This window comes from Poecilia reticulata, chromosome 10 (assembly GCF_904066995.2).
Source record: "Poecilia reticulata chromosome 10, P_reticulata-male-v2, whole genome shotgun sequence".
Taxonomy (NCBI): domain Eukaryota; kingdom Metazoa; phylum Chordata; class Actinopteri; order Cyprinodontiformes; family Poeciliidae; genus Poecilia; species Poecilia reticulata.
In genome coordinates, this window is record NC_088839.1 from 3,518,816 (window position 1) to 3,662,994 (window position 144,179).

Genomic DNA, 144,179 nt, shown 5'->3' on the forward strand with positions numbered 1-144,179 from the left:
GGATAGATGAATGTGGATAGGTATAGAATGTGGATGGATGGATGAATGAATTAATTAATGGATGGATGGAGGGAGGGAGGGAAGGAGGGTGGGATGGATGTGAATGGATGGATGGATCTGGATAAATGGATGGATGGATGGATGAAAGTGGATAGGTGGATGTATAGAATGTGGATGGATGAATGAATGAATGGATGGATATGAGGATGGATGGATCTGGATAAATGGATGGATGGATTTGGATAAATGGATGGATGGATCTGGATGGATGGATGGATGATGAATGAATGTGGATAGGTGGATGTATGGATGGATCAATGAATGAATAAATCGATGGGTGGATGAATGTAGGGATGGTGGGAGGGATGGATGGAGGGATGTAAATGGATGGATGAGGATGGATGAATGAATAAATCAATGAGTGAAGGGATGGATGGAGGGATGTGAATGGATGGATATGAAGATGGATGGAAGAATAAATTAATAAATGAATTGATGAGTGGGTGAATGGATGGAGGGATGTGAATGGATGGATATAAAGATGGATGGTTGGAGGGATTGATAGAGGAACGAGGATGAAGAGGGAGAGTAATTGTATGAGTAGTTGCTGGATGAGATGAAGTACCACAGAAGACATGCAGGTGGCAAAATGCAGATGTACGATTCAGATTAAAAGAAACCCGGTATGACCCCTGATAAAATGGTTGAAAAACGGCCTGTTATCTGGGCTGCAAAGAGAATGTAATGTTGATGGAAGCCTGATCTTCTAAATTGGAGAATCTTGTGAACAATGATGGAGAGATGGTTATTGAATTCGGACCTGGATACTTCATATAAAATTCCTTCAAGGTTTGCGGCAAGATGTGGACATCCTCTACGATTCTATTGTCGAGAGAGTCATCTCTTCTGCCGTCATCTGCTGGGGCGGCAGCATCAGAGTAAGGGACCTAAAAGTTCAACGGCCTGATAAAGACTGGTTCGGTTTTGTAGAAGACTAAAATAAATTAGATGCCTCCGGCTGAGCCAGAATGCTGCTGCTAGTGTTTGACTAAAACCTAGAATATAGAGCAAATTGCTACGGTTCTAAGGTCTCTACTCTGGCTTCCTGAAGCTTAGGGAATAAACTAAGAATACTGCTGATAGTTTATGAATGGCTTGGCACCAGAGTATGTAAAGATTTGCTCTTGAGATGATTATGTGAATAAGGTTCCTCATAATTCGAGAACAATTCCAAACGATGATGACCATGTTATTCATGAGACTGGCCTGGGAAAGCCGAGCATCTTGGTTAGAGGTTTCTTAGGATTTGTGTTGAACGGATCGCTGCAGAATATCTTTCCTGCCAAGGGTCAACAACATCATGTAGAATTTGATGGTGAAAATGATGGTGAAACGGGAGAGAGATGTTATGTTGTGTTATTGCATGAATGGGACAGAAGGGGGAGCTTTGATTATGCATGTTAAAAAGATGATGTATGGAGAGAGAAAAAGGGAACGAAGGACAGATGGTAGTAGGCTTGATAATAAAGTGAAACCTAATGTAAATAACTACTGCTCAGACTGGTAACGGTGTTCTTTAAGACAAGTGAAGATGTACTACTGTCCTGCTAAGGCAGGGGTGTCAAACTCCAGTCCTTGAGGGCCGCTGTCCTGCAACTTTTAGAAGTGCCTCTGCTGCACCACACCTGAATAGAATAATTAAGTAATTAGCAAGGCTCTGGAGAACTGAGGAGGTAATTAAGCCATTTGATTCAGGTGTTTTGTACCTGTGGCACATCTAAAAACTGCAGGACAGCGGCCCTTCAGGACTGGAGTTTGACACCCCTGTGCTAAGGTATTATAAAGTAGACAAACGTATTTAAATGTTCAAACTTTGTGAAGCTTGGGAAAATGGTGATGAAATGACGATGCAGAAAGAGTCTTTGAACTGAGAGGATGCAGGCAGAGAGTGTAATACAACCTGGCTCCCACTAGGGGAGCTATCGGTGCGAGTAGAGGTCCGGAATCGGTGTGAGTGAAGGCGGAAGTGACATCATCAAGGATGCTGTTGGAGAAAGCGGAAGCCTGGGATGTTTGAACTTCTGTGGTGGTGGTGTGGTTGACTGTTGAGTTTCTGAGGAGGAACGCTGAAATGAGGATATGTTTGTGTTGCTTGGCTGAGAGACTGGAAGTTTGTGGTGATCCGAGAGGAGTCTGGCACTCCGGTGGAGGTCTACGAGCCGGCATCAGAAATGACGTCACCGGAGATCATAGATGAGGAAACGGACGTTGAAGAACTTGCTGGGTGGCTGAAAGGGATTCGTTTCTCCTGTAGAGAGCGTTGGAGGCGAGGAATTGAGACTTAGATGACTTGATGACATACAGCTACTTTAATCAAAATCAAAAGATCAAAATATAAAGGAATTTTAGAAAACACACTTCCCTCTAGTCCCTATACTGTGTCACTAAACCGTAAGAGAGGCTTTGGGATGCAGTTCCACTCTTTCCCAGATGCTCAGTTGATCTTGGCAGCAGAAAACTTTAAATTCCATAGTCAGGGACCCATCTTGCCATAGCAGAGTCCTCTTTCAGAATAAATCCAAAGTTGAACTGGTGAATGTTCTTCATGAGCTCAGTTCTTTATCCATAGGTGATCTTTGTCTATCCCCCATGTCTACTGCAGCATCGTTGAGATGTTTCTTGGGTTGAGAGTAAGACAGATGTCGAATCAGAACCCCGGGTTGTGGATTATCGGATCTTGTTCCTTTCTAGAGCAGCGCGAAGTCTTCACCTTCCCGTGGTTTCAAAGTATCGTCCCAATCTTGATCCTGCATCATCTTATGGTCTTGCCTCGATCGCTGCTGGAACAAAGAACCCAGTTCTTCTCCTGCCTCTACTTTTTATACTCTCGGTATGTCAGCCGTGTGTGCATCTGTGACTCACACAACCATCCACTTCTGCATCTTGGTTGTGCTTACACAATCTCCCATTGCACATTACGTCAGCCACTTTGGCTAACTTCCTCTTTTAACATCTGGTGTTTTCGCTTATTTCACAATCCCACTCCCTGTTTTTTCCATTCTCTCAGTTTTTGCTCTCACGCAACCTCTCTTATTGCGACACAGTATTAAGACATCTCATCTAACTTGAATAAGATCCTTCATTTATGATTTCTCATATTTACTCTTTAAATCACGTTTACATACCATTAGTGGTACATTATTAAAATGAGGATTACACAAGTTTCCATCACATCAAATCATAATACTACATTACTTGTTTCTTCTGGGTTTCTATTACAATACAGATTATGTAAGTTTCATTACAATAAAGATTATATAAGTTTCAATCAACATTAAATCATGATTCAAGATTACTTGTTGCCTCTGGGCTTCTATGATCTGTTTTCTGTGTCCTGGAAAGATCTCAATCAGTTCCAACCAGGTTTCAGGACAATGTATGCTATTCTGACAGCGTATGGTAATCTGATAGAACAACAGCTCTCAGTGGTACTCCAGTCCTATCTAATAAGTAAAAAGCCTTGCAGAAGAATCGGACTGTTATTGAATGTCACATCACTATATTGATAGCGTTATCCCACATTTGCGACAAGTCAGTCAACACCTCCACACACAATAATTCAGCGCAGTGAGTGGCTTTTTTTCATCACAAATGTTTATGTGTCTCTGTACAGCTAGCTTTGCTAACATCACGTCAATGGAGCTTACCTTTCTTTGAGCTACTTTTCTAAGTGACGAAAAAAGTTAGACGTAGTCCCCACTGTCTGTGAAAGCGAAGCGCTGCTGAGTTAGCTGTGGCCATCGGATTTCTTATGATTTATGTAGCGCTATTCTATTACTGAAGATTAGACAGACATCTTCTGTCGCTGAGAGAAAACCACTGCGCATGTCTTGGAGTGCCGCGTGCGAGTGAAAGGTGGGAGGGGGAGGGGGAGTAACAGAAACACGTAATTTCTTGGTTTTTAATTGGTGCGTTTTGCATCCACTGAAAACAAAGATGTTAACAATAAACTGGACAATATGCTGTACGTTTAGTGATATTTTCACATTTGCGGTCTTGAAATAAAATGTCGAGTCCTCAGCGCCCGGGACCGAGACAAGACAGAGACCATCAAAAAATGTTCTCGAAACCAAGACCGATCTCGAGTACTACAACACTGCCTCCTGGTGAACTGTCTGCCATCTTCTGCATGTGAAACTGTTTTAGGAACATAAATGAGGCTGTGAAGAAGTAAATACTGTTGGACCAAAACAGTGAGCTACCCTGGTTCGGTTCTGGCCCCACACAGTGGGCGAAAGTCTCACCGACGCCTTCTGCTCTTTTATTGGCTTCAGATAACATGGAAACCAAAATGAGATGTTCCAGCTCCTCCTCCAAACTTCAGAACTTGTGTGGTTCTGCAGCTTGGAGGAACCACACAAGCTGAGGTTTGTCATAGGGGTTGACCACCCCTATGACAAACCACTATGAAGTGTCCCGCAAGGGGTGGTGGTGGTGGGGGCGGGGGGTGTCCTGACAGCTCGCTTCAGTGGGTTTTGTGTGTGTGAAAACAAAACCATGTGACCACGTGTCAACTGTTGAACTTCCATCCGGCCATGTTGTGGTGGTTCAGGGTCTCAGCCGCCAAGCTGGGAAAGTGGCTTCAGCAGATTTAAAGAGAAACATTGACAGATACTGCCAATAAAAGTCCACAGCTAGAAACAGAACTCTACTCTGGAGAGCGCTCTGGTTCCTAGCCCATCATCAAAGTTTGAATTGGAACCACCCCAGACAAGGTAAACTTATAAATATTAATAATTAATGAATATTTGCTTTTTGTTTCCTTTATTTTTTTTCCTTACACCTTCCCCCTTGCAGATAAAAAACCTTCAGCATGAGCTGCAGTTATAGAGACGCTGTCTCAAACCGGCTCACATCGCCCCACTTACGCCAACTTTTCAGCTTCCAAATCATAACCATCATGGCAGAAGGTTTGTTTGCTGCTTGTGGTGCTGCACTCACTGCCAGTGGCCACCAAGACAAGATACTAAATGCTTTCAGCTGTCTCTGTCTGTGGTCAGTGTACATAAATACTATTAAGTTCAATGCAATGAAAATGCTGTGATTACAGACTTTGTTGGCTGCAGCGCTGATGTAGCTGCAAGCATGAGTAGAACAGAATGCATGCAATTATAGGATGTGAATGGACCAACTGCTGTTGTGGGTAACACTGCATTAGAACTTAACTTACTAAAGCAATCTGGGACGATCACCAGCACTCGTTCTTGGAGCTAGAAGCCAAACCCCTGAGCAAGGCAGTTATCAGACCTCCTCGTTTCAGCCAGATGTGTTCAGGAAGAGATTCATACTGCTGCCGCAGCGCATCCTTTGTGATGCGACGGCGGTTGTTATTTGTTGTGATGTCATATTGCTCTTCACCATATGCTTCCCCCTGGAGAGACCAGGCTCTCCGTTGATTAGCTGAACAGCTTGGGAGCCCACAGGCCGTGGTGCTGGATGACCTCTGGGGGTGAGCGGGGAGGCATGTAATTTGCTTGATGGTGTAAGGTTATAACACTTGCACGCGTGTGCATGTGTGCGTGCACGTGTGTGTGTATGTGTACACAGGCATCATGATTAAAATGCTTCCCTTGATTACAGTCTGTGATTTATAAGTGAAACAGAAAAAGCTGTTGATAAATGAACATGATGGCGTTATGCATTTTATTGTCTCCTGAATCCTGCTGTTACTTCCTGGTTCTGCCAGCTGATGTCATGTTTAGGGTTCTGTTCTGTTATTTGGTCTCCCTGATGTGAGTGAGATTTAAAAAAAAATTTTTTTAATTTCCTTTATTTAACCAGGTAAACCCTGTTGAGATCCAAATCTCATTTTCAAGAGGGACCATTTTCAAGAGGGACCTGGGCAGAAGTCTGCAATACACAGCAACCTGGTTACAAAATAAAATTAATTAATACATATGCACAAGTGTAAAACACTATAAACATTTTAAAAACAGTGACACTGTTTAGTAGAATCTTGTTGCCTGTTTTTAAGAACCGCTCGAAATAAGTCCAGTGAAATCAATTTTGACATCTTGATTTCTGACTGGAGCCTATTCCAGGTTGTAGGAGCATCACACTGAAAGCTTGCTTCCCTTTTTCAGTTCGGAAACGTGGAACATGCAAAAGAAAAATATTGTTAGAACGTAAAGAATGGGAATTAACAGATCTATGTAAAAGAGAGTTTAAGTATGCTTGAGCCATCAGTACCAAATACTTGATTTGGTACTGAGGAAGACGCTTGTTGGCCCAGGCAGACATTTAGAAGATGTTTAATGATAAATCCACAAGAAACAGAATCCAAAAAACACAGGTAACTACAGGGAGCAAAATGTGCAGCGACAGACGAACAATAGACCAGGACCAGACAACAAACAAAGACAACAGGTGGACTTAAATACACAGGGAGGGTAATCAGGAAACTAGACAAAGCTGGGAACAATCAACAGGGAGGACAGGACATAGACTAGCAGGGAAATATGACTAAATAAACACAGAAAACCTCAAAATAAATACACAGAAAACACAGAACACAACACGGTGATTGTTTCTCCATACGCTTAAAGGAGGCCATTCAGCTTTTGCATACAACTCACAATGATGTGTGAGACGTCTGCTACCGGTTACAAACCTTAAAGCACAATGATAAACAGTATTTAGTGATTAAAGGCATTTGGTCAAAGCATTCATACTTAAAACATCACCATAATCCAGGAGTGGCAGGAATGTTGCAGCTACCAATTTACTGCTAGATTCAAGAGAAAAACAAGATCCATTTCGGAAATAAAACCCAATCTTCATTTTCAGTATTCGTAACAAATTGGTTATGTGATTTTTTAAAAAAAGCTCTGTATCTAAAATAAAGCCAAGGTTATTTATAATTACTGACAAATTCAATTTGTATTCCTGCAGCAGTTGTAAGCAATAGAGGGATTTCTGGTAGTTTTCTAGAGTGTGAAAAAACCATTGCTTTTGTCTTATCCATATTCAGAACCAACTTCAGAGTTTGTAAGCGGAGACTGCAAATACTGAATTACCTGTACAAGTGATGAAGAATAGCAGTAAATTATTAAATCATCTGCATAAAAATGATAAAAAGCACTTGACAGATTTTCACACAAGTTATTTATTTAAATAGAGAATAAAAGTGGGCCAAGAACTGAGCCCTGTGAGACATCATTTAATATCGTACAAATAGAAGAAGTGAAGCCAGCCAATTGAACTCTCTGGGTTCTGTTCAACAGGTAATCCGTTACCCACATGATAGCTTGATGTGAGAGCCCAATCCTGTGCAGAATATCAATAAAAGGCATGTGAGCTACTGTGTCAAATGCTTTTGATAAATCAATAAACAGAGCAACACAATGCTTTTTGTTATCAAGAGTCTTAATAAGATCATAAACAACCTTTAAAGTGGCAGTAACAGTACTATGTTTTTTCCTAAAAACAGACTGTACATTTTGTAAAACACAATTAGAATCTAAAAAAATCTTGGCAACACTTTATTTTAAGGGGTGTGAATAAGACTGACATGACACCATCATAAACATGACACCACCTGTCATGAATATTTATGACTGTTGTCATAAAGTGTCATTCGGTAAATCATGACATATTTAATACAAAGTTGACATTATTCAAAATGTCTTTGTTATGATAACTTGACATTAACCAAGAATCATGTCATAAATAAGTAGAGGTGTGCCGATCGATCGGTCACCGATCATAATCGGGCCGATTTCCGTGAAAAAGTGCATGATCGGTGATCGGCGATCATTGGCTCTTGTTGCCGATACCGATCACCTGCTTCTCATTTCGCAGCCTGCCTGTGCAGCTGGTCTCCTCTTTCCTTCACACTGCGCAAACGCGCAGCAACAAATCCTAAGCGATGTGGAACTATAACGCACTGAGTGAATGGGGACGCTTGAGTGTTGTGGCGGAAAATTGAAGCACGTCAAAATGCATCAACACGACGAAGCTAATACGGCATAAAAACAATGGCATACTCGACGGAGTTTGGCTACATCGAGGCTCACTGCAGTAAAAAAGACATATGGAGGATCAGATAGCAGGTAAAGCAGAGCACAGCTACAAACACTCACCCGTATTAGCATAACGGTCAAAAAGCTAAACAAATAACCCGGAAAATTATTTAAGTCTTCGAGCTGCGATGTAAGACACTGGTTCTGTTCTCGCTGTTGAACCGCTGCTACGCGCTACAGGTAGTAATATTTCACAGACGCAGCGCCGCTTCTGCACCACCTGGTAGTGATTCTCACACCGAACCCTCTGCTTAAAGCTGCAGCATCTAACCTAAAAACATACATTTTACATAGGTATTAAAACTTTCGCTGTCCTAACATGAGACAGATAATCTCTAAAAGAATAACACAGGGTTACAAAAAAAATTTTTTTGAAAATAGTTTATCTTTTGACAACTGATTTATTACAAACATTCACTACTGAATCCAAAAATAACATCCATTTGTATCAATCAGGTCACGTTTTTATGCTAAGTTAATTTTTAAATTCGAGTTTTTTGTCTAAATGGATTATTATGGATAATTAAATTTTTTACATTATCGGTTGATTTTTAGTAATATTTCTCATCCGAATTAGATTTTTAAGATATCAATTGTTTTCTAACACAATTTATTGATGAAATTTTACAAACATCAGTTACTGTAAATGTAGCAGTCCACATTGATTAATTAATTAATGTTATGGACATGTGAAGTGCATGTTACCGTCATCATTGTTCCAAATTTAGGGCTTGAACTTCCGTTTTGTGGAAACCCGAGAATGCTCAGCGACAGAGATGTCTCTCTTCAGAGTCCAACAGTAATCAGCCATCATGACTGCATCCCAGCGTCCCTGATATCTGGTCTCCATTTCTTTTATGTCCTGATGAAATCTCTCGCCCTGCTCGTCGCTCATTGATCCCAGATTCTCCGGAAACCGATCCATATGTGAAAATAAGTAATGCATTTTGATGCTCATGTTGCATCCGAGGTTTCTGAAAGCAGTCAGCATATTGGTGACAAGTTCTGTGTAGTTGCTGGCCTTGGTATTGCCAAGAAAGTTCTTCACGACCAAAACAAAAGCCTTCCATGCTTCCAGTTCCATTCCATTCATTGATTTTTTGAAATCTGAGTCTCTGATAAGCTGACGGATTTGAGGGCCGTCAAAGATGCCAGCTTTCAACTTCTCTATGGTCAATCCTGGAAAAGCCTGGCACAAGTAAGTGAAGCAGCCACCATTCTTGTCCAGAGCTTTGGTGAACTGTTTGATCAAGCCGAGCTTGATGTGCAGCGGTGGGAAGAGTATCCTGTCTCTGTCCACCAGAGGGTTGTTGATGACGTTCTTTACCCTGCAAGGCACCAATTCCTCCCGCACAGGCCAGTTCCTCCTCGTGTAATGCTGATCTCTGTCCCTACTGTCCCACATGCACAGAAAGCATGGGTACTTCGTGAACCCGGACTGCTGTCCTAACAAAAAGTTAACCATTTTCAGGTCAACACAAATGAACCACTCATGCTGATCATAACGAATTTTCTCCAGCACATACTTCACAGCTTCATACTTCTCCTTTAGTGTAGTCAAGTGAGCGAGGGGTACAGAGGCAAACAGGTTGCCGTTGTGCAGCAGAACACATTTCAGCGATCGCTTGGAGCTGAAATGGAGCACCCATTAACTTGTAGTCTGAATAAGTAAGTAATTTCATTTCTAGAACGTGAAATAAATAAAATTGAAATGAAATAAAAAATGCATGTAAACAGAATTGTAAAAAATCAAGATTTGCCTATGGTTCAAAAAGTTGACCTGATGGAGCAAAACGAATGTGATTTTTGGATTCAGCTCATCGAAATACTACTAAGTCAGCTGAAAAAACTTAGACAATTTTTTTTGTGTTGACCAGTGAATCGATCTCCTCCCTCCTCTGCATAATTACTCCGCTCAGTCAGAAACAGCCAATCAGAACTAGCAGTAATCAGCTAGCCGCCATGCTATCAGGAAGTTTTCATTCAGTAACTCTGGATTGTTTATTGTAATGGAACCTGTATTTGCCTTTGAATGTTAATTTTTATACTTGAACGTTTTGGCAATGTTGAGAGGTTTTATTTTGGTTCTTTGCATTATTTAGCCTCTTCAGAGCCTTCATATGTTATCAGTCTGTTAAAGATAGTATCACCGATAGCAGTACAATTTGCACAATGCCTGTTTTGTTTAGTTTTCTTCTTGGAAAAAGTTATTAAAAATAATTTTTTGACTAAATTAAGGTGAATTTATGGTTCCTTTTGCCACATAATGTAACCGGTAGTGTTTATGATAAAAAATAAATAATAATTATGTGATCGGTATCGGTAATCGGCCCTCATGGGTGATCGGTATCGGCAGGAAAAAACCTGATTGGCACATCTCTATTAATAAGTCATAATGATTTAATTGTTATTACATTATCAAAAGCTTTAACAAAACAGCGATTAAAATTCCCAGTGCCTGAAATAAAGCAAAACAAGTAGGACCAACAATAAAGATTTCATTAAGCTTTATTACACTGTCAAATGATTTAATAACAGAGTCAATAATAATTGCTTTTACATCACGTGGCACAAGTAGCACCAGTTATGAATGTCATTAAGTGTTATTACAGCGTCATTAAGTAAAGTGAAACAAGTAACAGTTATGAAGATGTCAATAAGTGTCATTACAGTGTCATTAATATTAACTCTTACTTCAAGTAAAGTGAAATTAGTAGCAACAATTATAAAGATGTCATTTAGTGTTATTACAGTGTCAAATACTATGCTACCAGAGTCACTGATATTAAGTCTTACCTCAAGTGAAGTGAAACCCACTGGACTACTTATAACTACCATCATAGCTGTAGAAGAAACCCTTTGTACATTAGAATAAAACAAAAGATAACTTGTTCTTCAAACAGAGGGTTTAACATCTGGTCAGTATGTTGTTACTGTGAAATACTGATTGAAAAACTTAAGCAGAATTACTTATTCTTTAACTTAAGAAAATAGGTTCTTTCAACAGTAAAATTTTTTGCTTTGATTGTGTCAGCCATCTAATTCGTTATAGCCTTCCTGTAATGCTCTGAAAACAGGAGATCTTTTTCTTGTCTTCATTTTCTGGGAGCAGCTCTTTGAAGATGTCCAGCAATGCTCAGATATTACAGCTGTTCTTGCAATAGTTAATCATGGTGAAAGCCTTTTCATGAATTCACCAAGTTTGAATTCACCAAGTTTGATGAATTCAAACTTGGTGAATCTCTTCTGGATGTTCTCATAGTCGGTGATGACTCAATTCATTGTGGTCACTTAAAAAAAGATCAAAAACAAAAAACAATGTCATCATAATTCAGCATTTATTTAAATACCATTCCAAAAATGCCCCTTTGTGCACACTGTCAGAATGGTAGACTGGCAGACAAATGTCTAGTTAACATTATTGGTTGTTATGAAGTGCAATACAATTATTTCTTAACACAAGTAGCATAATAACTAAAGCTGAACAAAATTATTCTGATCAAATATTTGTTTGGCAGAAGTTCAGACAGACTGCCACTGTTGTTATTCAGACTGCATCATTTAATGTATAGTTTTAGGCACATGAGTGAATCTTTTCACTTAATGAGCATTCTAAATTATTTCCAACCAGATGCGCTAGCTTATTGATGTTAGCAAGACGTTTATTAATAAATAAATAGATTTAACACCAGTTTTTAGTTGTCTAAAACGTAACTTATTAACTCAGCAGGTGAATGTTGATTCCTGCTCTGCCTTCCCCACTTACCTGGCCTGTCCCACCCCACTTCACATGGTGAAAATATCAACACAAAAATGACTTACCTAATTTGTATTTCATCTGCTTATTTCTCTTTGGTCAAACAGGGACTTCTTTCTCTGGTGGCTGGTCCTCATTATCATTCTCCATACTCGTAGCATGTCTTCATTAGCCAACTTTGTCCCCACCACCATGTGTCCTTAGGCTAACCTGGGTCTTCATGTGACTAAAGTTGCCAAAGAACACAAGCACTGTCTCACATCAGCCAAGTTGGTAAATAATGCACATAAAGGATAACTTTCTTACAGCAAGGTAGGATTTGTTTGAATTGCTCATAGCTAACATTACAAAGTAAGAGAAAACAGTCGTTACTGTACTTAAGTACAATTTTCGTGTATCTGTACTTTACTTAAGTAGATTTAATAATGGGTACTTTCTACTTTTACTCCACTACATTTTACAGTAAGTATCTGTACTTTCTACTTCACTACAATCTACAAAACTGTCGCATTACTCGTTACATCCAAGTCGCATTGCGCTTTTTTTTTGTTAAAATGTGAAGTTCAGGGACTTCAGGTGGCGCCGTAAAATCCAAGCAATAACGTGACTTAGTGTCTGTTGTCACCCATCGCCTCCCCCTTTACTCGCACGCGGAGCTCCAGACATGCGCAGTGGTTTTCTCTGAGCGGGAGAAGATGTCTGTCTAATCGTCAGTAATATAATAGCGCTGCATAAACCATAAGATATGGCGACACGTAAAATCAGCAGCGCTTCGCTTTCACATACGGTGGGGACTTCATCCAACTTTTAGCGTCACTTCGAAGGAAAGCTTAAAGAAAGGTAAGATCTGTGGACGTGATGCTAGCTAAGCTAGCTGTACAAACTGAGACACACGTTGCATCTGCGATGAAAAAAAGTTGTCACTCATGCGCTGAATTATTGTGTGGAGGTGTTGACTGAGGTGTTGCATATATGGGACAACGCTGTGACCAAAGTCTGCATTGATATTACATTCAGGAACGATCCGATTCTTCTGGACGGATCTTTACTGATTAAATTTATTTCAGCTCTAAGTATTTAATATCTAGGTGTTTTATGGGAATGTGGATCTTTCAGATCAATTTGAGAAGCAATTTTGATAGATAAACTTAATTTTTTTGTGTCACGTAGCTGGTCATGTGTGCTGGTCTTGACTTGGCCTTGGGTAGGTGGTCTTGACTACAACTCTGCTACGTGGCTCCTTGGTTGCATGTCCTCCCCCACCCACCTTCTTTCCATCCCCTTTCTGTTGGATTTCTTTCAAAATAAATGCCACTAGTGGCAAAAAAACCGTGAAGTTTATGCTATGTTAGGACAGGAGACAATGTTTCCATCCCTGAAATTATGATGCATAGAATCACATATCTAAGTCTAAACTATGTTAGAGAGTAAACATAAAAACATGCTTTATCTGTGGCATTGTTTATTAAAATGGCACATTTCTAATGTATTAAAATTAAATAGATCGGTTCACTTAATGATATTGTATTAGGGATTAGGTAATGCATTCATCAAGTACTTTTACTTTTAATACTCAAGTATTTTTAAAAGCCAGTACTTTTTTACTTTTACTTAAGTACAAATGTTAATGTGGTAGTTTTACTTTTACTTGAGTACATTTTTGTCTGTGTATTTGTACTTTTACTTAAGTACATTTGTTGAGTACTTTCTCCACCACTGCACATAACTCATATATTAGGTGACAAACTTAGGCTTCTTTTTAAACAGGAGATCTGGCCGTTACAACTTGTGTTAGGTTGGCCCCACAAGATGGAAGATTTCTTCTTCACCAACACACTGCAAGCCTGTTTGTGCACTGCTGCCTCTCACTGGTGGAGATGGTGTATTGCACTACTAAGACTAGCAAAATAGCAGAGCAATATTTGTTACCACCTAATGCTAATTTTTAAAGTTTAATTGGTAATACTTTTATAACAAATTTATGTCAGATCATGATTTCTTGGTTAATGTCAAGTTGTCATAACAAAGACATTTTGAATAATGTCAACTTTGTATTAAAAGCATCATGATTTACCGAATGACACTTTATGACAACAGTCATAAACATTCATGAAGACTTACTCGTGGTCATGACAGGTGTTATGTCATGTTTATAACAGTGTCATGTCAGTCTTATTCACACTCCTTCAAATAAAGTGTTACTAAAATCTTCAATTGATCTGCAACAAATTTTTCAAAAAATATTTGCTAGTATACATAGTTTAGAAATTGGTCTGTAATTGTTTACCTGTGACAATTCTCCACCCTTGAATAGAGGCAAAACAAATGCTGATTTCCAGACACTAGGGATCTTAGTAGAGATAAGGCTTAGATTAAAAATATGAGACAATGGCTCTGCTATAAACTCTGCAGCTAATTTTAGAAGAAAAAAAAGATACAGGTTATGTGGCCCTGCCGATTTTTTGGTGTCTGTTTTTCAATTCTCTGAGAACCTCAGCTGTATAAATAGGGGAAAAATTAAAAGTGGTGAAGTTACAATCATTATTCAAAAACAGCTCATCAGTATTTACATTTGGGCCGAATGAATTTAAATCATCAAATAGAGAACCTACAGAAATAAAATGCTCATTAAAATAATTTAAAACTGCTAATTTATCAGACACCATTTTACTTTTATTCCAAACAAAATCTGGAAAGTCCCTCAGTGGCGCCTGCTCAGCAGCTGATTTCACTGTTTTCCAAAATTTCTTTGGCTCATTTAAATTTTTTGTCATCTCGGCAAGGAAATAGTCTGACTTTGCTTTCTTAATTAATAAAGTACATTTATTCCGCAATTTCCTAAAACAAAGCCAGGTCTCTTCAGCTTTATTTTTCCTTGCCCTAGCCCAAGCTGCATCTCTCTGTTCAAGCAGAACCCAAGTAGCTGCCCTTTTACCTTAATTTTACGTACAGGAGCATGTTTATTCAATAGTCTTAAATATATATATATATATATATATATATATATATATATATGTTTTTCAGCCGACAATTTCTAGCTTCAGAGAGATTCAGCAGCTGAGATTGAGTTCAAAATCTGATGTGAGATTCATCCGTGCTGCAGTTAATCCGTCTCTCTTTAAAGATATCTCCCTCTTCTTCCTCACAACGTGTCTATATGAAACCTTCAAAACAAAAACAGAAGATTTGGTACGTATCTTACTAGTGAAAGAATTATATATAAATAATAGTCTTTACCACCTGTGTAAACTTCGCTGGTGAATGTTATAACACATAATATAAGTTTTATCATATATGTTACATTGTTTAATTTCTAATCTAGGCTCTTGTGTCAGATAATCTAAGTCAATGTTGGAGAATAATAATCTTTTTTAGATTTACAGACTCTCAGTTAGCCTTCATAGCGGGGCTGAACCCAGTATTACACCAAGCACTGTAGCTAATATTAGCTGGCATCTCACAGGTGGACATAAATACAGTAAAGTAATATTCCAATCATAAAATATACACAATAATATGTCCATCTTACTTGTGAAATGTTGTCTGTGGAGCCCTCACATAAATAATCCATAGATCCGAACAACAACATCCCTCAGTGCTGAGGCATCTTCTGCTGTTTTGATTGAGCAAAGTAGGAGGGAGTACCGCTCCAAGATGGCCGCCGTATTTCCTGCGCCGGAGCAGCCAATGCGGGGTCTACTCTTATATTATGTCTATGGCTGTCAATCTAGGATGGTGACGTGCAGCTGTCATGTGACTTTAAAACCGCGCGAGAGGTGTTGTTCTCGCTTGGTTTAGTTTGTACTGAATAAATTGAGGAAATGAGGATTTTTATTTTTAATTAAATCTTTAAATAAAACAAATAAAACTAAATCTAACAAAATGGAAAAATTAATGTAAAAATGATCCTGGTTTTACACTAGCATGTATAGACAATGGGGTATATGGCACGAGAGGTGGTGACGTATTTCCGTTTGAATTTATGCCACATAGATTGGTTCCGGGTCCTGCTTGCTCCTGTTGTTTTTGGCCAAAGCTGCAAGATCTGTACCATGAAAAAGACGCAACAAGTAAAATATCTGCGAGCTACTGGTACAACAATTGAGTTTTGTGGTGTGCCGTTGTGTCCAGTAATTAGCCAGTACCATCCAGTGCTTAGTTTTTTCATTTTCCTGCTGATATCAAGGCGACAGTGGACTGTAGTCAAAACTTAGCCACTACAGCTAACACCCGGTTTGTAGCTGCCTGCTATTTCAAAGCTTGAGAATATTGAAGATCCAGCGTCAGAAATGGGAAGACGGAGGTTTAAAGGGAGCTGTATGTGGTTCGTTCACTGGAATAATTTGTTGAAGGAAAATAATGCCGGAGGAAATCCACTGCTACGGGAATAGGCTGAGAACAAAGGCAGCGATTCGGCACAAGGTAAGTCAATACGTGTGTTGATGTATGGGTTTGTGTTATACGGAGTATGAAATTATTTTTAGGCAACTCCTTAGCTTTTTTTTATGTGACAATTATATAAAATACATTTAACATGCAGTCGAAGCAATACCGAGCACGGTAATTTAAGAACAGCCGAGAGCAGCAACACTTCAGCCCGACCCAAACCACACAACTAGTCAGTCAGATTAAGGTCCAAAACCAGGCATGTGCAGAGGGGGGGGTATGGGGGTGCTTGAGCACCTGCCCCTTTTGCTCCTTGCCCCCAAATGCCCTTTTGGTCAATTTTTATTAATTTTTTTGGTATTATTATTTCCTAAGCCCTCTTCTGACACATAATAACATGTACTAAAAATATTTGTTTTTTGTTAGGGTTTTTTTTTTTTGTAATAAGCCCTCCGGTCACCTTGTTACCTTTGACTTTTTGCCCGTGGCGCATGACGCAGTTGCCTCTCGCACAGTGAGATAAAGCGGCTAACTTGGAGCTCAATGTAGCGAATGTTCCAGATTACAGAACAGTTTTTGGTTAATTAAAAAAAACCCCGTTTTTGGTGAATAAAGTGGAGTAGACTTGCTACTTGTCAGATGATGGAAAACGTTGGTATCGTTTCTGCTTCAGCTCGGAGTCGCGGTTTAAGCAGAGAGGTAATGAAATACAACAGACACTGACAGGCCTCTGCGTCTGCCTTTCTCTGAAGAACTACTGAGCGGGAGGAGACAGCCAGGTGAGGAAAAACTGTTCTTATCTATCGATCCAGTATTTTTATCATACAGACATTAGGCTGTTGTTGTTGTGCTATTAGCTAGCTGCTAGCTAACAACTTTGCTAGCAAAGCTAGATAACTAAAAAGCTTCTTTCCTGTATCGTTAATGATGTCAGTCATTCTTTAGTATTGCTTATGCAATAAGGGCACATCACCCGTCCAAAACCGATCATCTCCATAATGGATATATGTCTAATCTTCTAATTTCCTTTGCTGCATAATGTACATTTCATTCATTCCAGCGATAGGTAAATGTATCTTGTTATTCTCCTCCTATTGAAGGAGAATAACACTTAAATAAAAGTCCAACAAGGATATTCATTTAGAATTAAAAATAACTCACCCTGAACTACATGATAGATATAATGTATTTAATAAAAGTGTGTCATTAATGAAGGGGAAAAAACTCAACCCAGACTTCAAGTTTAGGGTCTGGTTCACAGAGTATGAAGTTAAATTTGTTTCCCCCATTTATTCAATGGAAAAAAATTATAGTCTCAGTTAAGTAAAATAAAATTGTAATCAAAACTTTTGGAATTGTAATGATTCCTTCTTCAAAAACAAAATGTTTTGTTTAAATAACTTTTTTTAATTAAATAACTAATTTTTGTCTCGTGAACTTAAAAAGTTATTTGCCAAACATAGACATTTATTTGCACACATCAGAAATATTTTGTTGTGATTTTGGGCCCTGCCCACGATGTCATGTGAGAAAAAAGTTTTTTAAGCAAAACTCAGTAGGCCTTTCTAATGGTGACATGCATTAACAATTACATTTTTGCTTTTGTTTTTTTCTTTTTTCTGCAGTTCCACCTTAAAGTTTGATGCAGCTCTGCTTTCCTGAATGGACCGTCTTCATCTCCACTGCAAGTGTAGCAAACAGGCAGCTCTTTGTTTTATAGATTACAGTCCACTAAAAGGTTGCATTGTGCCCTTGTTTATATTTTTAATAGTGTAATTTTGTAAAGACAAAATATGTCTGGTTTTCTAGCTCTGATTTACATATCTTGCTAAATTGAATATTGCAATACTTTCCTATAACAAAATAGACCTGCAGAAAGAAATTACTAATAAAATATCTTGCATATGCATAGTTGTATGCTCTATATAAAGATTTTCCTTAGCTTTGATTGTATATCTCATAATTTTGTTATTTATCATTGTTTATTAAACTCTGAAAGCTGAGTGGCTTTGTTAATATTCTGTCCTATAATCCGGTTAGATGTGCCCTTATTTTTTTGAGCACCTGCCGTTTTAGTGGTCTCTGCACGGCCCTGTCCAAAACCTTCGCTTTACAGCCATTTAAGTGGCACCGATCCACATAAAAAACCCACAGAACAAATGGTACAAATCACATATTTCCCGAATCCCGAAAATATGACGTCTACCTTTGCCGTTTCATAATTATAATCCACGTTAGAGTGAATTTTTCCACTTGGCTGCTATAATCTGTTCTTGCGTCACACAACGTAATTTCTCTTTTTTTGTTCCTCTTAGATTCTGCTTAGAAAATGAGGTTATGACTGCATTTTGTTTTTAAAATAGTAAATTTAGGTTTGTCTCGACTTTTATAAACTAATGCCTCTTATATACATCATTTTGTTATATTACTGTTGGAACAGATATTAGGTGAACACGGTGCTTTGCCTGCTAGTAGTTGAAATTAATTTCAGCGGCACACTTTCAAGAGTATTCAGATTTTAACATGCATTTTCTAAGTAGTATTTAAATTCACTCTTACTCAGTAACTTCAGTGTTGTTACATCTCTGAAACATCTTTTGCAGTTTCTTTGTGATACCAGAACTATTTCAGTTACACATTTAATTTCCTGAGATATTGTCAATTTATTTTCAAGCAAAACTCTCAAAAAGAGCTGAGGATTTATTAGTTTTAATTGCGTTGTGCAGCTAAATATAGACGCTTATTAGTTTTTTTTTTATTTATATCTTTATCTATCTATACAGCGTAGATATGTAGATTGCACACTGCACAGATAATCAAAACACTTAACATTTACATAGCATCTTTGTAAGCTTGTCCCTGTTAGCTACGTCAGACATATGAGCCATTATGATAAATACAAACGATTTATTAACTTACCTTTGAAGTTATTGTGAAGTTTTGACACATCCAGCTTAAATCCTTTGTTGTTGTTGGAGCGTTTCAGGACGTCTGAATAATTATATAAGCATCATTAATAGTCCTGCAGCAACCGAGGAGCCACTGTTAACATACTGTTGCCTGTGCACCGGAACCATTCTATGTGGCAAAAAAATGCGGAAGTACTAAAACGGAAGTCCGTGGTATATACCCCATGGCTAGCAGGCAGAGGTAGTAACTAGTATGCAGAGATGGTTCGCAGGCAGAGACTAATGGTAGCTTGCGGGGAGAGACAGTAGTGGCTTGCAGGCAAAGATGATAGCTGGCAGGCAGAAGTGGAGGCTCGCAGGCAGAAATGATGGCTCGCAGGCAGAGATGATGGTGGCTAGCAGGCAAAGACGATATTGACTAGCAGTCAGAGATGATGTTGACTAGCAGGCAGAGATGATGGTGGCTCGCAGGTAGAGACAATGTTTCTCCAACTCTTTTACTCTTCCAGAGCAGCCACGGTGTTCCTACAGTGGAACATCCTGAAGTCGCTCCAGAGTGGCGAGCGGTGTCCCGGTACTTGTCGGCGCACCGTGGACGCCGGAGGCTCCGCATGGAGCAGACTGGAGGGGCAAGTAAGCCCCACCGCAATAACTCAGAACAAGAGCACGCGCTCCGAAACAGTCTTTGTGGAGAAGCTGAAGTTTATCCACAAAAACACACTGTTTACTGGATGTATGCGTCCAGGTTGTTAGTTCATTCTCCAGTCACGAAGCCGGAGCAGACGGTGGAGCTACTCCGGCTTGGCAGTAGCAGCTTGCAAGCAGGCATAGATTAATTTATGCCTGTAAAAAGTTTTGCCTGGCAGCCATCTTACTCCTATGTTGGCTGCTTCCTGTCAAGGAACTGCACAGAAAAAACTCTCGCTATTATGTATTTGCATCATGTAGCTGATTTCTATGGTTGGCCAGACATTAAAGTCTCATCCAGCTCATCTTTTTACTCTGTCATGGAGTCCAGCAGGGCTCCTAACTGCCCACACCACAGCCCTGTAGCCATGGCCCTCTGCACCAATCACCATCTGCTCCACTGGTGCTGAAAAACAAACATGAAATTGCAGAAAGAACCAGAAAGTTTAGACAATGCTCAACCAGTCAGGTGAAATAGAACTACAGTTTCGTCCATGTCTTCAGCAAGCAATGGCTTCTCCATAGCCGACGGTCCAGACCCTTTGGACGAAGCAAAGCTATTGCGAAAGGCTGGGTTTTACCAGTACTTATACTGGTAAAAACCAGTATAGCAGAACAGGAGCATCTAGTTCATGTACTTCACTCAACCCAGAAAAGGAATCAGACCTGTTAGTTAAAACAAAAAGATCCAGATAAACTCTTGTTAGTTTATACAGAGAAATGCCTGGTGTACCTATTTTTATATCTTTAGGTCCAGTTTTATCAGAACAAGAATCCTACTAGTTTATAAACTCAACTTATTCTTATTAATGTTAAACGTGGGGAACCAATATGTAGTACTTTTACTTTTCTTTACTATTAGTTTATCCAGAAAATCTCCTATTAGTTAAGGCTAATAGGAAAAGCAACAAGTACTCCATAATTTATAGAAATTATGGAGTACTTGTTGCTTTTCCTTTGTTATTTGTTTGTATTTCCTCTAATTCATGTAAAGCACATTTAATTGCCGATATAAATAAAATTACCTTACCTTACTACTACATCTCCGGTCCACTAGGCGTTCACATCGGCATTTGAATCACACCAGAATTCACTTGAACCAAACCCGGACATAGGTTTGTCAGAAAACCAGAGTTCACTTTTTGGTCTGTATCAGAGTTCAATAACGCATTCACACCTCCCCAAACCATCCAGTTATTGTTAAATGGACTAGAGTTTGATTAGAGCGGTGTAAACAGGGCTGGTGTGAACGCACAACAGGACAGTAATCCCAAACACAGTGTCTGACCTACAGCTGAATGGCTGACCATGACAGGTTCCCTGCCACTGCAGCACCTTGCTTATTATAGAACATTTGCTATGGGCACCAGCCATTGTGGCACCAATAATGTTGTACAAAATATTTTAGTACATTTTAGTAAAGCTTTCCCTTCTTATTTGGTGTTTTTAAACTTTTTCAATGATGTTAAATAATGATTAATTTATTTAAAGAATTTTTACACAATTTTGCCAGTGGTGTCAATAATACTGCAGTGAAACATAACAACTGCTTCAATCACAGTACGTTTAATTTTCAGCAAGACATCGGTTTTAAACTACAGCAGCAGAAATTTGCAAGAAAAAATTCAGAAATTTGGAGATTAATGACAGTAAATTTCTAGTAAAAAATTATTGAAATTTGAGTTTGAAACAAACATTTGCTCAATAAAACTCCTTTGAATCTGAGACATTTCCAGCTTTTTTTCTAGCAAATTTCAGAGTTTCTTGTCAGATATTTACTCATTCTTTTTGTTCCTCTGTCTACAATGGCCCTGATATGCTGCCGTCCTAAACAGCTGGTGTAGTAAAACCTTTATTGGCCAATAAATGACTGTACAAAATGATTTCCTGGGAATGTATCTTCCTATCAACACTGTGCGTTATAAGGTGGAAACGTGGCAATGTCTCAGGAGGTTTAACTTTTTATTGTGAAGAACCAAAAATGAAACAAATACTGAAAGAAGACAAACATCAACTGCAGAATAAGTCATAGAGTTAAATTCAGACTGTTTATCTCAGTTTTATGATGTCTAAAGTCTTTTGCTGGTCAAATGTCAAAAAAGCCATCAGACCCATGCAGTGTTGCAGGAACATTGTGATACTGCAGACAGTTAGAGTCCTTTATGATTCTGTTATTGTCTTATGTACAAATGAAATGAAAGTGATGCTACAGTGGTTTAACAGGTGGAGCCCCCGCAGCCCTCTAAATGACCCCACTTTTTAACTCGCAGGTTTTCAGAGGCAAAATAACTGAAAGTGGTATAAAGTGGCCTATTACAATAATATAGCATAATCCTCTCAAATATGCTTCCTTTTATAGTTTTTGCCCCCTCCTTCCATCCAGGAGAGTTGAAATCACTGCATGTACCTCAGGACTTATTCCCAGTATTCTTTGTATATTTTTGTGATATTCCTTTTTAGAATTATTAGACATCCAAGAACCAACTGAGAGGGACTGTGAAAGTGTTTCTAAAACTCACTGAGCGACTGTAAATCCCCTCAGGTTAGTGTGGTATGGTTAGAGGAGGATTACCTGAAGCAAACTGCATGAATGTTAGCTGGAGAAGACAGAGGATGATACGCTGCTTTATCATCCAGCGAGGTTTAAGTGGCCTAAAGCACCACTAGTGACTCACTTGCTCTAGTTAGCAATGACTCATTAATATATGCTTAGATGAGGTGATATATATTTTCAATATGTTTTTTAACGTCATATTTTGTACCATTAACACCTTTTCAGTAAACCTCCAGGAGTGCAGAAATAACTGGTTACTCTGTTTAAAATGGATCAAATCTTAGCATTACTTAGAAAAGCAGAAAATATTTCATATGTTATTGTCTCAATAAAAGGTTGATGGGAATAAAAGCTATGACTGCAGTGTGTGTTCTGTGGTTAATGTCTGACCATAAAAGTACAGTACACATAAAAAAAATATTGTCTAAATGTGCAACATTTCTCATCAATCAGCTCAGAAAAGTGAAACTCGTATATTATATAGAATCATCACACAGTGACGTATTCAGCCTTTGTTTCTGCTCATTTTGATGATATTGGCGTAATATAAACCCTGTTACTGTTACAAAGGTCATTAGTTAAAACTCAAAACACCAGCAAAGTTTTCCTGGACTTTTAAACACTTTTTCACTCTGGCTCAGACGTCCAGAAGACAGTCAGAGATCCTTCACAAGGATGGGAAAACACTAAGATCAATGCTGAAGAAGCTGGTGGTTCAAAGTTCTATATTCAAGCATATTTGCAGAAAAATGAACAGAAGGAAGAAGTATGGTAGGAAAAAGTGCCCCAGTAACAAGAACTTCAGCCTTAAGAGGATAATCAAGTGAAATCCATTCCAGAAGAGCCTCACACAGACGAATACTAGACATGGAATACAAATGTGGCATTCCCATGTCAAAGCACTGCTGGATCAGAGACAACATCAGAAGTGTTTTACTGGCTGAGGAGGAAAGAAACTTAGACACTTCATACTTCCTCTGCTGACCAGATGGATGGAGATGCTACTTTGATTTTCCAGCCAGACTTTGTACCAACCCACCTTGTCAGAGGTTCCAAAGGAAAAAACTACAATTGCAAAGGAGAATAAAGACTGGACTAGAATAATCTAAGAAGGTCATGTGATCTGATGAGTCCAGATTGACCTTCTTCCAGAGTGATAGGCCAACCAGTGTAAGATGACAGTCAGTTGAAGCATTGCACCCATCATGCCCAGTGTATACATGGGCATGATGTATATATGCCCATGTATACATCATGGCCTAGGCTATGATCTAGGCTGATCATAGCCTAGATCAGCGCTATGATCTAGGGTTGCTGCAGTTGGACAGGTCAAAGTTCAGCTGACTACCTGAAGATGCTGAAAGAGCAAGTTGTTCCACTCAATGGGTTATTTTCTGTCCGGAGATAGTAAAAGATGACAACGCCAAGCTTCATCAGACTGAAATTGTTTAAGAGTTCTTCAGTGAAACATCATGTTGGAACATGGATCAGACTCCACAGAGTCCAAACTTTGACCTCACTGAGTCTTTGGGGTGTGCTTTAGAAAGGTTTTATTTTCACTCAGTGGTCAGACTCTCCCATCATCAGTAGAAGATCTCAGTGAAAAAATGAATGCAGCAGTGGATGGATATAAATCTGATAAACAGAAACAGAAGCTTATCTGAACAATGCTGCAGTGAATGTGAGTTAGAATTAAAATCAGGAATGTGCGCAGACAGACACCAGTGGTGTCTGGACAGCAAAGTGCCTTTCTGAAATCTTTTTCTTTTTCTAACAGTCTACAGTGTGTGGCCCAAGGTAACATCTCTGGATTTAAATGCATGTCAGTTTGACACATTTTGTCTGTCTATGCCACTGATCAAAGTTAGAGACAATAAAATATTTGGTGTGAACTTTTTGTTTAGGTAGCATTTTTTTTTCTTATGAAGCAGTGTAAAAATATGATATGGTTTGTTTTGGTCTAGTTTATAAATTCATATTCTTATTAAACATGGGAAACCAATATGTAGTTCTACACTTTTACGTTTTAGTAAACTTTTTGTACTTTTATTTTTCTCTTGCTCTTCTTTTCTTTTGTTTGTATTTCTTTTTACGAAAGCACTTTGAATTGTCTTGTTGCTGAAAATGTGCAGTATAAATAAACTGACCTTACCTTACAAACACAGAAAATACATTCTGTTTGAACCGACAGGAACATAAATGGACTGAGACAAAGTTTTTGATCAGTAATTTTCAGTTTTTCTTCTGAATAAAAATCTGAACTGTTTGTGTTATTATATCCTGAATATTGGTGCAGTCAGACTGCTCGCTTATAATGACCTCAATGAGGCACTGTTTTCATCCGACTACCCCTAAAGGTGAAGATGATGATGATGATCTGTAGGGAGGAGGAGGAGGAAGGAGGGATGTCACCAGTTAATAACCTCAACCTCCCCCTGCCTGTCAGCATCATGATCGCAGAAAGCATCGGGAGCTCTCCACGGAAGGAGCCGCGTCGTGATGACCGACAGTGAGCGGAGCTGCAGCCCGTGACGCCCGACGTTTCCTTCATCCAGCCGGGTAGATATCTCAGCGCAGAGCGGTGGGATCGCTGGAGCCTTGACACACACACACACACACGCACGCACACGCACACACACACACACACACGCACACACCTACACACACACACACACACACACACACACGCTCAGAAACTGCCTCCGTCTCTCCAGAGTGCACTTCGAGACTATTCCTCCGAGGCTTCTTCTTCTCTCCATCTGGGGAATTGAGAACTTCGGGGGGAGCAGACCGCTGCAGGCGGAGGATAAACGGACCCACGGATAGGTGTCCGCCGGCCGGCTGCGCGTCTTTCTGCGGCGCGCAAAGCGGAGCTGCTGGAAGTCTTCCCGTCCCGCCTCACTAGTCCAGTCCTCCCCCCTTCCCCGAACCCTTTGACCGGGCGTCCCGAACACGACCAAAATGGTTCTCCTGGGGTTCCTGCTCGCTCTTCTCCTCCCAGGTAAGAGTCGCTCTCTGCTGTCATTCTGGAGACCAGAGCCAGAAACAGAAAACCGTCTCCTTACAACTTTACCAGACATGATCACGGAAAGTAAACTTCACTTTTCTTGTTTTCTGATACAAACTTCATTCTGTACTCTTTTTCTGGACTCTCTCCTCAGAGGGAGAATAGATGGAACTTTTCCGCTTTTTAGCAGGAAATTTTAGATCAAAAATATGAATATATTTTAGAATCAGAGGTTAGTTTCTGCTTGTGGTTTAGTCGGAGACAGACTAAATATATTCACATAAAACGCCACTAGGCTACGCCCTTCCAGCTGAAAGCTCCTCACTCATCAACCGGTCAATCAGTCAGATGTCAGGGTTACTGGGAGGAAGGGAGGAAGTGTCCCTCCCAGTTCCTCCCAGCTCATCCAGCTGGATGCACAATAATTGCACCAGTAGCATTTTATATAAGGAAAAAAGAAACATAAAAAAATAATCCTTCACACACACATATATATATATATATATATATATATATATATATATATATATATATATATATATATATATATATATATATATATATATATTTTTATCATGTATTAGTTATCTGTAACTTTGATTATAAAGGAGTGTAAAAATATTTTCTACCTTTTTTCCTGAAAAACGTACAGAATATCTGCAGCTGTAAAAGTAACATAATTCTCTAATCTTGCCTTAGTGATGGAGCAAGATCTCTAACACCTTGAGGAGAATTAATACAATATTTTTATGGATAGTTTCCATAAGAAAATCTTGTCTAAACTGTATATAAAAATAATAAGATGTACTTTTTCCTGTTCTAGGTTTCATCCTCTTTGCTCTGTAAATACTTATTTCTTCCTTTCCACAGAGAACATGGATACAGTAAAACATCTGGGATTTTTTGAAGCTTTTCAAAAGTTAGTTTCCTTTATTATATTTTAATTCAGTTCCAATTTTGTCTGATTAAAGGTCTCGATGAGACTCTTGTTTTCTCTCGGAGAGCGGGGCCTTTTATCTCTTTTGAACAACAAGCCGGATCTCCTGAGGATTTGATTTGCACCACATGTTCAGCTGCACTTCTTGAGAATTTCAGATCCATTTAAAAAATGTATATATATATCTGAAATGCTGCGTCTTGTTACAATAAAATGAGATACATTCTTTGTGGGTGTGAGCATGCTCCTGAGGACCAGCTTGTTGAGCTCAACTCCACGTCTGTGTGTTCCAGGCTTCAAACTCCGGAAGAAAATAATAACAATAAGGAAAAAAAAAAACAATGAGCTGTGAATGGTTATCATACCATATTTAATGTGTGGTTGAAGCTGCAGAAACCATTTTGTAATTTCACGTTGCAGTTTGCTGGGACAGGTTTACAGGTAGATGCTGCTGGTCCAAATTCGCTGCAATTATCTGGCTCTAGATGCATAAAATGAGCTCATTCAGGCTCATAATTCAAGGAGGTTGGATAGTTTTTAATATCTTAAGGAAACACAAAATGTGAAATAGTTTCTTACAAAAGGAAAAATACACAACGCTAGTTTATAGGGCTCAGAATGGGCTCTGCAGTAGTGGTGGGGGGGTTATTGATTATTTCATCAGAAAAATCACACAGAGTCAGAGGGGATCTTTCAGCTGTGTCACTTTTGGACGCGTTACCTGCTACAACCAAATATTTGTTCAACTCAAATGCTTTAAGATGAACTGAAAACTGGACGTACATGATGTTGCTGATTGATTTTTAAAAGAGAAATTTGCTTCCAGAAAAAACAAAGGAGAGCTTTTAAATTTAATTGATTTTCTTTCCACTTTTTGTGTGATTGACATGACATTATTTTGGTCTAGCAAATAAAGAAAAAAAATCCTAATTTCTGTGGGATTTTATCTGTTTAAATAATAATATAAAGAATATCTCTCATACTTGTGTTTGGTCACCAGGCAGTTTGTGTTCAGCTGAATTTCAGAAAGTGACAGGGTCAGTGATATTGAAGCAGTTCACTGTGTAATTTACCATCATTTCTTGTTTATTATTATCTTATTGGATTTTTTTTTTTTACAATATATTTTTTCTCAAAAAGTAAAGAAGAAAATAGAAGAAAACATAAAAGTTCCATCTTGGTGTTTTCAGTTTGTCCTCCTCAGTCTTTCCAGGTGCAGGCAGCCGGCTCTCCGATCAGTGCCTTTATCAGGGCCGTAGCAGAACTAATGAAATTCTCCTACGGTGGATTTAAACGAGAGCTTGTTCTGTACAGCAGCATGGCCCTTCTGTGTTCATTAGTCCTATTAATGATTGTCCAGCATGTTCTGATGCTGTGACGTTGAGTGACAGGCTCATGTATCTCCAGGTCCACCCCCTTCAGACTCCCCTCCCCTCCTCCACGCTCCGTGTCTGACTCGTTCTTTTTTTCAATCTCAATCTAAATTCCCCCTCGGATTCAACTGCGCGTCAGAATAAATTGTTCAAGTCGTTCAATGAGGAAGTGCAGTCGACCGACACCGGTGTGCAAGCACATTTGGAGCAGCGGTGTTTGACGTCTTATCGGCGCTCAGACAGGTGTGCGTGTTTGTGTGTATTTTTAGGGGTTGGAGTGAATTTGTAACATGGTTCACTTTGCGTAGACGCCTCCTGGGAGTTTTCCAGGACATAAAGTGATACTGATACTTTGGGAGTGTAGCAGTTCAGCAAACAGGTCTGCATCACTCTGCGTTGGTTCCCCTTTAAACGTCCTTATGTCTGTGGACCGGCTGTATCACCAGGGGAGCGTCTGGCATAAATGGAACCCTGCATTATGCTTTCCTTCTCCATATGCAGAATAAACACAGATGAAATTTTAACTACATGTCTGATAAATCTAAGAATTGCTCTATTTTTATTTTCACACTTAAAGTAATGGTTACACATCTGATTAGTCAGCTGGGTTTTCATGTATCTGGACAATTTTCCATCCATCCATCCATTTTCTTGACACCCTTGTCCCTTAGTGGGTCGGGAGGGTTGCTGGTGCCTCTCCAGCTAACTTTCCGGGCGAGAGGCGGGATCACCCTAGACAGGTCGCCAGTCTGTCGCAGGGCAACACAGAGACACACAGGACAAACAACCATGCACACACATACTCACACCTAGGGGCAATTTAGACAGACCAATTAACCTGACAGTCATGTTTTTGGACTGTGGGAGGAAACCGGAGTACCCGGAGAAAACCCACGCATGCACAGGGAGAACATGCAAACTCCATGCAGAAAGACCGGGGCCGGGAATCAAACCCAGAACCTTCTTGCTGCAAGGCAACAGCTCTACCAACTGTGCCACTGTGCAGCCCGGACAATTTTCCATCAATCTAATAATTAAATATTAAATGGTTAATAATTAAAATGCATTTTTTTCTTTTTAACAAATAGATATTTCAGAAAGTGGATTTTAAACGATATCTGCTTTACAGTAAACAGATGTCTGTGTTGCTCCTGCTGCCCTTTGATGGAATGGCATCCTGGGCGGAGAGCCACAATGGCCAAATCTAAACCACCACTTTTTAAGTAACTGTAACATCATGTTTTAATGGAGATTTTTGTGCAATTCTTTTCATAGATTTTTCATGTAGCACAGAAACTTTAATTTGGTTCTCTTTTAGATCACTTCCTTTTGCCATCGGTACACATCCAGAAATTAAACTGCATCATTTTCTTACTTAATGAAGTCATTAAATTCAGTAGTTTTTCTCATGATATTCCATCCATCTGTTCCTTTTCTACACGCCTTAGCCTCACCAGGCCATCACAGGACAACAAAACAGATCAGCACCCATTATGTAGTCCGTCACAGTTAGGATCTCTCATTGCCTTCATTGTGTTTTGTTCCTTGCTGTGAGACAAAACCTGAAGAAAACCCACAGCTTCTCCCAGAGAGCATCAACACATAATATCTCTGCATGAATTCAACTTTTAGATCAACACTTTTTTCAACATGTTGAATCCTCATATTACTAAGCTATCCAAAAAGAGCAAAACCATAGATATATATTTATTTGTTTTTATAACTTTGGTTAAAAGAAAAATAAACCATTAAATAGGGAATAAAGATGCTTTAAACTTGATCATATTCATTTCATAACAGACTAACTGGCATAACTGGCATTATGATTCAAAAACTAAATCCTTACAGAAATTGAGATTCTAGTTTATCATTTTAAATCAGCATTCCAGGTATTATGTTGGTTGTTACACAGACCATCTAAACCATGAAGTTTCAGAGTGTGGCTCAGGGACCAGTTATGGCCCTTGAAATTATATCTGTTTGGCCCCAAACCACAAGTAAACAATGAAAAAAATGTTGCCCTCAAAATAGAAAATTGATGAATCCAAAAATGTGAAAATAAAGCAGCAGTCCAAAGCACATGGCCGGATTTAGGAGGGTGTGGGTCACTGGGCTTGAGCCATATACATACATATATATATATATATATATATATATATATATATATATATATATATATATATATATATATATATATATATATATATTATAGGTGTGCCGATCGATCGGTCACCAATCATAATCAGGCCGGTGATCGGCGATCATTGGCTCTTGTTGCCGATACCAATCACCTGCATCTCATTTCGCAGCCTGCCTGTGCAGCTGGTCTCCTCTTTCCTTTACACTGCGCAAACGCGCAGCAACAAATCCTAAGCGATGTGGAACTATAACGCACTGAGTGAATGGGGAGGTTTGCGTGTTGCGGCAGAAAATTGAAGCACGTCAAAATGCATCAACACGACGAAGCTAATACAACATAAAAACAATGGCATACTTGACGGAGTTTGGCTACATCGAGGCTCACTGCAGTAAAAAAGATGTACGGAGGATCAGATAGCAGGTAAAGCAGCGCACAGCTACAAACACCCGGATTAGCATAACGGTCAGAAAGCTAAACAAATAACCCGGAAAATTATTTAAGTCTTTGAGCTGCGATGTAAGACGCTGGTTCTGCTCTCGCTGTTGAACCGCTGCTACGCGCTACAGGTAGTAATATTTCACAGACGCAGCGCCGCTTCTGCTCCACCTGGTAGTGACTCTCACACCGAACCTCTGCTTAAAGCTGCAGCATCTAACCTAAAAACATACATTTTACATACGTATTAAAACTTTCGCTGTCCTAACATGAGACAGATAATCTCTGAAAAAATAATCGATCTCTGCATAATTATTCCGCTCAGTCAGAAACAGCCACTCAGAACTAGCAGTAATCAGCTAGCCGCCATGCTATCAGGAAGTTTTCATTCAGTAACTCTGGATTGTTTATTGTAATGGATCCTGTTTTTGCCTTTGAATGTTAAGTTTTATACTTGAATTTTTTTGGCAATGTTGAGAGGTTTTATTTTGGCTCTTTGCATTATTTAGCCTCTTCATATGTTATCAGTCTGTTAAAGATAGTATTACCGATAGCAGTACAATTTGCACAATGCCTGTTTTGTTTAGTTTTCTTCTTGGAAAAAGTTATTAAAAACAAGTTTTTGTCTAAATTAAGGTGAATTTATGGTTCCTTTTTCCACATAATGTAACCGGTAGTGTTTATGATTTTAAAAAAAAACAAAGAATTATGTGTTTGGTATCGGTGATCAGTATTGCTGATCGGCCCTCATGGGTGATCGGTATCGGCAGGAAAAAACCTGATCGGCACATCTCTAATATATATATATCCCTGATTTCTTTCCCTTTGGGTGGTCGGCTTTGTTCCACGACCTACTTGTGGAACTGAAAATATCCTAACCTTATCTAGCAACAAGGTCACAAAAATCAACCACTTTCACCCTTAAGAGAGAGGGCTGATGGACAGTCCCAACCACCTGGTTATCTCTACATGCAAGGTTTACATCAGTCACTCCATGATTGACAACTTTTTTGCTATATTTTGCACACAAACGCACAAAAAAATTTCAGCAAGTCAGATTTTTAAAGATCGGCGATTGGCCAAAAATTGCTACCGGTGCACCTTTAAAGAATGTAAAGATCATTTCTATAAACAAAATATACTTAGTAGTTATTAAAGAAACACTTGAACATCTTGAATTTGTCTATCCAACAGAGCTTTCCTAAGGAAAAAAAACATTTGACAGTGTTCTCTATCCATCCTCTGTGTACAATATTTATTTATCCTTGTTCATTTCTATCTATCTGTCTCTCCCTCTTTCAATTTGTATCAACTGTATCTTTCTTTGTAATTATCAGGTTAATTTCCTTACCAAGTTCAGACAGTCAGGTTATTTCCCCTCCGAGAGCCAAACCTGGTCAACATTTTTATTCAGTGAAGACTGAAGGCAGGGGAAGACGCACTCGAGCTAATTTGTACTGTCGGCCCTTCGCCATATGATTAGGACAGTTCCTCCCGCTGATGCTAGCTGGAGACTAAAGCAAGTTCCACTTTTTTAACTTTGCATTGAGCTCGAGCGAGCACAGCAGTCTTATTATATTTCTGTGACTTTAACTGTTTTCTTTCTCTTTGAATCATTTTGTTGCTTTTTTCCACTCACGGAAATCGGTTTCAAAGCTTCACTGACTTTCAGCATCGTTTAAAATACAAAACGCAGCCGCGGTGGATGGAGGATAACTCAGCCTGTGTTTTTGGATGTACTCACTGCTTGCGAGCTAGCTTTCAAAACGCGATCTGGAGAAGAATCGTTTCTTATACAGCACTTTGGACAACCATGTTGTTCTCAAATGCTTTGTAAATAAACGTGTCAAAAATAACTATTGTGTCAGAACTCTGAGGACAGAATGGGTCATAGAGAACGTGGAAACATCACACAGGCAAAACCGAATAGATGAGCACGGAGATGACCAGGAAGCTGCCGTGGAAATGTTCCCCACAGATATTCCTCCATGCAGAGCTGTGGAGGATGAAATCCCTCTGGTGGAATGAGCTCTCAGATTCTCAGGAGGATCCAATCCAGAAGAAGTGTAAGCATAGATATAATATAAGAGTAGACCCCTAATTGGCTGCTTCGGTGCAGGAAATACGGCGGCCATCTTGGAGCGGTACTTCCTCCTACTTAGCTCAACCAAAACAGCAGAAGATGCCTCAGCACTGAGAGATATTGTTGTTCGAATCTATGGATTATTGATGTGAGGGCTCCACAGACAACATTTCACAAGTAAGATGGACATATTATTGTGTATATATTGTGATTAGAATATTACTTTACTGTATTTATGTCCACCGGTGAGATACCAGCTAATATTAGCTACAGTGCTTGGTGTAATACGGGGCTTATATTATGTGTTATAACATTCACCAGCAAAGTTTACACAGGTGGTAAAGACTATTGTTTATATGTAATTCTTTCACTAGTAAGATACATCCCAAATCTTCCGTCTTTGTTTTGAAAGTGACATGATCTGAGGAAGAAGAGAGATATCTTTAAAGAGAGACGGATTCACTGCAGCACGGATGGCATCGGATTTTGGACTCATTCTCAGCTGCTGAATCTCTCTGAAGCTAGAACTCGTCGGCTGAAAAACAAATATATATATGCACTCCTGATCAAAATCTTAAGACCAGTTAAAAAACTGCAAGAATTTGCATTTTGCACTACTGGATCTTAAGAAGGTTCTAAGTAGAGCTTCACAATGCTAAAAGAAACAATCAGCGTACGAGACAAAAACTTTTGAGCGGTAAATTAATTGAAAACTGCATTTACACTCAAACATGATTTTTTCAGCTGATCAAAAGTTTAAGACCATAGCTAAAAAAAAAACCAAATCCCCCAAAACAGAAATCAAAATGTCAAAAAAAAGGACTCAGTAATGAGTAGCTCCACCATTCTTGTTGATGGCTTCAAACAATCGTCTAGGCTTGATGCCAGTGTTTCCAGGAGGCTAGTGGGAACGTTGCTCCAAGTGTTGAAGATGGCTTCACGAAGGGCATCCACTGTCTGGAACTGATGTCCATTTTTGTAAACTTCGCTTGCCATCCATCCCCAAATGTTCTCAATTGGGTTTAGATCCAGGGAACATGCAGGATGGTCCAAAAGAGTGATGTTATTCTCTTGGAAGAACTCCTTTATCAGGCGGGCATTGTGAACTGCAGCATTGCCCTGTTGAAAAACCCAATCATTACTACACAGACGAGGGCCCTCAGTCATGAGGGATGCCCGATGCAACATCTCCACATAGCCAGCTGCTGTTTGACGCCCCTGCACAACCTGAAGCTCCATTGTTCCATTGAAGGAAAATGCACCCCAAATCATGATGGCGCCCCCACCACTGTGCCGTGTAGAAAACATCTCGGGTGGGATCTCTTTGTCATGCCAGTAATATTGGAAGGAATCAGGACCATCAAGGTTAAATTTTTTCTCATCAGAGAAGACAACTTTCTTTCACCTTTCAATGTCCCATGTTTGGTGCACCCTTGCAAAGTCCAAACAGGCAATTTTGTGGTGTTGAAGAAGACGTGGCCTTTGAAGACGTTTTTTGTTTCTGAAGCCCTTCTCTCACAGATGCCGTCTGATGGTTATTGGGCTGCAGTCAGCACCAATAATGGCCTTAATTTGGGTAGAGGATCGTCCCGTGTCTTGACGGACAGCCAATCGGATCCTGCGGCTCAGAGCTGGTGAAATTTCTTTGGGTCTACCACTTGATGTTTTTGTTCCATAACCCTCAGGATCATTTAAAAGATGCAAAATAACTGTCTTACTGCGTCCAACCTCAGCAGCGATGGCACGTTGCTTATGCAGCTCAACAATCCTACCACGTTCAAAGTCAGTGAGCTTTTTTGCTTTTGCCATCAGGAGGTCTTGACAGTGTAAAGACTTGACAGAAAATGACATGGAATCCAGATTTTTGCACAGCTTTTGGCTTTTAAAGTCTATGGTCTTAAACTTTTGATCAGCTGAAAAAATCATGTTTGAGTGTAAATGCAGTTTTCAGAAAATTCTCTGCTCAAAAGTTCTTGTCTCTTGCACTGATTTTTTACTTTAACATTGTGAAGCTCTACTTAGAACCTTCTTAAGATCCAATAGTGCAAAATGCAAATTCTTGCAATTTTTTGACTGATCTTAAGATTTTGATCAGGAGTGTGTATGTGTGTGTGTGTGTGTGTATATATATATATATATATATATATATATATATATATATATATATATATATATATATATATATATATATATATATATATATATAATGGATAGATAGTGCTATATGAAATAACACAGGGCAATGCATTTTAATGCTCAATATTACCCATCACTCAGATACCATTCCCCCTGTGGTAAAGTGAGGGAAGTCCAACTGGACTTTCTCTTCTCACAATCTAGAGTTTGATTAAAGCAGATGAAACAGGGCTGGTGTGAATGAACCATTGTGGATGTGCCTATACCTGGCGAACCCCAAGGCAGTGTGATGGAACCCTCTTACTTTCCAATATGCAGTAGGAGCTAGTGGTGTCTGATCCACAAGAGAAGACATGTTGGAAAAAAATAATGGTGACTTCCTGTGGCTGTGTGATTTTTAGCTTGATTCCAGTAGCTGTTTAATTTGAACCCTGTTTGTTTCTACAGACTTTTACTCATTCCCAACAGCTGGTTTCATCTTAGGGACATTTTGAGACATAAATAGTTTGCACTATTTTCACTCTCATCCTGATGACAGAATAAGCTTCCTCAAAGCAAAGCAGTAGGATTCTTCAGTGCTATCAAATATCTTGCGACTCATTTATTTTTAAGAAAGACATCTGTCCTAACACTCCAAACCCATGCATAAATTGGGCATCAGCACCTCTTCCTTTTATGCTCTTAATTTAAAAGTTAAAGAATTGGATCCAACACAGCATGAGTTCTTACTCTGCTGTAGTGTGTGTGTGTGTGTGTGCGTGTGTGTGTGTGTGTGTGTGTGTGCGTGTGTATGCATTGTTCCTTATTGATTATTTGCTTTGGGTAAAACGCAAAAATGATTATGAAAACCTTTCTCCCACACAAGAACGTATATTCATACAGACACACAGATGTCGGGCGGTTTTGGCTTTGCTCTTTTAGCCACCTCACCTTTGAAACACTTATTTCTGACGATTATTCCACTGCACTGCAGGGGAGCATGCTTTGAACAACAGGGGGCATTGCAGTAAGCAGACAGCGAGATTGAGACTGAGAGAGGACGTCTTATCTGTATTGATCTCCAGTGACAGATGATGACGTCTATGAAAAGCAATGAGGCCAGTGAAATGAGTATCATAAAGCTGCTTTGATGATAAGTGTGGAAAGAAGAATAAAAAGTCGGATGGTGAGGCGATCATCCCAGGTCAGACTGGTTAGAGGGAGGAGTGAGGATGAAGAGGATTAGAGGTGAGTGAGGGGAATGAACTTGGTGAAAGAAGTGAGGAAATCCATCTTCTCTCTTCTGTTACATTTAATGAAAAATGAGCAACGGACGAGGCTCCCATCCACCTGCTCCCATCTGATCTGGAAGCAGGAGTGTGTGCACCGTGTGTGCCTGCTGATGAGTGTGTGCATGCCGCATGCTTCTCAAAGGGAATCAGTGTGTCTGGGGGAGTAGTTTGGAGGTCTTCTGTGTGGTTTGTTGATAACTGGGATTTGGAACTCAAACATAGAGAAAGCAGATGGTGTGTTGGCTGCTGCTGCCTTCACTGTGTGTTTGTTGAGTGTGTGAACAAACATTATGCTGCGTGCGTGAGTGCGTCTGCGAGTGTGTCCTTATCTCAACTCGACTCCGGCCCCGAGTCAGTGGTCCCTGAAGGTACCTCTGCTCTGTGCGGTGAAGTTCTGGGCCAAGGATTGACCTCATGTCCATCTGCTATCATAGTGACAGATGTGTCAGAAATTGGCTTCAGATCTGTGGCTGGACCTACAATCCCAAGTCAGTCTCTCTGACAGATTTCGGATGGCAGCAGGAACCACTGACTTCCGTTTCCTCTTGTTCTTTAAATCCTACAAATGTTTGGAAGCACTCAGCTTCAGACGTCTGCTTGTTGTAACATGCGAAGCAGAGCATCTCTGAGGGAAAGTTCATTATCTGTGGAGAAAAATAAACACTTTGCCTTTTTGTTCACATTTTCACTTTTAAAACACTTGACAATTCAACCACATGCCTTTCTAAAGGTAAAAAAAATGCAAGTGTTTGGCTCTGAGTCAGTTTGCTTCTTTGCTAGCAATGAGCCCCAGTTTAATACACACGTTGCCATTTCATCCTTTAATACTTCCATTTTGTACCACCAAGCAAACCCTTTCACAATGATACACTTAAACCTTTGTATTTCAGTTCATTTCCCTGCCTCGCTGGCCCTTTCACATGTCATAATGTCATAGTGGTAAAACTGTTAAATCACATTGTGTAATTAGATTTCATAGTTTATTATTTACTGAAAAATTAGTTTTACATCCCTTTTTCATTTACTCTGATTTAGGCAAGTCGGCTGGAGTGAAATATGAACGATTAAGTCCTCTGATCAACCAGAATAACTCTAAGTGACTTCCTGCTGGTAGTAATAAGTAATAAAACCACTTTTCCTTTCAGTAGACCATGAATAACATATAAGAAATCATCATTCATAGGTTAAATTATAGGTTGCCAAAGGTTACAAAACATCCCCCTGGTGTCTGTGCAGAGCCTCTCGTGATAGACAGCACTGGAAAAAGTCACGTACAAAACTCCACAGATTCAACATGGTGAAGAGGTTTGATGACCAGCTAATTCCAATTTACTGTCAATTGAACTTCGGCTGATTGTATAGTTTGAGGTTATAATTGAAGCACAGCTGATTTCCAGCAGATACATGACCATGTTGTTGAATTATTATTGTTCTGCGTTGTTACCCCTCACGACATGGTGAAGGGTAACATGATTGGGCTTGTGCTATCAGGTTAGCCTGGCCATTACATCCTTGTACAATTCTGCTCAGTACTTATTTCCCTACTGGGATTTATCCCACTATCAGTTTCATCAGTATCTCAGGTGCATTTCATCTTGGCCAATTAGTGAACAGAATGAGGAGATTTGAATCGTGATGTTGAGATTCTGTGCTGTTTCAGAATTGTAGTCTGTCTATGGTTGTGTCTTTTTAATGGCAGCAGAAGAAGTAAATGACCACCCTTCCAGATATTATTAGCTAATATTTAGCTTGCATCAAAACAGAAGGGCAAAAACGGTAATAACAATAACTTGAGTATTACATCAAACTAAGCAGGGTGTCTTCATAGGGGATATTTATGTGAATCTTACACTGGCTCTATGGCTCGCTCATGATTCCACTGCTCATGACTCTGAAAGCCGTTTCAGATCTTTCTTGTGTTTTGAACCATTTCTGTCCCCATCACAGGTCTACTGGTGTACAAACAGGTGTCCTAATTGGACGATTCTCTGTGGTTGCTTAACAGTTTCTGTCTGAATGTATGATCTAAACAGCATGAGAACATTTTAAAACAGTTAATATCCAAGCCATTTTTTGGAATAACCAGACTAAATAAAAAACTTAGCGTTTGAGTAACAATAACCAAAAAAAATTTTTTTTCCAGATCCCGTTTGGAAACTTTACTCAAATCACAGTAATCCAAAGTGTTTGAAATAGGAAAACATGAAACCATCATTTACTGTAGCTCCTCCAGCAGTCATTTTCTCTTCTATAGCTTGTGAAACTCAGAACCATTTTCTTTGACAAGATTTTTCTTTTGTTGTTGCTTCTCACTCCGTTCCCCTGACAGCTGTAATTCTTGGCTGTTTGACAGATTTTCTTTCTACTGCATTTTTGCAATCGGGATGTTTGGAGTTCGAAGTAGTTTTCAGTCATCGTGCATTTATTCTCTTCATGGCAGCAAAACGAGACGCTTCAGGCGCTCCTGGTCTAAATGCATAAAACTTCTGTGGTTTCATGTGTTAAAATTGCATGTTCAAAAGGCAAAAAAATGTCTAGCTATTTGGTGTTTCCAGAAAAAATTCTCTCCTTTGGATATTTAACATTTTTCATTGCTTTTACAAATCAATTAGGACCTTTAAAATTAGGCTTTTTTTGGCAAAACAAAAGAACCCTTTCAATGTCAAAGTGAAATGTGGTTTCTACAAAATAATGACAATTAAATCCAAATTTGAAACATAAGATTGGTGATTGCCTTAATATTCATCCCCTTTAAAGTGACTGACCTAATTTAACAGAGCCCCTGCCAATTAGTGCATGTAGTCTCACTGCAGTCAGGTGATCTCCATACCTCTCGTTGTGATTGTAGAATAAAGACAACTGGTTCTGGAAGGTCCATTCACTGGTTCATCAGTATCCATGACTATCATTTGCATGAAGACTAAACACTCCAACCAGCCAGAGAAAAGATTACTGAGAGGTACTCCCACAAACAGCAACACTGACAACTATAAGTAATGTCATACTTGACACTGAAGCTTATTGAACTAAGGTCTGGCTGGTCTCTGTTGCCGAGTTCTATTTGGATGAAAGTGGAAGTTCAGCTTGTGACACTGAACAAGGATGATGTGATTCTAACTCCCAGGTGTGAGCAGTGACTGTGATTGGTTCTCCTTCTTGTGGGGAGAATATCAAATGGCCAATTGACACGACACCAAGACAAGATGGCTCCGCCTCCATGTGAAAACAGAACAGACCTCCGACAAACTAAAATGGTTATATGGTGGAGTAGTGAAGGTCACTGCGTTACAGCATTACCTGAAATATTTGGGGAGGCGATTTTGCCTTATCAGCCAACAATAAGGCAAAGAAAATGTTAAATATTTTGAATGAGTCATACATCAGGTCTGGAGAAATTGATGTTAAACCCCTAAGGTCTGAGGAGCTCTACACTGCTTTGGCAAATAACTGAATGTGTTTCTTTTCATTTATCTTTGGCTACTTGGTGGTTTTATGCTCTCATGGCTGTGAAATACATTTTTGTTTGTTTTTCATTTGATTTTTATTGCATAAATATTCTCAGCAGCTCAGTTGTATTAGTCTGTACCACTCAGACATATTGTACCCAAACAATGTGTGGAACATGCAGCAGTAATCTGTGGCTCCTTCACAGAAATGGAAATGGAAATACTTTATTCTGCCCTCTAAGCGCTCTGGATAAAACGGGTCTTAAGTCCAGAGCCTGTCACGACATATAAACAGTTGCACGTCATAATTCACAATTTAACGTAAATTATGAACATGCCATTTTTTATTCATCCACTTGTGTTTAATCAAACATCTCAAAGTTTTGGTGTTGAGCTAGAGATTGATCCCGCACTATGCTGCCACACTGGAATTACAAAAGGCAACATTTTCAAATCAGGGAACATTTCTCCAGTTTAAGCAATCCGAAGTCTGCATTCCTCTCTGAACGAGGGCCAGCAGGAGGAAATCCTGCAGAATTCCGTCTTGCAGCAAGTGTGCTCCAAAGCCTCCTGTCCAGAACTGTTGAATGCTCCGCCAGCTCCTGGAGAATGAGATGCATTGAGTTCAGAGTCCGAGATGATACTCAGATTGGAATGTTTTATAATTGATTTAGTTGCCTCCACAAAAATGTCTGCACCTAACCTCTGTACAAAGCAAAGCGTTGCAGAATGGGGATGGTTTTTACCAGGTTTCCCATTTAGAAGTAATGGCTTCTTCCTGGCTGAATGGCTTCCAGCCCAAGCAGGTTCAGTTCATATGTTGTGCACAACACAAAGAACATTCATAAAGCTGGGTCAGGGTGTAATTAACAGAATTTTACTATTGGCAACCCATAGACAGCATAGAACCTAATGTTTCTGTAAAGGCATCCAAGGTGCCTTTACAGTTTGTTATAATCCATGAAGACATGTTGACAATCTGAAGGGCCGGTTTACATCAGGCCACCCTCTGTATCTGACCTCCGGGCCTCAGCTGAGTCCCTCCTCCCCAATTCTTTTCTTCTCCCTTTCAAAGCCACTTTACTTGAAGCTGCAGTTTGCTCAGTACACAGCAACACAACAGGAGAAGGCATTCATCACTGTGTGGGATGTTTCCAATCATCTTGACATCATCCATTATATTGGTCTTTGATCATAATTACACCAATCATGGCCCCTCTATTAGCACAGTGTCTTATAAACAAGGAAGTGGGGGAAATTAGATTTGTGATTCAGAGTCTCTAAATGTCTGAGATATGTGATAAGAGCTTTGCAGGTGATACACTGACTTCTGTGCAAAAATTATTAGGAATCAGAGCACAAACTCCTTCAAGTTGGAGATATAACTGGCCAATTTATATTATTTTTCAGCACTGTGTTCCACATGTTTCTTTTTTTTTTATTAGAGTGGCTGACCTACTCTGGTGCTCCAGAACTAATTTTACAAGTGTTTTGAAGTTTGTGATCTGTTAAAAGGTCACTCAGACTCCAATTACGAGCCCTCAACTACAGCTCTTAGTAAGGAAGCGCATGAAGTGGAGCCAAAGTCCACGCAGGCGCCCTCACATGTCCAGTAATCACAGGCTGCAAACACACAGCCTGCCTCTACTCAGCTTTAGTCAGGTTTCAGAGTGAGATTTTCAAAATTCAGCCATCAGAAATGAAAGAAGCCATCAGGAGTGGAAACTCCACTGCTGCATGACCTTATTGTTGAAAAGACTGATATGGTGAGCATCATTAAAGCAGAAAATGGTAAGGGAAAAAGAATATAAAAGTGTATCAGTTCTTACATTTGCTTTCATACTCATTTTGATGCAGAGAGCATGAAAACAGGAAATAGCAAGTTTTAAGTGATGCACAGTACATCCATTTCTGTATTTTATAGCTGTGAAATAGAATATTTAGAAAAAGATGCCTAAGAGAAACAGAAAAACAATCGGGTAAAAAAGGAGTTAATGGCAGTGGGCTATTGCAATTTGGAAAAAAAAAACATTAAAATAATTTGGAAAAATATCAGTGGCATTAATACATAAACTCCTTTACAACAACTGAACTAGATTTTCACCTTTGGGTCGGGAAAAGTTTCATTTTAGCGTTGTGTGTGTGGTTTCTGTGGTGAACCAGGCATTAGTTCTGCAGATACACAGTTGCATATATGAAGCTGTAGTAATGGAACCAGCAGAGGCACGGCAGAATGACGGGCTCAGAATGAATAGAACAGGTGTATGTTAAGGCTCCATTTCTAGCTGTACAGTACAGCACAGTGCCTCTGTAATGAATAATTGAACTAGCTTTCTATTTACTTACTGATTACCTCACTCTCCAACATGTTGACTCCACTGATCTGAAACTGACATGCCATTTAAGTCAGAATTGATGGGATTATGGCTTTATTTTTTTATTTTAATGCCAGCCACTCCTTATTGTTGTGTTCTGTCATTCCTACTGAGACCTCTTTCCCCTCTCTTGGGTGATCAGTTAAATATTTTTTTTTTGAGACAGCTGTCTGTTCTTCCTTTATTCATTCAACAGTGTTTGCCATCTCTTGCTATTCTAACCAACCATTTACTCCTCTATTTGTTGCAAACAATCCCGAAGTGGATGTGAAATGCATCACTTCCACTTTTCATCACAGTGCCAGGATTACTTTGAACCAGAAAAGCACTCTTCCTCCTGTTTGCCCTCAACACAGTTGTTGGGAGCAAAATATGAAAATGTGTGAGCAGCAGGAATGTGTGATGAGCGGGAATAGCGTGAAGGCTGGGCAGCTGGAATGAAAAGAGAGGAACATCATTGTGGAGTAGCTTCACCTCTTGCTTTGCACTTCAAACTAAGTGCAGATCTAACTGTGTGGCACAGAGTGTAATGCTGTAGGAGTCTAAAGGCCAGCAGCAGCAGTTTCTGTTTGTTAATGGTAATTATATCACAAGCTCAGAATGAATGCCCTAAGGATTTATTGATGCTGAAGTGCATCATTATTAAAGACAGAGCTTGTGCTGAAACTGCTGCCTGTGATCAGTGAAGTTGTCTTTTGTGATTTATCACGCTTTTTCACTGCGAGGAAGCCAGTGATCGATATTTTCACATGAATACCTATTCATTCTTCTGTCCTTCACATGCAATGTGAGCGATGGCTGCCATGTTTTGTGCGGTTTTTATCCACTGGTTACGGGTTTTAATGGTGCTGATGTCAGGGTTCTGTCGGACCAGTCCACGACTTTCAGTTTGTGTTTACTAGAATAATGTTTGCATCAGGGATTTGCCGATCTTCCTCTACTTTCAACAGATTCTTGGTACAATTTTCTTTTCAGTACCTACAGCCAGTGTTGTAGTACTCGAGATCGGTCTTGGTCTCGAGACCATTTTTTGATGGTCTCGGTCTCATCTTGGACTCGAGACCATTTTTTGATGGTCTCGGTCTCATCTTGGACTCGACCGCATTTGGTCTCAGTCTTGTCTCAGTCTCGGGCGCTGAGGTCTCTGCATTTTATTTCAAGACCAGTCAAGACCACAACTGTGAAAATATCACTGAATGTACAGCTTACTGTCCACTTTATTTATTAAAATTGTTGTTTACCGTGGATCCAAACGCACCGATTAAAATCCATGCAATAACGTGTTTCTGTTACTCCCCCTCCCCACCTTTCACTTGCACTCGGCTCTGAGACATGCGCAGTGGTTTTCTCTCAGCGGCAGAAGATCTGTCTAATAGCCAGTAATAGAATAGCGCTGCATAAATCATAAGAAACCTGATGGCCACAGCTAACTCAGCAGCGCTTCGCTTTCACAGACGGTGGGGACGTCAAACTTTTTTTGTCACTTAGAAAAGAAGCTCAAAGAAAGGTAAGCTCCGTTGACGTGATGTTAGCAAAGCTAGCTGTACAGAGACACCTAAGTATTTGTGATTGAAAAAAAGTTGTCACTCACTGCACTTAATTATTGTGCGGAGGTGTTGACTGACTTGTCGCAAATATGGGACAACGCTGTGACCAAAGTCTGCAATATAGTGATGTGACATTCAGGAACAGTACGATTCTTCTGAACGGCTCTTTACTTAGAAAATAGGACTGGAGTATCAGTGAGAGCTGTTCTTTGTTCTTGTAATGCTTTGCGTACACTGCAGTAGTAGCTATCATTATTTTATTTAATCATGTACGTTGATATTTTTTAATTAACAAATAAATAAAACACAAGAACGAAAGAGCACGTAGAGCATGCACATTACTCTATGATTGTTTTGGTTCAAAGTGGCAGCTGTAATGTCTGCCATGGTGTCAGACTACCTGGCATCATGTAGCAGGAGAGAGGGTGAGAACAGTCATGGTGAGCACCTTGTGCTTGGTTACTTCTTTGTTGCTCACTGGTCAGTGTTCATAGTTGAGCGTTATTTACCATCAGGGTATTGCCTCAATTGCTATGTTTAATGGTGCAGACAGTGATGGTTTCTGACATGAGCAATATGGGCAAACACCCAGGATGTTATCTTTTCAGGGATGGCACAAGACCACCACAGATTGTAGTACAAAGGTGGAAGGACTTCATTTTAATATTGGTAAAATGTATTAAGTATTTAATATCTAGGTGTTTTCATGGGAATATGGATCTTTCAGATCATATTTTACATTTTATTGTGTCATGTAGCGTGGGCCGCTGGTCTTGGTCTTGACTCGGTCTCGACTTCCCTCTGTCTTTGTCTCGACTTGGTCTCGGACCCTAAAGGTCTTGGTCTTATCTCGGTCTTGATACGCTCTGGTCTCGGTCTTGCCTTGGTCTCGGCTTAGTTGGTCTACAATGATGTTCTTGTGCTTTCTTTAGTTTTTAGCATAGCTTTGATGAATGTGACTGTGCCGTTACTGGTGCATGTCTGATGCAAAGGCTTTCTAACACCTTTCTCATGTCACGACTCTGAAGACCGAAGGACGTTGTCTTCAGGTTTAATGACAATTAAAAGGGTAAAACTGAAATCAAGACAAGAAATACAATAAATATGTGATCATATGCAGCATAAAATACACTGCATTCAATTTCTACCGAACATCACATCTATATGCGTAGATCTAGGCTACTACCAGTTGGCGGTGGTATGGGATGTGTCTGTGGAGGACACCGCTAACTAAAACCTTAGTTGTGCTCTAAAGCACTAATCATAAACATCAGCTCTGCTAAAGCACCAAACAACATAGTAGTTTGCAGAAACTAATACTAACGTACTAAATTAAATTTAAAATATATCTTTCTTTCAAACACTACTCTTTAACTGCAATTTAATGTTGACATTATAAATTACATGCTCTGTAATGGGGCTGCACAGTGGCACAGTAGGCAGCACTGTTGCCTAGCAGCAAGAAGGTCCTGGGTTCAATTCTCAGCCCAGGGTCTTTCTAGGTACCCTGGCATCCTCCCACAGTCCAGAAACGTGATTGTTGGTTTAATTGCTCTCTCTAAATTCTCACTAGGTGTGTGTGTGCCTGGTTGTTTGTCCTGTCTGCCTCTGTGTTGCCCTGCAATGGACTGGTGACCTGTCCAGGGTGACCCTTGCCTGTAATGACCTTATATGTATGTCATATTTCTGAGGTCTGTGTTTTATTTTGTATCTCTTGTGTGAACATGATGAGAGGAAACGGATTTCACCCACTTCAAAATAAGAGCATGAAAACAAAAATATAATTACTTGAAAAATTAACAGTCATTAACCAACGCAGATATTGAACTTTATTTACCTGAACGTTTACAAAACAAGTAAATATCGCTTTAGAATTTATCAGGAAAAATGAATTTAATTTATTTTATTTCAGCAGTGCAGTGGCTTTCTTCCTGGCTCTGGATCAAACCTTTAGCCTGGAGGCATTGCGTCTCACCTCTGATCCCTTTTTGTGCTGTCCATGGACAGGATGTTATAGTCGTGGAGAGGAGGGTGTTTGATTTGAGAACCTCCACAGTCTGCCTGCCTTCTGAGGATGAAGTGGCTCTGTTGTTGTCTTCAAATCATAGACATCTACAGGTACTGGAGGGCTTCACATGCAAATGGGGACTGTGATGTGGTGAAAAAAGAACAAGGCTGAGAAGAGAAGTTCATGATTAATAATTTATCTATGTTTTGCTTATGTGACATGGATATGGAATGGAATACAAAGATCCTGGGTTCAAACCTGTTCTGTATGGTGGCTAGGTTCACCCTTAGAGTTAAAATGATGATTTCCATCATCTGAACAATATGTAACGATGGAGCTACTGCTCATCTGCATTAAAGGACTCAACTGAGGTGGGTCAGCACTCTGATCTGGATGGGAGGTCTGTGGAGGATGACCCACTGAGAGGACAAACCGGACAGTCCCAAGAAAACTGGATGGATGGATGGATGGATGGATGGATGGATGGATGGATGGATGGATGGATGGATGGATGGATGGATGGATGGATGGATGGATGGATGGATGGATGGATGGATGGATGGATGGATGGATGGATGGATGGATGGATGGATGGATGGATGGATGGATAGATAGATTGATGGATTGATGGATGGAAAATATGACACTGAAATCTATCTTCAATGATTTTTCTTTGTAACTCCAGAATAAAAACCTAATTGCCATTTGAATACCTAATAATATGGAAAATATAGGTAGGTTTCACTGATCGAAACCAATTGTTTTAGTAACTGTGCTGTGCTCTTGTCTGGTGATGTGGCTGTATCCTCTGGGATTGCTAAATAAAAGTAATGTGTTTTAAAGAACATGCTTCTCAGGCAAACAGCCAATGATTTTACGGCCTATAACTCTGTCATGCAGCTCAGCTAGCTTGTGGAAAAATGACAAGTAGTGTAATTGCAGAATTACTACTGGACAAAATCATTGTGTTCTGTTTGCTCACTTTGGTACAACCATTTCAATGACCCACTTCTAAGTCAGCAGGGAGTCAGGAACAAAGAATGCTTTACTGTCTGCCACTGTCTACTCTTTATAAGTGCCATGGCATGGTGATGTTTCCTTTAACATGGCGTCATCTCTCTGCCCAGTGAACGTCCCCTTGGGAACAATAAAGATCATCTGATTCATTTTCCACATTGATCTAATTCTGTAATAATCAATCGAATACTGACTGACCTGGTCTCTCAGACTAATATATCAGTCTAAATGGCAGCATATGCACCAACATGCATTTCTGTTTCATACGAGTATGAGATGTGTATTGCAATATATTAATATGGCATATGGGCAGTTCATATAAATGAACCACTCATAGGCTGCATTTGTTGGAATGTAAATGCAGTCTAAAAGAAGTCAACACTGGAGTGTTACTTGGTATGAACGTATGGCTGTTATGTATCTACCAAGCTGGGGTTCAAAAACTCTTTAATATATTAGAGAGTTTTGGTTTAACACAACATGTCAAACAAGCAACACAAACCCATGGACACACACTAGACCTGGTTATCAGTAAGGGTGTGAATATTTCCAATGTCTGTAACTGATGTCATACTGTCGGATCACTTCTCTGTTATCCTTGACAGTTCTTTATCCGTTGACCCACTTGGACAAACAGCTACTAACGTACTTTCACAGAAAACACAGAAGAAACATTTAATCAAATCTGCTCTTCTTCCTCGCCCTTAAGCTGTAATGATGTAGATAAGTTGGTAGATGATTTTCAGTCTAAACTTTCAGATATCATTGATTACATTGCCCCAGTGAAAGTAGTGTCTGGTAGGATCAAATCTCCATGGAGAAATGCACAAACAGTTCAATCTGCTAGATCAGGGGTCCCTAAACTTTTTCCTGTGAGGTCCACATAACTTTTCCCTTCTCTGGTGGGGGGCCGGAATCAGTTTGTAACAGAAAAAGTGTGACGACTGCAGGAGTGCCTAAATGTAAAAATGTATTGTTTTCCAGAAAGCACAATCAAATAACCCTCTCTGGGTTCTTCACATAAAAAATCCAGGAAATAACACTATTTATGAAGTAAATACCATATTTTCCGGACTATAAGCCGTACCCCCAAAGTTTAAAAACAAAAAAAAACAACAAAAAAAAAACAGTAAACATACCTATATGTTCCATATTATTAAGCCGCACCGGACTATAAGCTGCATATATCTCTGCTGCTCCAGGTTTTCCACAATGATGCAGCCAATGAACACCCAAAATTTGAGTCATAACAGGTCAATTGAATATCACATTCATTACGGTTGAAAAATAAAAAGTTGCCAAGTTTAGATTTAACTGAACTGATTATAGTAGTTTCCGAATGGAACTGTAACAGTAAAAGTGCTGATCCTTTGTGTCTGCTACTAGCATGTACTAAATAAAAATGGGCACCTTCTTCTTTAGATTTCAATGACAGCTTGCATCCATTATTGTTGCACTACTGCCATCTATTGGAGCCAAATATCTATGCCTCAAATTCTCATAATGATCCCAGTATTATTTAAAAAAACGAAAAATCTTCTTTTCAACAACATTATATATATATATATATATATATATATATATATATATATATATATATATATATATATATATATATATATATATATATATATATATATATATAACCCCTCAGGTTATATATATAACTCTTTTCTCCTAGGCACCTTAAACATTTGCTTCGATACAATGCACTGTAGGCTTTTTCACCTTAAGCAGTGTTAGTTGTCTTTCACTTAACCTGATTAATGTTTTGCACTCACATATTTGAGGCTTTACACACTGTAAAGTCCTTTACATTATAATACATACAAGTCTTTTCCATTGACTTAAAACACGCAGTAAATGTAGCGGTTTGTTATTAACTGTTAGTTACTACCGCCAATAAATGCATCGTTTTACTTGTCGCTACCTTACTGGTCAGTCAAGGGCAAAATCAAGTTTAAGCAATTTGATTGGTTGTGATGGACTGGAGGGAGAACGAGACTAGAGGGGTACGTGCCCGCTGCGACGGACGGGGGTTGATTCGGCGGCCGTTCATGGTCGAGGTTGGATTTATACCGCTGTGGACTGTTATTTTTGTTTAACTAACCAGTTGGAGCTACGAACTTTTTCTTGGACGTTTTGCCTGTTTTTGGAGCCACAGAACCGGACCACGCTCGGCGTCTTGTTTGGATTTTGGAGCTGCCGACCCAAACCACGCTCAGGAGCTGGAAAGGACTGTTGGGCTGGAGTTGGAGCCGTTTTATTGCCGTTCGTTTGAAACTGGTAACCCAGGGTGGGGTGAGTAACCCATCCCTCGTGGTTGTTCTGGGAGCCGCCATCTTTGGAACTGCTATTCTGAGGATGAACGCTAACTGAGTCCTTTCAGGCCTGCAACGCTGATAAAGCTAACGGACTGCTTTACATTCAGCCTTGTTCGCTAATTTTATGTACTCTGTTTAAAAGGGCTGTTTCATACAGTTATGAGACTGTGCGGTTGCACTAAGTGTGTTAAAAGCTGAAAGTTAACTGTGCACTGTTAATGTGAATTGCCCCTGATTTATTACTGACCAGTACGGTTTATTAAACTGGTATGTTTCAACCTTAGCATTTTTCCTTCCTTATTTTAAGGTTAAAGTTGCACTGCATTTAGGTCTTAGTTGTAGAACTTTTGGCCTTGCTATTGTGCTCAGTTACGCACTCTATTTACCATATATGCCGTTGCCAATTAACACACTTATTCCTCAGTGTGAAATACTTCATAGAGTGCAGGTCAGAGAATCTGGGCGCTGTTCATAGGGGAAACTTGAACAGTGGTTACATATATATATATATATATATATATATATATATATATATATATATATATATAAAATTCCCTTCTCACCCTCCGTGGGTGGTCTGTTTCATCCTCTGAGCTCGGGTCCTCTACCAGAGGCCTGGGAGCTTGAGGGTTCTGCGCAGTATCTTGGCTGTGCCTAGAACTGCACATTTCTGGACTGAGATGTCTGATGTTGTTCCTGGGATCTGTTTGAGCCACTGCTCCAGTTTGGGGGTGACTGCCCCGAGGACCCCGATGACCACAGGCACCACTGTGGTCTTCACCTTCCAGGTCTTTTCCAGTTCCTCCCTGAGGCCCTGGTATTTCTCCAATTTCTCATGCTCCTTTTTCCTGATGTTGTAGTCACTTGGTATTGCTACATCCACCACAACGGCTTTCCTCTGTTCTTTATCCACCACCACAATGTCCGGTTGGTTCGCCATTACCATCTTGTCTGTCTGGATTTGGAAGTCCCACAGGATCTTAGCTCGGTCATTCTCCACCACTTTTGAGGGTGTTCCCCACTTTGATCTCGGGGCTTCCAGTCCATATTCTGCACAGATGTTCCTGTACACTATGCCCGCCACTTGGTTATGTCGTTCCATGTACGCTTTCCCTGCCAGCATCTTGCACCCTGCTATTATGTGTTGGACTGTCTCAGGGGCCTCCTTGCACAACCTACACCTTGGGTCTTGTCTGGTGTGGTAGATCTGAGCCTCCATTGCTCTGGTGTTTAGGGCCTGTTCCTGGGCAGCCAGGATGAGAGCCTCTGTGCTGTCCTTGAGTCCAGCTTTCTCCAGCCATTGGTAGGTTTTCCTGACATCAGCCACTTCAGTTATTTGTCGGTGGTACATCCCATGTAGGGGCTTGTCCTCCCATGATGGTACTTCCAGCACCTTGTCTTCTGTTCCCCATTGCCTGAGACATTCGCTGAGCACATCGTCCGTTGAGGCTTTGTCCTTGATGTATTATGGATCTGGATGTTTCATCCTGGACAGTGGCTCTCACACTCACTAGTCCTCTGCCTCCTTCCTTACGGCTCGTGTACAGTCTCAGGGTGCTGGATTTGGGGTGGAACCCTCCATGCATGGTTAGTAGCTTCCTAGTCTTAACATCCGTGGCCTTCATCTCTTCCATTGGCCAGCTAATTATTCCGGCAGGGTATCTGATTACTGGTAAGGCATAGCTGTTTATTGCACGGATCTTGTTCTTGCCATTGAGCTGGTTCTCAGGAACTTGCCTTATTCGTTGGAGGTATTTGGCTGTGGCTCCTTCCTTGTGACCTCATCAAGGTTGCCATTTGCTTGTGGTATTCCCAGGTACTTGTAGCTGTGCTCTATGTCTGCTATTGTTCCTTCTGGGAGTGAGACCCCTTCTGTGTGGGCGACCTTCCCTCTCTTTGTAACCATCCGACCACACTTCTCTAGTCCGAATGACATCCCAATGTCAGTGCTGTAGATCCTGGTGGTGTGGATCAGTGAGTCGATGTCTCGCTCGCTCTTGGCGTACAGCTTTATGTCATCCATGTAGAGGAGGTGACTGATCGTGGCCCCATTCTTGAGTCGGTATCCGTAGCCAGTCTTGTTGATGATTTGGCTGAGAGGGTTCAGGCCTAAGCAGAACAGCTGTGGGGACAGAGCATCTCCTTGGTATATGCCACATTTGATGGACACTTGTGCAAGTGGTTTGCAGTTGGCTTCAAGGGTGGTTTTCCACAGCCCCATCGAGTTTGCAATGAAGGCTCTTAGAGTCCTATTGATGTTGTACATCTCTAAGCATTCAATGATCCAAGTGTGTGGCATTGAGTCATAGGCTTTCTTGTAATCAATCCAAGCGGTACACAGGTTGGTGTGTCGGGTTTTGCAGTCTCGGGCGACTGTGTGGTCTACAAGGAGTTGGTGTTTGGCTCCTCTGCTATTTATGCCTATGCCCTTCTGTGGCTTGCTCATGTATTTATCCATGTGCCCACTTATCTTAGCCGCTATGATGCCTGACATGAGCTTCCATGTTGTAGAGAGACAGGTTATTGGCCGATAGTTGGATGGGACTGAACCCTTCGAGGGTTCCTTCTATATCAGGATTGTGCGCCCTTCAGTTAACCATTCAGTGTGAGTCCCATTTTGTAGCAGCTGGTTCGGTTGAGCTGCCAGTCGCTCATGGAGGGCAGTGAGTTTCTTAAGCCAGTAGGCATGGATCATGTCAGGTCCTGGTGCTGTCCAGTTTTTCATACCCGAGACTCTGTCTTGGACATCTGCCACAGTGATGGTTACCGGGGAGGTTGCTGTGGTCCTCTCGTAGAGAGGTTAGCCACTGTGCATTGCTGTTGTGGGACGCCTCCCTTTCCCATATGCCTTTCCAGTATTGTTCAGTCTCCAGCCTGGGTGGGTCTGCTCTGTTGTTATTACCCTGCCATTGAGAGTACACTTTAGCTGGTTGGGTGGCGAAGAGCCGGTTAATCCTCCTGGCTTCATTCTCTCTCGTGTATCTCTTTAGGCGGCTGGCCAAGGCTTGGAGCCTTTGTTTGGCAGTTTCGAGTGCTTCAGGTATGGGCATCTGGCTGTACTTCTTGGGTACTGATCTTTTCATTGCACGCCTTTGGAGCTCTGACAGTTGACTCACTTCCCTCCTTGTTATCTTGATGTTAGCCTCTAACAGTCTTTTCCATGGTGGGTATTGGGTCTCATGGTTGCTCTTATAACCAAGCATCTCAAGGATCACTGATGCTGAGTTGTATATCAGCTCATTGGTTTCTGTTATGGTGTTGGTAGGGATCGTTCTCAATGCTGCATTCACATCTTCAATGAGACTTTCTGATGGTACTTCACTCAGCCGTTGTAATTGGCGTCGGGGTCGTCTGGTGTTCATTCGGGCCATGATTCTCTCTCTCAGGTCAGTTGCTGCCTCGTTCAGCTCAGATGGTTCGTTCATTACTGGGGCTACATACCCAGTCTCTGGGCGGGGAGTTGTAGTTGACTCCCTTTTGACCTGGCATCCTGGCTCCTTCCCGTGGCACTTGTGTCGTACCTCGTCAATCTCAAGTTGTGACAGCAGTTGCCGTTTGCGGATGTTGGCAGTTAGTGTTGACTGGGGATGTCGAGCTAACCATTCTCCCACGTCTTTGCATGTAGCCCTTGACTAGGATTACTTGAGTAGTAGCATTCCACAGATCCATGTTTTCACCTCTCGCCATTTCGCCATATATATATATATATATATATATATATATATATATATATATATGTGTGTGTGTATGTAACTGTGTTTGTATGTCAAATGAAAGCAAACAAATGTTTGGCCTGATTCCATCTATCTTCAAGAAATCTGTTTTAAACACAACAAATCATTTGAAATTGGAATAAAATCTTCACAAACAAACAGAAGGAAATTAATCCTAATATGAAATGTGTCTAACGCTTATATTTAGAGCAGTCATCTCAGTAATGATAAACAAAAAACCTGCAAATACATAACTCTGCATAGAGCTAAGGGAAACCTTCCCAAAGGTATTTGGCTTTAAAACAAAATGTCACATTTTCATCAGGTGTTTTTATTTTTCAACTCTTCAAGTCTGTCAGGTGTCCATAATTATGCTGCATAATTTCTGTTTTCTTATGGTTTACTGACTCTCTCTATGGTAATAGTTTTTCTTGGTTGATGTTCATCTTGATCAACCCACAGAAAACAGTGGATAGAAAGCTGCATCAGTATTTGCTTCTATTCACAGATTTGCATGAAAATTGGGGTGAAATTTATGTGAAATGTAGATGACAGCCGGATGTGGCAGAGTATTTCAGAATGGGATGGTGCAACATCACATCAGTTTCAGCTAACCCTTCCAGGAGTCACTCTGTATTTGATGGTTTTTATCTGGAAGAAAACAAGCTTGACGTATTAATCTGGAATATTAATGATCCCTTCTCTCTGTTTTTAGAAGAAACTGAGGAGGAAGTCTGTAGTTATAACCCATGTCATCAAATTATTATACAGGGATGTGAACATTTATTTGGTCCTTAGAGATCTAAGTTTAATATCAGACAAAGATTACCTAATTATTACGCTAGCAGTCTTCAAATGACAGGTTAAATTAAAGACTAACCTTTTCTACTGGGAAAGTCAGTCAAACCAACCTGTTCATCTGTGACACAGTCACCATCTTCTAAACCGGATAACTCATTGTCTTAACTGGTAAATGTTTTTTAATCGCTGTGAAGGAATTTGGGTTCATTTTGATTTCAACTCAAAGATAATGCAAAGATAATGGCTGCTGGCTATTGTTTCTTGATGCCAAACATAAGGAATAGAAGAACTTTTGGACTATCAGCATTGTTTTAGTGTAGAGAACAGACTTTCATTTTGCCTCTCTATCTTAATTTGAAAGGACTTTATTTACGAATTTACACCAACTTGTTCATAATATCAAATAAAAACCCACTTCAAAGTATACTAGACTAGATTATTCTGTATTCAAAGCAGAATTATGTTTCAAATATATGTACTTCTAGTGTAAAATGGGGCTGCACAGTGGCGCAGTTGGTAGAGCTGTTGCCTTGCAGCAAGAAGGTTCTGGGTTCGTCTTTCTGCATGGAGTTTGCATGTTCTCCCTGTGCATGCGTGGGTTTTCTCCGGGTACTCCGGTTTCCTCCCACAGTCCAAAAACATGACTGTCAGGTTAATTGACCTCTCCAAATTACCCCTAGGTGTGAGTGTGTGTGTGCATGGTTGTGTGTCCTGTGTGTCTCTGTGTTTCCCTGCGACAGACTGGCGACCTGTCCAGGGTGACCCTGCCTCTCGCCCTGTACGCTAGCTGGAAATAGGCACCAGCACCCCTCCCGACCCCACTGAGGGACAAGAGTGTAAGAAAATGGATGGATGGATGGATGGATGGATGGATGGATGGATGGATGGATGGATGGATAGTGTAAAATGATTCAGTCCAGGTTTGAAGATTATAAGTATAGGTTTGTGAAGTATAGCAGACTAGCTCAAGGTAGTGAAAAATTTGGTGGACTCACCCTTTAGTCATTTCCATATTTGGTAGCTGCAATAGGAAGCTACCTTCAGCTCTGTGTATTATTATATTATAGCTCCGTATATTATAATAATATAATTAGCATATGTTTGTGCTTGATGTCTCCAACAAAGTGTAATTTACCACAAACAATGACTGATGGTGTGATCTGACACTGATGTACCTTTACCTTGGAGTTAACTTTGTTTTGGCTGTTCTGGGCTCTTTGGTTACCGTTCATATTATCCCTCTCTTCAGCTTGTCATCAACCTGTAGCCTTGACCAGAGTGGTTGGCAAGAGTCCCATGGACCTTAAACATCTAATGACTATGTGTAACTGTAGTCAAGACTGAAGATGCTCTGATAGCCTTTACCTAACATGGTTATTTATGATTTTCTGTCTATGTATCCATATTCAGTGTGTTTCTATGTCACCAAACAGCATAGTGAGTACTGGTCACCTCAGACAGACTGACTGATTACAAGTGGAGTACTAGAGAATGTAGTTTTATTGCATTCACACAAGTCTTCCTGCTTTCACAGCTCACAGTCCAATGCTAACACTGCAGATGTCCATTGTCTTCTGATCCTCTGGTGGTCAGTAAAGTCAGTAAAATGTGACTTTCCCATGTTATGCTGTGGAATCTTACAGGACACACAGTTTATGATTTGCCACTAGACTGTAAACTGATCCCACATTTGGGCATTTGGGAAAGAAAGAGACTGTGCCAGAGTTTATAATCAGACAATCAACTTGGGTCCTGAATTTTTCTGGTCATAGACCAGCCTTTGAAATTAGCTTTATTTTTGATATTGCCAGAAGTACTTCCACTCTGGAGTTGCCCACAGTGAGAGGCGCCGGGCTGGAGTGGGCATACTTGTTGCCCCCCATCTGGGCGCCTGTACTTTGGGGTTCACCCCGGTGAATGAGAGGGTAGCCTCCCTCCGCCTATGGGTGGGGGGACGGGTTCTGACTGTTGTTTGTGCTTACGGGCCAAACAGCAGTTCAGATTACCCACCCTTCTTGGAGTCCTTAGAGGGGGCACTGGAGAGTGCCCCCTCCTGGGGACTCCCTTGTTCTACTGGGGGACTTCAACGCTCACGTGGGCAATGACAGTGAGACCTGGAGAGGCGTGGTAGGGAGGAACGGCCCCCCCAATCTGAACTCGAGTGATGTTCTGTTGTTGGACTTCTGTGCTCATCACGGATTGTCCATCACGAACACCATGTTCAAGCATAAATGTGTCCATATGTGCACTTGGCACCAGGACGCCCTAGGCCGCAGTTCGATGATTGACTTTGTCATCGTCTCATCAGATTTGCGGCCGTATGTCTTGGACACTCAGGTGAAGAGAGGCACGGAGCTGTCCACTGACCACTACCTGGTGGCGAGTTGGCTCCGGTGGTGGGGGAGGAAGCCGGTCAGACCTGGCAGGCCCAAACGTGTAAGGATGTCTCCTGGACGCCTCCCTGGTGAGGTGTTCCGGACACGTCCCACTGGGAGGAGGCCTCGGGGAAGACCCAGGACACGCTGGAGGGACTATGTCTCTCGGCTGGCCTGGGAACGCCTTGGGATTCCCCCGGAGGAGCTGGAAGAAGTGGCTGGGGAGAGGGAAATCTGGGCTTCCCTTCTGAAGCTGCTGCCCCCGCGACTCGACCCCGGATAAGCGGAAGAAAATGGATGGATGGGTGGATGCAAGAAGTATTAAGACTTTTTTTGTCCAAGGCTGTTTCATTAGTTTATTTTTTTAAGATGTTTTTTTTAAGAAAACATTTCCATTGATTAGTGCTTTAAGTAATTTCAGTTACCTTTGTGGGTTTTCAGTCATTAACAGAATGGTTTTTTGTTCATATGTGTCTGTGTTGCTCCTTTCAACATTAGTCTGATATATTTAAAGCCACAAAGTAAAACCTTGTGACTTAAACAAGTTTACAGCACACTTAAGAGCATTTAAATTGTCTTCTTTCTGAGCAGTGATTGGCAGCTGTGATATATCTCTCAGTAAAAAGGTCAAAGCTCCTTAAGTGCGGCTGGAGGTGGTGACCCCGCCACATTCAGTAACTGACGGAGCCAGTGAAAAGATGGTACACGGCACGTTGTTGCTACTTGGAAATTTAAGAAATCTGAATTGTGGGCATCTCCTGGTTGGATTGTTAGTTAGATTTGCCCTGCAGTGAAACAATAAATAAAAAATAAGGTAAGGTAAGGTAAGTTTAATTTAAGCAACAAGGCAATTCAAAGTGATTTACATGAATTAAAAGGAAATACAAACAAAATAACAAACAAAAGGAAAAAAAAAAGAAAATAGCAAAAGAAGAAAAATAATCTAATGTTGATCTAAAGTCTATAAACTAGGTGCTCCTGTTCAGGATTGTTAAGTATCCTCTGGTCTAATCCCATTTCTGGGTTGGGAGAACAGGAGTCTAAAAAGTAATCTAACAATGTTGATCCACAAGAGTCTGGGCTTCTGATCTCTGCATCTAAATAGTGAGCACTCTACAGTTTCAGATAAAATAAGCTAAAGAGTGACTAATCTAAACCCTTTTCAGGGGTAAAGTGAGTACTTACAGTTTCTAAAAAGTAGTAAGATCAAAGTAACTAAGTAGTGACTGTTCCTGCTAAGTATTTCTGGATTCTAATTTCGTAGTTATTCTAATTCTGATTCTGATTCCATTCCTGGGCTGTATAATGTTGATCTAAATAGTGCGTACTCCACAATTTCTAATATTACTAATGAACTAAAATAATAATTTCCTGGGTTAAATATTGAGTTCTCCAGTTTCTAACAAAATAAAATAAAAAAGAGGAAAGGACACATTAGGGCAAATGGCAACATTCAGACAAAACAAAGGGCAAAATAAAGACATGAGTGAAGGTGGTGACATCACAGGGCCATGAAACCACGTTGCTCAGCCTCCTGGCAGAAGTCCGATAAGATGTTATCAAGGAATGTCCTTGGGAGAGCTCAGCTCCACAGCTGCATGGATAACGGGAGGGGGTGAGTTGGGATGTTTACATATCTTCAAGGAGATTGGAAATATGCAGCCCTTCCAAGGCAACATGGGGAAAGTCAATTCAGATGCAGAATGTCTTAGGTTGGGTAGATTATAAATTTCAATCTTCCCTAAAGTCTCTCCGTTACATCTCAGTTCCCAATTATCCAAATTAGTTTGGTCGTTCTACTGAACCGAAACTAGCAACTTCTCCCAGACTGATTCCATTCCATTAGTGAGTTTTAGAGTCCTCGTCTCTGTCCACACCAACAGTCTCAGTGTTCGCCAGTTCGGCCAAGTCCTTCACAAATTTGTTGATAAACCAGGAATCCACCAGCTCCAAACAGCAGAAATCCTGTTATCATGAATAAATCCAGGGTGAATCCCACTGGGTGTGTCCCTGCAGAACAAGAGGGCTCTCCTGTGCCCAGACTTCTCGCTGAAAATTTTATCAATTGCATAGAGAGATCGGTTGACCAGATCCATAATTTGTAGATTTGCAGGATGTGCTAAGAAAGGCTCCAAAAATATAGAAAAAGACAGGACAAAAACAGAGCAAGCAGGGCAGCCATGGGCAGGGAGGAAAAAAGCGTCCGCCTTCACCGAGAGCAAGAGAGAAGTGCATGAACACTTTTCATCAAAGTGTTCAATTCCTGCTGCTGAGTAATATCAAACAACAACTACTCATGTGTAGATGAGTAGTTGTGTTTTTCTCTTCACCACAGTGGTTGTTCATTAGGCAGTTGTAAGTTTAAATGAAAATATAATAATCATGCATGCTTAATCTTAGTGGGGTCGTAAGGCGTGCTGATGCCTATCTCCAGAGGTCAACGGGCGAGAGATGAGGTCACCATGGACAGGTCATAAAGAAGAAATATAAGACCTAAAATCCTTTTGAAAAATTCTTGCATGTTTCAAGGTACACAGGGTGTCAGAATCAGAAACAACTTTATTGGCCAAGGTAACAATCTGGATATATGAATACATACACCTAATGTCTATGTTTTCGAAGGCAGGTTGTAATAGTGTGGTATGCTTACGCAGGCTGTAAGTTGTTCATTGTGTGGATCAGAGAGACAGCCTGGGGAAACAAACGCTCTCCAGGGCAGCTGGAAATAATGCTCTGTAGCACAGGCCCCCAGGATAGAAGTATAAACAGTTTTTGTGCAGCATGTATGGAATCTGCAGTGATATTGGTGGTCCATTTCCTGACCCTAGAACTATACAGAGCCTGGATGTCAACCGTCCTTTAAGCAAACCAAGAACAATTCCCTTTCTTCTGCCTTATTCAATTTTAGGCCTATCTCTATAGTGCTTTTTGAAAGGAAAATTGCTTTATGAAAACAGCATGTGTAACAAATTTCAGTCTGGGTTCAATCAATATTATTGTACAGAATTTTTTTTTTTCAAATATAAACGTTTTACCAATTTATTTTTAACTCTTCAATTAGGCAAATGACCTATACTTGTTATTTAGAGCTGCTTTTAATACTGTGGAACATGAATTCTCCTGACATCCGAACGGTCTGGAGCAAATAGATAAAGTGTGTAATATCCTGTATGATCTGCTGTGCTTCAGGTCATAGTTTGCAAACAGGAGAGTCTTTGTCCAAAAAATCTGTACATTTGTCAGTTTCTGACCTACTGAGATGTGGAGGTCCTCAAGGGTCCATCTTGTGCCCAGCCCTGTTCTCACTCTAGATGTCGCCTTAAGAAACACATTTAGATGGAACATCACACACACAACTTTCTGATGTCTTTCTGCAGACTCTTCTCAGTGAGCCAAAGCCATCCCAATTTTTCACAGGAGCCCACTGTCCTGAGGTTTGGAAGATATAAATTTTACCCTTGAATTTCAAAAAAGTCTTCAGGATGTTCAAGAATGTACGGTGGCCGACAGGCGCAAGCGCGCAGCAACAGAGAAAAGATGCAAACAAAGAGACGCAAGCAAAAAGCTAATGCAGCAAACAAAAAGAGACGCAAACAAAAAGCTAATGCAGCAAACAAAAAACGAGACGCAAAACAAAAAGAGACGCAAACAAAAAGCTAATGCAGCAAACAAAAAGAGACGCAAACAAAAAGCTAATGCAGCAAACAAAAAGAGACACAAACAAAAAGCTAATGCAGCAAACAAAAAAAGAGATGCAAACAAAAAGAGACACAAACAAAAAGAGAGACACAAACAAAAGGAGAGATGCAAACAAAAAGAAAGATGCAAACAAAAAGAGACAAACAAAAAGAGAAATGCAAACAAAAAACGAGATGCAAACAAAAAGTGAATGCAGCAAACAAAAAGCTGATGCAGGTAGCAGAAAAGAGACGCAAACAAAAAGAGAGAGGCAAACAAAAAAAGAGACACAAACAAAAAGAGAGACACAAACAAAAAGAGAGATGCAAACAAAAAGAGATGCAAAGAAAATGCGAATGCAACAAACAAAAAGAGAGATGCAAACAAAAAGTGCTGAAAACGGAAGTGCTCCAGACCACTAGGGGGAGTCTAACAAAAAACAGTTGTGTCCGAATTTAGGCTCTGTATCCTTTCAAGGGAACCCTCCCGACCTCACTAGGGGCAAGGGTGTAAAGAAAATGGATGGATGGATCCTTTCAAGTATGGAGGACCAAAACTGACATAATAATAAATAAAAGAATAAATATATATCGGACATAAATAAATAAAAGAATAAATATATAAATAAAAGAATCAATATATATCCAACATAATAATAAATAAAAGAATCAATATAAAAATAAAAATAGAAATATATAAATAAAAGAATAAATATATATTTCCATTTGCTGTATTGTTTTCTGTATTTATTTCTGTATTTCTGTATTGTTTTCTGCATTTATTTCTGTATTATTTTCTGTATTTATTTCTCTATTTATTTCTGTATTATTTCCTCGCTGTATTTCTGCTTCATCGGTATGCTAATGAGGTGGGCTGGCTTCGATGTCCAGCTCTCTATTGGTCAATAAACAGTAAAGAGAACGATCCGTGTGCAGATCGATTGTGAATGCCTGCGCTGTGGTCCTCTTCGGAGAGGCTTATAGATCCTTTTCACAAGACGTCAAACATCTGTTTAACATCCTAACATCCACTATCTATACATAGTCTAAACTGGACAAATTCCTCGCTGACTGATACCAGTTTGACTACGAAGGTACGTGTTTTTTCTTTTTCTTTTCTAGGTGTTAGTTGATATTCTAGGCCAGTGTTTTTCAACCACTGTTCCGCGGCACACTAGTGTGCCGTGAGTGATCGTCAGGTGTGCCGTGGAAATTATTCAATTTCACTACGGTACCGTATTTTCCGGACTATAAGCTGCTACTTTTTTTTAAAACTTTGAACCATGCGGATTGTAGCCCAATGTGGCTTTTCTGTGTATTTTTCTTCAACCACCAGGGGGCTCTTTAGCAGGAAGTGAATCATTAGAAGTCAAAATTGTAAATCAAAAGAAGAACGTGCTAATTTTCAACCACATGCTAGCAGCAGGCACGACAGAGAAATGTTTTCAAACTCGTATCATGCAGCTTTCAGGTTGAGGGCTGTCGATCTGGCACTACAGGAGGGAAATAGAGCCGCTGCACTTAAGCTCGGTGTGAACGAAACCATGGTTTGGCTTTGGAGACGGAGGGCTGCGTCCTTAATGTATCCAGCAGATTTATTAGGACGCATCCCTCTGCTGCCCTCTGCTGGGTCCTTATGGAAAACCGACAGCAGCTTCCAGTTTTTTTTGTTGTTTTTTTTTTCAATTTTTTTTTTTGAAGGTGCTAGTATGGTGCGCTCTATAGTCCGAAAAATACGGTAATTGGTTTTAAAAGATTTTTTGAAAATGAATTATCTGCAAATAATGCCATCTCCTCTAGTGTCTGCTATAGTAGAGACTAACTGTATAATTATGTAATTTTCTTACCACTAGATGGCAGTAGGTACAGAGCATTTTACATTAAAACAAGAGAATTAGTGATGCATAAATGTTACAGGTAGCGGTGAGAGCATTGAATCTAGCAAGACTGACGACAGTGATGGAAAAGACAGTGAAGCTCAGCAGTAGTTGGAAAGAACATGAGTCCATTTCCCACAACATATCTGTGTGAAGTGAGCTTCTGAAGCCTGGTTACTATAAAACTAAACCAGAGAGAGACTGAGATGTTGAGGAAGAGCTTTGTCTTTCTTCCATTTCTGCCAGGAAATCAGCTGTTTTCATCCAAACATGCTCAGGTTTCACACCAGGTGGGTAAAATATACAGATATTGACATTTTGTACATGCAACTCTTCATATTGTAACAGTGAATATGAAGTGAAATGTTTCCCATATATTATTGCTTCATTCAGAATAAGAATTATTTTCTGTATTCTGGCTATAAAATGCTTTTGTGGATTAGTCTGTAAAACACTTTGAAGTTTTCTACAACTTCTTTAAATTTAACACTACAGTGTTGTGGCTGTTCAGGTGTATTTTTGAAGCGAATATGTTAAGTGCAATTTGAAATAAGAAATGTAAAATATGATAAAAATAAATTTTTGTGTTTATTTTATTCCTATTCAAGACACTTTGATAAGAATGACTATATATGTAATATAGGCGGCTACAGCGTATATTTGTTTCCATTTTTGGTTGGTGGTGTGCCTCGTAATTTTTTCAATAAAAACAATGTACCTTGGCTCAAAAAAGGTTGAAAAACACTGTTCTAGGCTAGCAATAGTAATTTGTTAGCTGGCTAACATTACGTAGCCTTTCTGTTTTGGAAATAAAATGTATTTAATCGCTAATCTTAATCACATTTTTATAGTATAGACAGGGGTTACCACCCCTCATGTAAAATGCATGATCGTATTAAACCCTCCTCATTTACGCTAGTTTCACCACCCGCTCAATAGCGACATTACCTGCAGCCACATGTCCAAAACTTGACAGTTATGCCAAACACCCGCTGCTCCATCACGTCCTGAGAAATCAAACTCTTACTACGATAAAGACATGAGGAGGAAGACGCTGTTTAGATAGATAGATAGATAGATAGATAGATAGATAGATTTCATTGGAGAAATTTGATTATCTCTCTCGTAGACTTGGCAATAGAAAATTGATAACATAGGAATAATAACTTTATATCCCTTTTAACAGGTCACACTTGATTCTACTGTGGTGCCTATGGAAACGAAGTGCATGAAGTTTGTGCTCAGGTGGGAAAACCCTGTGGATCACATGGTGGGACTTCTGCTTCTCACTGCTCACTACAGTATACCATTGCCTCTGTCATCCACCAGTTCACTGCAGACTGCCATCCGCCAAGGACCCTACATGGATGTCTTCTTAAGTTGTAAACCCTGAGTACATACTGTTGAAATAAAATTTATATGTCTTTTGTAAATACATTTTCTCTATCAATGACTTAAATTATTAACTGTGGTAATTATGTTTGTGTAATGTAGTAACCATGCAGTGTTTAATATAGTTATTAAATAGATGTTTTAAAGAAACAGCCACAAACCTTATGTCTTTTCCACAATAGCAGCTTTAATTTTAGCATTTCCTCTCCTCCACATACTTTGTTGCCAGATGTGTAAAATTTACAAAAAGAAGCAATTTAAATGTAAAAGTTGCACATATGTAGAATTACTCAAGAGAAGCTATTTACAATAGTTTTTTTTTTACAGAACTCTACACAACATCAATTCATTTATTTATATATATATATATATATATATATATATATATATATATATATATATATATATATATATATATATAAACTACAGAATAGGTACACAAAGATTTCATTTCTAACAGCTGCTAGCAGTAGTGAGTGTTCATCCAAGAAGTGTGACTTGCAGGAGCAGGGAGGCTCTGTACTGGTTTGTCCTTTTAAATCAAGAGGCCCATGATAGTTTGACTAGGCAGCAGACGTCCCACAGCTGATTGACTGAACCTGCCATGGACAGAGGAACACGACCATCTCAGATATGGTAGGTTGTTAGGTCGGCTACTGTTGAGAAAGATGGACAACAAAACAAATGGAGAAATTATGAATCACATCAGAATATGTCAATTATTTGGCAGATGGTGCTTAAATCAATATTTAAAATGCTTTTCCAAACAACAGTGTTGGAAGATGTAAGTGATTTTAGTGAAACTTAACAACACAGCACTGAAAGGCAGCGGTGTACATGTATGTTTCCTAACTGTGGCTAAAGCTGCTGCTAGCTGGTTTACTCTCCGATTGGAGTCAGTTTATTTTACAGAGTTAGAGAATGGTGAATTGACAATGAGTAATAACAGCTATATAACACTTAAATGCTGTTATTAACCTTACACTTTATTATGTCCTTAAGATAATGAGTATTCGTGAATTTTTCAGTCAGGTTTCCTGAAGACTGTTGAACTGAGGCCGAAAGCGCCACGTAGGCAGGCATTCACAATCGATCTGCACACGGATCGTTCTCTTTCCTTTTTATTGACCAATAGTAGAAGAGCTGGACGTAGAAGCTAGCCCACCTCATTAGCATACCCTGAGAAACTGATCCTTCGAAGCATAGACATAATAAAAGAGTATTATGTCTATGTCTTTTACTCTTTATTTCTGTGTTATTCGTCTTCACCTTTTGTAATAAAGGTTGTTCCATAGTAAAAAAGAAATTTGTCTGATTCTAAAATGTTTAATGTATACATTACAAGGTATATTCATTTTCAAATGCTCTCCAGATCTCAGGTAGTAACAGTTAAATAAAACTATTATGTTTGAAGGCTTAACTTTAATCAGTCAAACCTATTTGCTCAGGAATAAATTAAATACTTGAGTGAACCAAAAGATTTTACTACTACCTGACTTAATATCCGTGTCCACCTCCACTCATAGGGGAAAATTAGCGGGAGTTTTTCTAACAATTTGCCGGGAGTCATGCGTTCTCTCTCGGTGCACCGAACCTGGAGCTCCCGGCCAGCTGACAGCTGGCGAGGGGAGCTGCTGTTAATGCAGCGGGAGCAGACATCTCCGAAAACGTCGGAGCAATATTGGAATTAGGTGATTTATTAATGAACTGAGCAGATATTTCAGATCTATCCATCTACATTCTCGCCTAAAAACATTGTAAAAAATAATTTTGTGTAATTTTAAGTGTAATACAGCAAAACTTATTTTGTCGTCATTGCTGCTTTTCTGAACACCCGCTTTAAAGGCTGCAGAGCCTAAATTCGGACACAGCCATTATTGTTTTCGGTTATGATAAATGACATATTCAAAAATATTGGAAAGGATATGGGTTGTTCACTCTTTGCAGATGATGGAGCAATATGGAAAAGAGGGAAAAATGTTGAGTTTATAGTAAAGAAATTACAAAAGGTCATTATTGATATAGAGGTGTGGGCTCTGAAATGGGGATTTAAATTATCAGTGGATAAAACAAAAGTGATTATATTTTCTCAGAAAAAAATAAAGTAATAGAATTAAAATTATATAATCAAAAACTAGAACAGGTAAAGAGTATACATTTTTTAGGTTTGTGGTTTGATGAAAAATTTAAATGGAATATTCACATTCAAAAGATTGTTGATAAATGTAAGAGAAAGTTGAATATATTAAGGTGTTTGGCTGGTAGTGAATGGGGGGCAGGCAGACAATCGTTAAAACAGATTTATACAGGAATGATAAGTTGATTTTGGTTGTTTAGTTTACAGTTCAGCAGCTAAAACTCATCTAGATAAATTAGACAATATTCAACATCAAGCATTAAGATTGTGTACTGGAGCATTCAAAACAACACCTACAGCAGCGTTAGAAATAGAAACGGGAGAAATGCCATTAGATTTAAGGAGAACTAAACTAGGAATTAATTATTGGTTAAATTTGATGAGTAATAAATGTGATCATCCAACTCAGAAAATTTTAAAGTCATGTTGGGAAAAGGAAAAGAAAGAGATAAGAAGTTATGGATGGAAAATTGAAAAGGACGCAAAGGAATTTAAAATGGATGTTTTAGAAATTAGTCAAACAGATCCAATATCAATTATACCACCCTGGATTCTACCAGAAACAATAGTAGATATATCATTAATGGTAAAGAAACAAGACAAATCAAATGTGGTAGATAGATATTCAGTGCAATCACATTTAAATCATTATCGACATGTCCAAATTTACACAGATGCATCAAAAATAGCCGGAAAAATAGGAATAGCATTTGCAATCCCAGAATTCAATTTGGAAATAGGGAAGCGAATTACGGATGGGTTATCAATTTATACAGGAGAAATGCTAGCTATACATTACAATGGATAGAGGATGTAAAACCACTGCAAGCAATAATTTGCTCCGATTCTTTGATAAGCATAAAATATAACAATACGGATTGTAGGATGGACATCTTATAACATGCTCTATTTAGAATACAAAATATGGGGTTAGTAGCTGTTTTTGTATGGGTTCCAGCACATAGGGTAGTGGGTAACGAGAGGGCTGATAAAATGGCAAAGAAGGCAATACATAATCCTATTAGTTTTACTGTTAGGACAAGTAAATCTGAAGGGAAAAGTAAAATCAATGAGGAGCTGATGAAAATATGGCAGAAAAGGTGGGATGAAGGTTTAACAGGAAGATGGTTTTATAAAATTCAAAAGTTTGTAGGAAGGAAAAGAAAGGGAAGAAGAAACAGGAAGGAGGAAAGAATAATAACAAGGTTAAAGTTTGGACATACAGGGCTTAATTATACACTTTTTAAAATACAAAAGCATAAAACTGGAAAGTGATTATTGTGAGAAGTTTGAAACAATAGAGCATGTTATTTTAGAGTGTTATAAATATGAAGATGAGAGAAGATGCATGTTGAGAGAGTGTGAAGGTATTAAAGAAAGGTTTAATTTATCAGATTTTTTGAGGAGGGATTTGGGGAGTAGACATATTCAAATAATTATTTGGTTTCTTAAAAAAACAAAGGTATTTCATAGAATCTGAGTAGAGTAAGATGGTTGTGAATGTGCAAAGAATAATGAGGAGAGGTATATAAGCTATATAATAGTAAGAGTTATATAAGTAGGTGTGTGTGTGAGAGTGTATGTTTAGTCAGAAATATTATGGGGATTAGGTATGAAGTATAGATCATCACGAACCACACTCCATACCAGTAAGTGGCAGTAATGCTTCTGAAAGTTTGTTGCCAACCGCCAATAAAAAAAAGAAGAAGAATTCGGACACAGCTGTTTTTTGTTAGACTCCCCCTAGTGGTCTGGAGCACTTCCGTTTTCAGCGCTTTTTGTTTGCATCTCTTTTTGTTTGCTGCATTAGCTTTTTGTTTGCGTCTCTTTTTTTGTTTGCATCGTTTCTCTGTTGCTGCGCGTTTGCGCCTGTCGGCCACAGTAAGAATGAAAACCAGGAACTACTGGAGCACCAGCTGATCGTGTTTTACACGGCAAAGACTGAGGTTGCCAACCAATGTGTTGCTCTAAAGTCAACACCTTCGTGCTTGACTGAATGTTGTATCCTCATGGATAAACTAAGTGACTAATACAGAAAGTTTATGGTCAGATGGGCCAGAGATTAAGATATTTGGTCAAAATGCTAAGAAGTATGTTTGGAAGAGGCAAAGTGCGGCTTTAAACAAAGTAAAACTGAATAAACTATAGAGCATTGTGAGCATAATCCTGATGGAAGGTTTAGCTTCCAGTGAATGCTATGTTGTTTCTCTCAGTGGTTCTTGCTGCAGCGCCACCAAAGGCAAGGAGGGGAACAGGATGCTCAAAGCTTGTTTATTTTGGCACAAAATTTGTTCCATTTTCACAAAACAGCTGAAAATGGAACAAATATTGACATTTGGGTTCTGAATTATCCTTCAGAAAGCTGTGACCTGGATGTCAACCATCCAGTCTGTATGAGGAAAAGAGCCGATTTAAAATAAACTCATGCTGAGAAGAGATGACACATATCATATCCAGCCAGAGTCAGTGATGCCCAAAGTCGGTCCTCAAAGGCCGACATTGGCCCTTGAGGACCCTGCATGTTTCAGTTCTCTCCCGGTGGTAGTAACAACCTCCTCAACAAGTCAATGTTCTTCTTAGGCCTCTCATGAGGATTCATTTGATCCAGGTGTGTTGAACCAGGGAGAGAACTAAAATATGCAGGACGCCGGCCCTCCAGGACCGGCATCCTGGAGGGCCGGTCCACTGCACTAGATGTTTGTTGTTTCATACAAAAAAGTGTTTACATGAGGTACTACTTATTCACTCAGACTTTATTTGGGCTGTATGCATTTATTTGACCAAGTGCAGGTCATAATTCTAGCTGTAAACAAATCATCAAAGTTCTATGTCATATAGTGACATAATGGAACAAGAAGAGTCCATAGAAGTATTTGAAAACCCCAAATTAGTATGTCATTTACTTCCATAATTCTAACCAGCACTGCAGATATTTGTAACCAGTTGATTCCATATGAAGCAGCAGGTTTAAAGCAGTTTTAATTCTCATCACAGCAAAGCTTGAACTGAGCAGAAGTGTCTCAATCAGTCTGTCTGCTGTCTGTGTGTGTGTGTGTGTGCGTGTATGCGTGCTGGAAAGGCTCCCAGTTTGAAGTGTGTGTCATGAACATCAGTGTTGTTTTTCCTTGAAACCGCCGATAGAAATGAGTGAACATTCTGCAGAAGTGTGACCATGTGCTGCTGCAGGGAGACGGGACCGCCTCTGGTCAGAGAGCGGCTCAGAGTCAAGCTGTCGGCGCTGAGCGTGTTCTACCGAGGGTCCGCAAATTGAGCTGTGGCGGAGTTTCAGGATGCAGTGCTGCACAAAGGCTGTTTGTTCAACCTACAATGTTTTATGTGTGTGGTTAGTCTTTCATCAGCACACTCAGTATTCAATTTACATACTGTCTACTGATCCAGCACTGAATGTTAAGCTGTTTATGCTCCCTCAACCACTTTATTCTGACACTGAGATGTGTGTGTGTGCGGGTGTGTGTCTTAGACAGATTGCTTCGCCCCCTCTGCCCCCTCCCCTGTGGTTGTGCAGTATTGTGTTCTGGTAATAATGATGGGTTCTGTGCTTCCTAGTCTCCCTCCCAGCAGGACAAGCACATAAAAGGGTCCTTCTCAGGGTAGTCATGTGTGTGCGACGTCTCTGTGTTGTTATTTTGCCACTGCATGTGTGTTTTGGGTGTGAATGTGTGCACATTTCGGTGCGAGTGTAAGAACATCATTTTCGGCGGTGCATGCTGATTGTGCTTCATGCTGTGCGCGCGTCCAACCCATCAAGGTTCACATTGGTACTCTGGTTTTCTGTTTCTGCCTCTATTTCTTCTGCTCTCTTGCAGTACTTCTTTCTCTCTCCATCTATTTCTCGATTTCTGCCTCCCAGATGACATTTTTTTTGCAGTCTCCTGACTGCCACATATTGAATCTTTAGAAGAGAGCCTCCTCATGTTAATATTACTAATCAAGGCAACCATATAGTAGGGAACAAGACATTCCAGATGGATGAACTCTGAATTCCATACAATATAAAATCTTTAAATTAATTTGGGAGTCATTAATCTTTGACAAAATGTGAAATCCCAGTTTGTAGAAGCCAAAAGGAGCCCTGAGCTTTGAGCCCTGACACGTGGCATGCAGCAGCTGAGCTGTACATGTGAAACCAATGAGGCCAGAAGTCTTGGAAATTATTCCTTGTTTTTACACTTATTAATGTATGGAAACATTTAACTGCCAGTGACTGGAAATAAATTCAGGAGCCATGTTTAAAACCTCTCAGCTTTCATGAAACATACCGGTGTCTTCATGGACTCATTCACTTACATAGAAGCATTTTGCAGTTACAGGAGTTAAATGCGAAAATGTTTTCTTTATAATGAAATAAAAAAAAAAAACACTTATGATGAGATTTATATCTCATTCAAATCAAAATATATTCTCTTTTAAACGAGAAAGGTTGTAACAGTAAAACAGCTACACATCTTGGGATTTTTACGTCATCAAGAAGAAACAATGTAGGAGCAAGCCCTTTTATGCCCCTTTAGGTGCTGCTAACAAGTCAAAGTGACAGGGGAGTGATTTTTTATATCTTGTTAAAACAGGTTTAGCATCTTGTAACAAAAATTTCTTGTAATAACAAGAAATAAAACTAATCTTGTTTTAAGGAGAACGTTTCTCTCTTCAATGAGTTTGACAACTTGTTTTATCTTGAAAGTTTTTCGGTAAATGAAGATACTGCTCCGGAATTCATTTTCCAGGTTAATAGGTCAAACCTTTTCTGTGGACAACCAAGCTAGGGCATAATATATCTTACGTTATATATAAATGCTGATCTTTTTAAGTAACTCTTCAACAAAGTATCTGAAAATACAATTTAAACGATATGATCGTCACCTGTTAGAAAGTGGGCGCTGCAAACTCTGGCATTGTTAGTTTCCGCGCCTCCTGTTTTTAGCTGTAGATTGTTGAACCACTTTTTTCGGCACGTTTTTTTATTTTAAAATTAACTCCCTTGTAACCAACTACCTTCGGAACATGAAAATAAAGTTAATCTTTCTCTCTATTAGAACAGTTGGAACAGAGGTGTCCAAAGTCGGTCCTCGAGGGCCGGCATCCTGCATGCTTTATTTCTCTCCCTGGTTAAGCACACCTGGATCAAATGATGGCTCATTAGAGGTAAAAGAAGAACATTGACATGCTGAAAAGGTTGTTACTACCACCAGGGAGAGAACTAAAACATGCAGGATGCCGGGCTCGAGGACCAACTTTGTGCACCCCTGAGTTGGAACAACCGTACAGGACACAGACTTTGGCCATTTTGATGCTGAATCAACAGAAATAAATTAACTGCATTTACTTCCTGCCCTCCATCTGCATTGCGTGACGTCGGCACTAAACCCAGCAATAGATTTATTATTGCACCTTTTACTTGACTGCTGATGGCATCAGAGCATGGAGGATTATGTTTTTTTACTCCAACAAAATCAAAATTTGAGTTATTTGATTTGAAGAAATTGACAGAACATTTCCATGATTTTTTTCTTGGTTTTTCACTGCAAGTCTTTAATTTTTGTGAGTTCTGTTAATTCTAACCATTACATCACTCATGACTCTCCTGCAGTATTCACACCCCTTCACACTGTTCAAATGTTTTCCCTCACATCTACAAATTTTAATGTATTTTGTAGATATTTTAGATAAATATAAATTACATATAAAAGCAGATTTAATAGCATGGTCTTTAATTAATCAATTATAATTAATCAAATAAAAAAATATACTGATAACATGAGCAACATTTTCAATTCAAAAATCATTTTGCCATTAAATTATTGCATAAATAGACATATGAGCAAAATAACAACAGTATTTATTGCTTTTTTCTCTTATTTGGATCATTCAACCATCAGATTAGATCGAAGTGTTTGTTCTATACATTCATCTTTCCAGAGTTTCAGGAACTTCTGATCATTCATGGAACTTCTTTAGTAATGTGGACTGTAGATGATGATGTTAACGTTAGCTGCTACTCCATGTTTAACATGGAGTAGCAGCTAAGTCTTAAATACCTTTTCTGATAGGTTAACTTCTTTTAGCACAACTTGAACCCAAATAGTAAACAGAAATGAATCCTCAGAGGGCCAAGAGAAGAAGCTTTTTCATCCATTGCCGTTATTTACAGATTTGTCAAATTTATGGGTGTACCAGGAAAAAATAATTGAGAAAAATCAAAATTGAAATGAACATATTAAAGTCTCTGCCCTAATATAATCTAACAGAATTTGAAGCATGTCAGGGTAAACTGATTTAAAAAGAAAATATTAATCAATTAACAAAATGTGATTGTTGTATATCAGGCAGTTTTAATAGTCCCTCTGACATGCCATCTGACTCTGTCCCACCAGGATATAAACACTTTCCACTCCATGTAAGACAAATGTTTGCCTTCAGACTACATTTACCTTCTCTCACACAACATAATATGTTTCCCAGGCTTCACACAGTTTGCTCCATTTTTTTAAACTGAAATATTAAGGGGTTCTAACACATATTTTGTTCATTTTTATAGGAGATTATATCTATGAAAAGGTGTTTTTTATTGTTTAAAGAACAAGCAAGTTTCTGTTATTTTAAATTTTAGATTCGAAAAAATATTTTTTCTGCATTTTCCATGGCTTGACATATTTTATTTATAGAGAGATAAATAATTCAACCTGAAGTTATGATAAAAAAGGTTTTCCCTCTATTTCATTTTTATGTTTGCTTTTCATACCACATTTTTAAAGCTTGTAGAGGTGGTGCAAAACCTGCTTGCAATGTTTGCTTTGAGAGTGATGATGGAGAAATTTTCTTAGCTGCCCTATATCTTTTTACATCTATAGAAACCAAAGGATAGAACATTATTGCGTGACTTGCAAAAGGACACTGAGATGGTGATGAGGTGTGTGGTGTGTGTGAAACAGGAATGGAGCAGGAGTCAGGTGGAAGAGAGGCTGAAGATACAAAGGTATGAAAATCAGAATGAAGTTAAGATAGAGTAGCTGCATGTGAATGACAGACAGGTGGAGGAGTGAGGTGATGGAGATGGATGAACTCCTCAGGCAAAACAACAGCCTGGAGAAGATGGTGAAGAGGAGGATGCTCTGTGAAGTTGAGGATGAAGATGTGTGACAGGAGGCTAGGTGGGGGACTAAAAACAAACATTTGCATGATGGTTGTGAGTTCTGCTGGTGAAAGGGTGAACATGAAACTATCAGAAACATTTGACTGCTGCTCTTATGATTTTATAGTTTTGCTGTAAGCTGGTGTGTACAACTGAGTCCTCTGCTTTTTTTTTTTTCTTCAATTGAATTAGGGTCGCTGGTGTCACTTTCACAGTTAACTACAAGAAGCAATTCATGTTGACACTGCTGACCTTTGAAAGAAGGAGAATCCATCAATTACCAGCTGAGTGGCCCCACCTTTGCATAAACTCTGCTAGCAGAGGAAACTTGCTAAAGGCAACAATAAAACACAACCACAGTTGCACAGTAGCACAGTTGGTAGAACTGTTGTCTTGCAGCAAGAAGGTCCTGGGTTCGATTCCCAGCCTGCGGTCTTTCTGCATGGAGTTTGCATGTTCTCCTTGTGCATGTGTGGGTTTTCTCTGGGTACTCCGGCTTCCTCCCACAGTCCAAAAACATGACTGTTAGATTAACTGGTCTCCCAGAAAACGAACGGTCCGTTCTTAACATTTTGGAATAAGAAAAATAGCATTTTATAAACAGATTAACTCGTGTTTTGGACTGCCTATTGCTAGCAGATCTTTTCTGACTGAGCCACACCAACACATTTAGAGATGCATCAATGTTGGTATCAGATGATATTAGTCATTTTTATTTAAAATCTCAGTTTTGGCCCCATGAATAAAAATTAGCCGATATTAACACACAATATTTATTTCCATCTTGTTGCCACTTGTTTCTGGAAGAGGTTGATCATATGGTGTTTGTTTGATAGTGATTCAGCGAAGAATTGTAGGAGTTTAACAGAAGCAGAGAAGCAGTGGTGAAGTCAGCAGGGTGGTGGTTTTTTAAGGTGTTAAAGGGTAGTGAAATGTCACATATGAATAACGTCTGTAAATATCAGTTGTTGACCATAAGGATAATATCTGATATCGATATCGGCTCAAATGTTCCTGTCAGTGCCTCTCTGCATCCATGACCTGCATGTTTGGGCTTGTTGCTCTTCTGGAAGCTGATCATCGACAGCAGTCTCAGGTTTTAAGCCTCTAGCTGCTTTCCTTCCAGGATTGTCCTCTGAAGTTCAACATCAGATCTTACAGTGATGACAGGTGGTCCATGGAGAGTTTTCCCCTTCATGTTGGTTAAAAGGTCCATGTTGGTTAAAAAGTCCCATTTAGAGCAGCTCAAGTTTTTCCATGTTTGTTGTGTCAACTTCATGGTATGTGGCAAACTGCAAAGAGGACCTCCAATGTCCGTCTTCCAACAATGACTTTCTTGTGGCTATTTAGCAAAGGTTAGATGTCATGTTGTTTGTTTGTCACACAGCAGCACACTGAATGTGAGTTTGATGGCTCTACCTTTGCAAGGCCTTGTTGTCGATATTTACTGCTCCATTTTTCAATTACTATTGTTATCGTTTCCTTTTTTTCTGTTTCTCAGGTGTGATACTCTCCACATCCCAGATATTCCCCTTCCTAGCTCCTGTGACCGACTGTGTTGAAGCTCACCGCGTGTGCTCCACTGACCCGCAGTGTGAGGCGCTGTACCGAGGCTTGGAGCTGTGCGCGGTCGATGCAGCAGTCGCACCGCTAGGGGAGCAAGAAGCATCTGAGTGCCTGGAGAGACAGGACACCCTGTTGGCCAAACACCCGTCACTTCTGGCCTGCAAGTGCCAGCGTGGCTTCAGGAAGGAGGAGCGGTGCCTCCGCATATACTGGAGGGTTCGCCTCCTGCCAGGTAAGCTAGATCCCCACTGGGGCTGCCGTGAGTTAGGGTGCAGAATAATAATAATATTTTTAAACATAACTTTATTTGGAAGGAGACAATATATAGTTCAAACAGAAACGTCACCATTTGGTCCACTGTATGAGAATGTAGCATAGGCTAATTTGCATCTGCGTTCATTATTAACAAACATTTTTACGCACAAATAAATTAGGAAGAGTAATTTAGCTAATACATATTTGTTCCGTCAATGACAACAAAGTAAAACTTTACCCAAATCAATCAATTAAAAAATATTTTATTGAACCCATAGTGAAATTAAATAATCAGCCAGTCTAAGAGTGTTTTCAGGTCATTAAAAAAAATTCTTAAATAAATATACAGAGTGAACTGAAGACTACTGTACAATATGAAAGAACAGTAGTAGAAAAATCCGTGTATGGTTCGTTCTTTGGTTTTTTTGTTTCAAAATAAAATTAGAAAAACCAAACAAGCATGTGTTCTTTTCTGTTTTTTCGTTTTTAAAACAAAATTAGAAAAACGGCAATTGCAAAAATAAAGAAAATGAGCTGTCAATTTCGGTTTTCATTATTTAATTTTTGGCAAGCGGTCTGACCCGGAAGTTCTCTCTGTCCGGCTTACGCAGGGACCGAATCACACACATTATGCAGGCTGCAGGGACACAAGCTTGTTCATTTCAGGCTATATACTGTAGTATTTTCTGCCAGCCGCAAGTCAGTTTAAGTAAAGGTCCTGTGAGAAACAAATAATACCGGACATCTGGTCACCGAGAAAAATGGTTAGCCTGAGTTCTTAGTTAAGTTTTTTATTTTGAAAGGCCAGAGCACCGGGGAGTGGCTTTCCACCGCAGCCATACCCGTCTCGTCTCTGGACCAGCAAGATGGCTTCCATTGCACTGCGCCTCCAGCAGCGACAAACAGTAAGTACACTATTAATTTGTCACAAAAAGTTGTTTTAAGATGTTTTTAGACTAGAAAGTAGCCCTTATAGCTTAATTTACGGTTTGAAATATACTCCGGAGTTTTCGGAGTTTTCGGAGCAGCGTAGCTCCGCTAACGGGGCCAGGCGGCTCCAGGCTCAGCGGCCGGGTGGAGTGTTTTTACCCCGCTAACCAAGGTCTGATCTCGGAAAGTCACCTTGTCGTATTCTGCTGCTTGATATCTGATCGTAGCTTCTCAAAGTGTGACATGAAGAGTTTAATGTGTTTGCATATATACTATTTGATACGTGTGTCAAAATATAATATTCCTCTCTGCAGAGTTCGATATTTCTGAAGATGTTAGTATCTTCTAATCATTGACATCATCCGATACTAGTTACTAATATTCCCTTCCTCTGATCTTTTTGTAGTTTGTAAATTCATATTATTTATGTGTGTGAAATATATTCTTCCCTTCGATTGGCTTCTTATGTGAAGTGTGAACTTTTTTAAAATATATTTTTTATTGTTTCATACAGGCGGCTCTTAGGAGGAGAGGCCTCAGCTCCAGGTTTGGATGCAGCTTCCCAGAATCTCCCAGTGATCCTCTTCCTCCTCCTGACATCGTCTTCTTCACTGTCTCCTCATCTTTTAGATACATAAATTATAGGAATATTTTTTCATGATTCCCCAAACATTGGCTGAATATCTGCGTATGTTATTGTAATAAATAAACTTATGAAAATGTTTTGTCTGTTTATTTTGTAAGATTTGAGTTCAAAGCTCTGATTACATAAAGGTTGATACAAATTAAATATTTGTTTCTTTTAATGTTTCTTGCTTATAAATCCAGAGCTAAGAAATAATGAAAAGTATCAACTCAAAAGTTGTTCATTATGTTTAGTCAGTTGAGTCTAATAAGTTATAATAAATAGGACACGCTGGAGGGACGATGTCTCTCTGCTGGCCTGGGAACGCCTTGGGATTCCCCTGGAGGAGCTGGAAGAAGAGGCTGGGGAGGGAAGTCTGGGCTCACGACCCGACCCCGGATAAGCGGAAGAAAATGGATGGATGGATAAATAGTCTCATAAAGGGCACAGAGGTTTTCATTTCTAATTGGACAGTAATATGCATCTTATAAAAATGTGAAAAGATATTGTGAGGTGTTAAACCACAGAAGAGAAGAAGCCTATATCATTTTTCTAACACCTACTGATGTACAAGATTTGCTTTTTTTTAGATTGAAGTCTGAATTCTGAGATTAAAGACAGAATGATGACCTTTTTTCTTTCCCAAATCTTCTACCATAGGCAAACATTTATTTAGTTAAGCTTTTAATAATCTGGCAAATTATTTCAAACATTTCCTACCTGGTATAAATCTATTTCTGCCAGAAATAGATTTCTATTTCTATTTCAACATTATCTATTTCCAGGTATTTACCTGAAATAGATACTACTATCAATCTATTAGTATATTGTATATAAATGTTTTTATATATACAATATATTCTATATTTATTTTGGATAAATACACAATATTTATCCAGGATATTGTATATTTTGGATAACCTTTTTTGCATGCTTGTTCATGACATACCGGATTATAATTGGTATGTTAATGCTATTCAGAAAGGAAAAACTTAAACTTAAAGGGTTTGAATGACTGGCAGAATGTTCTTTGAGCGTCTTTTTAAACCAGAGCAGATTAAAGGTTGGTTAAAAAAAAAAAAAGGACGGACTAGCCCTTTAGATATTTACTGAATGGGAAGCTGCATTTAGCAGCCATTAGCTTCATATACAAAACAAAGTCGGAGTTAAAGGCTGTCTGTGTGAAGGTATGATCAAATTAATTACATGCCGCTTTGGACGAGTGTAGAAAAACACAGTGTGCGGGACAGAGCATAATGTGTATGTGTGATACGGCCCCTGTGTAAACCGGACAGAGAGAACTTCCGGGTCAGACCGATTATCAACAATGAAATAATGAAAAGCTAAATTGACAGCTCATTTTATTTTTTATTTTTGCAATTGCCGTTTTTCTAATTTCGTTTTAAAAACTAAAAAACAAAAAAACACATGCTTGTTTGGTTTTTCCAATTTTATTTTGAAACGAAAAAACCAAAGAACGAACCATACACGGATTTAGAAACAAGTAGATGTTTCTTTGCAGAGAATATTCTGCATCATCTTCTGCTTCTCATGGAGTAACACTTAAAGCTAATATTAGCAGGCTGATTAGCCAGACCGTGTTAGCTAGATAACTTTGCTTTCAAAAGAGCACTACCTTTCTCTCAGTAATTGGGAGCTTTTAGTTTCCAGTCCAGAACTTTCTAAGCAGCCAGCTGTGTTTCTGTCTCTCAAAAGAAGCGTGACCCAAATCAAGAGAGGAATCTGTTCCAGAACTTTCTCTGGTATTTTATCAAAAGGACTCCAGGCTATAGGAGCGGTAACACAAACAAGTAAATGGTTTTTAAGTAGAGGTGTGCCGATCGATCGGTCACCGATCATAATCGGGCCGATTTTCGTGAAAAAGTGCATGATCGGTGATCGGCGATCATTGGCTCTTGTTGCCGATACCGATCACCTGCTCCTCATTTTGCAGCCGGCCTGTGCAGCTGGTCTCCTCTTTCCTTCACACTGCGAAAACGCGCAGCAACAAATCCTAAGTGATGTGGAACTATAACGCACTGAGTGAATGGGGACGTCTGCGTGTTGCGGCAGAAAATTTAAGCACGTCAAAATGCATCAACACAACGAAGCTAATACGACATAAAAACAATGGCATACTTGACGGAGTTTGGCTACATCGAGGCTCACTGCAGTAAAAAAGACATATGGAGGATCATATAGCAGGTAAAGCAGCGCACAGCTACAAACACTCACCCGGATTAGCATGACGTCAGAAAGCTAAACAAATAACCCGCAAAATTATTTAAGTCTTTGAGCTGCGATGTAAAACGCTGGTTCTGCTCTTGCTGTTGAACCGCTGCTACGCGCTACAGGTAGTAATATTTCACAGACGCAGCGCCGCTTCTGCTCCACCTGGTAGTGACTCTCACACTGAACCTCTGTTTAAAGCTGCAGCATCTAACCTAAAAAAATACATTTTACATACGTATTAAAACTTTCGCTGTCCTAACATGAGACAGATAATCTCTGAAAAAATAATCGATCTCCTCCCTGTTCTGCATAATTACTCCGCTCAGTCAGAAACAGCCACTCAGAACTAGCAGTAATCAGCTAGCCGCCATGCTATCAGGAAGTTTTCATTCAGTAACTCTGGATTGTTTATTGTAATGGAACCTGTATTTGCCTTTCAATGCTAAGTTTTATATTGAATTTTTTTTGGCAATGTTGAGAGGTTTTATTTTGGCTCTTTGCATTATTTAGCCTCTTCATATGTTTTCAGTCTGTTAAAAATAGTATCACCGATAGCAGTACAATTTGCAGAATGCCTGTTTTGTTTAGTTTTCTTCTTGGAAAAAAGGTTTTTTTCTAAATTAAGGTGAATTCATGGTTCCTTTTTCCACATAATGTAACCGGTAGTGTTTATGATAAAAAAATAAAATAAAATAATTATGTGATCGGTATCGGTGATCGGTATCGGTGATCAGCCCTCATGGGTGATCGGTATCAGCAGAAAAAAACCTGATCGGCACATCTCTATTTTTAAGCTATAACTTTTCAAAGCTGCCAAGGCTCTTGTGATGGACTGGCAACCTGTCCAAGGTGACCCTGCCTCTAGTTGACTGCTAGAGATAGGCACCAGCACCCCTCACTACCCTAGTAGGGATGAGGTTGATGGATGGATGGATGGATGGATGGATGGATGGATGGATGGATGGATGGATGGATGGATGGATGGATGGATGGATGGATGGATGGATGGATGGATGGATGGATGGATGGATGGATGGATGGATGGATGGATGGATGGATGGATGGATGGATGGATCGATCGATCGATCGATCGATCGACCTCCCCTGTCTCAGCCTGGGAAGGCTGGCATTCTCAAATTCTCCCTTCCCCCAAAGCAAACCATGCTAACTTGTCTTCAAACATTGCACCGTAGTAGTGCTTGGTGTTCAGGAAAGGTAAGCACATTGTCCCAACCAGCCACAGAGGATCCACCTCTTATGTACAGCTGTGACAGGAACGTCAAATCCACATTGATTCAAACAAAGAAAATGATTTCATCAGATAATGTTTCCCTGGATCTGTTCAGCGGCTGGCTGTGCATCACTGATCTGGGGAAGACATGACACCAGAATACTATGAAAACAACATAAGTTAAGGGTTTGGTGTTGTTCTGCTAAGAATCATTGGTTTCTGTCAATCATGTGGATGACATCTCTAAACCATTCCTACGGTAGTTAAACTCTCCTATAGAAACAGTTCTAAGAGGAGTAGCTGTGGTAAAAGAAAAGTTGTTTCTGGAAGTCAACAAATTCATCGGGACATTAACTTGACCTCCAAATTTCTCCCATATCAGTCAAACTGAGCGTTATTGAACCATCTCACAACTTTAAGAACTGACGACTTGGAGCCCCTTAGAAATCTTTACATTTTTGCAGTCTGTCATTCTGAGGTCTGGGCAGCGAGCATCACTGGAGATCAAAGACTCTTAACAGAAGAAACTTTCAAATGAAACAGGATCAATATACCCAGACTTCACCAAGTCCATCACTTTACCTCTAGAAAAACAATCCCAACACTAAGCATTCCCTTCCCCTCCAAAGTTGGAATGGAAAGTCTTTCACTGATCTGTGTGACCTCTGACTCTGATATTTTGTACATTTACAAATCTATCTCAGTGGTGTGAACTTCCTGACCTGTGGCTCAGTCAGAGGAATCAGTACGAGACACTTTTATGTTTATTTGCTTTCCTACTCACTACCTGATGCCAGTTTATTTTCCATAGATTTCTCATTCTGTCTGCTATTGACCCTAAACATCCTGAGCTGGCCATACGTTCAAGTATCGTCTGATGAAAAGCCTTCACTCAGAACACAAAGAGCGGAGGCTCACCAGCACATCTGAAGTGCTGGTGTATTGTGTGCATTAGTAAGTGAGCTAACACTAGCCGGCAGACTCATCTTCCCCTGTGGCCTATTAGTCAGTGGAGCATTAGTGTAATTACACACTCTTCAGTTCCCAGTGCTGCTAGGCCGCTCCAGCGTTTCATTACCATAAATATATGGCCGGGAATAGGATTTACATACATAAACATTTTATATGCCATTGGATTCTTGATTGAGTTTGTTCTTTGAATTGTGTTTAAATAATTTGCAGGACAATACAGCCTGTCCAGCAGCCCATCGGGGCTCTGCTAATGGGATTCACAATTGGAAAGAAATTGCCAGTAAATACATGAGGTTATGATTACTTAGCATTTTCCTTCTGAATTCATATATTTATTTTGTTCTACTGAATTATATAGATTTGTAATAAACAGTGAATTGTCACGGGCTAATTGTGTTTTTCCTAATATTATCTATTAAGAGAACTTTAGCATTAATTAATTGAATGTCTTCTTACAAATGGTGTCTGTTGCTGGATTCGTATAAAACATTTAGCATAAACAGTTTCTCAGAATCTGAAAATTGACTATCAGCAGGCAAGTGCAGAGGGGGGGTTCTAGGGGACTTGAGCACCTGCCCCCTTTGCTCCTTGTCCCCAAGTGCCCTTGTGGTCCAATTTTATTTTATTTTATTTTTTATTATTATTTCCTAAGCCCTCTTCTATGGAAGAGAATTAGGGCCACCAAAAGAATTTTGAGATTAAAGTCCGAATTCTTTTTTTTTTTTTCGGTGGCCCTAATCCTCTTCCATACTATTCTGATACATAATAACATGTACTAAAATTATTTGGTTTTGTGTTGGGGTTTTTAGCCCTCCGGTCACCTTGTTACCTTTGACCTTTTGCCCGTGACGCATGACGCAGTTGCCTCTCGTGCAGTGAGTTAAGGCGGCTAACTGGAGCTCAATGTAGCGAATGTTCCAGATTACAGAACAGTTTTTGGTGAATTGAAAAAAAACGTTTTTGGTGAATAAAGTAGAGTAACTTGCTACTTGTCAGATGACGGAAAACGTTGAAGTATCGTTACTGCTTCAGCTCGGAGTCGCGGTTTAAGCAGAGAGGTAATGAAATACAACAGACACTGACAGGCCTCTGCCTTTCTCTGAAGAACTACTGAGTGGGAGGAAACAGCCAGGTGAGGAAAAACTGTTTTTATCTAATGATTCAGTATTTTTATCATACAGACATTAGGCTGTTGTTGTGCTATTAGCTAGCTGCTAGCTAACGACTTTGCTAGCAAAGCAAGATAACAAAAAAGCTTCTTCCCTGTATCGTTAATGATATCAGTCATTCTTCAGTATTGCTTATGCAATAGGGGGACATCGCCAATCCAAAACCGATCATCTCCATAATGGATATACGTCTTCTAATTTCTTTTGCTGCAAAACGTTGAACGCTGTATTGTTTCTGCTTGAGCATGGAGTAGCAGAGAGGTATTTATTCTGGTTTTAGGTAAATGTATCTTGAAGGAGAATAGCACTTAAATAAAAGTCCAACAAGGATGTTCATTTAGAATTAAAAATAACTTAGCCTGAATTACCATGATAGATATAATGTATGTAATAAAAGTGTGTCATTCATGAAGGGGAGTAAGTTTAGGGTCTGGTTCGCAGAGTATGAAGTTATTTTTTTCCCCCAATTATTCAATGAAAAAAAAAAAAACTAACCTCAGTTAAGTAAAATAAAATTGTAATCAGAACTTTTGGAATTGTAATGATTTCTTTTTTTTTAAACAAAACGTTTTGTTTAAAAAACTTTTTTTTAATTAAATGACTCATTTTTGTCTCATGAACTTAAAAAAGTTATTTTGCCAAACAAACTTTTATTTGGACACATCAGAAATCTTTTGTTGCGATTTTAGGTCCTGCTCAAGACATCATGTGAGAATCACAAGCAAAACTTTGAGTCACAAACAAAAACTTAGAATAGTAAGAAAAGATTCATGACAAGCGCAAATAAGTTTGTTTTGCAAATAATTTTTTCACTTCATGAGACAAAAATGTGTGATTTTAATTTAAAAAAAAGTTTTTTTTAAGCAAAACTCAGTAGGTTTTTCTCATGGTGACATACATTAACAATTCAATATTTGCTTTTGTGCTTTTTCTTTTTTCTGCAGTTCTACCTTAAAGTTTGATGCAGCTCTGCTTTTCTGAATGGACCATCTTCATCTCCACTGCAAGTGTAGCAAACAGGCAGCTCTTTTTTTATATATTACAGTGCACTAAAAGGTTGCATTGTGCCCTTGTTTATATTTTTAATAGTGTAATTCTGTTGAGACAAAATATGTCTGGTGGTCCAGCTCTGATTTACACATCTTGCTAAATTGCGGGTTTGAATATTGCAATACTTTCCTATAACAAAGTAGACCTGCAGAAAGAAATTACTAATAAAATATCTTACATATGCATTGTTGTATGCTCTATATCAGTGGTGGAGAAAGTACTCAAAAAATTTACTTAAGTAAAAGTACAAATACACAGACAAAAATGTACTCAAGTAAAAGTCAAAGTCCCACATTAACATTTTACTTAAGTAAAAGTAAAAGAGTACTGGCTTTTAAAAATACTTAAGTATTAAAAGTAAAAGTACTTGCTGAATGCATTGCCTAATCACTAATATCATTAAGTGTACCGATCATATGATCATATGCCACAGATAAAGCATGTTTTTATTGAGTTTACTCTGTAACATAGTTTAGACTTAGATATGTGATTCTATGCATCATAATTTCAGGGATGGAAACATCTCGTCTCCTGTCCTAACATAACATGAACTTCACTTTTTTTGCCACACATTTATTTTGAAAGAAATCCAACTGGCAGAGGAGGACATGGAACCAATGAGCCACGTAGCAGAGTTGTAGTCTGGACCACTGAACCCAAGACCAAATCAAAACCAGCACCCCATGCTACATGACAATAAAATTTTGTGCACCTATCAAAACTGCTTCTCAAATTGATCTGAAAGATTCACTTTCCCACCTAGATATTAAATACTTAGAGCTGAAATAAATTTAACCAGTGACAATTCAAACTCTTCATTCTGTTTTGCTTTCATCTCTGTGCCACAATACACAGAGGTCTCCTGCCATCCCTAAAAAAATAACGCCCTGTGCGGTTGCCCATATTGCCATTGTCAGAAATAATAATTGTCTGCACCATTACACATAGCAATTAACAACGCTCAACTATGAACACTGTCCAAGGCCCAATAAGCAAGAAGTAACCAAGCAGGAGGAACACGTGACTGTTCTCATCCTCCCTCCTGCTGCAACGTCTGCCACCATGACAGGTGACGAAAACAAAGAGCAATGAGCATGCTCTGCGTTCCTACGTTCTTGTTTTATTTATTCGCCAATTAAATATAAAGATATTTTAATGAAATAAAATAGCTACTGCAGTGTACGCAGAGCATTACAAGAACAAAGAACGGCTCTCAGTGAGGCTTCAGCACTATAGGACTTAGTCAAGATCCGTCCAGAAGAATCGGATCATTAATGTCATATTACAATATTGCACTTTGGTCACAGCGTTGTCCCATATCTGTGACATGTCAGTCATCGCAGATGCAACATGTGTCTCAGTCAATACAGCTAGCTTTGCTAGCATCACGTCCACAGATCTTACCTTTCTTTAAGCTTTCCTTCCAAGTGACGTTAAAAATTGGATGAAGTCCCCACCGAAAGCGAAGCGCTGCTGATTTTACATGTCGCCATATCTTATGATTTATGCAGCGCTTCCGTACTATCATATTACTGACGCTCAGAGGAAACCACTGCGCATGTCTGGAGCTCCGCGTGCGGGTAAAGGTGGAGGCGATGGGTGACAACAGACACTAAGTCACGTTATTGCTCGGATTTTACGGCGCCACCTTAAGTCCCTGAACTTCACATTTTAACGGAAAAAAAGAGCAATGCGACTTGGATGTAACGAGTAATGCGACAGTTTTGTAGAAATGTAGTGAAGTAGAAAGTACAGATACTTACTGTAAAATGTAGTGGAGTAAAAGTAGAAAGTATCCATTATTAAATCTACTTAAGTAAAGTACAGATACACGAAAATTGTACTTAAGTACAGTAACGAAGTACTTGTACTTCGTTACTTCCCACCACTGCTCTATATAGACATTTTCCTTAGCTTTGATTGTATATGTCACAATTTTGTAATTTATCATTATTTATTAAACTCTGAAAGCTGTGTGGCTTTGTTAATATTCTGTCTTAGAAGGCAGTTAGATGTGCCCATTTTTTGTTGAGCACCTGCCCCTTTAGTGGTTTCTGCACGGCCCTGACTAGCAGGGTGCACTGTACTTTTGTTTCCTTACATACTTCTTTCTTTTTTTCTTACAGGGATCAGCAAATAAATCTTAAAACTTCAGAATCCACACGTCAAGCACCCAATGGTTTCTCCATAGCCAAGTGTATGGAGAAAGGGTTAGGCCAATAATAAATATCCATCCATCCTTCTGTACGACAAATCCAGAATGTTTTATATCAAAATAGTTTCAAAGCTCAAAGGAATAAAACAGCAAATTTGCTGGAGTATGTTCAACCTTCTTGTTATCTGCTGAAATATACTCCTGGCCAGTTAAAGATTTGTCAGTACAAATTGTCTTCATGTGGTAGACATCTTTTGTGTTGACTCCTTTGTACAGTATATTCTGGTACTTTAGGAGGCAGAAGTGTTGATCTGGCTTTAAATTACAGAGGCACTGTGTACTTCTGTTCCTCCATGTCTCTCTTTTGTGTATGATGTTTTCCTGTCATCCAGACTGTGTGCTCACTGGGAGCAAACAAGAACAACAATGTTCTAGGTTGGTTTGATGCATTCCTGACAGAAACCTTTTGAAGAGTGAGGCGTTGAAGGGAAAGTACCATCCATCCATCCATCCATTTTCTGTACACCCTTGTCCCTTAGTGGGGTGAGGAGGGTTGCTGGTGCCTCTCCAGCTAACGTTCCGGTTGAGAGGCGGGGTACACCCTGGACAGGTCGTCAGTTTGTCACAGGGCAACACAGACACACAACCATGCACACACACACTCACACCTAGGGGCAATTTGGAGAGGCCAATTAACTTGACAGTCATGATTTTGGACTGTGGGAGGAAACCGGAGAAAACCCACCATGTACAGGGTGCAAACTCCATGCAGAAAGACCGGGGCCGGGAATCGAACCCAGAACCTTCTTGCTGCAAGACAACAGCTCTACCAACTGTGCCACTGTGCAGCCCGGGAAAGTACCAGTGTAGTGAATTCATTGATATAATGAATGCATGTATAAAAATTTGTATGAATAGTATAATGTACTATTTTAACCAAGAAATGACCATTGTCAGATTTTGAACTCTTGAGTTTCTACTCAGAGTTCAAAAGGGTCAGTCCAGTTTCTCCGGCAGAGTGACCGAGGGCAGTCCAGATTTCTGGGGCAGAGCTGACCAGGCATGCCAGCAATTTATGTCTGGTAATAAAACACATTCAAACACACAGCTGCCCCGAATGACCACAAATCAAACCAAGAGCAGAGAGGGAAAAACAATGTCCATCCATTGTATTTACTGCTTATCCTTACAGGTCGCTGGGCAGTGGCGGAGCCAGAGGGGGGCCCAGGGGGGCCAGTGCCCCCCCTGTCATCTGATTGGCCCCCCCAGTGGCCCCCCCCTGATGATTGACATGTAACAGCACCAGGTTATTCCTGTACATTATTTGGAATCATTCTAAGTCAACCTAATATCTAAAGAAGAAAAACAATAATAAATATCCATCCATCCATCCATCCATTTTCTTCCGCTTATCCGGGGTCGGGTCGCGGGGGCAGCAGCTTCAGAAGGGAGGCCCAGACTTCCCTCTCCCCAGCCACTTCTTCCAGCTCCTCCGGGGGAATCCCAAGGCTTTCCCAGGCCAGCCGAGAGATGTAATCCCTCCAGCGTGTCCTGGGTCTTCCCCGAGGCCTCCTCCCGGTGGGACGTGCCCGGAACACCTCACCAGGGAGGCGTCCAGGAGGCATCCTTACCAGATGCCCGAGCCACCTCAACTGGCTCCTCTCGATGTGGAGGAGCAGCGGCTCTACTCTGAGTCCCTCCCGGATGACCGAGCTTCTCACCCTATCTCTAAGGGAGAGCCCAGCCACCTTGCGGAGGAAACCCATTTCGGCCGCTTGTACCCGTGATCTCGTTCTTTCGGTCATGACCCAAAGCTCATGACCATAGATGAGGGTGGGAACGTAGATCGACCGGTAAATCGAGAGCTTTGCTTTTTGGCTCAGCTCTCTCTTCACCACGACGGACCGGTACAGCGCCCGCTTCACAGTAGACGATGCCCCAATCCGCCTGTCGATCTCCCGCTCCCTTCTTCCCTCATTCGTGAACAAGATCCCCAGATACTTAAACTCCTCCACTTGAGGCAGGACGACCCCCCTGACCCGGAGAAGGCACTCAACCCTTTTCCGGCTCAAGACCATGGCCTCGGATTTGGAGGCACTGAGCCTCATCCCGGCCGCTTCACACTCGGCTGCGAACCGCTCCAGTGAGAGCTGCAGATCACGTTCCGATGAAGCCAACAGGACCACATCATCCGCAAAAAGCAGAGATGCGATCCTAAGGCCACCAAAACGGATCCCCTCAACACCTCGGCTGCGCCTAGAAATTCTGTCCATAAAAGTAATGAACAGAATCGGTGACAAAGGGCAGCCTTGGCGGAGTCCAACTCTCACCGGAAACGAGCCCGACTTACTGCCGGCAATACGGACCAGACTCTGACACCGGTCATACAGGGACCTGACAGCACCGTATCAAAGGGCCCAGTACCCCATACTCCCGGAGTACCCCCCACAGGGCCCCCCGAGGGACACGGTCGAACGCCTTCTCCAAGTCCACAAAACACATGTAGACTGGTTGGGCGAACTCCTTTTTTTTTGCCTCAGCGACAACCCGAGCCGCATGCCGTTTCGCCCGCCGGTACCCATCAGCTGCTTCTGGAGTCCCACAGGCCAAAAAGGCCCGGTAGGACTCCTTCTTCAGCTTGACAGCATCCCTCACCGAAGGTGTTCACCAACGGGTTCGAGGGTTGCCGCCGTGACAGGCGCCAACAACCTTGCGGCCGCAGCTCCGATAGGCCGCCTCGGCAATGGAGGTACGGAACATGGTCCACTCAGACTCAATGTCCCCCACCTCCCCCGGAACGTGTTTGAAGTTCTGCCGGAGATGAGAGTTGAAGCTCCGTGTCACAGGGGACTCCGCCAGACGTTCCCAGCAGACCCTCACTACACGTTTGGGCCTGCCAGGTCTGACCGGCTTCCTCACCCACCACCGGAGCCAACTTGCCACCAGGTAGTGGTCAGTGGACAGCTCCGCACCTCTCTTCACCCGAGTGTCCAAGACATACGGCCGCAAATCCGATGAGACGATGACAAAGTCAATCATCGAACTGCGGCTTAGGGCGTCCTGGTGCCAAGTGCACATATGGACGCCCTTATGCCTGAACATGGTGTTCGTGATGGACAATCCGTGACGAGCACAGAAGTCCAACAACAGAACACCACTTGGGTTCAGATCGGGGGGGCCGTTCCTCTCTACCACGTCTCACTGTCATTGCCCACGTGAGCGTTGAAGTCTCCCAGTAGAACAAGGGAGTCCTCAGGAGGGGCACTCTCCAGTACCCCCTCTAAGGACTCCAAGAAGGGTGGGTAATCTGAACTGCCGTTCGGCCCGTAAGCACAAACAACAGTCAGAACCTGTCCCCCCACCCGTAGGCGGAGGGAGGCTACCCTCTCGTTCAACGGGGTGAACCCCAACGTACAGGCGCCCAAATGGGGGGCAACAAGTATGCCCACTCCAGCCCGGCGCCTCTCACCGTGGGCAACTCCAGAGTGGAAGTGCGTCCAGCCCCTCTCAAGGAGACTGGTTCCAGAACCAGAGCCATGTGTCGAGGTGAGGCCGACTATTTCTAGCCAGAACCTCTCAGCCTCGCACACTAGCTCCGGCTCCCTCCCCACCAGAGAGGTGACGTTCCACGTCCCAAGAGCCAGCTTCTGCAGCTGAGGATCAGACCGCCAGGGTCCCCTCCCTTGGCTGCCGCCCATAGCACAATGCACCCGACCCCTGTGGCCCCTCGGACAGGTGGTGAGCCCATCGGAAGGGGGACCCACGTCTCCTTTTCGGGCTGAGCCCGGCCGGGCTCCGTGGGTAAAAGCCCGGCCACCAGGCGCTCGTCATTATGCCCCACCTCCAGGCCTGGCTCCAGAGTGGGGCCCCGGTGACCCGCGTCTGTGCGAGGGAAAACGAAGTCCAAAGTTTGTATTCATCATAGGGGTCTTCGGGCTGCGCTTTGTCTGGTTCCTCACCTAGGACCTGTCTGCCTTGGGTGACCCTGCCAGGGGCATAAAGCCCCAGACAGCATAGCTCCTAGGATCATTGGGACACTCAAACCCCTCCACCACGATAAGGTGGCAGCCCAAGGAGAGGCAATAATAAATATATGAAAAGAAAATGTATAAAACTTTATAAAAGTCCATGTGATGGCATAAATAAATAGATTTTTATCAGGCGCGATACCAGCCTCCTTTATACTCATAACAACAAGCTGAAATTCTTCTCCTGGGTGTTTCAGTTGCTGCGCTGTGGTGCAACTCAAAGGCTAAAGCACTTCATACCTGGTGGTGATGGTAAAACACCAATAAGTTATTTATTGATCCTCCGCAAAAAAGAGAAAAAACTGAAGAGGGGCCGACAATGTTCGTAGTTTGGAGCAGAGGTGGCGCTACAGTTTTTTCGTTGTCCGTCAAAGAAAAAAATCATTTTATTTCCAATTTGTTGTCATCAAACGAAACATTTATTATTTCTCTGCAAGAACATTTTTGAAATCAGGTAAGATTTCACGAAATGACGTGATTAGAAGACGACAGAACTCTGATCGCTTCCTGATCCCTCTGCGGGAGAAAAACCCTGCAGAAGCGGATCAGCTGCGCTAGGAGCTCCAAAGCCTCTGGTCCGTTAAAGCGTCCAGATCAGAGATGATTCTCTGACAGATATTGTTCTTAGTATGATTAATAATGAGCTCCACGATGTTCTCTGTGCGTAAAGTTGAAACTGTCTGCGCACCAAGTGGTCAGCTGCGCTTCATCACAGTCTGGTCAGAAACCAGCGAACTGCTCTCTGTTCTTATCAAGACGAGGTTGAGGAGGGAATCTGACATATTAACTCAGTTAAGTTTTTATTGGTTTTGTTTTTAAAACACCATTAACGTAAGTAACTATATATTGTATATTTAGCGTTTGTCATCTCATGTGTGATTAGTTGGAGCGTAACGGTGGAGCATTTATTGCCCAGCGCACTGCGCTTGTTTCTGCCTAACGGATCTGCACTTTAATTTCTTTCCTCTCTCAACAGTCAGCTGTTATTCCTCTACTTAACTACAATAAGTAGATCACATTCTCTTTAGGTTTTCTCTGTGTGCCCCAAATTCATTAAATGTAAACTCATTAGAAGCCCGAACCACCATCAGGCAAATAATTCTGGTCCGACCAGAACTATTTTTACCTGTCAAATTACCTGTCAAAGCACAGCTTCCTAACCAAGGTGTCCATAACTCTTCAACACGCTGTCAGCTCCCGGTCAGAAAGACGCATTTAGTTCAGTGTCCATGAGATGATATTCAGAAAGGATCTTTTATTTGATTGATTTTAGTTTCCTCTGCGATGAACTCTGCATAAAGTCTATCATGTCTCCATGTGCGCCAGTCAAAGGTGTTAATTATAACATGTCAAATGACAGAGGGGCTTAAAAAATAACCAAATATTCAGTTTGGTTATTTTTTTAAATTATATATATATAGATGTGCACACACATTTTAAATTTTGCCCCCCCAGACGTAGTCCTGGCCCCCCCAACTTTGGGGGTCTGGCTCCGCCACTGTCGCTGGGGGCTGATTTCTATCTCCTGCAGTCATTGGCTGAAAGGCGGGGTACATAAGGAGGCTTGCTTTAAAGAAAATACTGTAAGCGATGTAATGACGAGCTCACATTAAGCAGTATCCCAGCATTTGATGCCCATAATGTGCACAAGACTGAAGCAGGAAACAAAGATGTTCATGACAGTAAGGCTCTTCTACATTGACATATATGGACATATGTCCATACATTGCTTTGCCTGTGTTAGGTCAGATCTGTGAGATGGTGCTACCAACGTAGAAGAAATATTCAACACTTGTAAAGTCAATATTTGCGCTCTGAATCTCAATGTACTGATTTCAGTGTCACCTTCTCATTATGTCAGCATTTACTTGGTCAGTAGGCATTACAATGTAAAGGACTGAATGGAGTCAAGGTGCAGGAGTTATATCTGTAAAGTACAGCTGTATGACTGTCAGGAGGGAACATTTAAAGGCTAGCAATTCATCAAAGCCAGCACAGTGGATGCCTGTTTATCTACACCAGTGATTACTCTCTGCTACATGTACAAAATTATGATAGGAAACTCATAAAACCAAGTCAGTGAGTAGCATTTTTCACTTTAGATGTTTCTACGTTTGGGGAGCTCTCTGCTCTGTAGGAAATGCAGAAGGAGGTCTTTGTTCTCCCAATTAGCTCCTGGGAAGAACATGTTCAGTCTGCTCAGTGCAGAGAGCTCTTGGAAGATACACAGTGCTATTTAATTTGCAGATCTAATTAAATAAATCTCAGGGTCGTTTATTTTGGTGACAGAGTTAAGCCAAGTTCAGCTACGTCTGACATCCTGTCAATGATCCGTGACAGATTCCGTATTTGAGTAAATTTTAGGCTTTTTTTATATTCTGAGTTAATTTTCCACTGGGTTTAGATTCTTTTAATTAGTCATTTAACTCAGAATTATTTTTAACCCATGCCTCTGTTGAATGTTGGTGAAATTCATTATGTTCTATATGTGTAATCTGTAGGGTTTTCTATCACAGTTGTGGCCCATATGAATTATAAGAACGACTCAAGCTGGGAACTTGGGAAGACTTTTCTGACTGAAGTTTTAGTGTTTCCTCAGATTATTTTTATTGAATATTCTGACCTCATCCAAAACTTCATCCAACAGTGAAGAAGAATCGGAATTTAAATGACAAACTTATAATTTGCTTTTATATCCACATTGTAACCCTTATCTATGGTCCTAAATATAGATATTGGACACAATCAGCTGACATGAGCTTCTTCTATGGGATGGATGGATGGATGGATGGAGGGAGGGAGGGAGGGAGGGGGGGATAATGGAATTTAAAGTAGCAGCATACCTTTCTGTGAACTTGTTTTGCTTTGACTGTGGTGCTGTTGGCAGACTAAATGTTGTTCTAATTCATAATGGGGCACTTTGGGTGGGAAGATGGGTGAACTGATGCTTTTCTGTTTTCTCAGTTTTCTCAAATAATTGTCCTACTTTTATTCCTTCCAACCTGCTGCTGTTCTTGCTCAATGTAGACAAAACTTTTGCCAATCTCTAAATTTTTCTCCTTTTTTCCACAGGAAGGGAGGAACTGGAAATATCACCCTATGATGACTCCATGATTGACTCTCGCATGGCCTCTTTAGTGTCCAGTAAGATTCTCACTTTCTATATATAGAGTGAAATATTTAAAGCTTAACTAAAAGCAGTCATCATAAACAAGTCAACACACAGCTTCAGGTATTACAGCTGGAAACTAGAAATCAGGTTGAAACCTGGGAGTAGTGATGAACTCTAACCTGAACCTTCAGAGCCACATAATGACAGTTATAAGATCAGCCTTCTATCACCTGTAGAACATTTCCAGGATTTAAGGGAAAAGTCAGTGAGATCTTAAGTTGCACTTATTACTGCAGCAGTGTTTTCACAGGTTCTGACTAAAACATCAATCCTCCCGGTGCAGCTGATCCAAAACGCTGCTGCTGGTGTTCTGACTAAAACCAGAAAGATAGAGAACATCACTCAGTTCTACAGTCCTTCACTGAGAAAATAGACTTTAAGATACTGTTAGTTTATAAATCACTGAATGGTTTAGCACCACAATACATTAAAGATCTGCTGATGTTGCATCAACCTTCCAGACCTCACAGGTCTTCTGGTTCTTGTTCTGGTTCTTCTCTGCACCCAGAACCAGAACCAGACATGGAGAAGCAGCACACAAATCTGGAACAGACTTCCAGAAAACCGAAAAACAGCTGAAACACTGAGTTCCTTTAAATCTAGACTGAAAACCCAGCTGGTTAGAGCTACTTTTGATTCATAATAAATGAAACATTCATCAACATATTTGATGTGTATTGATGATTTTGATGATGACACTAATAAAAATGTAATTTTTATTTCTGGTTTTCTCAACTGTTGACTGCATGTTGTATCAACCTTTTTTTATGACTTTGTATTTTTGTGTTTTTATGATGTAAAGCACTTTGCACTACCTTGTTGCTGAAATGTACTTCACAAATAAACTTAATTGATTGATTGCTTAGAAGTTACCAGACAATATCTGAAGGCAATTGGTTGCACTCAGAGAAAATGTCTGAATTCTTTTGCGCACCGCACTTTTAAGTTTTTTATTTGTAAAAATGTTTTGAATCATGACATAGAGAATATAACTAAATACCTACGAAGTCTGTTCCTACACCTTCAAAAAGAGAGAAAAAAGAGAAAAACAAAACTGAGAAACCATAGCAACAGACAACATACACATATATATTAAAAATAACTGCAACATTACTGTAAAGGTACATATATACATCTGGTACAAGTTAACACAAAATGCATTTTAGTGGCAACCACAGCCCAACATAATGTGTATCTGGAAACAGCTAAATCTAAACATTAATTAAGTTTATACAGCACAAATCAATTAAGTTTGAATACATTGAGATTAATTTGGCAAATATGTATCAAAAAGGCCAGATGGTTTCAGCCTGATGTGTTTCTACATCCAAAGCAAACAGGTTAAAATGGAGAAACAGGATATATGACACAGAATATCATATGTTTTTACCATATTTAGTTGCATTCTCTCCATGTTCAGGTTCATCCTTCATGCAGCTGGATGGTGAGAACCAGTGCCTGAAAGCAGCACAGGACTGCGGCCTGTATGAGAAGTGCGGTGCTCTTCGATCAGAATATGTGTTGGCCTGCACAAAGCCAATACCCAACACCAGTCGATGCAACCAGTACAAGTGCCACCGGGCCCTCAGGCGCTTCCTGGAGCGGGTACCAGAGGAATACAGCCTGGGTGTCCTGTTCTGCCCCTGTACCAACACCCTGTGTGGAGAGAGGAGGAGGAAAACCATCGTACCCTCCTGCTCTTACCAGGATGCAGAGAGTCTGCAGCCTAACTGCCTCCACCAGCAGAGCTTCTGTCGCCGAGACGACCTGTGCAGGTTAGACATTTGGCTAACTAAATGGTAGTTATAGCATTACAAATTACAGTGTACATACTTTTTAGGATATGTCTAAGATTGTGGACAATTATTGAATTTTTCTAGTTGCTGGTAAAGAGGGCAGATATTTTTATTTATTTATTTTTTCATTTTGTCATTTTTTAAGCATATGAGCTCAACAGAATGTTCCTTCAGAGGTGATGGCGATATTATAAATGTCACATATGTTTTCCCTTTTTCCACTATGGACAAACTTTAAGTGTAATAGCTGACATCAGCTTTCAAAACAGCATCTGCCCCTGCACTGCTGCCACCTCCACCTGACATGAGAAATGGTTCTGTAAACAACACAGAAATGAAAGGAGACACATTAATTTGGACATAAACAAGAATCTGTCAACTCTGCAGAGAAAAATGTTACTGAACTAAAAACACTTTTCTGTCTAACTCAAATCACACACCTAAAATCATTCACCTAAATTTTCTGCCCACTTTTTCCGTTTGATGTGGAGCTGTTTGTGTTTTTGCCAGGTCCAGGCTTGCTGATTTCCTCAGTAACTGCCAACCATCTCATCTGACAGCCAGCAGATGTTTGAAAGACTCAACAGGCCTCTGCCTCCGAGCCTATGCTGGGCTTATAGGTACAGACACAGAGAGCACACATCACCTGTTCATGTCGCTGCTTGGCCTCAATACAAGTACCAGGCAGTAATTAATCTGGAACACCACAGTCAACATGACATAGATGGATTTTCAAGGCCAAAAACCGCAGAGAAAAAACCGGACACTAACTTTTCTAAAAGTCTAGGTTCAGTCTTTAAAACTCTTCTTAGCAAGTTCTTTCTTTTTAAGTAAGCCACTGCAATATCAGCTCTTTTATTCTCAGGTGCTAATAAAGAGAATAGAATGATAATTTGATAACTCTGACTCTCACCCAGTGACCATCAGGTCCCCTATATATATGAGATTAGTTTTGAAAAAGAAAAGAGAAAAACATGTGCTTCACTAATATAACCTGCTTATGTCAACAAACCACACAAATATCAATAGAAACAAAATAATATTGATACATTTCAGTCTGTGTTTAACATTTCCCATGCTCTCAGTAAAGTGGAAGAACTGCCAGGCCAACGCTGTGGCTGTTTCCATCCCATTGAGCATGGCTGCCTCTGCTAATGCAGTGATGACATAAAGGCTAGTTGTCATTTTATCTCACAGGTTAAACTGAGAAAGAAAACTGACACATTCACTATCGATATGAACAGTTTAGAGAAACGTCCTGACCTGTGCTGTGGAGTACTTTACCCAGCAGGATGTTTCTCTTGATGAAAGAGAAATCTGCTTCTCTATGAGTGAAGTAGTTGTGATGCGTATGGTTGTTGTGAGACATCTGTCGGGACGCAGAAATGCATGTTGAGCTATTAGCATGTTTATTTCAATATTAACTTTCACACATGCCAAGATTAGTTTTTATATATTGTCAACTTGAATAAATATGAATTTATTTAATTCACATTTATTCAAGTTGTGAATTGAATAAATGTGATCTAATGTGGTGCAGTAGAGTCCGCTTCTCACTTTTGGCAATAATGGGCTTCATTATAAGGAAATGGTTTGATTTAATAGCAGTAAAACTTAGTCTCATGGGAATACTGACTTGGAAAACTCAAGATTAAAGTTTGAAGCCAAAAAAAGCATCAAAGCTTAATTGACCCAGAATAACTGCTACATTCTTGTTGCAACGCCAAATGAATTTGAGCAAAAATAGCTAGAAGAAAACAGCAGAGCAGAGAGTTCATAGGCGTGAGATAGATGGCCAGGGCAGCAAAGTAAAGAGAGGACAGAGTGTAAAGAGAGATGACAGCTGACAAACGCATGTGGATGACCGAGTGTTGAGTGTCTTTCTGCCAGCTCTGTTGGTGATGGACGAGTTCTGGATTGGACTCAGACACGCAGACACGTTTCCTGATGCTGGGCTCATATTCTGACCTACAGGAACCATCATGACTCCCAACTACATCAGCAACAACTCTGCTGAGGTGTCGCTGTGGTGCAACTGTGAGGGCAGTGGCAACCAGTGGCAGGAATGTCTGCGGCTGCAGCGCCTTTTCACCCACAACAGCTGCCTACGTGAGTCCGCTCTGTGTGCTGATTGCTGTTCTTTGTTCATCCCAGATTCACGTTAGCTGGCCCGTCAAAGGTTCATGTTACTGTCAGATCTCACCTAAACACATCGTAATACCACAGTGGTATTTTACAGTTGAATTGCTGATCGCACGTCAAATTTTTCCTCAGTTTAGCCAATGAGTAACAGTTTAAACATGTTATATCTACTATTGGAGATAGTAGATATCTTCAGTAGTAAGTTAGGGTAATTTTATTTATATAGCACGTTTTCAGCAACAAGGCAATTCAAAGTGCTTAGATATTGAAGATATTGAGAAAATTATAGAATCATTCTATTATAATTGTTATATAATAATGATTAATTATAATAATTCGGTGAGTGTTTTCACAATTCTGCTAAAGAAAGATCCTTCAAATAAATTTATTGCTGATCATTTTTAAAACATGAATGAAAAATATTGCCTCAGTAGCATTTATTTTAAAAATGCCTAATGGTACAATTAATCCTCCACCAGCAGCTGATTAATGTTGGAAAAGCTGAAATAACTCCTCTGAATCCAGAAATCTCAGAGGAGTTGGTAAGGAGGCATGGTTTAGAGCAGAGAGGAGGAAGTTCAAACCATCCATTATAATGGGCAAAGTGGGATTGTTGGCTAACAGGAGGGATAAACTTATTTTTCGTGCGTGTCATGGGTTAATTACAAAGTTATCTCCAGTTGTCTGGACGACATCAGCTTTCACTGGTTCACTTCTGTTCCCAACCCAGACCAGGCTAGGAGGATTCTGTGCACAAAAACTTGGAGAACCAGTTTGAGAAACACAAAGCTTCTGCCAAGAGCCACAAACAGAACCCAGAAATGTCAGAGTTGTTCCCCTGGCATGGCTTCACTAGATATATTTTATAGGCTTTTCTTCATGGAGCTATTGAACCTTAAACCACATTTATCACTTAATAAACATACAAACCTGGATGTGTCTTATTCTGTGATTCATATGCTATGCTGACTGTTATACATTAGGATACCCCAATCATTCCCTCTGCTTATTTTTGTTTTGCTTTAATTTCAGTCATAAATTTGACTGGTTGATACTCAGACTGATGAGGCACCAGATAACCTTTTCTGAAAGATGGCAGTCCTGTTACATCCTGGCTCAATTAACATTGAGTTGAGCCAGGATTAACTTTAACATTAACTTTAAACACATCATGGTGGTAGCAGTTTCTCAACTTGCCACAATTTATGGAACTATAAATTCTGCTTTCTAGCAGAAAATCTAGAATGAGAGTGTTGACTTTGTGACTTAACATTTGAAAAATAACCTTTTCCCTTAATAACTGAAATCCCCATTTGAAATCTGCTGCTTGTATTTACTAAATTATCTTCTCATGATGTTAAAATGTTTTGGATGACCTGAAACATTTAGGTGATGTGTGATAAACAATGTGTGATATATATTTACCTCCTTAAAACTAGCAGGTTTTAAGGAAGTAAATATTTTTACAGTTCCATTATAATGGGCAATTTTGTTTTACATGATTTTGTTTTACATGATTTTTCCACTAAATTAATGTAGTAAAATAATTAATTCTAAAAAATTTTGTGTGTGAGATTATAAAGGCTTTTTTCACATTCTCAGCAGAGCTGACAATACATGTCCTCTGTGTCTGTGAGGATCTTATTTAGTTAAAGGCATTTCCTAAGCTGCCCTGTGTTCGGCTTGTTTCTGCTGAATCGTAGCCTAAAAAGAGAGGAAAATCATTTCACATGGTTAAATGCTTCTCAGTCTCCCGTGTCGCTCTGCGTGGTGTCGCAGGCGTGTTTGAAAATAGTTCACTATAAAACCATGTTTCTTCCAATGCAGTGATTTGGCTAATCGGAGCTAAGAAAACATGATTTATTTGTCTTGCCTAAAAGAACCAAAGAAAGAGCTCAAAGAGAGCAAATGAAAAAGTGACTCTGACACAGTGGCAGTTGAATGCGTCTGGGTGGCTGCCTCCTGCAGCCGTCCTCGCAGCGTGAGCAGCACTCTGCAGCTTTATGGCAGCAGCACGCTCCAGTCTTAGCATCTGAAAGGCTCTTACCGCCACCAGGAGCCTGTTGGCTCTGAGAGGGGAGCGGGAACATGAAGTCCTCCACCTGTCAGTCAGTCACAGCTGCTGTCAGGTGGGTTTATCGATACACGCTGAGCTGTTTGTCCGAACACTAAAGCCCGGATCAATGCGTCAGGACACCTTCCATAAAACTGATTTATCAAGCTGACGATGACTCCGACAATAAACCTGCCAGATAGATATGTTGGTTCACACCCTCTCAGATGCTGTATCACAGGCTGGAAAAGCAAACACACGCGCACACACGCACACACACACACACACACGCACGCACGCACGCACAGGCACCAATTTTAGCCCTAACGCAGCGAACACCCAAACTTCCCTTCTCTGACCATCAGAGCTAACGTTTCACCATGATGTTTGCTCTGATTTCATTCCAACCCTGACCACGTCGTAACATCTGAACATCCGGGGTCCATGATCTTTGTTCCCACTAAGCTGTCAGGCTCCGAAGGCTGGGGGCTTTCTTTTCCCACATCTGCTCAGATATGATGTGGTGATGTGTGTGTGGGCAGGGAACTCCATCAGCTGGATGGGAAGCCCCGGATCGCTGCCCTCTGACCCCACTCAGCCCCCCGCTCCCAGACCGTCTCCACTGGTCCAGAAGGATGAGCTGCTGAACAGAAACCACCTGCCTGAGCTCAACAATGATGTGAGTATATCATTGTGTTCACATTTCAAATGAGTTATGTGTGTGGGATTATAGAGTCAGAATACATGGACTATAAATCCTATATAGTGGAGCTCTGGTATTGGCGGGGATTAGTGACCACACCTTTATTCTAGCAGCAGCACCCCACTGAGACTGAAAGTCTCTTTTACAAGAGAATCCTGGCCAAGACTGGCAGCGGCACAACAAAAACAGAAGATGATAACACCGTCATGAATTCACAAATTAAAAGATTCTTCAGTTAAAACATTTGCAGACAGAAGATTCCTTCTCCAAATCAGTAAGAAGAAACTTGAAATCATTTAGAGACGACAGTGTCTTTAGTGTGTGTCCAGGGTTGCAACTACATATTATTCAGGTGGATGCGAACACAACATACGCTCAGAGTTCAGGTCAGCTCCTTTATTGTCCCGCAGTCAGGCATTTCAAACATAGAAAATACATATACAATGTTCAAAACAGGCAAAACATTCAAGCACCAATCGATAAATATATAAAGTGGACTATAACTCATAAATTTAAGGACCTGAATGCTGTGGGTACAAAGGAGTTCTTCCATCTGTGGAATGCTGGTAAACCAGAACCTCCGCCCAGAGTGAAGAAGCTGGAACTCCAGACTAACAGGCCAGTCTGGTATGAGTGTGATGAGCCTCGCTCTCAGAGGCAAATAAAAACATCACTAAGGAGAGGCTGAGCTGTCCTAATTGTCTTGTTTGGCGCAGCGACAATTTTGTTGTGGCAGTTTAAATTCTGATGTAAGTTTCCAAATCATGCGAGAGGAGTGATGGGACTGTGACGTGATGCACTTCACTGACGTCTTTCACCATAATCACTTTCAGCCATTTTTTGCATGTACAGTCATGGCCAAAAGTTTTGAGAATGACACAAATATTATATTTTCACATGATCTGCAGCCCTCTGGTTTTCATGTGTGTATGTCAGATGTTTTCACCACATACAGAAATACAATTGTAATCATATTATGAATAACAAAAGCTTTTATTGACAGTTAGAATGAGTTAATGCAGCAAGTCAATATTTGCAGTGTTGACCCCTCTTCTGCAGGACCTCTGCAATTCTCCCTGGCATGCTCTCAATCAACTTCTGGACCAAATCCTGACTGATGGCAGTCCATTCTTGCACAATCAATGCTTGCATTTTGTCAGAATTCCTAGGTTTTTGTTTGTCCACCCGTCTCTTGATGATTGACAACAAGTTTTCAATGGGATTAAGATCTGGGGAGTTTCCAGGCCATGGACCCAAAATCTCTATGTTTTGTTCCCTGAGCCAGTTAGTTATCACCTTCGCTTTATGGCAAGGTGCTCCTTCATGCTGGAAAAGGCATTGTTCATCACCAAACTGCTCTTGGACGGTTGGGTGAAGTTGTTCTCGGAGGATATTCTGCTACCATTCTTTATTCATGGCTGTGTTTTTAGGCAAGACTGTGAGAGAGCCGACTCCCTTGGCTGAGAAGCAACCCCACACATGAATGGTTTCAGGATGTTTTACAGTTGGCATGAGACAAGACTGGTGGTAGCGTTCACCTTGTCTTCTCCCAACAAGCTGTTTTCCAGATGTCCCAAACAATCGGAAAGGGAATTCATCAGAGAAAATGACTTAACCCCAGTCCTCAGCAGTCCACTCCCTGTACCTTTTGCAGAATATCAGTCTGTCCCTGAAGTTTTTCCTGGAGAGAAGTGGTTTCTTTGCTGCCGTCCTTGAGAGCAGGCCTTGCTCCAAGAGTCTCCACCTCAACGTGCGTATAGATGCACTCACACCTGCCTGCTGCCATTCCTGAGCAAGCTCTGCACTGCTGGTAGCCCGATCCCGCAGCTGAAACACTTTTAAGAGACGGTCCTGCCGCTTGCTGGTCTCTCTTGGGCGCCCTGGAGCCTTTTTGGCAACAATGGAACCTCTCTCCTTGAAGTTCTTGATGATGCCATAGATTGTTGACTGAGGTGCAATCTTTCTAGCTGCTCTTCCCTGTTAGGCCATTTTTGTGCAGTGCAATGATGACTGCACATGTTTCTTTAGAGATAACCATGGTTCACAGAAGAGAAACAATGATGCCAAGCAGCAGCCTCTTTTTAAAGTGTCCAGTGGTGTCATTCTTACTTAATCATGACAGATTGATCTCCAGTCCTGTCCTCATCAACACCCACACCTGTGTTAATGGAGCAATCACTGAAACGTTGTTAGCTGGTCCTTTTAAGGCTGCAATGAAGTTGAAATGTGTTTTGGGGTATAAAGTTCATTTTCTAGGCAAATATTGACTTTGCTATTAATTGCTGTTAAGCTGATCACTCTTTATAACATTCTGGAGTATATGCGATTGCCATTATAAAAACTGGAGCAGTAGACTTTCTAAATATTAACATTTGAATCATTCTCAAAACTTTTGGCCATGACTGTAGATTTACAGTGTCCAGCCTCTTCTGGTGCAAAATTATGATGCATGTCTCACATCAATGACATAAAAATTGTTTAAAATGCGACATTACCATTCAATCTACAATTGGATGCATATTCAAATTAGTTTCGTATATGAAAGTAACACCATCCATCCATCCATCCATTTTCTTACACCCTTGTCCCTCAGTGGGGTCGGGAGGGTTGCTGGTGCCTATCTCCAGCTGACGTTCTGGGCGAGAGGCGGGGTTCACCCTAGACAGGTCGCCAGTCTGTTGCAGGGCAACACAGAGACACACAGGATACACAACCATGCACACACACACTCACACCTAGGGACAATTTAGACAGACCAATTAACCTGACAGTTATGTTTTTGGACTGTGGGAGGAAACCGGAGTACCCGGAGAAAACCCACGCATGCACAGGGAGAACATGCAAACTCCATGCAGAAAGACCGGGGCCGGGAATCGAACCCAGAACCTTCTTGCTGCAAGGCAACAGCTCTACCAACTGTGCAGCCATGAAAGTAACACAAATCAGATTATTTTTTGTGTGTATGTGGGGGGGGGGGGATGAAAATGTGGCTGCTAGGAAAGAGAAAATAAATTTGGGAAAAAAAAAAAGAGAGAGAAAATGGAGTTGAGTTGCTGTGTGATCATAACTCCACCACTGGTAAACACTTGTGGATCAAATGATCTGGATCAGCATGCACTGAAGTTCTACACATGACCTGAGGTGTGTTAGAGCAGAAACCCATCAGAAGGTTCTAGTGGACCAACTCCTCTACTGAACTCCTCTGTAAAGCCTGGCTCTCAGCAAACCATCGGAAAAATCATTAATCATTATCATTTGTTGCACGTGATGTTTGTGATGTTCAGAGAGCATGTCTGAGTTACTCTCATGGCAATATCAGGACAGACAAGCTATGAATAGTGGTGGCTTTATTTATGAAACAAATAGAAATGTTTCCTCTTATAAACTACAGCAGCAGTTCAACCTGCTAAACACCCAGTCTGCTGCTGGATGGAACTGGAGACTTGTGATTAACTTTACACAGGATCCCAGGATGCCATTAATTTCTTTCCCACTGTTTATTTTGTGTTAGCCGAAAAACAATCATTGCGCAATTGTCTTTGACTAAAGCCAATCAGGTTCCATCAGTCTCTGTCTGACGGCTGAGTTCTGGCCCTGTGGTGTTTTCACTCCAACCCTGTTTGCTCTCCGTCTGCCAGCCTGTTAATGTGCAAACTGTGGTGTGGGCACAGACACATGCTGAAGTGCGGCAGGAACACCTACAGTCTGAGAGCCCTGGCTCCTGGCTGCCCTTGTCCAGCTCAGATTGTCCAACCTGGTCCAATCCAATCACTGGCCTGGCTCCCGCTGCCTTGGCCGGACCACAATCTCCCGTGGCTCCCGACTCTCTGGCTCCCGGCGTGCCGCACTGCCAGAGATAATCTGGGCCGGCAGACAAGAGGGAATTCCAACTTAGCTCCAATCGCTCGCTCTCTCGTTCCGTCACTGTCTGTCTGTGTCTCTCTCCCAGTGAGCAGATTAGATGAGGTGTTTGTTGGAAGGACTCATCCATTAGTATGAATTTATTCATACCCATATGTCACCTGTCTGTTTTTCTTTCTCCCCCTGAAGTCCTCTTCCTCTTCCTTCCTTCATTCCTCCCTCAATTCCTTTATCCTCTTTTCAGTCCCTGCATTCGTTCGCCGTTGCCTTTCATTTTGTTTTTGTGTTCAAATTCCTAAAGCCTCCAGTGGCTATACCTGCTCCTCATCTCCTCATCAGTCTGTCACTCAGATGCTCATTTGGTCTCTTTGAAAAGTTTTCAGTCCTTTCTATGAATTGATTTTTTTTTCTCTCAGGAATTTAAAGTTTATGCTTCAAATTAGGAGAGCTGAAACTTTTTGTGCTGTTAGTGCTGGATTTTCGCCGTGGATACAGATAAATGTGAGAAGGTAGGGGAACACTAGTGCTCTGTTAATTGTCTCTTTTGCAGATAAGTGTGTTTGTGTTGCCCCCTTTTAACAGGAAACATTAAATATTGCAGAATTGCTTTTCTCTTAGAGTTTGTTTCCTATTCAGAAACCCTAGAGATTGCCTTTCTAAAAGGGAAAACAAAGAGCAGAAAACTCAATAACTAATAAATATAATGTTTATGATGGCTTCAGAAAAAGATAGTGACAGGTACTGTTTAAAAAAAACACATTCTCCTCACTGTCTAACATTACATCTCCTTTCCTGTCTTATGTCCATTAGGATTACTGATCTGACAAAGAATTTAGAATTTTAGAATTTCAATTCAGAGGTTAACATATATGGACACCTCCATCAGGAGATGTTTCAGAAACGTCCCAGAGAAGGTACAGGGGACGGGTCAGGACATGCCGGAGGGAGAGTCTCTGGGTTGGCATGGCAATGCCTCAGGCTTCTCCTGAAGGGGTTGAAGGAAATTCTGACATTTTATTGTTATTTTTAATTCTGTCAGTCAAAATTTATTTAGAAGCTCCCGTTCAGATTAATCACACTCTGGTGCTGTGATTAATCACGATTAATCCGTATACAGTGATGCCTCGTTTTTCGCGGGGGTTGCGTTCCGAAAATAACCCGCGATAAGTGAAATCCACGAAGTAGTTACTTTTTTTTTTTTTTTTTTTTTACAACTATTACACAGCATAATTAAATACTCTACATTGAAACCAAAGAACAAAACCTGTTTTCAGGTCAGCGGATGTGCGTGTTAATCAATCGGACCTTAATGTGATCCGGAGTCATGTCATTCAAGCGTCTCCTCCAACCTGTCCCAGATTCACAGCTGGATCTACGGCAGAGCCTCTGGCCAGTTTTTTTCAGCAGGCATTCAAAGTTTCAGTTTCCATCTCCTGAATGGCCAATCTGTATTACATATATTTTAGCCAATCAGGGCGCAGAACACAATGCACTGTGAAAAAAACTGCACAAAAAAAATCCGCGAAGCAGCGAGACCGCGAAAGGTTTCTGAATAGCGAGGGATCACTGTACCTAACTTTGTTAGCTTGAAATATACATATTCACGCATTTGTGGCTCTTGTGTCCTCTAAAACAAAATTAAAATGCAAACAATTATCAGATTTTTCTCCTGTAGCAGAAAGCAGGTAATGTAGTCTCCCAATATTGAATAGCAACTAAAGGAAACTTACTCTGTGTGCTACAGACCATTATAGTGTTTCAGTTACTGCACTACACAGCTATACGAGTAGTAGCAAACTTGTTCAGGAGCCAAATGACAGATTACATTTTAGTTTTTTTGTGCCCCAACCTTTTCTCATGGGACCCTGGGCAACTGCCCACAGCCTGTATCAAAAACCACCTGCTGTCTGCACATTTTCAAAGAAATATTTTATTGTCTCAAACCAAACATGTCTCGAGATCCTCAGTAGTCCAGATTTTTATATTCAGGTATGTTTAAAGGAAGCCATTTTGTTTTAAATGTTAATGTTGTTTCCTCTGGATCTTGTGTGATGAGGCGACAGCCACTTGTCCTCATCCAGCCGTCCGACCGCCGTGATTCATGCATGAGATAATCTGAGCTCATGCATGTAGATGTTCACACGCGGGCTAGTGAAGCAACATAAGATAATTGAAAATATTAAACTTTTGTTGCTGTCTGTTGTCATGGAAACTTTTCACCTTTTGCTATCGTTTGTCGCTTCCCATGTGTTGAGTCCATAACGCGCTGCTGTGAACTGGGTAACCCTCAGTAGGAGGGAGGCTGTTAGGTTAGAATCGGTCATTCGATTAATCAGTGCCATGTAATATTAATGCCTTAAAATATTCAGATTGATCGCATGCGTCACCATATTGTCGTTCATAGCCCTAGTTATAAAAAGGAAACACTAAACCACGGCGTGTGTCTGTAGCTAAAACTCCCTGACCTGTTTATGTCTTCTGTAACTGTCTGACTAGATGTTAAAGAGCAAAAATAATTTAAAATTAAAGCTGCAAGCAACCTCGAATGGCCCTCACAGCTCAGCGCCGCTCCAGCCTATTGGCCACTGCAGAAGTCCCAGCACCGCCGCCCGCCAGCCACCGCAGACACTTTTTTGTACATCCTGACAAGATACACATGTGTACCAAATTTAATAATTCTAGGTTAAAGCATGTCTTGGGGCTGATCATTTAAAATATTCTAGGGAGCGCTATTGAGAAATTAGGCCACACCCACCAAAGATTTTTATGGATTCCTTTCGGGGGCTTGATAAGGACCCATCCTAGTGAGTTTGGTGCAGCTTGGCTCAAAACTGTGGAATTCACGGGCAAACGTATGGTGACGGCGTTACGGGTCACTTCGTCATGCCGCCACGCCCACCTACTCCATCGAAAACAAATGGGGTTGGAATCCACAACACACACAGGACGAAAAATGGGATTTTCGACAGCTATTGACACCTTGTTCTGCCGTGCGCATGGAGATTGAGGGCTTTCGGCAAGAGGTCTTTGTCAGAGTTAAACACTGCCAAAAATGGTCAAAAACCCTGTGATTGCTGTCGATATCTGTCGCTGACTAGATGCGTTTGCGTCAGAATACAGGGTCAAAAATCCCACTTTTCGTCCTGTGACACCAGCATGCCTTCTGTCTCAGGACACAGTTTCATGTTGATTAGGTCAAAGTGCTCAGAAAACAACCATTCACAGTAAAACATGACAATTCCTGTTCTCAGGGAGCGTGGCCTAAGTGATGTCATCATTTGACCATTGGGTATTGAAGGGCACCTTATGATGATCAATCACTGAAAGTTTGGTGCCTCTGTGAGTTTTTATGTAGGAGATATACCAGTTTCAAGTTTCATGGAGAATAGGTGAACTTTGACCCCAAGAAACCCCCCTTTAGCAGGCACAAAAACGCAAACCTGTGATAATTTTTAATCGGAACCAATTGACCAAGTTTGAAGCCAATCGATCGAAATCCCTAGGAGGAGTTTGATCAAATACAAAGGCTGTAAACGGCCAAAATGGGGTCAAATGCACAACTTCAATCCAAAATGGCCGACTTCCTGTTATACTTGCTCTATGACATTAATTGTAAATTCTGAGCGTCTTGGGGAGCTCTACAAGTGTACTAAATTTCAAGTCTCTACGATGAAGTAAGGCAATAGGAAAGGGTCTTTTGAAAGTTGCTAGGTGGCGCCGTTGAGCCGTTTCTTTTGCGATTTTTGTGTTGACCTTAAAATATGGAAATTTTTCACAGTATCGACGAGTCCACCAAGCTTGGTGAGTTTTTAAATATGATAAAGCCTCCAAAAAGCCAATTCATCTTACAGAAGCATAATAATAATTTACAACACAATTTCAATAAGCCTTTGCAGCGCTTAGCTGCTCGGGCCTAAAGATAACAACACAAGTCAGAGATGGAACCTGCATAAAGTCAGCCATGAATGAAACAAAGGCAGTGTTTCACTGAGAATGACAGAGAGGTATATAATTAACTACCTAGCATGCGCCTTGAGCTGCTCCAGATGTTTTTGCATATTATTGAGGATAAACAGCTGGGAATCCCAAACACTAACAATGCTGCACCAACTCATTTCCATCAAGGCAGTGATCAAAAGGAGCACATTTAATTCATAATGCAAACAAAACTTTCTGAAGTCGGCCAAAGGATCTTCTCTTACAAATAATCAAACATGCATCCTTCCTACTGTGACAGTCTAGCATGCTAACAACCACGACCTTTCTATCTTGCAAGAGTTGCATTGAAAGTCCATTAAAAATGCCAACTTTGCATTAAATTATCATTATTTACAAAATCATGCAAAGTTGGCACTTTTAATGGACTTTCAATGCAAATTTTAGAGCAACTTTGCAGTAAAAGTGACATTATTTACTGAATGACACTTCAGGACAACAGTCATTAACATTCATAAAGACTTCTTCATGTTCATGACAGATGTTATGTCATGTTTATGACAGTGTCATGTCAGTCTTATGCACACCCCTTCAAATAAAGTGTCATCCTATTAACTATTAAGTGCCAAAGGCAATTATGAACAATTACTAATTTAGAGCAAAATTGTCAAGTTGAGGGACAGAAAATAACAGCCAGATATATTTCAGTCTGTTATTTTATGACTCCCTGCCTGATGAGGTGCAGTATTTCAGAACCATAGATGTAGTTCACCACTGATGGAGCGTGGCTCTGCACATAGGAAATGGAAAGCTTTTTTTATTTTATTTTTATGTAGAGATATCACAGATTAGTGTAAATGTGTGTTTAAAAAACAAGGTTTGTTATGCAGAATTTGGACTTATTAGTTTAAGACTAAATTAACAGTGTTCAAACATTCAATTCACATGCAAAGCAGAAGTGAAGATAGAAACTTTCTAATAAAGTACTGTTTTATTAAATTATTTTCTGAATTTGAAATCAATAGGCTGTTAGACAATTGATTCTTAACGCTGTGTTTGAAACTCCTAATGTGGGTCTATATTATGCAGGTTAGTGAGACGAGAGGAAAGGAAAAATACCCATGAAACAGAATAAAGTCATGCTAGTGGACCATCAGTGCTAACACCACTTGTTGCTCTACAGTCTGAAACACTGGTAACCATCTCTGCTCCCAGGTCTGCTCTGACCTGACACAATGCAAACATCGATAATGCAAAAAAAATAAAAAACACAGCTATATTTAAATTGTTTATCCTTAACTAACATTATCTAGAGTTTTTTTAAACCACAACTTCATGTGTTCATGCTGTGAAACTCCTTCCTGCAAACAGATGAAAACGGGTAAATGCAGTACATTCAGGGTTTTTACCCATCTCTCGTTTTCTTTCTCCAGCTCACTTCTTCATGGCTGGAACCAACACTCAGCACAGAACCAATACCGACCCATCCAGTCAGAGTAGCAACGATCAGTCGGACACTGAGTGAAAAAAGCTAAAACCAGAGACTGTGAAGTATTTGCATTATAATCTGTAGTTTAACATTTGTTTTAGTGAAAACAGGGATAGACTTACCTATCATGTAACACTGGTGTTACTCAGAGGTTTTATACTAAATTCTGGTGGAAGTGATCTGCTGTTAAAATGAATAAAAAACTACATCACTGAGTGATATTCAGTTTAATTCAATTAACTTCTATTCAATTTCTGTTGGGGGCCAAGACATACGTTTGCTGTTGTCTGAGAAAGTTAAATTACAGCTATGGACTTTCTATTATTTCCCAATTACAATTTTCAGACCCTAATCAGTTAAGAAAAGGGATTTAGATTGTCCTTCTAATCAACATTTCATCAGAGCTGCATGGTGTACATAAGGACTCTAATTGTTCTCTGCTTCATTCTCTTACCGATTACATTTGAGAAGGCGGAGGAGACACTCTGTATCTGAGTTTTTCGACATCTATCTCCTGCTGTCGATGTTTGTACCCAGAGCACTTTGTTGAAATGCTGGGCTAACGTTAGGATGCTGAGTCTGTATCCTGATAGGATATCAGGTCTATTTTCTTCTAGGCTCGCAGAAGAAACTTATTTTAAAATATCTGTGTTTTGTTTTGAATGTTGTAATGTTTAGCAGCATAACAAAGGGCTTTGGTACTTTAACTTTTAAAAGACAAACGCGTAAAAATCAGTGGGACACAAATGATCCCAGAACTATTCTGTAAATCTACTGAATCTGCTAAATGCTGCTGCATCTCACTGACTCTGGCTACATCTCAACAGGTGGTCGAGAGTGAGGAAGAGGAGGAGTTGACACAGACGGTGGAAGAGGAGGAGGCTGATGAAGGTGGCCAGTTTGATGTGATCCCTCTGTACTCGGAGAGGGCCACCGTCTCCAACCTGGGCTCATCTGAAGCAGGGGGCGCTGCAGCGCGCAGCGCCAGCCCCACTAAACCAGTACTGTTGCTCCTTCTGCTCATAACTACTGCCCACAGCTGGGGGTAGAACAATATATAGAAGATACACACACACACATATACACACTCATACATGTACACACTCACATCAAATGGTTCCGCAAATAACACTGGTCTGATTGCTGAAAAGGTTCAAGAAATAGTAGGAAGAAATGAACTTTGCTTTTCTTTGTCAGAAGCATCTTCTTGGTTCTTGACTCCTGTCTTTGTTTTCATTCTTCAGTCCAAACATGACAAATGGCACTTTTTATTTATTTGGCTCTGACTGGAGTCACTGGGGGTGCAGGGGGTTCCACATGCTACCTATAACCAGTCAGCATACTTTAATATGTATTTGTTTGAAGTGCTTAAATTATACATCAGAAATCTGATGATGCGTAAGCAAATAGCCAAAACAAAGTGTTCACAAAATGTCTACCACCAGCACTGGCAATTTGAAAACATGGAACATCATTAAACATGAACCCAGTGTTTCTATGGAACTGCAGAATAATGTGGGAATAAGGGAAGTGCTTGAAAATGGGTAGAAAAATTTAAAGGTTTGCATGGGGCGAGTTATTTATTTGAAATCAGCACATTTTGTAAATTGGCCCTGGTATTTAAGTAATTATCATTCTGTTTTACAGTGTAAATGCTAGAATACCAGGCAGGGTGTAATCATGTGCGGAGCTATCTCTCCGCTCCCCCAAATGTAGTAGAACATGGAAGTCTGCATCGGGGAAATCACTTTTGAACTCCTTAAAATTATGGCTTTTAATTCCAAAATGGGAGCCTCTGTATTCCACTCAGCTGAGCAGGACGCCTGTGGGGCGAGTTAAACTATCTGTGCTTCTGTGAGACCAAAAACAGGAAAATGAAACCCCACAGGAAAAGGACTTGTTATGTGTCCATCCAATTGTCATGTGACTTTTGAGAAAACTTTTAAATTAAGAAACACAAAATAGACATGGATGTAGAAATATTTCAGAGTTTCGTGCCTCTCGTAAGGCACAGACCTACCAGTAGATGGGATGGTCAGAATGTACTTGGCAAACATGTTTCCATCTGCCTTTGCTCATTAAGTCTTTTTCAAACACCACAATATTAAAAGTTTGCAAAATTATGGAAGTTATTTAGAAATTTGCCGTTTTTGTTAAATACAATACTTCAAACAAAAACAAAAAACATTGATGGATATGCCACAACAGTCAAAATAGGACTTATTAGGATCACTTCTAGAGGTAGTTAGTTGTACTGGATGTATTTAGAGGTATCAGAGTAAAGGTGGCCAAAGAACGCATAACAGTTTCAGATCTTTAGTTAAAAATATTTTTTTTTTGTATGAAAGCTGGATTGGTTGGGAAGACCTACTGATACTGTCTGTCTGAGAAGTTGTTTTTGTCCATCCCAAAATGTATGGAATAAAAAACACGTGAAAACTCAGTCAAATATTGTCATATCTTTAGTGTAGAATTCATTTATTCCACTGCATAAGATATTTTAATTTATTAATTTTGATTAATTATTTACATTGACAAGATACGAATTTTGATGCAATAAATCACCGTTTTCTTTTTACATACAGAAGTTTCAAGTGTTTGTATTCATGTGTTTATGTTACGACCAGGAATCTGACACACAAGCGACAGCCGCTAACCGCAGACGAAGCCGCTTCGCCTGGCCCAACGGGGTTTCCATTTTTGCTTCAAAAACCGATCTGATTGGACGCTTTTAAAGACTATTGTTGTGTTCAAGTTTTGCTAAAGGAGTTAGCCTATCAACAAAGCTATTCAATCCTAAAATAGCATCTCAAAGCTAAACATGTAGCCGCAGCAGATGCTAACGCTAATGTCAACATCTCCCTAAGCTCCATGAATGATCAGGAGTTCCTGAAATTGATAGAATAACACTTTGCTCCAATTTGATGGCTAGAGAATGTAAACAACAAATTAAAACCTATAAATATATTTGTTGTTGAGCTCACATGTTTATTTATTCTGTAATTTAGCAGCAAAAAGGGGTTTCTGATGTGAAATGTTAACTGTTTTGTCAACATATAGTTTTCAATTAAAATGCAATTAATTAACTACACACCCTGGAATTTGAAATTTGAATCCAGTCCCACCACTAGTTTAAATTTATGCAGATGAGTCAGTAAGTGAGGAACTGGTGCAAACTGGTTTAAGTGGTTGCATGTGAAAACCCCACAGCTTCAGTCAGAGCCTGTTGTTGGTCCCACTGGGTGTGAATGGGTCACCCTGACCAGGACTGAGAGGGACATGGTCACGAGGGGGTTACTGCTCATGAACTTTGTTGCAGTGATATTCTGCGTTCTCTTGACTCTCCAGCCAGCATGAGTGACAGATGCTCAGTGTGTGGTGAACGTAAGGCAGCAGGTTGGGGATCTGTGTGTGTTTGGGCGCAAGCATCAGGCATCAAACATGCAAATGTCCTTTGTTATTATTCGACTCAAGCACTTCATCACTCCCACCCACGTCAGCACTGCAAAAAAAAAAGATGCATACACACACATTTGCACACACACTGCACCCCCCCATCCCCACCCCACCCCTCACACATTCAGCCGATGCAGCTCTTTCTGGCTTTATTGCTCTATTCCTGTCCCCGTCGTCCTCCCAGGTGATGCAGGACCGGGGCCCCGGCCGCTACAGGCGCCGATATGAATTAAGCCGTCATAATAAAAACAATACACAAGAAATAATATGAGCTCTAAAATAAAATGGCAGAACAAATCAAATTGCTCCCCAGCAGGCAAAAAAAAAACAAAAAAACATACAGAATTAAAAAAAACTCACTTCTGACAAAGACTGAGACACAGTAAAGGGAACGGAAAAGAGAGATATGAAGGAGAAATTAAGAAAGAAAATAAGGCCAAGTCCCTGTGTGGTCTTTGTGCGTTTGATGTTTTACTTGTTTTTAGTTGGGAGGCTGATAATCAGTCCCTGACAACATCTCTTTATCATCTGACAGGCTCCTGTGGAGGGGGCAGGGTGGGAGGAGAGTGTGTGTGTGCGTGCGTGCGTGTGTGTGTGTGTGTGTGTGTGTGTGTGTGTGTGTGTGTGTGTGTGTGTGTGTGTGTGTGTGTGTGTGTGTGTGTGTGTGGTGGAGGGAGGTGTACATCAGGCAGTTTTAGAAACAGTGTGCTATAGCGAGAACAGAAAGGACCCTGGAGCACAAACAGCAGAGAGAATCGCAGGCTCTTGATTTTCTGTGTCATATAAATCTTTTGCTGACACTAATTTTTTTTCCTCTTGTTCTTTTTCCTTAGTCCTGGGGAGTGTGTGAAATTAACTTCCATCTTACTGGTGGCAGTGACAGCGAGGGCAAGGAGGAGGAGAGGAGAATAGGAGAGGCATGACAGGAGAGGAAGAGTGGAAAGAAACGAGAAAAAATCCAGCAACTTACAGGAGACAACAATGGAGCTAGTTATTAGGAAGAAATGAAAAGGGAAATTATGGGAAAAATTAATTAATTCACCAATTAATTCAAATTTAATCAAAAGGTACTTCATAGCTTAAAGGTGTGAAAACTAATGGAACCAAGTTATTACTCATTTAGAAATTAAAGACACAAAAAGGCGAGAACGAGATGCACACAGGAGAAAACAAAAGACAAAGAGTGCAAGAGGTCAAAAACAGCAAGTGAGGTCAGAAAACAGTTTTACGAGAGAACAAATACGAATAAATAGAGAAAGCAGAGGATGATCCATGATCAGTGGGAGAGGAGGAAAAACTAACAAAACTGGAGGAAATGTGACAGAAAATGGAGGCAGAATGAACTAATGCAACAGCTCAATTTACATTTACTTCCTATCTCACCTTCAATCCATAATTTTCTCATTATCTAAGCTGACAAAAGTATTGTATTTTTATTATAGATGTTTATTTTCTTTTTGTCGTAAAAACTCAGTTTTTTCAAAACAAACATAACATGCACTTATTATGCCTTACACATGTTTAAGGCATAATAAGTGTGATGACAGGATGAGGTTACTACAGTTAATAATTCATAACAACACAGATTATTGATATATATATATATATATATATATATATATATATATATATATATATATAGAGAGAGAGAGAGAGAGAGAGAGAGAGAGAGAGAGAGAGAGAGAGAGAGAGCATTGGGATGATTACAGTACAAACCCATCAATGAATTAGAATATTACTGAAAAATTATTTTACTTTGGAAACTTTATCACTTAGTGGATCACATTATGTAAATTGATTACACACAGTTGAATGTTTCCCAGCCTTTATTTATACTTATTATTATAATTTTCATGCTACAGTTAATGACAACGTGATAATGTGGTTAAGGTAATTATTTTCAAGAGGTACTTTTAATCTATATTGTAGTTTATTGAATATGACAGGTGGTTTTAATGGGAGTTAGCAGGACTAAATTGGTCCCCGAGGATATAAGTGTGAATCTCCGTTATAAACACCTGGGGTTAGATGCAACGGTGGAATTCTGAAATCAAAATAAAAAAGCATAACTAACTCCTAGCCAAATGTCAGAATTAGTCTTTAAAATAATATAATTGGAGAGTCAAATTTAGAAGTTTCTGTCATTTTATTCCCTTTTTATGTTCTGCAGAAAGGAATAAACCCCCAGTAAGTGTTACTAAAGTGAGAAGAGGAAGAGAAGGGATAATGGAGGAGGAACGGCAAACAAAGACGAAGAGGAAGAAAAAGTTTTCTTTGTGAAGCCAGGAAGGAAACACTGCCAAGGAATGAAAGGATGAGAGAGGGGGGTCAGGTTCTTTAACCTTCCTTTCTTCTTCATCAGGCCCTGTGTTGGGCTCAGCTGCTGAGCAACACACCCTGCCTGAAGGGCCTTTCTGACCCAACATGGCCCTCACACAAAGACTTTGTCCATCACTGAAAGCAATCTTTCCACCGAATGCAGAGTTCTCCAGGGATTTGCCTTTACTTTGTTAAAGTGTCGACTGTGCTGCCATCTCAGAGAACGCTGTTTACCTGGAGGTTAAAAATTCTAATTAACAAACAGGCAACAAAACACACAGGTTCATTGTAGTCAGATAATATATTATGTGTTTAGTTACTTAGAGGGTGTCTCCCTGTCATTGGGTCAATCCCTCCCCAACCTGTTGACACTTCCTCTAGTCTAGGTAGTGTCTACAGTGTTCAACTGCACATGTGGAAAATAAACCGATTGTGTTAACAGTTAGCAACTCCGCATCAGATATCAGCATGTGATAATGTATATTTAATTCTTAAACAGAAAGATAAATATAATGTAGAATATCAGATTTCTCTCAATTCTTCATACTAGACTAAGTCCAAGTGAGCTGGCCGTGTGTGGCCCTTGGAATAAGTTTGTACAGCTCCTGGCTGCAGATGGACACAGACAAGTAAGTGTTAAGTACAACCCAAATATTTTTTTCTTTCTCTTTTTATTTATTTCATAGAAAGACACCCCAAAAATCCTGCAACTTTTGACTCAGAAACACACTTGGACACATTTACCCATTACACTGGCTAAACATGGTGAAGGTCTTAAAAGAAAATTCCTTTTTGTTGCTGGAAATGAACTAAAAGCATTTTATTGAACAAAGAAATAGAAAACAACTGGCCCAAAAATGTTAAATAACTGTAAACATAACAACAAATGTCATACTAACGTGAAAATATTACTTGTTTTAAGTCATTGCTGTGCATTCCTCTTGCTCTAATTTTAATTGCTCGACATTTGGAACGTGGACTGAATGACTTTGTTCATTTTCTCTGCTGCCATTCCTGAAACTACAGACTGTAATTCTAAAACAGTGCAGAAAATTGACGTCAACATTTATAATGTCTCCTTCTGTTCACTGAAAGGTCAGATAGAAATTCATCTTGAGAAATCAATCTCAATGGGAGAAGCACTGAAGGGTGATGAGAATCGAGCAAAATTCCTTGGGAAGGCAAGGAATTTGCCTTCCCAATTGATTGATTGATCAATCAATCAATCAATCAATCAATCAAGTTTATTGTACAGCACATTTCAGTAACATACATCTTATGGTCACCAGTTGTGAAAACCAGAAAGAATTACTTCTGGAAATTATCAGGCTGCGTTTTATGAGCAATAACTGGTCAAAAACGAGTTCAGATGCCAAATAAATGGGAATGCCAGGTAAAATAGAGTCTTAACATAATATATATTTTTGTCAAATATATATTACCTAAAATTAAAGTCAAACGCCATGGTTTAAATTTTGGGAGTAGGAAATGCTTTGTTTCCGGGTATGTGACAGAACTGAACTGAGACAGAGCTGCTCTGTTGAGTCTGTAGCCATGTGAACGACCTGATGTCCAACATCAGGCCGTCCACATCTCTGCTGTTCCCTCTGCCCTCCATCCTGCCTTTACATAGATTAAGACAGCCGGGTCAGCCCCTCCCTCACCTCCTACCACCCAGTAGTGGGGGTTAATTGAGATCAGCGGGGGGGAGCACACGTCTGATTGACATGCCCAACGGGGACCGGGGCGATGGCTTTTTACCGGGTCCTGTTGTTCATTTTAATTGTTGTCTCAGCTCTTTGTCGTCAGGTCTAGACCCGGGGGGTAGGAAGACAAGAGGGATGGACATGGGGGAGAGTAGACGGGAGCGGAGGGAGTGAACACTGGTGATTTACATTAACATGTAGTGAAATAAACAAGCAGAGAAGTCAAGCGTTAAATCAACTTGGAGAGAGAGAGAGAGAGACAGAGAGAAAGCCTCCAGGGTGAGAGGGGAACAGAGAGGAGGAGAATGTGTGTGTGCGCCGAAACAAATGCTCTGTTTTATTGTTCTACTAGCGCGCACCGGATTTCCATGCAGAAAAGCACACACACATGCGCACACACACACATCACACATACTGTCAGATATGAACGTCTAGAGTCTCTGTTTTCTCTCTCCAGTATTTTAGTATTCTAATCCATCACTGGCCTGACTTGGGGATGCTGTCTCCCTCTCTCCCTCCATGCTGCTGCTCAGACACAGCATCCAAACGGAAGATAAAGGCAGAGCAGGGGGAAAAACAAACTCCACAGCAGGGAGAGCTTTATCCAGACAGATAAAGCGGTGGAATAAAGCAGCGACAGAGAGATACAGTGGAAGTGGAAGATGTGGAAGGACAGCAGAAAAAGGGGAAGTAAGCAACTGAAGAGGGAGAGGATGAGTGAAAGGGTGGAGATGAGAGAGGGGAAAACAGAGAAAGAGTAGAAAATCAAGGCAGAAAGAGATTGTGTGTGTGTGTGCGTGTGTTTGTGTGCGTGTGTGTGTGTGTGTGCGTGTGCGTGTGTGTGTTGCAATGAGTTGCGGCTGAAGTCTGAACCTCCCTGGTCCATTTCACACTCTGTAGGTCCCAACACATCAGTGCTAGAAGACACATACACTGTCATCCATACAAGTACACACACACACAAAGGCTGCGTCCTTCCTTTTCGATTTCAGATCCACCAAAACACACACTTGCTGTGATTTCTGAATCATTCATACGAATAACGACAGAAGCACAGACACACAGTCCTGTCTGCTGAACTGGATCCTGCAGCTTTAACCCTCCAGATTTGAGACAGGAGTTCCCTCTGGAGGAGTCACAAGATTTTTTTAAGGCACTTATGTGACTGCTCATGTGCAGAGGTGCTAGACAACTAAACTTATGACACTAATATACTGTTAATTACAATAAAACACCCTCAGCATTGCAGTTAGATAAGAGATTTTATTTCTTTATTTTTTTTGCTTTAGTTGCCACGGTAAAGTTTTGTCCTAACTCAGATCATCTCCTGCAGAGAACAGGAATTAAAATGAATTAATTTTATTCATTTATTATTACAAAAATATTTTTGTAAATTTATTTAAAAAAAACCCTAAAAACTAGTATTTTGGACATTACACAAAGCATTATATTTAACTAGACTCATCTTATGTTTCTGCTTTCTTCTGACCTATCTATGTGGATCAAGTCTTTGGCCGATCTTTGTAAATTGAGTTGAAGTAGATTTAAAATACATTTAAAAAATAATAAAATTTACCAGTAATAATACCCAGTACTGTGTACACTTCCACTAATCTTGTTAGATTGCTGATTTCTTGTTAGAAATTAGAAGTGCTTGACAGATAGATCTTTCAAGCACCATCTGTTATCAATTCGGACAACATTTTGTACGTTCAGCGTTTTTAGCCTTGAAAAGGTTTAGCGCATCTCGTTACCCCTAAATGTTTCCTTATAAATCCTAAAACGCTGATTTACCAGACTGCTTTGTAAACTTTCAGTAGAATAAAGTTCAACATCTGTTAAGAAATCTTGAAATAGTTGGACGTTTATACTTATGCTCTTATTTTGAAGTGGTTGAACACTGTTTACGCAGCAACTTTGTTTCCTCTCACGTTTTTCTCTTTTTTTCCGAACTTTGATTGAATTTACATTGACACAAATCAAATTCAAATGTGTTGTTTTTATGATTTTTTTTTTCTGTTGTGTCAGTTAGCCGCAGTCAGCTAGCACTGAATGTAGCACCTTTTCTCCAAGTAACAACCACTGTGGAGACAAGTCACAATAAGTGCCTTAAAGAAATGAGATAAAATCTCAGGGGGATGTAAAAACCAACCTTAAAGCTTGTTATCATGAATTACTTATGCTCATACTGTTGCGAGACTGTAGCAGTAAATCCTCAGAATGTATCGTGACCTGTATTTGTTATGAATGAAGTGGGTTTTTTTGTGTGTTAAATCTTTGATCAGTATGTTACCGTTCTGTTCCGGCACGGTTCTTAATGTAAGAAATGCTTCAACATGCACGGGTTTGGTTCAGTAACAGCAGTTAACAGATCTATCAAGGACCGTCTGTTATTAATTCGGACAACATTTTGTGTAAAAAAAAAAAAAAAAAGAATTGTGTGCTGTATGTTGTTACTTTACCCTTCATTCATTAGCATTTCTGGTAGTATATCCATATATTCTCACATCCTTATGAGGATATTGATGCTGCTAATGGAGTATCCAGTCATCTCATGCTAACTCTGAGTGGGATCAGCTCTGAACACTTAAAGAGACAGTGCAGGATAAGACGTGGAGCTGGAGGCGGCCCTCATACTTCTCCTGAACTATCAGAAAGACTCTCCTTCGACCCACATGGATAGCTATTTGAGATATCTGCTTGGTGTTTTTTTGTCTCTTTAGCTGAATGTTGTTTTTTTCAGCAGTAACAGATGCACAATCCTTTTACTGTCTGCAATTCGTTGCCATGGATACCCGTGTCTCACCTAGGCTGCTGCACCCCGGGGGATCCCAAAAGGTAAATGGAGCTGAATGATCTTCGGAAGTCTTATTCTTTTCAATCCAGCAGCACCTGGTGGGGCACGCCAGCCGTTTTCATGTTTTTCCCTCCCCGATTTGACTCACTGAGTGAAACCCATTCCTCCTCCTCCCCCAGCTCTTATCCCGGCAGGTGCCTGGCTGAATGGGACATCATCGTTGCGAAGATTGAGGCGATGACACACACACACGCATGCACACACACCCCTACACCAAGCGAGAGAGCACACACAGTCACAGACTCGGAAATGAGGCTGACTTTCATGAGCGAGTGGCTGCAGCCTGAAAAGTCGTCTCCCCCAAACAGAGACAGTCATGAGAACTGAGCTGTCACTGGAGGGGAACTCTGTAGAGATGGACAAATCCCCCCCAGGCCCCGCACCCCAACCCCTGTTTGAGTCTGTCACCTGTTAACCTTTCCTAATTCTACAGTAAAGCCAGAAACTGTTCCATGTAAATGCTTTTGAAGAACATTGACCGCTGCCACCTTCAGCCCACTGCCCCCGGCTTCCTGTCTACAGCATGTCAGTGTTCAGTACATGAGGGAGTCGGAGCCCACAGGACAGCCTCTCCTGCTCTGTTCCATGTTAGTGTGTTATTTTCTTACGCTCTGTTGGGCCTGTGCTTTTTTTGCCTGTTTGAACTGTTGATGACTGTTTCATAAGCACACAAACCTCAACAGGCCCTCTGGCACACACATAGGGAGAAGACTGAAAAAAAAGATGGAAGCACTGGCCCTGGTTGCTACAGATCAAAAGGTGGTTTCCAAGCTGTGTTGTTTTAAAAACTTGGTATCTCAGTGGGCCTCGCATGGAATATTTCAATTTCCTGTCATCCGGTGTCATTTTGCCCCGCTGAATGTGCCCAGAGGGAATATGAAGCACTCCATGCCTCTGCTGTATTCACCTGTGAATAATAAAATAAATGTACAAGCTGACCTTTCTTTACCCCGGGTTCTGCTGTTGTTCTTCTTATCTTTTCTTTTACATCCAGAAGGTTTTTGTGTTGTTTTAATTTTTTTTTATTTTTCTATATGCAGTAGAATATGAGAAACTAGCTGCATTTCCATTAAACATAAAATTGCGCAAATTTAAATTATGAAAGTAAATTTGGAAACATCAATTTCAAAACTCATGTTTTTTTTGAAAAAAGTTTTTGGGGTTGGATGAGTTGGTTTGTCATCTGTATTGAAATAGATGCATTTTGCAAAGATACAAAAAACAATAGCTGTAGCATTTTTGCATCGTAGGAATCGTGTAATCAACAACGGGATGTTACTACTGGTGGAAAAGTCGAAGAAGATGACGATGTAGTAAGAGGAGTATGGTTTGTTTTTGTTTATTTCAGACATTGTCCAGCTGGCTCCAGAAGAGCTCTCACAGCATCGCGGTTCATAAAAAGTTGTTCCAACATGATGAATCCATAGTTCCTCTTTTTCTAAATTAGCCGACTGCAATTTCCCCAAAACGCCTCATATATAGTCGCACCCCAGTAGGCCGTTCTTAATGGTGTTCCTCCATAGTTTTTAGTTTTATTCCGTCTTCCATCGCTGTCACAGCTTCAATTCACATCCTCCTCAGAACTCTCCCTCCTTAGGTGAATGCTGAAACTGTGTATTGTTTTGCTTCCATCTCAGATTTGAGCAATCATATAAAAACCTAATGAATTGTATTGAAGTTTTCAGTTTCAACTTTCTATAGTGTGTTTGACTCAAATAATGTTCATGTTTCTTATTTGCTGACCCTTATATTCATGGGTTTTCCACATTATCAGTTTCTTAAAAATCTTAAATGGGCTAAAACTGGGCTTCCAAACTACAACTTCCAAACTGGGCTACAAACTCACAACTATTATATCTGTCTACAGGTAAGAGGTGTATTACTGTAACTTTAATTAAAAGAAAAAAAAATCTAAATATCTGCTCAGGAAATCACCAGGACCTGGTAACCTGTCCAGGTTGGCTGCTTCTCTGCATCGTAGCAAGATATTACAAATTCATATTGACCTGGTTATGTCTATTAATGCTATTAATGATCATTGTCACACTAAATATCTTAATTAACATGTATTGTATTTGCTATATTAAAATTTTACATTTTCCTAATTTAGAATCTGTTTGACAGGAAAATACATGAATAATGTATCTGTTTTACTAACTGTAGATAAATTCAGGTGATGTTGGGTTGATCCTCTGTAAAGAGACCCAACACAGGACATGGTTATGTCTCTGTGAAAGAACTTTTAAGAATTGTAGTTTTTTTCCCCCATTTTGTAGATATACAACCTGACTGGCACTAAAGGCAACAAAAGTGAAAGGAAATGTGAATTCAAAGGGTCATCAAGACATTTTCTAAGTAAAATGACTGACTGACCCATTTGAGACCAAGATCTTGGGTTTGTCAGCAGGTTAACAACCTAAAGTGCGGATGCAGCAGCAAAACAGCTTCTGAGATGAAAAAGAGCATTTTAAATTGCCTGATGACCAGCCGTAAATCCCACTGAAAACAGGCGGGAAGGGACAAATGCAGGCTGCACAGACTGGGGACAATAGAAGAATATGAACTGACTGTCACACTTATAAACTGTTATTTTGGTCTAAGATTGTGGAACCAAATATATTTTAAAGAATCAGGTGATTTTAACTGATAACATTTGGAGTTTTATTTATTTATTTTTATTGTTTCCTTTTTGTTCCTGATTGTGCCTTTGATATTTAATAGAAATTATATCCAGAAGTGATTTATTTATGCTCATTTATGAAAAAGCTTAAAACTAGCTGTGACAGTTTGATGGAAATAATATAAAAAAGAAGGAAATTATTTTCACTGATATATTGATTGTTTTTCTTTAGAAATTAAGACATCAAATTGACTTAAAAAATTAGTATGTGTCGCATAAAAATATTAAACTATGAAAACTCATTTTTGCCATGAAAGAAAGACAATAAAAGTCCAATACAAATGTATTTCTCATAGTGTATTATTCATAATTATTCATGTAATTATGACTTTGAAAGTTGTGATGACGTTAAGACTCAACATTAAGACTTTTATTCTCATAATTCTGACTCTAAAATGAAAATTCTTACTTTTATTCTAATAATTATGATGTTAAAACTCATAGTAATGCATTTAAACTTGAAATCAAAACAATTATTCTCACAATTATGATTTATTCTTGAAATCATGACTTTAAACCTAACTTATTGCCTACTCTTGAAATTACAATTTAAAGCTTATAATTATGACTGTGAAAGCTCAAAATTATGACTTATTTTCATAAATGAGTTTTATTCACATAATTATAACTTTAAACCTGAAATTATTACCTTTATTCTAGTAATTGTCTCTAAGAGTCACAGTGATGACATTAAAACTGATAATTATGATTTATTCTTATAAACATGACTACAAATTGTGAATTTTATTCTCATAATTATGACTTCAAACCTGAAGTTATTACATTTATTCCGATATTAGGAGTTTAAAACTCGAAATGATGACTTTCAAACTATACCATTCTTATAATTATGACTGGGCTGCACAGTGGCGCAGTTGGTAGAGCTGTTGCCTTGCAGCAAGAAGGTTCTGGGTTCAATTCACAGCCCCAGTCTTTTTGCATGGAGTTTGCATGTTCTCCCTGTGGGTTTTCTCCAGGTACTCCGGTTTCCTCCCACAGTCCAAAAACATGACTGTCAGATTAATTGGCCTCTCCAAATTGTCCCTATGTGTGAGTGTGTGTGTGCATGGTTGTTTGTCCTGTGTGTCTCTGTGTTGCACTGCGACAGACTGGCGACCCGTCCAGGGTGACCCCGCCTCTCGCCTGGAACGTTAGCTGGAGATGGGCACCAGCACCTCCTGACCCCACTGAGGGACAAGGGTGTAAGAAAATGGATGGATGGATAATTATGACTTCAAAACTTCTGACTTCCTGTTTGGTTTGTATCTTTTCTGTCATGGTGGAAATGCCACATTAAACAGTACAGCAGTGCGATATGATATTTTTGTGATTGTTTTGACTCTGGAAAGCAGGACTGCTGTAGGAAAAGCCGCTCAGACCCATCAGCTCCAGATTCCTGGTGAGTCATACAACATTACAAGTTTTTTTCTTTCTTTCTATGGGGACTGATGGAGTAAAGGAGGGATTTAAGCAACACACTCCCAGATTGGCAGCTCCTCTAACTGTTGCTCGGCACGGCTGAGATTCCACGCAGAGCAGATGGTTAATGAAAAGAAAACAGTTCTCTGGAAAACTCTGCTGCACTGATCAAGTCACCAGCAACAATAGGAAGACAGTTGCATTCATCAGGGAGGGCGTGTGCACCGACATATGGCGGCGGTAATAAGCATGCACATACATAATGATGCATACGTACGACATGCAGGGAAAGTGGTAATTTGAATCGACTTTACAGGCAGATTGATTTTCCTTCAGGCAGTAGTTTTAAGTACAGGACAGATTGCAACCTAAACAAACGACCTGATACAGCAAGATTCAAGCCTCCGTGACAACACCTTCACGCCTGCAGTTAGCTCACTAAAAAGTCTGCCTCGGAGAACGAAAGAAAATACTGCTTAGCTCGTTACATTTGGAGCTGTAAAATATCTTCTGTGCCTACTATTAACTAGCAGAGAACTTGTATGGTATCCCAGGCCTTATGTAGTAAATAAAACAAGCAAAAAGGGGGGGGAAAAATAGAGTTTAAAATTGGATCGGCGTGAAATCCATTCACTTCCATCTCGTCATCCTGCTTGCCATGGGAATTACTCCTGTCAAACTGTGATGAGAATGAGTCCAAGGGTGTTTTTATTAGAGCTTGTCAGTGTGGGACTGATGAAAACACATTGATATCTGAAAATTCATTTGATGTTGGCACAAAGCAGCGCACACACATGCACAAGCAAACACTGGCAGAAAGAGATGCTATGTTTACTGCACCTCCGAGGTCCTTCACACAGACACATTCATCGCTTTAAACTAGCTGTAGTCTGAAAAGCAGGACCTGTATCAGCATTACTACAGGTCTGGGTAAACTGGGAATAAAATGTTCAGTTAGTCAAACAACAGATGAAGAAGAAGTTATTATGATATAGGGAGAGAATCGTATTTAAATAAACCGACCAGTATAAATATGGGCTTTAAATGAAGCAGTGGACTATTGTCCTCTAGTGTGAAATACTCTTAGTGTTGGTGTGGTTTGCAGCTCTCAAACAAGCATAAATGAACTTTATTTTCTGGAAGAACTGCATTTACTGGAAGCTAGTAACCATCCAAACACACTAAGCTCCCGGTGATTTGTAGTCTGTGGTGGAAAAGTCCTGCTGACAACGCAGCACCAGATAACCTCACAGGGCTAGCAGCTTCACATTCCTGACAGCCCAACACATTTCTGATTAACTTTATTTTCTGGAAGTTCATCAGAAATGAGTATATCTCATTCACTCACCATTTTACTTAATTATTTCCAGTTTAGTAGCTAACCACCAGGTTACCCAAAGCTTTGTTTTAAGCTCATCCTCATTTTCCTTTTATAACCTCTGAACACAGCAGAAAGCATTAGCTGAAAATTGAGTCATGGCATGATACTTTCTATGTGGTGCCTAGAATTTATGAAACAAAAAAGAGTAAAAGTGTCAGCATTATGCTGTGCATTCTGAATAATTATTAGACATCATAAAAACAATCTAAACTGGAGGGCTCATGACTCAACCTGACGATCAACCTGACCTTGTTCTGAAGCTAGCAGGCTAAGCTATGAAGAAAGGAGAGCAAATTCACCTTCTCAGTCTAAATCATTAGATATGTTTCCATTTGAAGTTTCATCAAACTTTCAAAATGTGGCAAAAATGAAAAATAAAAAACAAATTAGGCATGTTTCCATCTGCTGGTTTGGAGCGAATCAACCAGACGACACTAAGTTTGATTTTGTCAGATTTATTACAGATACGTTGCACATGACTCAGTCCACACAGCTCAGTCCTTCCCTCTGAATCTGAGATCTGAACTTAGAAATGTCGTGCCTTTGGTAAGGCACGGACCAACCAGTGCATGGGAATGTTTGTTATGATGTGTTTCCATCTCCCCTTAGTGCTCTAACTGATTTTCAAAAAAGAAAAAAAACAACTACAAGCGAGCGTCAAAATTCTGGAAGTAATTCTGAATTTTACAGTTTCCATCACCCTTTTCTAATGTGACACTTCAAAATGCACATGCAGATGCAAACAGCAGGTTTTTTTGTAGACCACATTTTCTCCTCTGCTCTCGTCTCCACAGTCTTCATCAGTTCTCCATTGCCATTTCAAAAGTAGGGGTGAAAATCTATGCAAATGTTTCTCCTTATTGGTTTTGTAGATTTGAAAACTGACTCAGAGCTGAACTGTTTAGTAACACTAATGCTGCTAATGTTCTACTTTTCTCTAACACAGACAGTTCTCCTGGATCAGTGCTTTCTTTTTAACCCTAGCCCCCTCTACCCATTTGAAGGTGTCTTATGATTGGACTGAATTAACGTTTTGTGAAGTGCCTTGAGATGACATTTTGAATTGGTACAATGTCAATAAACTGAACTGAAAATTGAATTGATTCTAATGAATGAAGAATGTAATTATTTTCGTCTTCATTTTTTCATAACCACAAGACAAAAAATACATAAAAGCTAAATTCAAAGCAAAATTACAGGCAGATTTATTTTCCTTCAGGCAGTAGTTTTAAGTACAGGACACATTGCAACCTAAACAAACAACCTGATACAGGCATTAGTGTCCTCATGTAAGTTTGTTTGTCATACAGTATTCAGCCATACAGGAAAAAATGTTAGGGAATTGGAAATTAATCAGATTTTCAAGGTATTAAATTATGCTCCATTCCTGAGCAGAAAGCTTGGCATGGCTTCAGGTGTAAAGGACATAAATGATGAAAGTTTTTTCATAATATCCCATTAAGCTGTTCAGACACAGTCACCAAACTGCAGCAGAATGAGCAGTTTGTCTTCCTACCTGTGTTGCCACCAAATGCAAAGATGATAAACTGATAATTCAGTCTGTAAGTCACTGCTGAGCTACAGCAGAATAATCCCTGACTACTTTTCAGGTTGATTCTACCTGTAAACATACAGTCTCAGAAATGTGGATTTCCTCAAGTATATCTGCTTCTGATGTGTCTGTGAGACATGCACAGCTCACTAAGAAACATTTCATACCTGGCAAAGGTTTACGTTAAGAAATACATACATTTTCTATAACCCATTAACATGAAGTCAGTGACGTTGGGGGCATTCTAGGTAATGAGCAGAAACATCACTGCTTAAACCCTGAAACACTTAGTTATCATTTTGTCTTGTGACATCATGCTGAAAAATAATCAGACAGAATTGATGTTTAAGGATGTTTCCTTGCTGTGTTTGTAATAGTGGTGGGCCTCTGTCTCATTCGTTTCAGACATGTGGTCATCGTCACTGCCCCCTGCAGATCTTTATTCTTGACCCTCTTGTTTCTCAAGAGTTCTATGCCTAAAATGAAATGCCGAATTTTTGTAATGTCACTTTTCAAATATTTTCTCCAATTATTCACTAGTGTCTTGACTGGGATATCATTTATAAAATAATCTGAAAAAACATAGGATACCCTATTAAACACTGAGTTTTTTCAGAAGAAATAGTTGCACCTTTATGCCTAACCTTACTTGTTTGCTCTGTAAAAGAATGTGAGTAATTTCTCTTGAACAATATAAAACACCTTTTTCTACTTTTTAAAGGTATTGTGAAAACATTATCCTTTTTTTAGCTTTACATCAAGTCATAAAGTTATTCCCTCATCAAAAACATACCTGTAGTATTGATTTGATTCTTTCACACATGTTTGAGAAATCTTTTAATCTCCCCTGGCAACCATTTAAACGCTAATATCCATGTGACTCAACAATCATATTTAATGAATTGGAAAATGTTCGTATGAGGCTGCAGGTCAAATTAAAATCACCTTTTGAAAATAACAATCATTAAACAGGTTTTATTACAGGTACATACTTTTTTTAAGCCCACATTTTCGTTTTTGATCATTTTTTATTATTGGACTGATGTAATATTCTAATTTTAATTCAATCTGGATAGACTCACACAGAGAAAAGAAACACTTAGAAAGTTTTATTGGACTTAAAGCCTGGACCTGGCCGGCTGAGACCGGGCTGGACACCGGGAGGCGGGACCAGACTGGAGGGAAGCCTGGAGGAGGCTGGAGGATGAAGGTGGGAATGGGGAGGAGGCGGGTCGGAACACGACTGCAGGTGGATCCATGGATGACAGGCTTTATACAGGGGTTCTTGAGAGATGATTGGCAGAGGTGGAGTGGCGACCTGCCGCTGGTTGGTCACTGAATGATGCAAGTGAGGCTTGAGAGAATCTCCCAGCTTCTATTTAAACCCAGGCTTCATAGTCACAACAGAAAAAGCCTGTCCTACATCAATCTGTATGTACTTAACATATTTAATGTTTCACTTGGCAATAAAATGGATTTCCAGCAATAGTCTAATTCATTGAATGCTCTGCATGTAATGCTATGCATTTTGTTTTACGTTGTACAATGAGGTCATGCTGACTGTAAGCTGTCAATAAAACTATTGGAAACTTTCTCTACTGTCTGTTCTTCACTACCAGGCTGAATGCTGGGACTCATTCCACAGGTGGCTGAACGGACGGAAATTTACTGAAGTCTTTTCCAACTACTGCAATATGTTTATTGAAGCTTTTTCCTTTTTTACATGTTTCCTTTTTTTTTACATCTAGCAGAGGTTTTTTTATTTTTGTTGAATAATACAGCATAAATCACACATTCAGTGTGGTGATTATCTTCTCGTTTCACATGACAAAAAGCTGACATGCTATTGTGTGTACTGTATTTTTCCATATATTCCCCATGGAAACCAGTCAAAACAGCTGAGATAAGATGATTTAAGCAGGGCTCTAAATGTGAACACTATCAGACAGTTGTATTCACTTGATGGTTTTCACTGTGTAGCATGGTGTCCAGAGATCTATTAGTGACCTCATCCTCTATTAGGAGCCATTTTCTATATCGAGCAGCAGTTCTGTTCTGACAACAAAAGGACTGTAACTGAATGAGCCTCATGCTAAGGTAATGCATTTAATGCACTGTGACGTTGCTGGTCCTCCTTCAGCACAAGGACACTGGCTCTTCTTTCTTCAGAGGTTCTACTTTTCCAATAATAATTAAAAAAATTAATAATACAAAAAGTAATGATTGGTCATCAGCACCCTGGCTGTTAATGTATTCTGACTAATCCCAAGCTGTTTGCACCTCTGCTGCAGTTATTCGCTGAGCACCTCAGGCCACGAAAATTACCACAAATCACTCACCACACCCTGCGCTCTTGTGCTCTGCGTCATTGATTCACAACGATAGAGCCCCAGGTGTTTGGAGGAGCAAATGCAAAAGCTTTCATAAAGATCGTCTTGCTTGAATCTCTAATGTGTTGTGGCAATTTGTGACGAAATGTAGTCAAGTGAGCATTTATTTATATGGCATGGGTTATTAACTTGACTTTTGGCCCTACAAGCCAGATGAGCTGTTCAGTGTGAAGCTCGGAAGAGTCTGTGTGTCTGAAATGCAGTAGTGTTCACACAGACTCAAGTAGTTGAGCAACACGCACGCACACACACACACACACACACACGCACACACACACACCCCCGCACGCACACACGCACGCACGCACGCACACACGCACGCACACACACACACACACACACACACACACACACACACACACACACACACACACACACAACATTACAACATTAATGTCTGGGTTGCTGAGTGCACAGCTACTCGCTGACATATACAGAAACTTGCCCACATGTATATTCACATTCTCTCTCTTTGAAGCACACACACACATGCGCGCGCACGCGCACACACAGACACACACACGCACACCCCCCAACACACACACACACGCGCGCGCAGCAGTTTGCTGAGCAGTAGCGGACTTGTCCTGATTTTTGCCAGTGGGGAGGAAACATGCCTGATTATTTAATAGGCCTCACAATGGACCTCACAGAGAGCTCTGTGTGTGTGTGTGTGTGTGTGTGTGTGGGTGCGTGTGTGTGTGTGTGTGTGTGTGTGTGTGTGTGTGTGTGTGCGTGTGTGTGTGGGGTGTGTGTGTGTGTGTGTGTGCGTGTGTGTGTGTGTGCGTGTGCGCGTGTGCGTGTGCGCGTGTGTGCGTGCGTGTGTGTGTGTGGGGGGTGTGTGTGTGTTGCTCTCTGGTCTCTGTGGAACAGCTCTGGAATTAGCATTTTCCCTTTCAAAGGTTCATCTTCCTGTCTGGGTTCAGGTCTCCGGTGATCTTCGTCCTTTTTATCCAACAATCAGCCTCCATCTTCCATCTGACAGAAACTCTCCTTAATGGTGGTCGTCTTCTTTAGCAACACTTTCTCATGAAGAGTTGCTCTTTCATTTTACTTTCTCCTTATTCCTCTCCTGTCTTTACATAACTAGACTTCCAGCATTTGCTTTGAAATATTTAAAGACCTGCAGTGGTGTTATGATGCTTTAGACAAGAAGTTAGCCACTTTACAATCAGTCCATAAAATACGACTGAGAGTTCCAACAGTCATCTCAGAAAAAAAAGAAGAACTCTTCAAGTAAAAGTCTGAAAGAAGCTAAATGGATACACTTAACCAGATACCAACTACTTCAATTATTCAAACAGTCAGAGGAACCAAGAGAAGATTAAATAGACACCCTTATGACAAAATTTAATCTGTAGAGTGATTTATGACCCTAATTATTGATTGCTTTTGATTTCCTGTGACAGGTGTTCAGGCTAAAAATAAACATGGCCTCCCCCTCCCTCCTTGACACCTGTTAATCTAAAAATACATAAGTACGTACATAAACATTCTTTTCACACCTGTAAATCCTTTTTTTTGGTAAACTTTTAAGAGTAATACAATTAAAGTATGAACAAAAAAAATCAATAAGTGTTAGATCAAGAATAATATATAGTATATACTATCCCTAGAGAAGTTTAAATAGATTAGTGCTGTAATTACCTCTGGTTTAACTGTGTCTCAGGAGATGCAGCAGAGCCCCTGAGTTCGGCAATAAAAACATTTCTTTCTGGTAAGTGTAATTTAAACCCAGCACAGGATTCCTGTTAATCCCCAAAGATAAACATTCCCATCGTTGGTAAACTTTTTCCCGCCTCTATGAATTAGCCAATGGAGACATCAGCAATAAAACATTTCTCTCTGGTAGGTGCAATTTGAACCCAGCACAGGACATCTGTTTGTGAGTGATTTGAACTACAACACAGTCACAAAGGGGAGGGTTTGTGACTGTGGCACTGGTGATGGCACTGGTGCTCAGTGTGGGTACTCAGAGGGAATTAAAGTACAACACATTTCAAGTCGCGTTTGTGATTTCCTTCATCCAATCAAACTGAATCTATAAGAACTAAACTCTGAATGTTCCTCATGTGTACATGTACTTCTTATGGATATGTGACTGGCAGTAAACAGGTCTACGTGAGACAAACTGTCTTCCTGGTGCACAGCGTGGAGGGGAGCAACACCTGCCATGCCTGTCCACTCTTATGCATGGACAGATACCTCTCAAGAAAACCTACAGTTTAACTGTTTTACTGCATTTTTTTGGTAGCACAACTAGTCAGTGCTGACTATGAGTTTGTAATTTCCTTCATCCATTCCGAAAAGCAGTCACTTAAATTTTAAACTCTAGATTTATTTTCTGTAACACTTGCTAGTGTGATACATTTCAGTAAATGGTCCTCATTTGTACATGTATTTCTTAAGGATATGTGACAGGCAGTAAACAGGCCTACATGAGGCTACTCAAATTTAACTTTTAGCTTTCTGCAGTTAAAGTGAAAGACAAACTCTAACATCACTCCCTTTCCAGAATTTGGCCTCGCATCATTGTGAATGCAACTTTGGTTCAGTCTTTTTCTTGCTGTTGATTCAACAGTGATCTCCCCACTGCTTCATTTGCTTTTTTGTTCATATTTTAATTGTATTACTCTTAAAGGTTTACTAATAAAAAGAATTTACAGCTGTGAAAGGAATGCTTATGTATGTACTTATACACTGCTCAAAAAAATAAAGGGAACACTTAAACAACACAATATAACTCCAAGTAAATCAAACTTCTGTGAAATCAAAGTGTCCACTTCGGAAGCAACACTGATTGACAACGGGGACCCTCGTCGGGTCAATCAGTGTTGCTTCCTAAGTGGACAGTTTGATTTCACAGAAGTTTGATTTACTTGGAGTTATATTGTGTTGTTTAAGTGTTCCCTTTATTTTTTTGAGCAGTATATATTTTTAGATTAACAGGTTTTCAAGGAGGGAAGGTGAGGCGATGTTTAATTTTAGCGTGAACACCTGTCACCGGAAATCAAAAGCAATCAATGATTAGGGTCATAAATCACTCTACCGATTAAATGTTATCATAAGGGTGTCTATTTAATCTTCTACCAAGTTTTCATTCACGTGTATCATCAGATAGACAGACTGTCTGAAGAACATTCTAACCCTGGGAAAATGGTCGGCCATCTTGTTATAGAAACACTGGTTTAAGGCTGGAGTCAGAGAACAAGGTGGATCACTGCAGATCGATGCTTCTCTCCTACATGGTACCAAGTTTTTGGGTTCTTGTTTACACTGCTATAGTGTTTTGTCATTTACATAATGAACTCGTTATGACCTTTCGTTTAAACAGTAACAACAATTTGGCCTCTTGTTTATATGGTGCCAAAATTATGGCCACCAATATAGATGGAACCAACCAACAGTATTGCCTTTCGTTTACACAGTAACAACGCTTTGGCCTCATGTTAACATGATACCAAAGTTATGGCCACTTGTTCACATGATAAGAACGTTTTGGCTTCTTGTTCACATGGCAACAGTGATTTGGACTCGTGTTTCCACGACACCAGTAATTTAGCCTCTTGCTTCTGTTACCGGTACCAGACCTAGGGGAATCTGGTGCCAGTATCAAGTGGTGTACAGGCAGATGAATCCTGTGCACCAGATCTGTGGATCACAGAGTCGTTACAGTGTATCTCCGGCAAGGGCTCGTTTATTCTGAGCCATGCATGCCCAGAGCCAGGAGACTCGCTCTCCCTGTTAGACAAACAGCTGCACAAGAGCGCCCCCACTGGCAAGACACATGCACATGACAAATACGTCTACAATGAACAATACAAATAATAATAATCAAAAAAAGAAAACAAAAGACAATACCAATTCTGATTGAGAAAAAGAAAGGGTGTATTTACCTTTTGTTCTTTTTTTTTTTTTACTTTTTCTTAACACACTACACTTCCATGGTAACAGCATTTTGAACACTCGTTTACACAGTACTAATGTTTTATTTGTGGATTTCCCTCTGTGATTAATACAGTATATTCATTTATTTATTTATTGTTTTTATTCTATTATTCATGTTATTCAACCATCTGATTGTTTCAGGAACTCCTGATCATTCAGGGAAATTCTTTAGAAATGTGAACTGTTGTCGCTGACATTAGCTAAACGTGATACTGCAACATGTTTATCTGCAACAAATACTGGTTATGAGAAAAAATTTAGTACGCCTCCCTCAGACACCAGTCAGAGAAAAAGTGTGATTTTTACCATTGAACTGTCTTATTACATTTCATCTAGGGATAAAAGTGACCTGAACCAAACTGGTGACCTGAGACTCTCCTTCCAGGCGTCTTGGCTTCCATAAAAACATTACAACTTTGGAAGCTTTGGAGAAAACCTATGAACATTTAACTTTGAAAGTGAACAAGTCTGTGAACACTTCTGCTCTTCTGTGTAATGCATTTTCATCACCTCCTCTTCTTCCTAAACAAAAAGTCATTCCGTAGAGCCTCAGCGGACACATGCAGCCAGAGGGATAAGCAAGGGGATGATGAGTAGTGGGCGGAGTAAACAAAATAAAGCTTTTAATCTGTAAATGGAGAGGGGTAATGGTCATTTAGGCATTAAGATATCCCCTCCGTCCGTCTGCGCTCTTTGCGTCTCCTTAATGGTCCTTAAACATTTATGAAGGCTGATAACAATGAGGGACCGTAGCTACACAGAGTAATCAAATCACTCCTGGTTAAAGGGCTCTACTCGGAAAGGGAGAGAGGGAGGAGAGCAGCAGGAATAAAGGATTGGCAGCAGCCTGGGAATTAAGGGGAAAAACACTGTGTCATTTTGGGTAATAGAGAAAGAAAGAGCAGAAGACAAATAGAAATATATTAGCTCTTAAAATAGTCCTCTTGGAAAGTGGAGACAACACAGCGGGAAGCTGTCAGGCTGAATATCTCACAAAGCTTTTTTTAATCTTTTACTAAACACATCTCCCCATCTGTGGAATTCTTACTGAAATGCATGACTCACTGCTTGTACAGCTACATATTTTGGACTTTGCAAAGTGATGTGTTCAAGATAACTGTAAAGCTCTTGCTGTAAGAAAAAGACAGTCATTATGCTGCAAACTACACTAACCAATGCCTGGATTTTATCTTTTATACACAGCATATTAAAAGAGACAAGTTAAATTTCACCTTTAGCCTCTTTCATAAAACCATTGTGTAAAGACAAGCCACCAATTAATCTGCTCTGGCTGTTCATAAGTCCTCACATCATTTGAAATAAACCAGTATTAGTGAAATTAAGGAGAAGTGTTTCATCATTGGTTCAGTCATGTTATGGGATGTTTCAATAACACATTTTGCCCTAGTGCTGATCATACAGGAGGTTGACTCTGTTTATGGATGATGAATCCTTATTGTGCTTCCTTGGAGTTTCAAAGTCAAATTGAATTGTAAATTATTCAATCTGATTCATATTGAAATCAGATTGATGACCTGAAACACTGAAGTGGAACGAACAGGTAAAACAGATGGATTTCAGTAATTCTTGAGAATTGGGATAAAATGGGTTTAAATTTTCCCTTTTTTAATATTATTTCTCAACCTTATGTATGCAAATATGACAAATAATGATGTAAAGATGCTAAGGTGCAGGCTCCAAGTTGCAAAATTTTTTTTTAAATTACATTTTTAATTGACCTGACCCAGAACTTTGTCATCACCATCTGACAAAAATAAATATAAAATTATTTTTAATGACCCTATTAATGATATTTTTACTCAGTTTTACAGACAAATGCTTCTCAAGAAACAAAAGAAATATTATTTAAAAAAAAAAAACTACAAAAAGTCCATCTGATGGAGTTACACAGAACTGAAGGTGGTGACAAACCAGTGAGTAAAATAAAATACTTGATACATGTGAAGTAATGTCATTTATGTAAAAGAAATTAGAATGAATTAATTGCACATTTAAGTGAGATTTGTCAACAATTTCACTGAAAGTCTCAAAAATTCTGATGGAGTTCACAAAATGCCAAACTACATCAATTTATATGATGTTATTCTGAAGGAGGATATATTGTAGTTCATCGGGTTCATAAAATCTTTACAGCATACTAAAATTAAGCTTTTATTTCACAAAAGTTTATCAAAATTTTGTAAATTGACAGTGTTAAGAAAATTAATTTAAAATACACTAGTTTTAAAACTTAACATGTCTTCATTGAAATAGCCTAATTATAGTTTTCAGATTAATAACTTATTCTGCCCTATTGACCTTTATTTTACCTGTAGTTACAGCAGATTGTTTGCTAAGATCTTTTGATCTGCCCTTTGCCTGTGTGGGAAAAACTCAGGAGAAGTTCCAGCTTTCACACGATTTGTGAAAAGCCACAAAACAGCAGGAGTCTAGGCCAGTAGAGGAGAAGCTCTGCTTCCACTTTGTTCAGATAAAGATGACAACTGATGTTTGATCTTGAAAACAAATTGTAGGAAGTTTCTAATTTTTAAGAGGGTCCGAGACAGCTCCTGGTTGGATGAACAAAGATACGCCTTATTTGAACAAACTAAAGAGAAGAATACGCCTTTACTATAAAAGTTTGTACACAGGAGTAACAAATCAGATTTTGCTCTTTGCAATTTCTCCAAAGACGTCTTTGCTTTCTGTTTGTCGTTTCCATCTTTTGTCTTTTTCCCTCTCTCAGGTAGATTCATGTGTTGTTTGTGCTCTGAGTTTTCTGATGTTTTGTGATGTGCTTTTCTGGTGTTAGTATGCATTTGTCTTGAATAAATGCTGATTATTGTGACGCTGTCATCTCTGTGTGATCTCAGTCTTTGCGCACAGCATTTTCTGAATCCGGGCATAAGAGAGGATATCACGAGTCAAAAGGTTTTAAAAAGGGTTAATAAGTGTTAGAATTTTTCCTCTCTTAATATCAGTTATGGAGTTGACAGATCATAATTGTGACATTCTGGGAAAGCATTGGTATTATTATTTGCTAGGTTCCTGTTGTAAGAAGCAGCTCTACTGAAGCTGACTGGTGACAGAGAGATGAGGTGGACACAGGTTTTTGGTTTGGATCTTATCCCCAAAGGCAGATCAGAAGGAGCTCATTTTAACTGTTGAGAGGATTGTCCTCTTTGTGAACACCAAGAGTCACTGGAACATTTGTTTTTGTCCTGTTCAAAGTTGAAAAGCCTTCTAAGGTTTTGCAGGACTGGAAGGAAGCTTTTTCCACAGATGCTTTTGGTTTTGGTCTTAAATACACAGCTATAAAAAGTAAGACTCTTGTCCTAATTAATTTTCTTCTTGTAACGGCAAAGTTTACCCTTTGCAATAATAGAAGGAACAATAAAATGCTTGGACAGGGTTGGACCAATGTGCTTTAAGGAGTTGGCTGCATCAAGACTAACAGTAGAAAATTATTTTTATTGCATTACTTCCAATTTAAAGATGTTTGCAAACTATAGACTATTTTACATGATTTATATAGAAGATGATACGCTAATTCTGCATTTTTAAAATGATATTGCTATTCTTTGTATATGTTTATTTTTACAAATGAACATGAACTTCAGTGTAATTGATTTTTGTCTTGTCTTACTGTGCTTAAAAAGCTTCCTGCTTCTTACAACAGGAACATGTTTCATAATATTTTCTTGAATTGTAAAATGAAAAAATAAATATCTATCTTAAAGGTCTTCCTTTCTTTTTTTTTGATTGGTTGAGGAAAAGTGTTAAGTACAAGCAAACACTGAACACTATAACATTTAATGCCTGAGCTAATTTGCAATGCACGTTCCCAGATGGGCCTTTAACAACATAACTGTTTTAAAGATAGCAAAACAACATAGCAAGAATATTAAAATAATATTATTTTTTGTTAGGTGCATTGTTTTTTTAGGACCCTTCTGGTTTTGCATGTTGTGCAGCTGGAAGGATTTTTGCTCTTACTTTTCTTTCTTTTGGACAGATGTTGTAATGCATAGTCATGGCAACAATATATTGTTTTCACAACTGGAAGCAGCTGATTAGCATTTCAAAAGATCAAGTAATACCTGAACTATGAACCTAGACTCCAGAAAACTTCTTAACCAAGCACAGACATTTAAAGAGGAGCAGCAGCAACTGATCCAACAACTGATGGTATTGAGTTAAATTAAGTTGTTAGTATGTCGTACCAGTCATGAAACTAACAGCAACAGTCTTCAGTCAGAAGCCATTTCAGATTCATTGGAATACTGACTGCTACTGGAAATCCTCCCTCCCAAAAGCGTCATCCGTAACAATTCTTTAAAGACATTTGGATGATATGAGTTACATCAACACTTTGGATAAATGAAGTATTTATTAACTGCATTGAATAAATGTTTGAAGTGGATTAAAAATGGATTAATGAGCTGTAGAGAAAACTTAACGTGTTCCATCAGATTTATCTGGGATTTTTATCTGGGATTATAACTAACTATGAACATGTTCTTATTGTTGGAGACTTCAATATACACGTGTGCTGTCCTGATAAGCCTCTGGTAAAGGACTTTTTAAGCCTTCTGGATCTTTTAACCTGGTACAGGCCGTATCCGGCCCTACACATGAGCACGGACACACACTGGACCTGGTTATTTCCTGCGGTCTGCCGGTGACTAACCTGGAAACCTGTGACTCTGTGTTCTCGGATCACCTACCTGTTTTATTCACTGTTAGTTTGACACCTACTGCTGTTAAAACTCGCGCTGCTGTTCGCCGCTGTCGGGTTATTAACCCTTCCACTGCCACTCAATTCTCCACTGCTTTTCTTCAGCTCTGTGAAGCATCTGACTTCCTCCACTCCGATACAGAAGAGCCCTGGTCCTGGTTCTATTCTTCCTGTCAAACCATCTTGGACTCGGTTGCTCCATTAAAAACCAGGCAGCCATGGATTAAACCTGAGCCTTGGTTTAATGACAGAACTCGTGCTATAAGGAAGGAATGTTGTGTTGAATGCAGATGGAAAAAGGATAAATTGCAGGTTACTTTTCAGATTTTAAAAGACTGTTGGCGTCTCTGCCAGAGCACGGTTAAAGAGGCTAAAAGGGAATATTTGGCAAATATAATTTCCTCAAACAGCCATAACTCACGTGTTTTATTTAACACCATTGACTCTGTACTTAATATTCCACAGAATGCCTGTTTGGAAGCTTCTCCTGACATGTGTGATAATTTTCTGCGTTTCTTTATTGAAAAGGTTGGTAGTACCAGGGCTCTCATCACAGCTCCTGACTCTGACCCCTCTGTTTCGGTACCTTGCTCTGCTGCTTTCAATCAGTTTGAGCCAGTGACTGTCTCACTTTTAGAGAACCTGGTTGGCCACATTAAGCCATCAGGTTCCCCACGTGATCCTGTCCCTCCACGATTTTTTAAAGATATTTCATCTAGCATAGGGCAGCCTGTTCTTGCAATTATAAATAGCAGTCTGTCCTCAGGTGTGATACCCTCTAGTTTTAAACATGCAGTGCAGCCACTGCTTAAAAAACTTGGCCTTGATCCTACTGTTCTGGCTAATTATCGGCTAATTATCGGCCTATTTCGAAGCTGCCTTTTCGTTCTAAGGTTTTAGAAAAAATTGTGTACTGTCAGCTGACACAGTTTTTAGATGACAATGACATTCTGGAGGTTTTCCAGTCCGGTTTTAAAACTCTTCATAGTACAGAATCTGCTTTAATAAGAGTTTTTAATGATATCCTTCTTGCATGTGATTCTGGTAACCATGTTGTTCTGATTTTACTTGACCTAACTGCTGCCTTTGACACAGTAGACCATCACATTTTAATATCGCGATTACACCACGTTGTAGGTATTGATGGCACTGTTCTTAAATGGTTCCGGTCCTACCTGGAGGAGAGAACAATTTCAGGGAAAATTAGTGACTCTGAATCATCTGCTGGATATACATTCAATCACACAACTCCTGGCATGTCTAGGTGATATTAAAGCTTGATTGACCTTGAACTTTTTAAATTTTAATGAAAACAAAACAGAGGTTATGGTGTTTGGACCCAGTGGCTCCTGTGAGTCCTCCTCTGTTGACCTGGGACTTTGGAGGTATATTTTAAACCTGTTACTACAGATCTTGGTTTTGAGGTGGACTGTGATTTTAAATTGGACAGCCAAATCAGAGCCGTGGTTAAGTCCAGCTTTTATCATTTAAGGCGATTGGCGTCAGTGAAATCTTTTCTTTCCAGGCAGCATTTTGAAACAGTGATCCACACTTTTATTTCGACTTGATTGGATCACTGTAACGCACTTTATCTGGGAGTCAGTCAGTCGCTGCTCTCACGTCTGCAGCTGGTTCAGAATGCAGCTGCACGACTTTTAACAGGAAGTTAAAACCCCTGTCCTGGCCTCACTTCACTGGCTGCCTGTATATTTTAGGATTCATTTTAAAATTCTTGTGTTTGTTTTTAAATCACTACATAATCTTGCCCCGGCTTACCTCTCTGAGCTTCTTCATCCCTACATACCCTATCGGTCTCTCAGGTCAGCAGATCAGCTACTCTTGGAGGTACCGAGATCCAGGAGGAAGCTCAGAGGGGACAGGGCTTTCTCTGTCATAGGTCCTAAGTTATGGAACGACTTGCCTTTGCAGGTCAGAGAGGCCCCTTCACTGTCCACTTTTAAAGTTTGTCTTAAAACACATTTATTTTACTTGGCTTTCAACACCAGCGGGATCTAGTTTTAAATTGTATGTGTTTGTTTTTAAACTGTAAGTTTTTATTTTTTTTATTTTTTTATTATGTTGTGTTTTAATGTACAGCACTTTGTATCAGCTGTGGTTGTTTTAAAGTGCTTTATAAATAAAGTTGGTTTGGTTTGGTTTGGTTTGGTTTGGTTAGCGGCTGCACAGTGGCGCAATTGCTGTTGCCTTGCAGCAAGAAGGTTCTGGGTTCGATTCCTGGCCCCGGTCTTTCTGCATGGAGTTTGCATGTTCTCCCTGTGCATGCGTGGGTTTTCTCCGGGTACTCCGGTTTCCTCCCACGGTCCAAAAACATGACTGTCAGGTTAATTGGCCTCTCCAAATTGCCCCTGTGTGAGTGTGTGTGTGCATGGTTGTTTGTCCTGTGTGTCTCTGTGTTTCCCTGTGACAGACTGGCGACCTGTCCAGGGTGAACCCTGTCCCTTGCCCGGAACGTTAGCTGGAGATTGGCACCAGCAACCCTCCCGACCCCACTGAGGGACAAGGGTGCAAGAAGATGGATGGTTTGGTTAGCTTGAGGAGAGGCAAGCTAAAGCTGGCTTCTAAAAAAATCAAACACTCACCAGCAGCTGTCAGTTAATGTGCAACATGCTATGAATTTGGATCTCACTTCCATCCGTTTGTGTGGATGTTCCGTACAAATCAGCTGCTAAAAGCAGTTTTTAATGTTTTCAGCAGGCGGAACCAAAATCTCATGACACAGTAGCTCTGTCTTTTCCTCCCTCTGGCTGTGTGCATGTCCCTGATAGATTTTAAAATTCAATCCTTTTCTCCTTGAGAACAGTTAACATGGAGCTGTGAATGATCAGCACAGCATGACAAATGTTTAATCACCCACATTTCCTGGGATATTAATCTCAAATGAATGCAACAGTTGACGCTGTTAGATTAAGATGCATTAAGAGAAGAAAAAAAACTGTGTTCCCATTGTGAGGACTAAGTATATTAAGACAGTCTGCCTCCCAAACCTGTGATAAACTTAATTTGATTTCTGTATCCTTTTCGTGGTACTCTCTCTCTCTCTCTCTCTCTCTCTCTCTCTCTCTCTCTCTCTCTCTCTCTCTCTCTCTCTCGCTCTCTCTCCTGGTTAGTGCTGAGGCAGCAGGGCCAGGTAACAGTAAGCAGGAGGGGATAGATAAAGATGAGTTTTGCCAAAAAGCAGAAGCAGATAGCAGCAAAAGTGTACTTATTCACATACGATTATAAGGCCTATAAGTTGGCAGCAGTCCAGCCAGTCATCCAGCTGGCTGGTGGAGAGGTGGGGTTGGGGGATTGGGTGAGGGAGTGGGTTACTTGGGGTTAAATGGAGCCAATCACAGATAGAAAAACAGCATTACACACCACATTAGGCATCATCTCACCACTCTTTCCTAGCTTCTGCTATTTCTCTCTCAGCCGCTCTCTCTCTCGCTGTCTCCAGGTGTGCAGCCAGCTGATAGTGTCAGCTCTATTTGCACATTCACTTGAAATTCTCCAGAACTAATAGATTCCACTAGATTCAGCTAACTTAATACTGCTGATCTGCTGCTTATTGCAGCAAACTAGCCAATCATTTACCTGACTCGCCAGTGAAATGGCTGAAATGCAAATTAAATAAGTCCTGCATTTAGACAAATGTGAACCTCAGTGTTGTTTCACGATAGCCCGACAATATATGTGAGGTAAATGGCTGCTTCAAAGCAAAGCCAATAAGATAACATGTATTTTATATTGTTATTGCAATGAGGTAAACTACAGCCATATTGATTGCCAACACAACTGATACAAGTACTTTCAAATTGAACTCACGCATGCGTGTACGGGTTAGTACTGCAGTACTAACCCATTTACTGTCATGGTTTTACGTAATTGTCCCACTTACATGCAGAAACACTCTCAGGAAACCAAGAAAATTTTAAAGATTTATTGACAATCATAAAGAATTTTAAAACGATGAGAGAACACAGGTGTCCTGAAGTGTAGGTTAGAGGTCAGACCAAAGCACTGGGAGGAGCTGGAAAAATAGTAGGGGCATTACAAAGACCAAAAGGCAAAATGACCTGTGGGGGTTTTGAAGGCAGTTTTCCATTCAGCTCCCTGGCTGACACGGACAAGGTGGTAGACGTTGCGGAGGTCAAGTTTGGAAAAACTGGGTGCTTCTTGAGTAGGTTTGAATAAGGAGATGAGGGGGAGAGGGTGGTTAGAGGAAGGGAGTTGTCATCACTAACAAAGAAGAACCCCATCCCCAGTGGTGAAGATGAGTGATAGATGATTCCAGCTGCTACTGATTCATTGAGGTATTTTTCAGTGGCTTGATGTTCAGGATGGGAGACGACTGGATGGGAGAGGAGCCTGAGGAGACTTATGGCACAGCCATGAGGACGACGAGGCCGCAGGGACACCAGGGTTAAAGCTGGAGGTTTGCAGGCGATGCTGAGAATAAAACTGGAGTGAAATCCAGAGTTACATCAGGAGTGACTTTAAAAAGGGAAACAGAGCAAAGGTAAGTCTCAGTTTAGGTTCAAGTTCAAGCAGACTCTTCTTACGCTCCACCTGATGAGGGTGGATTAGTCCAGCCCAGCCAGCCATCCTCCCTGATCAGAGAGCCATTAGGTGGAGAACTGGATGAACTGACAGGAGTGGTGAAACCAAGATTCCAACATTCCAGCATTTTTGAAAACCAAAAATAGAGCGTTCAATTGGAGACATTCATGTAGTCACTATTATGAAGCTACAGCTAACATGCACAGATTGTTATGAGCCATTAACATCCTATATTAATCCATCGCTGGAACTGGATAATTATCAAGCTCATCCTTTCTCAGTAAAACACGTGCAGCAGCTGCAGTCTGAAATTACTTTCTCTCTTTATTGAATGAGATAAAACTATACAACCCGACTTAAACCTAAAGGGCAATTGATGGTACAAGTCTCGGTCCAGTCAAAAGTCTTATTTTTGTATTTTTGTGACTTTAGTCCACTGCTTAAGAGTGTATGATCTTGACCTCAAGAGAACTTGCCTCAGTGCACAATACATCAAATTATTCCAGTCTTGTTGTTTTTTTTCTTTCTTTATCATACAACTACTGTAAAATGTAAGCTCATAAACTAGGTTTAGAGATTGTGTGAAATATGTGACTGTATTTAATAATTTTAATATTGATTATGACAAATTTTTCCAATACTTTTTGCATTTTGTGGTGTAAAATAAGAAACTGTTCTTAAATATGAAGTTGAACTCTAAACATTCAGCTTTAATCTGGAAGAGGAACCGGCCTCATGCCTACTTCTGGTGGTGGCTGGGCAGAGCGGAGTTCACCCTGAACTCATCAGCAGTCCATCACAATATTACTGAAGTTAGTTGTGTAATATATATTAACCTCTTGAATGGGACAAAACATAAGTGAGTTTGTCTTGTTTCATTCAGTCAACAGACACAGAACATGTCAGACCACATCACTGTCAGAGATAAAACATCTAAATTTACTCTGGGAATAAAAGGTTCAAGCCTCTTGTTGATCTCTAAATGTTTAGTGAACAAGCATAGAATTTGCAGTAGAGTCAAACAATAGCAATTTGAGCTGATGAATAAAAGCTTCAAACTTTCCTGCTGTTATGTCAGCTCAGGTCAGTTACTGCAGAGCAATTTCCCGGTGACAGCAGGAAAAGAGCCGTATCTCCAAACTCCTCAATAGGTAGACAGGACCTAATTGCACCTGTTTACAGCTTGATGCACTTTTGCTTGGTACCTGGAGCTATATTTGTCAAGTAAAGAGAAGGACAGATGCAGGTGTGCAACCATGGTAACGACAAAAACTACAAAGCGGTACAATTACCCCTGCTTGTATCCTCAGTACAACATGTGGAAAGGGTATTTATCTAGCCTCAAGACTGACTGCCATTCTACTTCTGTGATGTCTAGAGGAATCTTTCATAAATAACTCAAAAAAGACATAACAACCCACTTCTCCCTGGAGATACAGACCAAGTCATCTAACTTGATAATAAAATCATGGACCTGAAGCTGGTGAGATTATCTCAGCATGGTTTTGCTGAGTGTTTCTTAAAAGTCTGCTTTTAAAAATCACAGTGCAACAAAAATAACTGGCTCTACAAAAACACAACGTAATAACAGCATAATTACTTTCCGCACAGCTTTTTGTCTTTAATTGCTGCATATTGTGTGTTCTAGTTCCTTTTACCCAAAATGTTAAAAAAATAAAAGGACAAAAATCTATTTGGCTTCACTTTTTTTTTCCTTATCTGCTGGAAAATAAGTCACAAAGAAATGTTCAGAAAACTGGAAAGATTTTAAAGGACAGCAAACATCAAACAATCCATGTAATTTGTCAGAATCAAGGTGGCATGGTGCTACAGTGGTTAGCACCGAGATCAGGAAAATCCAGGACTAAAATCCTGCACTCTGCATTCAGAACCAGAACCAAACATAGAGATAGTGGCATTCAGTTTCTCTGCACCACAAATCTGGAACAAACTTCCAGAAAATTGCAAAACAGCTGAAGCTTCCTTTAAATCAAGGTTAAAACCCCACCTGTTTGGAGTTGCCTTTGATTCATGAAAGCTGGAACATTAATTTATATATTTGATGTATGGTTTACACTGTAAAAAACGTCAGTAAATTTCACAGTACAAAAATTGTAAAATACAACAGTTTCTGACCGTAAAATACATTGAATCACCGTCAGTTGACACTGCAAAATAAATTTGTAAATTTACGACAAAAAATGATAAAATAGTTTTGGTTGCTGACTGTAATACAAAAAGCACTTAATTACTGTAGAAAATACATGGGATTAAAATAACTCCATAAACACATATTGCAGGTGATTTTGAAATCTAGAAAACAGAGAAATCTATTCTAAAAATCTCAGAAATTGTAAAATTAATAACAGAAATATTGTAATATTGCCTGCAGCTAATTACCTTAAAATTAATGGAATTAATCAGCCAAAATTAAACATTTTGCTGATGTGTTTTTTTAAAGGTTTTGTTGGCTCCTGTGGTCTTTATTTGAAAGTAGTTTGACAGGAAAGAGGGTTATGAGAGACGAGGAAGACATGCGGCAAATGTCGCCAGGCCAGGAATCGAACCTGCGACCCCTTACTGATGTTTATATCTACGATGTAAAACAATAAATCAGACTGCAAAAGTAATTTACATAGATTAGAATGCTGGTGTAATACTTTGGTTTGTTTTTTAATAATTAAATCTATAATGACTTTGATATATCAAACTGAAATCTCAAAAGAAGACCAGGTATCGAACTGGCGATCCACCTATTGCAGGGCAAACTCCTACAACCGACACCAACATCATTATGAGAGAGTTTGATCAAATGATGTATTTGGGATTATTTAATAGGCTGACCATAGATTTGTCATACATTTAGAGAACTGCATGGTTGGCCCTGCTGCTTGGACGAAGGTGAAGTTGGGTAAAGGGCGATTTCACCTAATTTTTCACTACCGTCAGCATCTTAAATTTACCAAAAGAATATGGCCAATTTTACTAAGGGAAAACCACAGCTGCTGGTATCTTACCATATTTTAGGAAAAATACACAATGAAAAAAAAAACGTAGATTTTACGGTAAAATGCAGCTGGGGTTGCTGGAATTGAACAGTAAAACACAATTACGGGTAAAATTGTTTTTTTGTTTTACGGTGGAATTTCGGCAACCCCAGCAGCCGGAGTTTTACCGTAAAATCTACGTTTTATTTTTTACAGTGTATGATTATTATTTTTGATCATTTTGATGATGGTATTTGGCAATTGGTTATTATTATGTTTTTAACTTGTAAAGAACTTTGAACGGCCTTGTTGCTGACAGTTGCTGTACAAATGAACTTGACTGAAGTAGACAGAAGTGTTCACTCCCCTGCTCAGCTCCTTAAGATAAACTCCCAGGAAGACTGCTCTTGAGCTTTTGGTAGGCAAAATTATTTCAGTCTATTAACATGCAAAGCTGCAAGAGACAATTGAAGCTGTAATCACTGTAAGGCAAAAACTGCAAAGTATCAGATGAGAGATGAATGCTCTCCACACTTCAGAATTTTTCTCTTGTGAGAAAAGTAGGATAGAAATGACTAGCAAACACAACATAGCCTTATTTGCTTCACCGGCTGGTGAAGCAAATTTACTGCAGGTGAAGCAGGTGAATTTACAGCAGGTGAAGAAAATGACTCCATAATTCAAGATATCTCAAATGTCTTTTTGGATAGGAGACTAGACTAGAAATCAGTGTGTGCCATTTACTGACAATTGTGTGCAGGAAACATAAAATTCTGCAGGCAACTGTTTGGACACCTCAAAGGGGCTTCACGTCATTTTTAATTCAGATATCTAAAATTATAATTTTGACTAGTCGTAATTGTGTTGAAGATATCTTAAATCGTAATTACGGATATGTGTCCCGTCAAATGACAGATCCAGTGACGTCATTTGATATATCTTGAAAGGAATTTTGACTAGTCAAAATGTAATTGAAGATATCTTGATTTATTATTCTTACTAGTCAGAATGTAAATAGAGATATCTTAAATTATCATTCCGGATAGTCAAAATGTAGTTTTGCCTAGTCAAAATGCATTTTTAGATATCTGGAATGTTATTACGGATAGTCAGACGAAACCGAATTTATGTTAAAACAGCTTGCCATAAGCTGCCTTGCCTTATGACCAACTGATCCAAAAAAGTGGCAATTCATGCTTTTACATGAAACAGACTACCCTCTTTTAAAA

The 144,179-nt window shown here is 40.0% G+C and overlaps 1 protein-coding gene across 2 annotated transcripts; it reads left to right on the top strand.

The window, feature by feature from the left end:
* The first annotated feature begins 24,704 nt into the window (after positions 1-24,704).
* gfra3 (GDNF family receptor alpha 3) lies at positions 24,705-118,243 on the top strand. Of its 2 annotated transcripts, XR_014089277.1 has the most exons (10): positions 24,705-24,933; positions 25,089-25,375; positions 73,094-73,390; positions 90,878-90,949; positions 92,398-92,752; positions 93,284-93,393; positions 94,748-94,882; positions 97,511-97,647; positions 107,785-117,276; positions 117,415-118,243. XR_014089277.1 is itself a non-coding variant. In XM_008419980.3 (9 exons), the coding sequence occupies exons 2-9, from the start codon at positions 25,336-25,338 to the stop codon at positions 108,004-108,006; spliced, it is 1,368 nt and encodes a 455-aa protein (XP_008418202.2). In that variant the 5' UTR covers positions 24,705-24,933; positions 25,089-25,335; the 3' UTR covers positions 108,007-118,243. The 2 variants fall into 2 exon arrangements, 1 of the variants encoding a protein (XP_008418202.2); XM_008419980.3 differs by having other exon boundaries at positions 107,785-118,243.
* The last annotated feature ends 25,936 nt before the right edge of the window (positions 118,244-144,179 follow it).

Excerpts from the sequence above, each read along its gene's own strand:
- gfra3 (XM_008419980.3), top strand. The coding sequence starts at position 25,336 with ATGGTTCTCCTGGGGTTCCTGCTCGCTCTTCTCCTCCCAG. Across the intron at positions 93,394-94,747 it reads AGCCTATGCTGGGCTTATAG|GAACCATCATGACTCCCAAC; the intron begins GTACAGACACAG and ends TCTGACCTACAG. Across the intron at positions 97,648-107,784 it reads TGCCTGAGCTCAACAATGAT|GTGGTCGAGAGTGAGGAAGA; the intron begins GTGAGTATATCA and ends ACATCTCAACAG.